The sequence below is a fragment of the Pseudochaenichthys georgianus genome, chromosome 18, assembly GCF_902827115.2.
Source record: "Pseudochaenichthys georgianus chromosome 18, fPseGeo1.2, whole genome shotgun sequence".
Classification (NCBI taxonomy): Eukaryota; Metazoa; Chordata; class Actinopteri; order Perciformes; family Channichthyidae; genus Pseudochaenichthys; species Pseudochaenichthys georgianus.
The window spans coordinates 8,807,352-8,947,949 of record NC_047520.1 but is presented as its reverse complement, the minus strand read 5'-3'; the positions used below and the strand labels follow the sequence as shown (position 1 = coordinate 8,947,949).

Here is a 140,598-nt window from a genome sequence, read left to right as displayed (position 1 = left end):
ACCCCGAGATACTTGAACTCCTTCACTTGCAGTGGCCTTTTTTTCCTGGAGGCCAAGGGAAGCCAGGCTTCCCCTGTTTTTTCGGATTGTAATTATAATTTTAATAAATAAATAAAAACACTTTGTTTAGTTTCAGAAATTCTTTGTTGTGTGTTGCTGCCGGCCCGTCTCTCCCCCATTCTCATTGAGTAGTTTACAAAGAGTGAAACAGCGCCCCTCTAGATGTTATGGTGAAACAGTAGATTGCACTCTCTGTTGCGAGAGGAGGCCAGCCGAAATTGGCTTCCCTTGGTGAAGAAAATGGAGGGATTGACCAATCAGACAAGTCTCACGTCATGCCCCTGCCAACCTGTGATTGGTCAGGGCCATGCCAAGGCCTTGCCTCACAATCCAATCAAATCGCATCAATTTAGTGTTAGTGACGCGTCCTAAAACCCGGAAGTAAGCTGCACTCGGTTTCCCTCGACAAAAAGGCAATGGGATTTCTCAATAGGATTTTGGAAAATAGCTCGAAATAAGGTCAGTGGAAAACGAACCCGTTAGATAAATGCACGTTGTGTTCAGTCGGATAATATCCACATGTCTACCCTACTTTTATAATTTTCGAATCATAAAACGAATCGATAGAAGATAGATAGTGTCACTGCACCACTCACCGTCGTTAGAAAGTAGCAAGCAACTGAAGCAAGTGCAATTATGGAGGGTGGCGATTTGAGTATTTAATCAACAATAATTGTACTAAACTTTACAATTTAAAGTTACAGCAGCAACAACAAATAAAATCTGATGACAGGCCAATGTCCAAATTGGAGCTGTGTACACAGCGAGGAAAAAAAAATCGGACGCAAAACGTTAAAGGTCTCCTGATTTAGTTTGTGAATGAATGCTTATTAGAGTTTCGGCTGGAGAGTGCGTGCGGACATGTCGGTTAGATAACAGGCCAACAGTCTTGAATCTGTACGATACAAATGTGTGTAAAATGATACCGGGTGCTGTAATCACTCATCTGGTTACGTTATTACATTGACCACCACACCCCTGACCCAAAAGACAGGACGTATTATTGGCTTCCCCTAATTTTTTTGTCCACGCCACGCTACTGTTCACTTGGGGTAAGGACTCATTCCCTACTTGGAGTGGACAGTCCAATGGTTTCCTGCTGAGAACCATGGCCTCAGATTTGGAGGTGCTGATCCTCATCCCAGCCGCTTCACACTCGGTTGCGAACCGGTCCAGTGAGTGCTGAAGGTCGCAGACCGATGAAGCCATCAGAACCACATCATCTGCAAAAAGCAGTGGTGCAATCCTTAGTCCACCGAACTGCAGACCCCCTCCCCCACGACTACGCCTCGAAATCCGATCCATGTATATTACAAACAGACAAAGCGCAGCCCTGGCGGAGGCCAACCCTCACCGGAAATGGGTCCGACTTACTGCCGAGGACCCGGACACAGCTCTCGCTTTGGGAGTACAGAGATTGGATTGCCCTGAGGAGAGACCCCCTCACCCCATACTCCCACAGCACCTCCCCAGTAACTCGGTCATACGCCTTCTCCAAGTCTACAAAACACAATGTAGACCGGATAAGAGTCATAAAAAGTCATTACAAATAAAAAAATGTTTTTAATGAACAAGGTAAATATTATATTTGGTATCAGTAAAATGTATAGTCGACAATAAAATCTCGTTTAAAATTGTGTTACGGTGTCTAAAGTCACATGTTTCCTGCCTGGCCACAGAAATCTTTGCCCGCATATTACCCTCTCTCGTCTGGGCGCTAAGAAAGGAGCCCAAGTAAGTGTAGCAGCAGCTGTTGCTATCTGTAAACTACGCCGCCGAAACATAATTTCAGCCAATCAGCATCGTCAGATATGATGGTATAGGGCACCAATTTCAGCACCCAATGCAGTCTGTGAGCTGTTTGGACTCGTATCCAAGGTGACGCTACAGTAGTTGATGACTGGCTGCGTCTGCAGGTGGAGACTCCGGGTGATAGTGGATCGCCGGAGTTTAACATTTACATGCCAATTGTAGTTGTAAGTGCAATGCCTGTAGCACCATGGAGCATATGTGTGAGCTAGACCTGTATTTTACAGGAAAGGAGTGAGCAGAGGGTCGAGTTGTCGATTCTTGTTCAGTTTTCTGTGACTATCTTCCTCACCCTCTCAGACTTTGAGTTACGTGCGCTACTAAAGAGACGCACTACCATGGAAACCAAACAATGGTGTAGCTGTATTAAAGTCCGAGTGGAAACAGTCGTGATTAAATCTGATTTTGTCAGAAATATGACTCCGGGAGAAAACCGGGAGAGGGCAATGAAATCGGGAGGGTTGGCAAGTATGACAGTTAGGGTGTGTTCACACCTAATAGTCCGCTCTCTGGTGCGCACCAGATGACAGTTTGTTACATCGTTTCATTTTTCAGAAGGTTCGGTTTGCGTTCACACTGGCAAAAACTCAAAGGGACTATACACTTTAAACACAAGTCATGTGCACGGAAATGCTGTTCAACCATTGGTCAGACATTAAGGGGGTACAAACGCAAACCCGGCAATTTCTAGCGAAGCCTCCGCCATGGAGCATCGGCACTTTCGGCAGGTTATTCTCATGCTGCCGTTAGTCTGGAGATCAACAGACATGATTATATAATCAAACAACGTCCGTTAAAAAACATTACATGGCTTTGTTGAATACTCGATTCTGATTGGTCAATTCAAAACACGTGACACGTTTTTAAATCCAGAACAGACAGACCGCTGTCAAGGATTTATTGACCGTTGTTAAGGACGCTCACATCTGCACAAAGAAGTCGTTCGATTTAACTGTATACAGTTTGGCTGAAACTAACTGACAAGAGCGACAAGAAAACAGCGGAGAAGTAACGGGCAGAAACCCTCCTTTTTACGCAGCGGTCCAGACATAGGTCAGACGGCGACACATATTCAGTTGCTAGTTACTTTGGCATTAGGGCAGGGATATCTATATACTTCCCAAGGTTTGATATAATGAATTGTGCTATTTTTAAAGCAAGCAACGATTTTTTTCAAATCTGTAATCAAAAGCTCCTCAAAAACGCTATCGAAGCAGTTCCTGCCGTTGCTACGTTAGTTCAAACAGTAACAGACTATTTTTCTTAGCGGATGCATGTACATTTAAATACATACAACTATTTTTTAAATCAATAAAATAATTTTCTAAATCCACAAAAGCATTTCAATTAATATTAGGAGTCATGTCGTTACTTTGTTGGGAATGTGGCCATGTAATAAGCGGCATAATGTGCAGCAGCGCGGTCATTATGGGGAAAAGAACACCTTCATGCCGATCTAGATCCCTCCGCTTCACGTCGGGCTCCTGATCAGCCTGTCGGTGTTCTTTTCCTGCTTATCCATGAGACGTTCTGCAGAGGAGGGTGTTTCACCGACGACAGGTGTTCTTACTTTTATGTAGCTGACGGAGAATTTTTACTTTACACGACACTGTTCAACACTTAATTCTGCTTTACTCTTTAACTAAACAACCGTGGATGTCTTGAAAGACTCTTTCGCTAAAGATTTTTGAAGATATCCGCGTTCTTGTGACACGTAAATACTGCGCTTCTTATGTTTTGGTGCGGACTGCGTTCACACCAGCAATGAACCGCTCCAGAGTTCGCAAGCAAGCGCTCCGAGACCACCTATTTTAGCGGACCAGAGTCCGGTGTTTAGTCACTTAAGGTCTCGGACTGGGTTCACACCGCCGCACCAAGCGGCTAAACGCACCAGGGTTCGATTCAACCGGACTATACAAGGCAGGTGTGAACGCACCCTTAGTCTCCTGATTTTAAACGGGGAATTAAATCATTTGAGTGTTCCCAAAGCACCAGTGTTCTGCAGTTTGTGTGGGCCTACTGTACTGTTGCAGTTTATACTGTAGAAAATGTCCAGGACAAGGTATTTGGAAGTTTCATAGCTTACCACACTGAAGATTATGGATGCTCTCATTTTTAATATCCAACATCACCAGAAGTCATAATTTAAGGGGTCATTTCTCAATTTTCTTCTGGGGGAGCATCCCCCCGGACCACCCAGTATGGTTTGATCACCATTTCCATAGCCCCACCAAAGATATTTTCCACCAGCCACCACTGGAGCCAGTGTAGAGCTGCTAAAATTGGAGTGACTTGGTATTCAATAAATACAATCCAGATATTAAACCCAGGTAATCCTACACACTTTTAACGCAAGGGTTGATTTAGAAATTAGTAAAACGCATCCTCTGCTAGGAAATTAAAAGGCATACATTTAATCTGAAGCAAAAATTAAATGTTCAGTTTTAGCTTACAGTTCACCTGATGAACAAAAACAAGAAATGACATGTCATTTTCTGCCTGTTTTCGACATATATACAATGTAAAAAATATGTAACAAAAAGTCATAGTATGTTGAAAATATTAGAAAGACAAATATCAGAACAATTTCGAAATAAGGCTTGTTATGGTATGTCAAAATAAGGCCGGAAATGACAATATACCTGTAAAAACGACATGTCGAAGATATGAGAATCTACCAAGTATAGCATGTCGAATTTTTGCAAAAAAAGTCCGTGTTTTATGTCGAAATAAGGCCTTATCATCTTTGAAAAATAATTTGTTTAGGAGGCGTTGACAGATATGCGACAAAGACAGCATTTTTAAGAAAACCTTTATTAAATTCTAAAATGACAATTAAAAATTATACTTCCTTCAAATGGGCAGCATTAAGTTTTGTCTGCAAGGATTGTCGAACTCCTGTGAACAGAAAACATTACAATTGTGAGATACTACACTTAAAATGGGAGATTTGTATATGTATGGGTTAAAGCTCTCACCTTTATTCAGCGTTGGCCAGATATATCGATAACTAGCGTTGGCCGGATACCGAAACCTAGTGTTGGTCGGATACCGAAACCTAGTCACTTTGACATAGCGAGAAGGAGGGTGGAGGGCAGGCTTGTATGATCCTGTAGCTCGTCTTGTGGCAGCAAGTGTGGTTGTAGCAAGTGTAGTTGTAAGAGCTGAAGTGGGCTGGATTGTGGGACTCTGCAGACCTGGCATTCAAAAAGAGAAATGCTTAAAATCGAATATGGGGAGTAATACCTGGTCACGTTGAGAAAGTGAACAAACTACTTTACCTGCTGCAGGATGTGTGGTATGGAGGAGGCTGCCGATTCCAACTGCATCGGATCAAATCTGTGCACTGAGAAGAGTCGATGGAGACCAGAGAGAGGATAGGTACACTGCATTGTCACCCTGCAAGAAAAGGCACATTCACCCACACATCAGATAGCAATTTCTGCCTTTAAAACAAACGACTAAAAAAGGGATACTTACCTTTCCTTAGCATTATCGGAAACAACCTGGCTAGGTCTGAGGAGCTTCTTGCTATAGAAAATCTCATTTTCATAGGTCACATTTTCACTGTTGAGCTGTAGGCAAAAGATGCAAACGGTGAAACATTTAGTTTACGACATTCAGACGTTCCTTCTGTTGCCAGTGTCAAAGATAAAGATATAGCAGCGGTACCTTGACTGTGGCTCCACAGCTGTTGAGAGAGAGAATAGAGCCCTGCTGCCGTCTGTCTCTTTGGGGCCACAGTATTTGTCTCTCAGGTTGGTTCTAGCAGGATTGCCTCCATTTGGGATGGCCAGAGCCAAGTCAGCCACCACAGTCATCCTCCCATCAGTCGAACACACTGGAGAGAACCATCGAGTTATCCTCAATTCAGCTAAATCTTACAGATCTTAAAATAAAAAGACGCATGTTCTTACTAATGAGTTCTGTGGTAGAGAACGGACAAGTCTTGATAGTCGATCCCTGGACCTCTGATGTTTCAAGATCCCGCATGATGATTTCAAAAGTGCCAAAGAATCCCTTCAAGGATACGTTCTATAAAAACATATGCAGTTTAGTCATTGATCAATACAGCGGTCAAATAAAGAGCATTTGCTGCCACTCAGTCTCATCTCACCTTGTACTCGTAGCCGCGAGAGAAGAGCGGCACCTCGAGCAGCAGACTGTCTATCGTTGCTTATGATGTAGCCGTGCTGGTCTGCCAGCTCTGATGTCAGCAGGTCTGAGTCGATAGTGATCTCCCACAGGTAGTCAAAAGGCCGGTGGTCCAGCTTGAAGCTGATGCCAGACTCCGTGCAGACAGCATCAAATTGCGGAGGAGCTGTTACAAGAAAATTGTTAATCTGCTAGCCGCCATTACAAAAGAGGATTAAAAAAGACTTTTAACGGTATGGACTTACAGACATCTGTGACCAATGCTACAACAGATTCCATGTGGTAATAAAGGTCCTTTTCAGGCAAAACTGTCAGTGTGTAGTTGATGTGGAGTATATAATGAAGAGCATCCGTTTTAGAGAACTAGGAGACATAATACAATTCATTATGACTGAGCTCATGTCAAGCTGCAAAACTTGAGTTTCCCTTAAAAAAACACCTTACCTGTTGCAGGACGACAGGGTCTTCAAAAGGCACCTTCAGTTTGTAGCCATGAGTGTTGTTGGGATGAACAACCTTTGTGATAATGAAACTGCTTACGCTTAAGGGCACTGTAAATTCTTGTCCATTCAAATGAACAGCAGCCAACTGTACGTCTTCAGGGACGTCTCCGAGGTACACCGTGAACATGTTTTCTTCAAGAACAGTTTGGTTTTCAGCGAAGATGGGGCTTGGCAGCAGGGGAGTGGCTAAAGTCCTGAGGGAGCGGATCCTGGTTTCTACACGATCCTCATCCACCAGGATTTGTTCCAAGTAGAGATGATAGACATAAAACTCGTACAGATCGTCCTCCACAGCACTCTGAAGAAAATACATATCGTTTGTTAAGAAAAGTAAAGTACAAATGTTGTTCGGATCCAGTTAGTAAGAGTTAAATGTTTTCTCTTTTGAGTATCTGGAATATCCAACATTAAAAGATGATCTTGAACCTTTGAGAACTATGAGTTTTATTGAGACCATGAATGCATCTGCTTACTTTAATTTAGCCTACAAACCCCAGTGTGTATCTATGCTCTTAGGTTTTTGATTTCTGACCTTCCTGTATCGTCCTTCAGCATTTTCGGGAATGCAGATCTGGATTGTGTTGTTCTGCTTCCCCACAATGTAGCCCCTCTCCTCTGCAACTGGCTGCGCAACAAGTTGACCCTTGAGACCAACGTTGATTTGTTGGCCATCTAGATTTGGGTACAGCATCTCAGGAGTCTCCCACAGCATGTAGCCGCTTTCATTATACAAGCCTTCATCTGTCAAGAGTACATCAGATTCATAGCTTTACTTTTCCAGCAAGTGGAAAATAATCCACAGCATAAAAAAATAGAAGAAGAATGTGTTTAAATACTGACCCATGGAGCAAGCAGCCACAAGGTCAACCATGAGGACAACCCAGCTTTGTCTGGAGAATATAGTTGCATGTACTGTTTCTACTGGAACACCATTGACCTGGAGAGAGCGCTACATTAGAAACTCTTATGCTCAGATTTACAAAATGGGCAATATTAACCAATGGTTTACCTCAGTGCTGAATGACTCGGGTTGTCCATACGGAGCACGAAATACCAGCCTTCCTTCAGTCAAGAGAAACGCATATCCCTGCTTACGAGCGTCTGAGATGTTTATTGGCGGCAACTGCTCGTCATCTGTCTGAAACATCACCTGCCTGAAACATCACCTGCCAGTCTGAAGTGGTGGACCTATGAGCCTGGATAGAGATTTTAAAGGTCCCCTATTATACCGTTTTACATCAATATATTATAGGTCTCAGTATACAGACAACATGTCTCTGAAGTGTTAGGCTCGAAATACCAAACAGATCATTGCAGCATCCCATAATCCCCTCGGTTTCAAAAGTGCTGAATCTGTTACTTTAAATGAACATAAGGAGCCCCTGCCCACGCCCCTCTGAGAGATATTTGTTAAAAAAACAAAATGGTGCTCTAGGAGGATATTCAGGTGATACGGGGGGGGGGGGGGGGGGGGGGGGGGTTAACTTGGTTGCCTATTACCTTGGTTACACAAGCACAAATTTTTATGACATTATAAAGTGGCCAAAATCTGATCAGCTCATTTTCAGACAGGTTTTATATAAATGGATCGGGACAAAAAGAGAGAATCTTTTACCTGAAACTTCAGAATCTTTTTACACAAGAGGGGTTTATGTATAGAAAACCCTGAAAAAGTGTATTTAGTATATTAGGTGACCCTTAAGCCTTACAAACGGAGAGAGAAAAAAAAGGAATTCTCCACAGAAAGAAATTAAACTTACAGGTTTGAGAGAATTCCAGTCATCCTTCTTTGTTCCAGAGGACAGGTGACTTCACTCCTCACAGACACCTGGAAAGAAAGTCATGATTAGTCACCAGCTGAATACGCCATAAAGATATACAACCTCAGATGTAAACCCGCTTACCTCCATGTAGTTGGTCTCACAGTAACCTCTCTGGGAGACCAGGGGACAGATGGAGAACAGGTCTTGTCTTGCAAGGGATAAGTCACCTCCTTTCCTTCTTGTGTCACATTTAGGTTAAAGTTGAATGTGAACATTTCATCATCCTAAAAATCAAGCAGAAAATTACAGGATGCCTAGCCTGCACAGTAAAATACATTTTCAATGCAATTGTACACACTTTGTTCTGAGTTTTGACAGCTGAAGTAGAGGCCCGGAGCTCCACATGGCCTGGTAGAGGGTGAACATTGATACTGTAGCCACACTGTGCCGCATACTGCCTGAGTGATAGCGTACGCACCGGTCTCAACCTGGAAGAAAAATAAAAATGATCGATGATCTCAATATTAACTCCCAACATCCTGAAAGTACAGGTATACTGGTAAACAAACAGTGAATAATAAACTATTAAGGTCATGTTTTTCCTAAAGGTAAAATGATGGTTCAATCAATTCAAGATGCTTGATGAACGGGCACTGCTCATGTGGAAGAAGTTCCTAAAATATTCTGTGTTGGCCTAGCACGATAACTTTTTCCAGAACTTACCAACTGCCTCAAAGTGAGGTTCGTCCCCAGTGAAAGAGAGATCGACAGCTATCATGAAGTAACGATCATGACACTCCATACGAAGCACTCCTATGGGCACAAACAAGTTTAGGTCAACATATGAACAATATTATATGCATGTCAATGGGTTGTTATTTTACTTACCATCTGGAATGCCAGCAGTCTCTGCTCTTGACCACAGAGACAGAAGTAAAGCGACACTGAAACAGAGCAGAATGTCTATGAATATACAAAAAAAAAAAAAAAAAACGACAAAATGAGTGGTCCAGGCCTATATTTGACCATAAAAACAACTTACCCAATGCAAAACCCCAAAGCCATAGCCACTGATGTGTCTGCAGTGGTCTAAAGCTAGCTTAGCTGCTAGCAAACTACACTTGCTAACCAAAACAAGCTTAAGTGTAACACCTGCTTAAGTGTTATATCCTGGCCAAACTAGTCCTTTCTTCTACTGCCTCCAACAACAGCTTTTATATTCTTTTTCACCCATGAGGTTGAAGGGCAACACTAACCTCATCAGCTGCAACCTGTTGAGACATGATTTGTTGCTAATGAGCTACACCTGTGGCTGTAACACTCGATTGGTCTTTTAAAAAAACTCACTTATAAAATCTTGTCTCGCTGTCAGCAGAAGGTATTGCCTGTTTGGCCAGGATATACACAAAGCAAGTGCTTCACTTTAGCTTGTGTTGGTTAGCAGGTGTGGTTTGCTAGCAGCTAAGCTAGCTTTAGACACTGCTCGATGGGCAAATGAAGCTTTGAATGAAACATCGAACCACTTTGACAATTGTTTCGAAAATAGGTTCTTCTTACAGTTACAGCGACCTCTCCTGGGGCCTCATTTATAAAGGGATATACACTCAAAAAATGATGTACGCCAGTTTCTACGCAATGTTTGCGATTTATAAAATACTAACTTGACGGGAAAATGTGCAGTCCTCCACGCAAACTCTAACCCATGCGTACGCACTAAGCACAAAAACGGGAGAGACGAGACACTGCGACACCGTTGGCAGAAGGAAGAATGGAGAGAAATATGTGGAAATAATACCATAAATAAAATGTTACCTCTCATTTATCATATATGAAGAATTCATTTTCAAACATTGTTTAAAGCCAATCTTAAAATGATTAAACAAACGCCTGTTTGAGACTCCTCAGTGCACACAAAAACATAACTTGGAGAAATAAATAAATATGATATATAAATATGTTATTTAAAAGCACCTCGAATATGTTGTGTTAATGTTGTGAAATGTTTTCTAATAAATGATGCGGTTTTGCATTTCTATAGGTTGTACGAGCATGGTTTTATATACTACCATGTTTAATCATGTTTTATGCCGTTTGCTAAGACTTGATAAGTCGCTCATAAAACACAGGAGGTATGGAAACTAAGAACACCATATGTGGTAAATTGTACACAACACATTAGTTGTATTTCCTTTAACTGGTGGATATAGAGTTGCTGCAGTGGATCGACAGCTGGGACACAAACCACCAAATACGAAACATAATTCAGATTCCAGTCGTCATGACTCCACTCCGGAGGGATTCCCCGATCATTTCTTACAGTCTCTCATCAGGGGGTGTCCCAGGCCCGGTTCTACAGGGGTGCATAAGAGTGCATTGCACCCTCAGTTGAGTTGTTATGCACCCTCATTTGAAAAAATGTAAAGTGAAAAAGTATTACATATATAATAATAATAATAGTAGTAATAATAATAATAATAATAATCTAATATAATAATAAGAATAATAATAAGAATATAGTTGAAATAAAATTAATTGTAATTGTGGTTTAAATAACATGTCTGCTGCATTTATTGGTCAATTTAAACTGTATAAGTAACGTTATTATGGTCAGGTGCGCGTGACCTGTGCCACTGCGCGTTTGTCATCTGCAAGGTGCTTACACAGCAGTCAATGATGGACATCAGAAAATGGTTAAAACAACCAGCCCTTATCGCCAGCAGTAACACTGCATCTACTGCAGGTAATAACAGTTCAGATCATGGGGACATTACGTTACCCGCGGCCACTGTCGTGGACAACTACCGCCCGTCTCGCCGGCTTTGCCCGCCTCGCCCACGGAGGCGGAGCAAGCCGCAGCTCTCTTCGTTGCCCCAAACACCGCCACCCCTCAGCGGCCCGCAAGTGCCAGAGGACCCGGCAAAACAGAGCCTGCCCAGGTATATTTAAAAAAGTACCCAACTCGCCTGTACAGTGGGGTGAGGCGCTCATTTTTGCAGCTCATGGTTTCAAAACAGAGATTGGCTGGAATATTCATGTGAAAAAGATGCCCTCTTCTGCTATGCATGTAGACATTTCGGTTCAAGTAAGTCAGATGCCTTCACCACAACTGGCTACAACAACTGGCGCCATGCTCTTATAGGCTATGTGATAAGGGACTGGGAAGGCATGAATCAAGCAAAGAGCACATAGATCCATAGATCTCTTAATGTTGCTCTCAAAGTGCACCAGATTGATGCTTTTAACTTCAATATTTAAAAAAAAAAAATCTTCCCGGAGGAGCATGCCCCCGGACCCCCCTAGAGGAGGTGAGGACCCCCCTAGAGGGTGTTAGGTCCACTCCAATAGCACTTTACAACTGCACCCTCTCTAATTTCAGATGCACCCTGAGTCATTTTGTTCTGGAACCGGGCCTGCTCCTGTCCCAGGTACAAACACACTGACACACTGGCTGAGGAAGGCTATGTGTATTTTTTTTTCATGAACCTTTTTCGGAACATTTATTTATTTATTTTGGTGACGATCCGACCTCCATGCTGCTACTCTGGTTCAAACGGCATCCACCAAACAATATGATTTATCCAAAATCTGACACGGTGTGAGATGTCTTTTTTAGCTGTTCTGTCGTCATTTCCTGCAATCTTCTTCATAAAGTCAGTCAGAATGAATGAATGGGCGTTCCTTTGACTATTTATAGGCAAATATGGGCGTTACGTGAAGCCCGCAAAAGCTGCACCGCATTTCGAGTCGATTGTGATTTATAAAGGGAAACCGGCGTAGGAAGTGCTGTACGCACTTTCCTCGCCGGTATGCAATGTTTGGTGAATGGGAACATTTCTGTACCTATTTTTTGGATTTCTACTACGTAAGCAAACTTCCCACGTGAATCCTACGCACGGCGTTATAAATGAGACCCCTGGCAAGGCTGCAGTGGGTTTATCGTATCTTTGCCTTGAAAAATATTCGACACACACACACACAAAATGTTCTATTTGCAATTAAAGATTGATAATTGTGTGTATTGGGTTATTGAGAAGAGAGTGCTGGAAAATGTGGCATTGGTTGGGTGTGCTTGTGTAATTATGGCAGGGGGTGATTATGTGGGATGGGGAACAATCAAAGATCTTCATTGTGGTATAGCCAGGGCCGTCCCTGGCCAAATTGGGGCCCAAAGCGACATTGTTAGATGAGGCAGAGTTGCTTTCTTCTTAGGAAGATTCTTCAGAAAGCTGGATACCTTGTTGTATTTAGCAGGAGGCTGGTACCCAGGTCTCATTGACACAGGTCTTCTGGAGCGTCTGGTAGTGTACACTGGAGTTTGAAACAGTGTAGTGGGCTCCATGGTGGGACTCAGTAGACCTAAAGACCAAACAGATCGTCAGTATATAATGTTGTTTATTCAGGTCAACCACTTACCTTCAGGAGAGTGTGCAGAATGAACAATGCGACCAAAACCGGCTTTGTCAGACTCAAACTTGCATACTGAGAAGAGGCAGAGCAGTCCAGACGGAGGATATGTACACTGCATCGTCACCCTGCAAGACAAAAAAGGGATACATTATTTTGCCTTTTGACTATGAAAAACAGAAAAAAAGTCAAGAGTATGGGTTCAATATATACCTGTCAATAATGTTGCTGGGATCTTCTGGATTCTTTAGAGCTCGCAGCTTCTTGCTGAAGAAAATCGAATTGTCATAAGTCACATAGTCTTGCCGAGCTAGAAAACAAAGCATAACATTTGAGCGAAGGCAGACCCACACTGCAGGGTCTAAATGTCATCTTGTGGAAATCATCTTGATCTTGACTGTGAATCCACAGCTGTTGAGAAGAAAAGAGAACAGAGCCCTGGTGCCGTCTGTCTCTTTGGGGCCACAGTATTTGTCTCTCAGGTTTGTTCTAGCAGCAACTCCTCCACTTGGGATGGCCAGAGACAAGTCGGCCACTACAGTCATCCTCCCATCAGTCAAACAAACTGTAGAGAAAAGTGATTTCGTTCACGTTTCACACTTATTGAGACCCCATCAGAGCTAACAGAAACAAAACGGTATTTTCTTACTAAGGAGTTCTGTAGAACAGAACGGACAAGTCTTGACAGATGAGCTCTGGACTTCAGATGTTTCAGGATCCCGAATGGTGATCTCAAAAGTGTCAAAGAATCCCTTCAACGTAGCATCCTGTAAAAACATAAAATGCAGTCAAGTCATTTATCTCAACATGCATATTAAAGAGCATTTGCTTTCAATCCATCTCATCGCACCTCATACTGGTAGCCTTGACTGAGAAGGGGCACTTCAAGCAGCAGACTGTTGCTATCGTTGCTTATGATGTAGCCGTGCTGGTCTGCCAGCTCTGATGTCAGCAGGTCTGAGTCGATAGTGATCTCCCACAGGTAGTCGAAAGGCCGGTGGTCCAGCTTGAAGCTGATGCCAGACTCCGTACAGACAGCATCAAGACTGGTGGCGCTGTTGAACACAGGACAAGTATAGAAGACAATGGTTGCTATATGCATGTTACAAACTCACTAGGGATGAGGAAGGTAACACACACCAGATGGTTTTGATAATAATTATAAAAGGGTTTAATGGTTACTCTGCTAGTTGAGTAAAGTTAGAACGATATTGGCAGATTCGGATTTCACGGATCAATAACTCGTGAACAAAACGTTATTTAGACACAAATTACGTCTCCTATGTACCGTGGTAATGTTGACAACGAACTACAATCACATGTCGATCAAAAAAAGCCAATATGCGCCGTCCTCCGAGCTGGACACATTAAATTGGTCTCTTTCAGCAGCCGGAGAAGAAACGTGTTCTCAGGGACCGTCTGCAAAGTGCAACTCCGAAAAAAGAAAATACAATAATATTCAATCACTTCACTATTATACAGTATATTTCTACCAAACTCACTACACACATCAATAGACTCATGTTGGTCATACTACAGCAGAGAGTTTGGAAGAATGTGCTTTTGAATAATTTTGGTGAATATTTATAGTGTAAAATCTTCAATAAATATGGTATAATCTTCAATATCTTCACTATTATACAGTACATTGCTACCAAACTCACTATACACATCGATAGTCTCCTGTTGGTCAGACTACAGCAGAGAGTTTGGAATAATATGGTTTGAAATCATTTTGGTTAAGATTTATAGTATTTCTGTGTTTTCAGTGTTTCTGTGTTTCTGTGGGGGTAAAATGCGCACGTTTCAATACACATTTATCATACATCTTCCCTGTCATCCTCCCCTTGTTATAATGAAGACAACAGTGCATGTGAAGGACTGTAATACACATGTATCAGACACGCTCCCCTTGCTATAATGAAGACAACCGTTTTTAAATGTAAAAAACACTTTTTTTTATTGAATTTGTTTTTTTTTTACATTTTTTTTTTCACACACAAAATCAATAGTTATCCTGATTGTAACATCCCCAGGACCGTCTTCAGCTTAGAATTCCCCAGATTACTGGAAATATCATGGAATTTTTTCACTTCAGTCAAAATATTCATGTGTATGCTGTTTTTGACACAAAGATGCATTACATCTACAAACAGAGCATACAATGAGAGCACGATACACTTTTTATCTTTGTTTCATTTATTCGGTAATGTTACAGAATGTTTCGGAAAATGAAGATTCCAGGACCACTTTAAATGTTTCGTTTACAATCGTTTCCCAATGACCAGGAATAGTACTGCCAGAACGAACGATATCCAAAATGTCTTCTAGTTTACAAACTTCAGCCATTCTGTTTACACGGGGGTCCCTACTCGTTCTGTTTTCAATCGTCCTCATCACCACACTTATTAAAAGGGTATTGACTACATTCTGATCAATATATACAGAGCGTTTTGCATAGTAGTTCCCCATTTTTATTTTACTTTAAAGAAAAAGTCAATGTATCGAAAAAGAAAAAATCCCTGGCTTCAATCAACCGCTGGTTATTAGTCTTCTTCTTCTCCATCCAACTCGGCATGGATCTTTTCAAGTCTCTCCTTGAGGCTCAAAATAAACTCAATCCATTACAAATTAATGAATATTTTACCCAGTTCTAAAGTTTTGAACCCATTAAAGAAAACCCCATTCCTTACAAAGTACTTCATATTATACCCTTTGTTAAGTGTTGCGTACATCAAAGTGTATCTAAAAGTATCTTGGTAGCAGAAAATAACTAAAAAATGTAAGGTTATCAGAAAAAACCCCATTGTTTATCTGAATAAGTGTTTAAAAAAACGGCCATTAAAAGAAAACGAATTCCTTACAAAGTACTTCATATTCTACCAGTTGTTAAGTGTTGCATACATCAAAGTGTGTCTAAGTAACACAAGAAAAGAGAAAAAAGCACTGATGTTAACAAAACTGCATTGATCCACTGAAATAGTGTTAAAATCAAAAGTGCCTTTAAAGAAAATGTATTCAGACAAAAGTATTTTATATTTTATTTTTGCATACATGAAAAAGTGTATCTTACTGTTCCTTTGTGAGAGAATTACACACAAATCTGCCGAGTGTCAGTAAAAAGTGTTAAAATCACATACTTGCCTTTTAGAGAAACAGTCTTTAATAAAAAATCTAATCAGACAATGTACTTCATTTTCTAGTTTTATGGTTTTGCATACCTCAAAGTGTGTCTAAAAGTATCTTGGCAAGAGAAAAAGCCAAAATCTGCCTTTAAAAAGAAACCGAATGCCTTACGAAGTACTTCATATTCCAGTTGTTAAGTGTTGCATACATCAAAGTGTGTCTAAAAGTATCTTAGTAACAGGAGAAAAGAGAAAAAAATACCAAATCTGCCTAGTGTCAATAAATAAGTGTTAAAATCACAAACTTGCCTTTTAGAGTCACAGTCTTTAAGAGAATAACAGTTTTACACAGTGACTGACATTCTGTATGGGGGTTTGAAAAGGGGATGAGTAGCATTAAGATCTTTAAACTATTAATACCCTCTTCAAATAGACTTCCTTGTAGTTAATAAAATAATTAAAACATTAGTTCACAAGCCATACAACTTAAGAGAACATCCAGTTCACAAGTCATACAATTTCAAAAAGAACATCCTTGGTTAACAACGACTTTATAGGGGCTTTTAAAGTTGTGTGAAGTAATTAAACATTACAAATACAAGATATGTTTTGAAAGGTGACTTGATGAGTGGAAATGACTTTGGCTTTTTATTTAGTCTGCACAGATTTATTTTTTCACCTAGGGTTAGGGTTAACCCTAACTCCACACCCACTTTCTTCTGGCCTCATATCGTGTGACAGGAAGGGGTGGTGAAAGGGGGAGAGGCCGGGGCTGTGAGGGGACGGGTGCGAGACAGTCTCACGCACAACTTCAAAGAGACTGCCTTAATCAACACCTAGATCAGTGGTTCTCAAACTTTTTCTGTCATTCCCCACTTTGAACAGGTGGGCCTTTTCAAGCCCCACCTGTTCCTCATTGCTCCAATAAAATGGTAGGCCAAGGGCTACTTTCAAAAAATAAAACAAGTCGTGAGCTACTTTTACTCTTTTTTGTTTTTTTGCAGTGTATATATTTAGCACATTTTAACATTATTATATGCTACCTTTAACCTTTGTGTGCTGTTTGGGTCTGTGGGACCTGTTTTCAGTGTTTACTAACATAAAATGTATTCAATTTAATTATTTTAACCTGCTTTATTTGGTGGTGGACATCACTTCCTCTAGGGGGGGTCCTCACCTCCTCTAGGGGGGTCCGGGGGCATGCACCCCCGGAAGATTTTTTTTAAATGTTGAAGTTAAATGCATCAATCTGGTGCACTTTGAGCTAGGGCTGCGCAATTAATCGTATTTTAATCGCAATTACGATTTTGGCTTGCAACGATTATGAAAACAACATAATCGAAATAAAACGATTTTATTTTTTTTAAAATAGGTTTTTCAGTTGAATTATACTTAAAGTTCAGGGTTAAAAATATACTTTTCAAATTATTTTCTTCAATAAATTGATGTTTTCAAAGTTAATCGTTTTTAAAAATCGTGATATCAATTATTGACTCAAATAATCGAGATTATGATTTTTGTCATAATCGAGCAGCCCTACTTTGAGCACAACATGAATTTATGGATACAGCTCTCAACACTCAGATGAAAGGGAGCTGTATACTTTTCAATAATCCAAACATCTTTAGAATATGATCAACGAAAGTAACAAACACAATGCAATATCCTTTTCAATTTCAAAGAACACAAATTGGGTTATTTACAGGTGTAAATGTGTGGTAGAGGGTCGCTTTCATTGATGCGTTTTGCACCCCGGGCCGAGGTTTTTCTATTCCACCAGTGTGAAAAAAAAAAAATGTATTTTGTATTTCTTGACCCACCTATCACATCTCTGCGCCCCACCAGTGGGGCGCGCCCCACACTTTGAGAAACGCTGACCTAGATTAACATCAGAGGCTTATAACCAAGCAGCAAACTCTGGGGAAGAGCCGGGACGCCAATACGGAAGTGCCACACACTGCAGTTCATATATTGGCCGATAGGGACTGGCTGCAGAAAGGAGCAATTTCCAAAGACGCCCATGTTAAAATGCCCAACTTTACAGCAGAAAAAAACATGTTTCTACCCATGGATGCAATACATATTATTATGAATATAGTTAGGTTCCACCTTCATGATTATGGATCTGTGAGTGAATTGTTTTCTAACACGACCCTTTTATTTATATTAGGTCTTAAAGTGTTTGCATAAATTAGGGCGTGGTCACATTGAGTGACGGCTCTGTCAAGTGACTGCTGCTGCTAGCTTCTCGTCTCTCTGCTAGCTGCTCCCTGAAGCTACTGGGACTCTGCCTGCTCAGCTCATCCAGGGAACACAACTTGAAGCCGGCCGTGGTTGTTTGTTCTTCATGCTTATATATCGGACTATTGGGACTCGCTCTGCGGTTAAAACAGACGGTGCGTGCATGCGGTTTTGCGGTAAGTGAAAATCAAGTACTTATTTATGTGTTAATGATTTTAATCGGCTACAGTAATGAATGTTAAGGCTTGGTTTAGTGTGTAAGCGAGTGGTAGCTACATCGGTGCTAACGATGCTAATCGTAGCCTACAAGTTAAAATCATAGACTGTATATATAAAGGTTAAAACGAAATAGACAAGTGTTAAGCGTTAAGTGGGATAATACTGTAGAACAAACGGCTTCTGTTTGAGGTTATAAAATAAGGTCATCCTTGCAACTTAGAGAGATATTTTATTATGTAGGTAGGAACTGTATGCATCGCTAGGGTTAATTTAAATTGGCTATGCTCAAGTATGTAGACAAGCTAACGTCGAAGTAGTGTATGTGAAATCAACCTCACAATAAGATGTGTGTATATTACAATTATTAATGTCATATTTCAAGATGATTACTTAGATATTTCAAGATGATTACTTAGATATTACAATATGGTTGGTTGAGCTGGAGTTCATTATTGTGCTTACACGTTAACGTCACAGTCATCTGAAGAACGAACCCAAACCTTGTTCTTTTTATTAATTGCATTACCAAATGGGTATCAAATAAACAGTAAGCATTGGTAACACAAAGTTACAGTAAAATAAAAAGGACCCTGACTCGGACAATACACAATCCAACATGTTCAACAGAAGATAATCAGTTATATTGTTTGTACACATGGTACTTTACATATATATCTGTGTGTTTAAGGTGTCCAGGTGATGCAGACAGGCTGGAGCAGAGAGTGAGAGACAGAACTGGACTCCTCACAGCAGTGAACTTCAGCACAGGTACAAAGACTCTATTTTTCATACTGTACAAAGAATCAAGAAAGATATTGTATTGACTTTAATACACTGATATGTATTCCATTACACAATACTAAATACTAGATCACCTACACATCAGTTAAGTTGAGGGTTTTTTCCATGCAAAAAGTTACATTTGAGATATTTAGCAATATGACTTTGTCAGCTTTCTAATTTAATGTATTGAAGGGAAAGATATTTAACACATAGTGAGAACTGCTACTATTTAACTCTCAATATTGTCTGAAAAAACGTGGTAAAAGTGATTCTTTCAGTGAGACAACAGAGCAAGCTTCTACAGTTGCACTACATTTTGTAACAGTTACATATTATTTTGATAATAACATATATTTCAATGTTGATGAGCTTCATACTGTTCATTCATAATTTGAGTGTTTTAGCTCTGTTGAAATAAAAAAAAAACATTACAATTACAAAATAATGATATCTACAGCCCCTAAACACACTAACACACTGCTTTCATAAATAACACACTTGTTCTGCAATAATATGTTTTATGTTTCCTGTCATTTTTGTTAGGAAAGGACATGCCTGAAAAACACAACATTTTCTCCTTCTCTGAGGGTCAAGAAGAACATCCAAGAGGAACATTAAAAGCTGATGTTATGAGATTTTAAGACCAGTACAGGACATTCACTAAGAAACTACTTTTATTGTGAAAACACAGTCAGCTGATCGAATGCACCTGTTTCCCCATCTACACTCCATCAGCTGATTATTTCTATTTGCCTCACTTTATGAGCTTTACATCACTTGTGCCTTGTACCGCAGAGTTTGCAACGTCACAAATAAATGGGGCCAATCTTCAGTCAGATGTGAATGTGTAATCTAACATTTTCAGTAAGAATAATGGACGAAAGGAGTGCAAATACAAATACAATTTATTGAAATGTGAACCAAAAGTTAATCAAATGTTTTAAATAAAAAGCACATATGGACAGAAGGTGTAAACCTATTAAACTCATTTAGTCAAATAAAGTGACAGACTAGGCCTGTGCAGTTGGTATCTGCTTTGCCCAGCATGGGCTCCTCCATCAGGCCTGGTTCTCCTCCATCAGGCCTGGTCCTCCTCGCTGAGAAAAGACCCTCAGTCCTCTCCAAACCAACAGACAGGACGTCCATCACACAGAGGTTTCTCCCTGAAGTCTCTGCAGCCCTCTGGACACCAGGCTGTCTCAATCCGTCCACACTGAATATGAGAGGGGGAAAATGAAAATAATAAATGCTTTAGACAATAAGAAATATAAAGTTGACTGTTGAGTTGCTCAGTTTTTTTAGATTGTCAATACTATAAGTATATAACTAATATCTCAGGTTAAGAGGCACATTCAAATAAAGATTGGTCTTTAAATATATGTTGTCTTTTGAATTGTTTGTCTAAAGTCGAGGATCTAGAACTGGTACTTAGTTTTAATGATACAGTCTGGTTATTATGCTGTTTGGAGGAGGCCTCACAGGTAAGAGCACTAACTAGCTACCATCATATGTACCTTAGCTTGATTTAAATGTATTAAACGTATAATTAAGTGATATCAAAATATAAATAACTAATGTCATGCAAACATATTAATATTTGCTTGATTCCAGTGTTGAATTTAGCACAATTGCATAAAAACGTTAAGGGATTTTAAGATTCTGAAGTATTATGCTAAAAATTCAATAACTTAGATTATTATAGTTTTGCTGAATAGTTTCATGTCCGCTTACCTTAGAAACGTAAAATGCCACGGCAGTGTGCAGATGGGGAGCATGTTAGCTTAGCTAAATCACACCTGCCTTTTATAACACCTCAACCCTCACATCAAAGGACAGACATCAAAGGCTAATTCGATTAGACAACAAAGGGCTGTGAGGGGACGGGGGCGAGACAGTCTCACGCACAACTTCAAAGAGACTGCCTTAATCAACACCTAGATTAACATCAGAGGCTTATAATACACCGGTGTGAAATCACACCTGCCTGTTATAACACCTCAACCCTCACATCAAAGGATTAGACAACAAAGACGCTACACAGGGGGGCATTTCACACCTACGTGTGATGACACCTCACCCCTCACATCAAAGGATCTCACACCTAGGTGTGACATCCACCTCGAACAAAGGGAGGCGGGACTTAGCTCATTAGCATAATTGGGAGCGGGCCCACCTGTCACTTTTTATGCATACTAATGTGATGAAAGGGGCATCCATATTACTACTATTGTTGCGTCAACTGGATGATGCGTTGTCACTGAAAACAGTGCGTGGCAGCAGGGGCGTAGTCAATGTCTTTCGAAATCTAAATCTGGTCCATATGATCTTCAGCCAATGACACTTGCTCCAAGTAAAGCTCAAAGAAGTAGACTTCGTAGAGGTCGCCAGACACAAAAAGTTATCAAGTTGAACTACAATCTTTAAAATTTGCCAGCTTTATGAAAAAACAAAGTATGCTAGGTGCCCAAATGCTTCAATTGCTGCATTATAATTCAGATATTTTTGTAAACATGTTCAGTCAGTGCATAATTACCTTCCTGTATCCTCCTTCAGTGGTGTAGGGGATGCTGATCTGGACTGTGCCATTGTCCTTCTCAACAATGTAGCCCCTCTCCTCTGCAACGGTTGGCTCCACAGGATCACTATTGATGCCAATGTTGAATTGAGTCTCATGTAGACCAGACATTATTGGGTGCAGCACCTCAGGAGTCCTCCACATCATGTAGCCGCTGTCATCATATGATCCCTTGTCTATGGACATCACACCAGAATTATAGTTTTGCTTGAAGTGGGGAAAAAACATAAAGCTAAATATTGTAACACTGACCCATGGAGCAAGCAGCCACCAGGTCCACTATGAGGACAACCCAGTGTTTTCTGGAGAATAGAGTGACATGGGCCGCCTCTACTGGAACACTATTCACCTGGAGAAAGAGTCAGCTTGAACCCACCTTAGACTAAATGACCGAACAGACAAACATATTAGTGCAATACCTCAGTGCAGAATGAGTCAGGTTGTCCATAGGGAGCACGAAATACCAGCCTTCCTTCAGTCAAGTCAAACTCATAGCCCAGCTCATGAGCTTCAGCAAGGTTCATAGGAGTCGGCTCCTCATCCACCCTCTGGAACATCACCTGCCAATCTGAGGCGGCTGAGGCATAAGCCTGGAAAGATATGGACGGAAAACTTTAATCCATGCTCATCTCATTGCATGTTTTCTCCTTTCAGCCCCTTGACCAATACCATCCATTCCCTGACATACCGTTTGGACAACAGCATCCCAGTCAGCCTTCATTGTCCCAATTGGACAGGCAACATCACTCCTCACAGATACATTTAGAGACATCAGGGTTAGGCATCCAAAACCAAAAGCCTTTAGTGAAATATTACAAATAAATTAAGAATACCTGCATGAAGTTTTCCTCACAGGTAACTTCTCTAGCAGACCATTGGAGAGACGGCGAACAAATCTTGTTTATAGGATAAGTGACCTCCTTTCAATCATTTGAAACAATCAGGTTGAAGTTAAACACTTCATTATCCTGAAAGAACAAGTAGAACATGAGAGGATGTCACACCTAGTCTGGAGAAAAATTGACATAATAAAATATATTTGTAAATTGTACACACTTGGTTTCCAGTGTGACAGCTGAAGTAAGAGGCTCAATGCACTACAAGGCCGAGAAGAGGGAACAGACTGGCACTGTAGCCACACTGTGCTCGAGTACTAGTGATGAGATGCACGCCTGTTTAATCTGAAAGACAATCAAATGTAGTTAATCTGAACATTTAAACATGAAGTGGAAACAGGTCAATCTTAACAGACTAGAGCAATAGGCTTAAAAGAGCCATCCTTAATTTAAACTAAATGCTGCACCTGACAGTTGTTCCTCCTTCCTTACAGACCATTATTCTATCAGACACTGGAGGAAAATTAACATAAAATATTATTGGTCCCATATGGCACATGGTTTCTCAAACAGTTGGTATGTGCAGAACTTAGCAACTGCCTCAAAACGATAGTCTTCCCCAACGAAGGAGAGATCAAGTGCTATCATGACAAAGCGATCACGACACTCGGTATGAAAAGCACTTGCTTGGTGTATATCCTGGCCAAAAGGAAATTTCTCCTTCTCCTTCTCCTTCTCCTTCTCCATGGCGAATCGCTTCCACTTGGAGCATATATCGCCACCTACTATTGATTTATTTAATGTTCATATTAAATCCTTGTCCTCAGACCAGTGTTTTTTAGGAACTTGAAGATCAGCTTGTTTACTTCATTTCTTGATTTACTTCCGTATATTGCCTTGAAATCCATGTCCTTAATGTTAAATTGTTCCAGTGCAGTTTTCAGCACGAGTCTTTGCCTTGTATATTCTGGGCAGCTAAAAAGTACATGATGTATTGTCTCTGGTTGTTGGCAACCATCACAATAGCCATTTGGATGTTTTCCAATCAGATGCATTGTTGAGTTTATTCCAGATCTTGACCCAATTGTATCCTGCTGTTAATGCTCTGTTCTCTTCTACTACTCCCCCAAGTGCTTTCCGTTCCTACTTCCCTTTGTATCTGGTATAAATGTATTCCTAGTGTTACTGTCCCATAACTTTTGCCATTGTTGCTTGATAACAACTTTTGTAACAGATTTGAACTGCTCTACTGATGGGTACAATAATATCAATCTGGTTTGCTTTCAAACCACATGTTGCCAGTTGATCCACTACTTCATTCCCTCCAATACCCACATGCGCTGGAACCCACACAAATTGAACAACAATTCCCAAATGAACTAACCTAAACATGATGTGTACAATTTCATGTAAAATATCCTGACGACATTCTGAAGAGATGTTGTTTATACTCTCCAGAGCAGTGCTAGAGTCAGAGCAAATGACCACCGCATTGGCTGTATGTCCGTCCTCTACCCACTGAAGTGCTAGAGAGATAGCCATCATCGCTACTGTGCATACTGCGATGTGATCACTAGTGATGTTACGTATTGCGCCGAGGCTTCGGAGCGTGTGTCGAGTAATCCCCGAAGCTTTTTGTGAAGCATGTATCGAGGCTTGTATCGTTTTGTCCAGTGACGTCACCGATGACAAACGAAGCCTTGCTGCCTGTCGATACCACGTGACTGCTTCACAAAGCGATTCAGATCGGTTGAACCGTTACCGCTTATAATACCCATGGATGTATAATAAGAACCATATTACCCCTCCTGTACCCGGGCCCGGTGACACGATGGAATCAAGAGAGCTCAGACCCTCACTCATATAGAGGTCGGAACATGTCATAAGTATAAATAGATACAAGCATAAATAAATGTAGGAATAAATAAATGAATAAATAAAGGAATAAATATGTTGCAGTGTTTTCAGGGAGCTTTAGTGTGTGTACTGTGGCTCAGCTGGAAAGCAGTTGACTCATGACCGCAGCGTCCCTGGTTCAACGACTGAACAACACATATTTTGTGTTGTTTATAAAAGCTACAGCTAAATGAGATAATGTAGTTAATAAATGTATTCTTTGATATGTATGTTTGATATAGCCTTTCTCCGGCTAAAACATGGTTAAGTTTACGAATATTATTAAGGAATACAAATCCCTCTTTGGAATGTTTAGCAGACTCATTAGGCTGTTCAATCACAATCATTAAACTGGAATAAATACAATATTTTAACATGAAAATATGATTTAATGTTCGTTGTTTAGAGTTATTCTAAGGCTTTACTCATTGGGAACTCGGTATGAGATAGAGCACACTGTTGAGATGTCCAATGTGCCTGTTTTACACACTTTGACCAACAGGGGGGTTTGTGTTCAGATGAAGCCCATGATGAAGCCTCATGAGATGAACTCTTTTGCGAACCAATTGGCTGGAAAGATTCAAAGCTTCATAAAGCTTCATCTCACCATCACTAGTCATCACTCATTCGCTTTCCCCACTTTTACCTTTAATTCAGGAACATAAAATGCACAACCAGTTTGACAATTTTCTGGATTTTTGGATAATACCTTCTCCTGACAGACAAGCTTTTAAAAGTGAGTTTTTTAAAAGATCAATCAGAGGCCCTCAAGTGTCACAGCCACAGGTGTAGCTCATTAGCAACAATCATGTCTCAATAGGTTGCAGCTGATGAGGTTAGTGTTGCCCTTCAACCTCATGGGTGAACAAATAATATAAAAGCTGTTGTTGGAGGCAGTAGAAGAAAGGACTAGTTTGGCCAGGATATAACAAGCAGGTGTTACACTTAAGCTTGTTTTGGTTAGCAAGTGTAGTTTGCTAGCAGCTAAGCTAGCTTTAGACACTGCAGACACATCAGTGGCTATGGCTTTGGGGTTTTGCATTGGGTAAGTTGTTTTTATGGTCAAATATAGGCCTGGACCACTCATTTTGTCGTTTTATATTCATAGACATTCTGCTCTTGTTTCAGTGTCGCTTTACTTCTGTCTCTGTGGTCAAGAGCAGAGACTGCTGGCATTCCAGATGGTAAGTAAAATAACAACCCATTGACATGTATTTAATGTTGTTCATATGTTGACCTAAACTTGTTTGTCCACATAGGAGTGCTTCGTATGGAGTGTCATGATCGTTACTTCATGATAGCTGTCGATCTCTCTTTCACTGGGGACGAACCTCACTTTGAGGCAGTTGGTAAGTTCTGGAGAACTTTATCGTGCTAGGCCAACACAGAATATTTTAGGAACTTCTTCCACATGAGTAGTGCACGTTCATCAAGCATCTTGAATTGATTGAACCATCATTTTACCTTTAGGAAAAACATGACCTTAATATTTTATTCACTGTTTGTTCACCAGTATACCTGTACTTTCAGGATGTTGGGAGTTAATATTGATATCATCGATCATTTTTATTTTTCTTCCAGATGAGACCGGTGCGTACGCTATCACTCAGCAGTATGCGGCACAGTGTGGCTACAGTATCAATGTTCACCCTCTACCAGGCCATGTGGAGCTCCGGGCCTCTTACTTCAGCTGTCAAACTCAGAACAAAGTGTGTACAAATTGCATTGAAAATGTATTTTACTGTGCAGGCTAGGCATCCTGTAATTTTCTGCTTGATTTTTAGGATGATGAAATGTTCACATTCAACTTTAACCTAAATGTGACACAAGAAGGAAAGGAGGTGACTTATCCCTTGCAAGACAAGACCTGTTCTCCATCTGTCCCCTGGTCTCCCAGAGAGGTTACCTGTGAGACCAACTACATGGAGGTAAGCGGGTTTACATCTGAGGTTGTATCTTATTATGGTGTATTTCAGATGGTGACTAATCATGACTTCTTTCCAGGTGTCTGTGAGGAGTGAAGTCACCTGTCCCTCTGGAACAAAGAAGGATGACTGGAATTCTCTCAAACCTGTAAGTTTAATTTCTTTCTGTGGAGAATTCCCTTTTTTTTTTCTCTCTCCGTTTTAAGGCTTATGGGTCACCTAATATGCTAAATACACTTTTCAGGGCTTTTTATACATAAACATGTGTCCCCTCTGTGTAAACAGATACTGAAAGTTTCAGGGAATAATATTCGCTCACTTTTTGTCCTGATCCATTTATATAAATACTATGAATAAACACTCATGTCAAAATGATTTATAAGCTTGTGTAACCATTAGCCAATCACCAACCAAGGTAACCCCCCCCCCCCACACCTTATCACCTGAATCTCCTCCTAGGGCACCATTATATTCTTTTTAACCAAATATCTCTGAGGGTCGTGGCTCCTTATTTTCATCTAAAGTAACAGACACAGATTCAGAGACCTATAAAAGGGACCTTTAAAATCTCTATCCAGGCTCATAGGTCCACCACTTCAGACTGGCAGGTGATGTTTCAGACAGATGACGAGCAGTTGCCGCCAATAAACATCTCAGACGCTCGTAAGCAGGGATATGTGTTTCTCTTGACTGAAGGAAGGCTGGTATTTCGTGCTCCGTATGGACAACCCGAGTCATTCAGCACGGAGGTAAACCATTGGTTAATAATGCCTATTTTGTAAATCTGAGCATAAGAGTTTCTAATGTAGCGCTCTCTCCAGGTCAATGGTGTTCCAGTAGAAACAGTACATGCAACTATATTCTCCAGACAAAGCTGGGTTGTCCTCATGGTTGACCTTGTGGCTGCTTGCTCCATGGGTCAGTATTTAAACACCTTCTTCTTTTTTTATGCTGTGGATTATTTTCCACTTGCTGGAAAAGTAAAGCTATGAATCTGATGTACTCTTGACAGATGAAGGCTTGTATAATGAAAGCGGCTACATGCTGTGGGAGACTCCTGAGATGCTGTACCCAAATCTAGATGGCCAACAAATCAACGTTGGTCTCCAGGGTCAACTTGTTGCGCAGCCAGTTGCAGAGGAGAGGGGCTACATTGTGGGGAAGCAGAACAACACAATCCAGATCTGCATTCCCGAAAATGCTGAAGGACGATACAGGAAGGTCAGAAATCAAAAACCTAAGAGCATAGATACACACTGGGGTTTGTAGGCTAAATTAAAGTAAGCAGATGCATTCATGGTCTCAATAAAACTCATAGTTCTCAAAGGTTCAAGATCATCTTTTAATGTTGGATATTCCAGATACTCAAAAGAGAAAACATTTAACTCTTACTAACTGGATCCGAACAACATTTGTACTTTACTTTTCTTAACAAACGATATGTATTTTCTTCAGAGTGCTGTGGAGGACGATCTCTACGAGTTTCATGTCTATCATCTCTACTTGGAACAAATCCTGGTGGATGAGGATCGTGTAGAAACCAGGATCCGCTCCCTCAGGACTTTGGCCACTCCCCTGCTGCCAAGCCCCATCTTCGCTGAAAACCAAACTGTTCTTGAAGAAAACATGTTCACGGTGTACCTCGGAGATGTCCCTGAAGACGTACAGTTGGCTGCTGTTCATTTGAATGGACAAGAATTTACAGTGCCCTTAAGCGTAAGCAGTTTCATTATCACAAAGGTTGTTCATCCCAACAACACTCATGGCTACAAACTGAAGGTGCCTTTTGAAGACCCTGTCGTCCTGCAACAGGTAAGGTGTTTTTTTAAATGTATTTTTTAAGGGATGACTCAAGTTTTGCAGCTTGACATGAGCTCAGTCATAATGAATTGTATTATGTCTCCTAGTTTTCTAAAACAGATGCTCTTCATTATATACTCAACATCAACTACACACTGACAGTTTTGCCTGAAAAGGACCTTTATTACCACATGGAATCTGTTGTAGCATTGGTCACAGATGTCTGTAAGTCCATACCGTTAAGTCTTTTTTAATCCTCTTTTTGTAATGGTGGCTAGCAGATTAACCAATTTTCTTGTAACAGCTCCTCCGCAATTTGATGCTATCTGCACGGAGTCTGGCATCAGCTTCAAGCTGGACCACCGGCCTTTTGACTACCTGTGGGAGATCACTATCGACTCAGACCTGCTGACATCAGAGCTGGCAGACCAGCACGGCTACACCATGATCAACGATAGCAACAGTCTGCTGCTCGAGGTGCCGCTCTTCTCTCGCGGCTACGAGTACAAGGTGAGATGAGACTGAGTGGCAGCAAATGCTCTTTATTTGACCGCTGTATTGATCAATGACTAAACTGCATATGTTTTTATAGAACGTATCCTTGAAGGGATTCTTTGGCACTTTTGAAATCATCATGCGGGATCTTGAAACATCAGAGGTCCAGGGATCGACTATCAAGACTTGTCCGTTCTCTCCCACAGAACTCATTAGTAAGAACATGCGTCTTTTTATTTTAAGATCTGTAAGATTTAGCTGAATTGAGGATAACTCGATGGTCTTCTCTCCAGTGTGTTCGACTGATGGGAGGATGACTGTGGTGGCTGACTTGGCTCTGGCCATCCCAAATGGAGGCAATCCTGCTAGAACCAACCTGAGAGACAAATACTGTGGCCCCAAAGAGACAGACGGCAGCAGGGCTCTGTTCTCTTTCTCCATCAACAGCTGTGGAGCCACAGTCAAGGTACCGCTGCTATATCTTTATCTTTGACACTGGCAACAGAAGGAACGTCTGAATGTCGTAAACTAAATGTGTCACCGTTTGCATCTTTTGCCTACAGCTCAACAGTGAAAATGTGACCTATGAAAATGAGATTTTCTATAGCAAGAAGTTCCCCAGACCTAGCCAGGTTGTTTCCGATAATGCTAAGGAAAGGTAAGTATCCCTTTTTTAGTCGGTTTTGTTTTAAAGGCAGAAATTGCTATCTGATGTGTGGGTGAATGTGCCTTTTCTTGCAGGGTGACAATGCAGTGTACCTATCCTCTCTCTGGTCTCCATCGACTCTTCTCAACGCACAGATTTGAGTCCGATGCAGCTGGAATCGGCAGCCTCCTCCATACCACACATCCTGCAGCAGGTAAAGTAGTTTGTTCACTTTCTCAAGGTGACCAGGTATTACTCTCCATATTCGATTTTAAGCATTTCTCTTTTTGAATGCCAGGTCTGCAGAGTCCCACAATCCAGCCCACTTCAGCTCTTACAACTACACTTGCTACAACCACACTTGCTGCCACAAGACGAGCTACAGGATCATACAAGCCTGCCCTCCACCCTCCTTCTCGCTATGTCAAAGTGGCTAGGTTTCGATATCCGGCCAACGCTAGGTTTCGATATCTGGCCAACGCTATGAATAAAGGTGAGAGCTTTAACCCATACATATACAAATCTCCCATTTTAAGTGTAGTATCTCACAATTGTAATGTTTTCTGTTCACAGGAGTTCGACAATCCTTGCAGACAAAACTTAATGCTGCCCATATTTGAAGGAAGTATAATTTTTAAATTTAATAAAGCTGTTTTCTTAAAAATGTTGTCTTTGTCGCATATCTGTCAACGCCTCCTAAACAAATTATTTTTGAAAGATGATAAGTACGTCTTATTTCGACAAAACACTGTAATTTTGTTTTTGCAAAATTTGACATGCTATACTTGGTAGTGTTTCTCATATTTTCGTCATGTCGTTTTTTTTACACGTATATTGTCGTTTCCGGCCTTATTTCGACATACTATAACAAGCCTTATTTCGATGTTCATTTTAATTTGTTCCATAGTATACTATGCCTTATTTCGAAATTGTTATGACGTACCTTGTCGTTTTTCTAATATTTTCAACATACTATGACTTTTTTGTTGCATATTGTATAGTATGTCAAACGGGTAGAAAATGACATTTCAGTATATGTCTTTTGTTCATCAGGTGAACTGTAAGTATTAAGCTAGAACTGAACATTTCATTTTTGCTTCAGATTGAATTCTTGGAATTTTATTTAAGTCCTTAGCAGAGGATACATTTTACTCATTTCTAAATCAACCCTTGTGTTAAGTGTGTAGGACTATCTGGATTGTATTTATTGAATACCAAGTCACTCCAATTTTAGCAGCTCTCCACTGGCTCCCAGTCAAGTCCAGAATCAAAGCTTTTCTTCTAACCTACAAAACACTAAATGGAAAGGCACCATCATACCTTAAATATCTTTAAATCCCCTCTTGTCCCTCTAGCCTAGGGCATTACGCTCCAAGATGGCAGGTCTTTAGTAAATCCCAGAGTCCGGAAAACCAGATCTGGAGTTAGAGCTTTCAGAGCCCAATGAGACAAATGTGTTTTGATATTGGGCTATAAAAATAATTTTGATTGCTGTGTTATTAAAATGTATTGTGCTTGAAGGAAGTCTAAGAGTAGCGGGGGTACAATAAATGAGTGATTGTGTTTATGAAAACTATAAATATACCTGAGCAGTTGAACAAGTGTAGCACAGGTTTGAACACAGATCCACTGTCAGTTATTGGCTGAAATGGAAGCTCTCCTCCGGTGCGTTTGTTTACTCACTAATCACATCTCTCCTGGATGTTAGGCTATTTTCAATACAACTGCTTTCATTGTGAGAACAGCTGCTGAGGTCACTGCAGAAAGCAGAACAGTGTATAATATATATCGCTCAATATATGTAACAGGCCAACATTTCACACATTATTTGTAGGCTTTAGGAGATATCTACAAATAAACAGTAGGGTTAGGGAGTGTATAGGTGTCTGTTGTAATGAATATGCCGCCAGTAAAGGGCGTTGTTTGACTAACAGGTGTGTGGGTGAGAGCGACTAGTTGATGTGACAGACGGGCAGGTCTCAGTAGCTTATCTGACGTATAATTGGTCAAAAATGGTACATTCTCCGTTAGCCTATTTAGCACATATTTGAAAATGTGTCGAGTTTTCGGGGGGCGGGCTAATGGAAGGCAATTTGAAATATGTCCAGATTCATAGGAGCAATGTGTATACCGCTTTTCCTGAATATTGGAAAACCTATATGCGAGTTGTTTGCAGTAATTTGTGGCATGTAAAAATTTAACATTCTCCGTTCGAGCGATCAACTATTCCTTCGCAATTTAGCATCACATTGAATATGGGCTGAACAGGAATTTTTTCGATCATTTCCCTAGGGATTATGTATTTTTACTGTAAATATCAATAAATGTGTATACAAAAAATTCTTATTTGCGACTACAATCAATGCTGCATATAGCAAAGAAACTCTTTCGTTCCGTGTAGCTTACCAAAACATTTGGAAAGCAATGTTTCCCTAGATTTTTAATTTTCAGATAATTGTATACTTTCTTTTTTTGGTTAAAGAACTGGTATCGTATGTCTTCTCAGGAACTGTTCCTGAAATGAAAATGTAAATCAGATTATTGTTGCATCAAATGGACGATGAGTTTGTCAATAGACTTACTGTTTTCACATCAAGAGGTGGAACCATTAATATAGCATCCTTTTATTTCTTCTGGTTTGAGCGTAAAGACAACAAAAAAACATTGAATGTTAGAACAAGTGTCAGGAACAAAGACTTGTGTTGAATGTTTAGATGCTACTATCGAAGGATAATGTCCATTGCATAACTGAATGCCCTTCACAGTAAACTTGTGCTTCTGACAGTATGTTTTTCAATTGTGCATGACTTGTTAGGTCATAGAATGAACTTTAAATAAGCTACTGTATAAACTACTTTGAAAGGCTAATATTTCAGACTAACTTAAATTCACTTTTAGACTACAAGGTAATAATGCCAAAATGTTTTGTGAATGTGTTTTCTCACTTGAAATGCACAGGTCACATGGAATCTTATCAATTCTGGTTAAGGCCACTTTCATAGTATCCCAATTATAATATTTGTATGCTACCGCTAAACAATTATCAACCATCAATTACAACAAGCAGTTCACACTTGTGTAGTCTAATAAAAAAAGAAACCGAACATTAGAAAAGGTTCATATTAAAGTGAAAGCTTTTGTAATGAAGTTGTTTGCCCATATATATTCCTGAATGAATGTGGCAAAAAACGACATTTAAAACAAACAGTCAAGTAATCCAAAGTAATGGTAGATAAAGTGTGACAATTAACTCCAGTGAGTTGGAACATGGGCAAGACCAAAACAAATGCATTTCCCCGTTCACTATAAATATTTCAACTTACAATGTTTGAGTTTCTTGCATATGAAAAAAAAAAATGGATCTAAGTGACTGCCCGTTTTTAATTTGCCATTAAAAACCTCAGTGTCAAATACACTGTCTGAGGTGTATCCTCCTGGGACCCGAGGAAAAAAATTGTTCTTGTGATTTCCTATCTAATTAGGGTTAAAAAAACATCTTGCAATTTAGACTTTTTTTATTTTATTTTATTTTAAAATGTTACAGTATGTCCACTGTTGAGGACGTCGGGACCATTAGTTTGAAAAGACAGCCAAAATTAACAGATGGACTATGTAACGTATTATGGTTATAGAGTGATATTAATACATTCACCTTTATTTAAAACATGAATAAGTAATTGATCTGAACATTGCTGTTTATTTGGTCAATACAAAACTAGCTTGTTTTTTGGTGAATCTTTCCAGATCTTCAAAGACTTTGTAGTCAATGTAGTGGGAAAGTACCTCATTGACTCCAGTCAGCACGGGCTGTAGGGTCATCTTGACTAGTTTTATGGATGTGGTCTCCATTTGACCTGCTCATAGAAACAAAGCTTGCATTCCTGAGGCAATTCTCATTTGTCATGGCTCCACTTAAAATAAAAACAACAATAAGACATACGTCCTACTCTTGGCCCACAGGGGGCCATGTCTTTCCAGCTCGTCCCTATCTGTATCTATGTATCTATCTGTGCGCTCATGGAGCATCCTGCATCTTTCCCCCCGTTCTTCTTGACCCTCTTCTATCCCAGGTGTGAAAGCCTCATCTCTGCTTCAGTTCCGTCTCCTGCAACAATATTGAGTCATAAAGTCCATGAAGACGGTCCTGACGTCCACTAGAATGGACATTTATAAAAGGCCTGTTATTTGAAAACTTGAATTATTTAATTGCTTTCAGAACTAATTCTATAGTTCCTCACATGTTAATAAACAAGAATATATATGATTTTCATGGTAAAAATGACAATTATTCAACAATATTTGACTTCTCCTCCTGCTTCTATACAATTTTGTTTTTCGTATGCCAGCCATTTTGGATGAAAAGAAAGAGGAACTTCCCAGCATGCAATTTTAACCAATGACATATCACTGGAAATACCAGGATGTCCTCTGTACAGCACATCAGGGACTGATAGAGTAGCTCAAAAGAGTAAAAGGAGATGCATGTTAACAAAATGTCCACTACAGTGGACATTTTCAATGGGCTGGGACCCAGGAGGGTATTCAATATAGTGTATTAACACATTCCAAGTTCAGCTTGAATAGGAATTCTTGTGACTTCCAAGTTAACATTTGTCACAAACATAATGGAGCCACGCTAACCAAGCATGTGTTGTTGCGTGCAGTGTGCTTTTATATCACATTTCAAGGTTCTTTATTTGTCGAACATAGCTACAGTGTAGTTATGTCGATGAAAATCTTGTGTCCCAGGCTTCTCCAACAGTGCAACACAAAACACAGAAAAATATAGTGCAAGTAAATACAAGAAGAAAAATTGTTTGAAATAGTGAAATAATAGTCTATGCAAGTCATTGAAATATGATATAGGTAAATAGATAAATAATTTTTAAGTAGCAGCGAGATGAATATCGTGGATGTTGTTTCAGCAGTTCAGGTGTTTAACAGTCTTATTGCCTGTGGGATGAAACTGTCCCTGAGTCTGTTGGCTTTAGTCCGGATGCTGCGGTACCGCCTGCCAGACGGCAGCAGACAGAACAGTTTGTGGCTGGGGTGATGGGGGTCTTTTACAATCCGGAGGGATTTCTTCCTGAGGCACTGGGAGTAAAGGTCCTCCATGGATGGCAGCTCCGTCCTGGTGATCTTCTGTGCAGTTTTCACCACCCTCTCTAAAGCCTTACGGTTGAGGGCGGTGCAGCTGCCGTACCAGGCCGTGATCCAGCCAGCCATGATACTCTCTATGGTGCACCTGTAGAAGTTGCAGAGTATTCATTGTCAATAGTCCCATTGATGGCGATGGGCAGGGCCGGTCCTGACCAATTTACTGCCCTAGGCAAGATTTTAGCTGGCGCGCGCCGCCCCCCCCCCAAAATGCAAACACTCACTATGACTCGCGCATGCATGCACGGTTGTGGCATGACCACCAAAACAGAAAGATATGGACACAAGATGTGTGCACTGCAAATGTATTTAGTATCCTATCCATTTGAACATGATTTAAGACATAACCTCCTCTTGGGGGGTCCGGGGGCATGCTCCCCCGGGAAGATTGATTTTTTTTTAATAATGAAGTTAAAAGCATCAATCTGGTGCACTTTGAGAGCAACATTAAGAGATCTATGGATACATCTCTCAACACCCATATGAAACAGAACTGTAAGCAGATTTTCTTTATGGATATTTTACAAATCACTCCCCTTTCAAACTGTATTCTTGTTTATTAATAACAACTTTTTTTACTGTCATATAGTATTTTATACTATAAGAGAGAATAGATGAAAATCTCTCAGTCTTTCAGAAGAGAGCTCTCCCCCCCGCGGCCGCTTACACAGTAAATTCCAATGTTAATAAAAGCTGTATACGTTTTTTGGGAGATTGACTTATTTTAAATGAACACAAATACAAAATTAAAACCTATAATTGCACACTAAAACCATTATTTCAAAAAAAGAACTCCTGAACCCCTGGGGCCTCATTTATAAAGGGATATACGCTCAAAAAAATGGCGTACGCCAGTTTCTACGCAATGTTTGCGATTTATAAAACACTAACTTGACGGGAAAATGTGCGGTCCTCCACGCAAACTCTAACCCATGCGTACGCACTAAGCACACAAACGGGAGAGACGAGAAACTGCGACACCGTTGGCAGAAGGAAGAATGGAGAGAAATATGTGGAAATAATATAACAACATATTAGTTGCATTTCCTCTAACCGGTGGATATAGAGTTGCTGCGGGGAGGGGGGGGGTTGAGATGCACAGGCTGCAGTGGAGACGCTGCGCACAGCTGATCGACAGCTGGGACACAAACCACCAAAGAAAACATAATTCAGATCCAGTCGTCATGACTCCACTCCGGAGGGATTCCCCGATCATTTCTTAAAGTTTCTCATCAAGGGGGGGTGTCCTGTCCCCGGTACAAACACACTGCCTGAGGAGGTGTCATTAACCTTTTTCGGACCACTCATTTATTTATTTTGGTGACGATCCGACCTCCATGCTGCTACTCTGGTTCAAACTGCATCCACCAAACAATATTATTTATCTCGACCTCCCCAAAATAACCAAAATCTGACACGGTGTGCGATGTCTTTTTTAGCTGTTCTGAAACCCGCAAAAGCTGCACTGCATTTCGAGTCGATTGTGATTTATAAAATGGAAACCGGCGAAGGAAGTGCCGTACGCACTTGTACGCAATGTTTGGTGAATTGGAAAATGTCTGTACCTATATTTTGGACTACGTAAGCAACCTTCCCACGTGAATCCTACGCATGGCGTTATAAATGAGGCCCCTGGTCTTTACTGGGGCGGTTCAACTTGATTTTGGGGCGGGGGTGCGCCATAGTTTATGGACGCAATATAGGCGTAGTTTTGTTAGTATAAGATGTACTTTGTTGATCCAAAATCGGGAAATTGTGTTATGAAATAAAAAAGAATTATTTTTTTTCCCGCGCAATTTTTTTGATTGATACGCCCTTAGCATTCACCAAAGGCCAGCCCTGGTGATGGGGGCGTGTCCCTCTCCCTGCTGCTTCCTGTAGTCCACAATCAGCTCCTTGGTTTTGCTGACGTTGAGATGGAGGTTGTTATCCTGGCACCAAGATGTCAGGTTTTCAACCTCTTCTCTGTACGCCATCTCGTCGGCGTCTGTGATCTGGCCGATGACGGTCGTGTCGTCAGTAAACTTCACGATGGTGTTGGAGCTGTGTGTGACCACGCAGTCGTGTGTGAACAGGGAGTAGAGGAAAGGGCTGAGCATGCAGCCTTGAGGGGCTCCTGTGTTGAGGATGTGATGTTTCCCACCCGCACTGCCTGGGGTCTGCCCGTCAGGAAGTTCAGGATCCAGTCACAGAGGGCGCTGTTGAGCCCGAGGTCTCTGAGCTTGATGACCAGCTTGGAGGGCACAATGCTGTTGAAGGTTGAACTGTAGTCAATGAACAGCATTCTCACATATGTGTTCCTCTGGTCCAGGTGTGAGAGGGCAGTGTGGAAAGTGAGGGCTATGGCGTCGTCTGTGGACCCGTTTGCTCTGTAGGCAAACTGCAGGGGGTCCAGAGAGTCAGGGAACGAGGAGGTGATGAAGGTTTTGACTAACCGCTCAAAGCACTTCATTATGATGGAGGTGAGTGCTACTGGGCGGTAGTCGTTGAGGCTGCTCATTTGTAGTCTGTCATTGTTCTTAGAACCGCCCACATGTTCCGGGTGTTACAGCCTTTGAAGTCAGATTCCACCTCGTCTTTTGCCGCGTTCACACTGCGGTACTTTTCCCACAAAGGTTCATGCGAACTTAGTTCATGATCGCGTTCACACCAAAAAGAGCCGGTACTAAAAGTAGTTCATGCGAACCTTTTTACCCCCTCGAAAGTCCCTGCTAGAGAGCAGGGACTTTCGAGCGGCTCTTTTTTGAGAAAAGAGCTATATTTCTGATTGGCTGGGCGGATTGCAAACCACGCCCCGTAAAACTCCCAAAAAGTTTTGTGAAGCCGCCATTTTATTATCCTCGCATTAGCATTAGCATTAGCCCAGCACAGAAAGACAGAGAGACTAACTTATGGCAACACAAAATAAAACATGGGAGCGGTGGAGATGAGGAGGTGTCGGCGTTCTGGAGATTTACTCTGAAGGCTTCAGTAGAAGCTGCTGGGACTCCCAGGGACTTTGGGCGGCAGTATACGCCGTGAAGTGGTTTGCGGCCTGCCAGTAAACCCCAAGCAGAAGAAGAAGTGACGTCAGCGGCTTCATTTGCCTAATCCACCCCCAGGGACTTTTTCTGGTGTGAACGCGATCTGTATTTAGTTCATGCGAACTAAAGAGTTCGCATGAACTAAGTTCGCATGAACCTTTGTGGGAAAAGTACCGCAGTGTGAACGCGGCTTTTGTATTGTCTCTTTGCACTGCAGATAGCTCTCCAGAGTTCATACCTAGATTTCCTGTACTCCAGCTCTGTGCGCACTTTCAGCTTGCCACGCGCCTCACCGTTTATCCAGGGCTTTTGATTCGGGAATGTTCGTAATGGATATGTAATATGGATTTTAGGTCAGAATTGTCTAAATACTGTAATTGTCACAGAAAAACAAAAGTCAGCTTTCCCTCGCACTCTTCCAATACATTTGAATCTCAAACCCTCTAGCTAGGTTCAACCTTGCAGCTCAGAAATCATGCTCTTAAACAGGGAGGGTGGAACACCTTTAGGTTGTTATGAAAGGCTCTTTAAGCTAAATAAAGAGCCCTTGTACAAATACATTGGTACTTTCATGTTGCATTTATTTGATAAGTCAAGAATTTTAAAGACAAATGTATTACGCTTTACATTTAAAAATGTAAAGCAAAGTAGTTACAAAGCAATAAATGGATTCAATTTCATTTGCGATTGTCCTTTGGCTCCTGCAAAAGAGAATTCATTAAGGATTACAAAAGTAATTTAATTTTCACAACCATTTCAAACAACTAACCTTTCTTGGGAAGATTCTTCAGAAAGCTGGATACTTTGATGTATTTAACAAGAGGCTGGTACCCAGGTCTCATTGACACAGGTCTTCTGGAGCGTCTGGTAGTGTACACTGGAGTTTGAAACACTGTAGTTGGCTCCATGGTGGGACTCAGTAGACCTAAAGACCAAACAGATTGTCAGAATTTCATTGTGAATATAATGATGTTTATTCAGGTCAACCACTTACCTTCAGTAGAGTGTGCAGAATGAACAATGCGACCAAAACCGGCGTTATCAGACTCAAACTTGTATACTGAGAAGAGACGGAACAGTCCAGACAGAGGATATGTACACTGCATCGTCACCCTGCAAGACAAACATTGGATTAATAAGTTCATTAAAAAAAAAAGGCTAAACGGCCAAGAGTTTGGGTTAAATATACACCTGTCAATATCATTGCTAGGATCTGCTGGATTTTTCAGAGCACGTAGCTTCTTGCTGTAGAAAATCTCATTTTCATACGTCACATACTCCTTGCTGAGCTGGAGAAACAAAGCATAAGAATTGAGTGAAGGCACAGCACTATAACAGGATCTAAATGTTATTTCTTTGGAATGAGTATAACAGGAGCATTAGGAAGCAGCAGTACCTTGACTGTGGATCCACAGCTGTTGAGAGAGAAAGAGAACAGAGCCCTGCTGCCGTCTGTCTCTTTGGGGCCACAGTCTTTGTCTCTCAGGTTGGTTCGAGCAGGATTGCCTCCATTTGGGATGGCCAGAGCCAAGTCAGCCACCACAGTCATCCTCCCATCAGTCGAACACACTGACGAAAGAATGGATTAGTGCAAATTTCAAATATATGAACATTCCACTGGAGCTAATGGTAAAGAGCAAACAAGTCTTCTTACTAACGAGTTCTGTAGTCGTGAACGAACAAGTCTTGATAGATGAGCTTTGGACTTCAGATGTTTCAGGATCCCGAATGAGAATCTTGAACGTACCAATGACTTCCTTCAAATTAAAGCTCTATGAAAAACAGATTAGTCATTAACTCGATTTACAAAACAGCACACTAAAGAGTGTTTGATGCCGATCCGTCTCATCGTACCTCATACTGGTAGCCTTGACTGAGAAGGGGCACTTCAAGCAGCAGACTGTTGCTATCGTTGCTTATGATGTAGCCGTGCTGGTCTGCCAGCTCTGATGTCAGCAGGTCTGAGTCGATAGTGATCTCCCACAGGTAGTCGAAAGGCCGGTGGTCCAGCTTGAAGCTGATGCCAGACTCTGTACAGAGAGCATCAAAGACTGGTGGCGCTGTTGAACACAGGACAAGTATAGAAGACAATGGTTGCTATATGCACAAGTAAGTTTAACCAAGGCAACACATATGGTAGGCAACTTACAGACGTCAGTAAAGGCCTTGACTGATGCCAGGTGGTAAAAAGGCTCATTTTCAGGCAGAACCGTCAAGGTGTAGTTGATTTCTAGAGTCTGCTGCATGGCTGCATCTGCTTTGGAGAACTAGGAAAAAGAACATACAAGTTTCACCAAAGCAGGGTGAAGTTTCCATGAATATGGACTAAGTATTTCAGGACCTTTACCTTCTGCCTGATAACAGGGTCAAACATCGACACCTTCAGAGTGTAGCCATGATTGTTGTTTGGCTGAATAACTTTTGTGATGGTGAGGCTCCTTTCATTCGAAAACGGAGCTTTACATTTGTGTCCATTCAAATTAACAGCCGCCAACTCTACGTCTTCAGGCACGTCGCCGAGGTACACCGTGAACACACGCTCCTCAGGAACTGTTCCTGAAATCAAAATGTAAATCAGATTATTGTTGCATCAAATGGACAATGAGTTTGTCAATAGACTTACTGTTTTCACTGAAGAGAGAGCGTGGCAGCAGGGGCGTAGCCAGTGTCCTGTGAGCACGAAGTCTGGTGTCCATCTGGTCTTCACCGAACAACATTTGCTCCAAGTACAGATCAAAGATATAGAATTCGAAGAGGTCACCAGACACCAAGCTCTGCAAATACAAAAGAGCATTCAGCCAAGTGTGCTTCTAGACCGCAAATCTTATTATATCAGTGCGTCCTGACCTTCCTGATTGCTCCTTCTGCATTATAGGGGATGCTGATCTGGATAATGGTATTTTGCTTCTTCACAATGTAGCCCCTCTCTTCTGCAACTGGCTCCTCCACAAGTTCACCGTTTACTCCAATTTTGACCTGCGCCTCATGTTGACTAGTCATCAGCGGATGCAGCACCTCAGGAGTGTCCCACATCATGTAGCCGCTGTCATTATATGATCCTTCATCTGTGGACATTACAAAATTAAAGCTTTGGTTGTTGTACCGTCAACAGGAACAAAATATAAGCCTCGCCCTTAAATATTGTAATACTGACGCATTGAGCAAGCAGCCACCAGGTCCACCATGAGGACAACCCAGCCCTGTCTGGAGAACAGAGTGGCATGGACCGCCTCTACTGGAACACCATTCACCTGGAGACAGAAACGCAAAGTCAAAACTGGTTTTGGACTCCGCTTTACAAGACAGGTATTGAACTATGCAACTAAACAAAGTCATTGACAATATCTTGTACATTTACCTCAGTGCTGAATGATTCAGGTTGTCCATACTGGGTACGTAAAACCAGCCTGCTGTCCGTCAAGTCAAACGAATAGCCCCGCTTATGAGCTTCAGAAAGGTTCATTGGCATCCCCTGCTCCTCACTGCCGTGCAACATAACCTGCCAGTCTGAACTTGCTGAGGTATAAGCCTAGAAGAGAAATACTTCATGGTTGTGCTCATTGAAGCTATAGCAATATAAAACTGTATGAAAGTTGAAACGTACTGATTTTAGAGCAGCATTCCAGTTTTCTTTCTTTGTCTCAGATGGACAGGTGACCGCACCATTCACTGACACCTACAGAGAAACAAAGATTAGTTCAGATTTAAAACAAATTCCAAAATACTAGACAATGTAACTATGCTTACTTCCATGTAGTTGACCTCACAGGTAACCTCTCTGGGAGACCAGGGGAGAGATGGAGAACAGGTCTTGCTCAAGGCATAGCTGACAATCTTTCCTTCATTTACAACAACCAGGTTGAAGTTGAACTTGAAGACTTCATCATCCTAAAATATAGAGCAGAATGAAGGGGTTGCCACACAACACGAACAAATACTGTTAAAATGCCAAGTGTACCAACGTTGTTTTCAGTGTGGCAGCTAAAGTAAGAGGCTCGGAGCTCCACATGTCCAAGCAGAGGGAGAACACCGATACTGTAGCCACACTGTGCTGCCCTGTGCCTAGTGATGGGGTACACACCGCTCTCATCTGGAACGACAATCACATTAGTTATTCAACCCTACAATTAGCTGCATTAGTGAAATTGTCTTTTTCAGGCCACACTAGTTGTCTTTTGATCGGATGGTACATTTTAAAAAAGGGGTAGCAATTTGTGACAAAGCTGTGCAGGACTTACCAACTGCCTCAAAGTGGGGTTTATTCCCAGTGAAGGCGAGATCAACAGCTATCACGAAGAAGCGATCATGACACTCCATATTTATAGCTTCTGCAGAAACAATTAAAAGTTGTCAAACTAGTCCACAGTTTAGTGTGACTATAGGGCTGCTCAATTATGGCAAAAATCATAATATCGATTATTTGGGTCAATAATTTATATCACGACTATTAAAAACGATTATCCATTTACTTTGAAAACATCCATATATTGAAAAAAAATGTGAACAGTATGTTTTGAACAGTTGATTACCCTAACTTTAAGTATAATTCAACTGAAAAACAAATACATTTTTTTTTTTTTTATTAAAATTAAAAAATCGTTTTATTTAGATTATGTTGTTTTCATAATCGTTGCAAGCCAAAATCATAATTGCGATTAAAATACGATTAATTGAGCAGCCCTAGTGACTATAAGCAAACATTTCATCTCTTACCATTGGGAACATCACATTTTGCAGTTGCCCACATAGAGAGGAGCAAGGTCACCCTGTAACACAAAGGCATAGAGTATCCACAAATAAAAAAAGGTGAACTATTGTCCACAAACAGTTTGAAAATGTTCAGACAACCAACTTACCCAAGGCAAAGGTGAATAGCCATAGCAACTGATGTGTTGGCAGTGTCTAAAGCTAGCAAACTACACCTGCTTCAACACAAGCTCAAAGGCAACACTTGCTTGGTGTATATCCTGACCAAACTAGCAACATGACATGCTGTCTGCTAGACCAGCTTTTATAGGCCTGTTTATTCACCAACCAATCAGAGGCAGTCAGGTGTTACAGCCACAGGTGCTGCTCATTAGCAATCAAGCTAGCGCTCAAGCACCACCTTTCAATGAGATGAAGTGAGTAAGCATGTGAATGAAGTAGTTTTATTACCACGGCTCTTAAAATGCAAGCCGAAATTGTCTGCAGAAATTAGTTGAATATTTCAACCTGCTATGACAGGAAAATGTCATGCCATTAAAGATAAACTCATCATGTTTGAGTCTACATTTGTTTCAACTAGTGATGGCGAGATGAAGCTTTATGAAGCTTTGAAGCTTTCCAGCCAATTGGTTCGCAAAAGGGTTCATCTCATGAGGCTTCATCATGGGCTTCATTTGAACACAAGCCCCCCCTGTTGGTCAAAGTGTGTAAAACAGGCAGGTTGGACATCTCAACAGTGTGCTCTATCTCATACCGAGTTCCCATTGAGTAAAGCCTTAGAATAACTCTAAACAACGAACATAAAATCATATTTTCATGTTAACAATATTGTATGTATTCCAGTTTAATGATTGTGATTGAAAAGCCTAAGGAGGCTGGTAAACATTGCAAAGAGGGATTTGTATTCCTTAACAATATTCATAAACTTAACCATGTTGTAGCCTGAGAAAGGCTAAACCATATCAAAGAATACATTTATTAAGTACATTATCTCATTTAGCTGTAGCTTTTATAAACAACAAAAAATAAGTATTGTTCAGCCGTTGAACCAGGGACCCTGCGGTCATGAGTCAACAGCTTTCCAGCTGAGCCACAGCACACACGCTGAATCTCCTTGAAAACACTGTAAGATATCTATTCCTGTATTATTGATGTTTTTATTCCTACATTTATTTATGCTTGTATCTATTTATTATGACATGTTCCGACCTCTATAAGTGAGGGTCTGAGCGCTCTTGATTCCATTGTGTCCCCGGGCCCGCCGGGTACAGGAGGACTAATATGGTTCTTCTTATTATACATCCATGGGTATTATGAGCGTTGTAGTTCAACGGTTCAACCGATCTGAATGGCTTTCTGAAGCAGTCACGTGGTATCGACAGGCAGCGAGGCTTCGTTTGTCATCGGTGACGTCACTGGCCCAAAACGATACAAGCCTCGATCATACAGTCTATGGCCTCGATACATGCTTCACAAAAAGCTTCGGGGATTACTCGACACACGCTCCGAAGCCTCGGCGCAATACGTAACATCACTAGTTTCAACCACATAGACACATGATGATTTGACCTGGTATTTAGGTAAACGTTTTTTTTTTTTAAACCACCAAATAGTTGATACTTAATTATTTTACAAAATAAAACAATAACCTTTCATTTATTTTTTAAAAATCTTGTCAGGATAAACAAGAAAGAAGTAATAAATAAAATGCAACATACATTTATTTATTTGATTTACAGGACAAAAATGCAGCAACCCATTTTCAGAGCATCAGTATCAGCAGAATGGAGACACGCGTCCATGTGATCCACACTGAAAGTCAGGAAAAGGGGAGAATTACACAATTTTAAATGAGTAAATTATATCATTCCACTTTATTAATCTCCCTATTTCAATTTTAATTCAAAGTATGTTGAGTTATGGGTGTGTAGAGTATTTAGCACAGTTTCAACAATAATAGACACAGTATGAATAAAGTTTCACCACCAAGACGGTCTTGCAGTCCCTCCAAACTCCATTTTCTTCAGCCTGATTGGAGTGAATATATAAATCACACATTTATATTATTAATATGAATTTTGAGTCATAGATCGACTTGTCATTTTATTCCAAAATACAATCTGAAGTCACACACACACCTATGTTTGCAGCTTCCCTGCGTGGGCGTCTGATGTGCACAGGTGAAAGGTCCAGAGAGTTATTTAAAGGCTGTTGGATAGCATGAGTTGTAGTATGGTTTGCTGGGTAGCGACACTGAATTGTCAACCTAAAACAGACAAAGTATAAACATTATTATCCGGTTTAAACACTGCTTGATTGAGTTTGTATGTTTCCCACCTGTATGGAGAATCTCTGTGTATGAGAGGATCATCCGGAGGCAGAAACTCTTGAGTGTAACTGATCTGATTTTCATAAACAAGGACATTTCCCTCAGTCTGAGGAAAATCGGATAAGATCAGAAACACGCCAGAAAACATATTTTGAGTGTGAATTTGTATCAATTAAATTCTCCCACAGTGACAGTCGTCCCACAGGAGTCCAGGCTGAAGCTGAACAAGGCTCTGGTGCTGTCCGTCTCCACGGGAATACAGCTGGGGTCCAATAGGGTGGTCCGGTTGGGGTGATTGGGCGGGATATTGTGGGTGGTGTCGACGACTGCTACCATCCTCCCTTCTGGCAAACATACTGCCAGATAAACAGTCTGAGTGAGGAGACTAATAGAAACTAAAGGAAAATGTGCTTCAGTTTGAGCTTGTGAGGTTTACCTAGTAGTTCCTGGACAGGAAATGTACATTTAAGGACAAGAGTGTCCTTTGCTTTCAGAGAGTCAGCGTCCACAACAGACACTTCCACTCCAGAGACAAGACCCTGCAATGTCAGCTCCTGCATGGGGGAAAAAGAAGCAAACCAAAGAAGGAATCTTTTAAAGTCAAATACACTGTAAATGCAAAAAAAAGTTTGGGGAGTTTTTTAGCAAAAGCATAGACAGATATATCGCCTTTAATTCCTCCCTGGAAAGAGCTGCTAGCTAAAAGTGTACAAAATACACTTATAATTGATATTTTCAATTGGGCCATTCTTTTTGGTGGCTTAAATACAAGCAGTACATTGTTTTGCCTCTTTGCTCCTGATGTTTCTCAAAACTGGAGGCATGCTAACCACCAACTGCATATCCAAAACCTAAAGTAATTGTTAAAAACACATCAGGTCAATATAAACTTTGATTGATCACCACGTAGTTCATCCATGGGCTGTAGCGGGGGATCTCAACAGTAAAGTAGTCCTCATCCGCCTCCATCACAAACCCACCCATCTCCACCAGGTCCCAGTCCAGTTTGTGAGCTCCGAGGAAGAGCTCCCACTGCAGGTCCTCCTGGGCCCCGTGGTGCAGCAGCACCAGCAGGCCTCTCTCTGTACACTTTCCCTCCAGCTTGGGGGAAGTTGGAGCTGATAGATAGGGTATCATCAACATATTGATTTAAAACTGGTCGGGAGCAATGGTGATGTATCAATAACTCACCTGTGTATTCAACATGATGCTCTATAGTGGCTCGATGGTAAAACTGCTCTCCATTGGGTAAGATGTTAAAGGTAAAGGTGAAAGAGAGGCTGTATGTCTTGAAGCCACCACCTATGTACTGGGATTACACAGCAGGGTCATATTTTTCAGCTTCTACACATAGTACAACTGGCTCAGTGTTGGTAAATCTCACCTCTGGGATTATTTTCTGGTGTGACAATGGGAAACGAAGCTGGTAGGATTGGCTCCCGTTTGAGTGGGAGAGCCTGGACACACTGAGGTCGTCTGTTTCAGTTTGGGTCCAGGTTAGAAGCTCGCCTCCACCGTCTAATGTCACCTTCTGGAGGGAAACATCAGGGGCAAAGAGGCCTAAAGTGACGGAGAGCAATCCTAAGGATGGGACAAAGTCTTTACAGAGAGAGTGGAATATTTTAAATACTTTTTTAAATCATAAATAGACCACCCCAAAAAACATAACAAACTTTAATTATTATTTCCGTTTAAAATAACAAAAACAACATTTGTCTGCCATTGATTTACATCACAATATGCCAACTGCATGCAAAAATAAAAACGTTTTAAATTACAATGGTGTCCAAGGCCAACAATGTGTTATTATTTCTCTTACTATCATTCCAAATCCAGAATAAAAAACTATTTTTGTGTAGTTTTTAATAACGCAATGTTCACATCGTTATGCTACAATAAGAGAAGGGTAAAGGGGAGCTTTGCAATGCAACCATAACTGCTTTTGTCAAATCAATATATCTTCTACTATTAAATAACATAACAAAACCAGTTCAAACCAGTTAGCATGGTTAAAGTAGGCCTTACTGCTGGTGAAGACTGGGATTTGAGGGATGAGAGGAGTCTTAAGGAGCCTGAAGGAGCGATGCTGTGTTAGAGGCCAGCGCTCGTCCTCCCACTGACTCATGAAGGACAAATCCACAGACATGGACTGGCTGTACTGACCTCTCACAACACCACTCTGGGAGATTCACAGCAAGAAAAACAATTGAGAAACATGTGCAATCAGTTGTCTTTAGCAAAGAATTGGAGAAATGTTACACAATTCTCTGTACAACACATTTGGTTGCATACCTTCATGTGTCCACCTGGGGCTGCTAGAGGAATCCTGACCTCCACTTTTCCCTCCTGCAGGCTGATTTTGTATCCCCTCTCTTTATATCCAGACTCACTCAGATCCTGGCCGTTCACTCCGATCTTCATGCCTCTGTACCTGAACTCACCATGGACTAACGGTGTCAGGATGTAAGGAACAGTCCACAGCAGATCAGAGCCATCTGCTGAAGCCTCGTCTGGGTGTGAGAAAGGAGACATTTTACTCTGGTATTTGCACAATAATGTAATATTGATAAAGCGTACTCACTCAGAGCACAGGCGACAGTGGTGTTAACAGCTAGGAAGCTTCTCTGGAGTCGGTACCGGATAGTTGCTCTGACAATCACTAAATCCACTCCTCTCTCCTGGGAAAAAACACCCACACAAAGCAACCAGATAAATAAAAACAAAGCATGCCTAATCTCGAGTAAACAATATCCATGAATGGGCACCTTGACTAAGTATGAGAGCGGGGAGGAGTAGGGACAGCGGAGGCTGAGGTGGGCGCCTCGCAGTGAGATGTGGTAGCCCAGAGCAGCAGCCTCTTTCCGGGAGAAGAACCTCGCTTCCTCTGGTGGCTGGGAATCATAGTGGAACATCACAGCCATGTCTGCCTCATCAACTCCCTGCTCAGAGACAAAGAGATGCTCAATGAAGTCATTTGTGAAGCAAAATTGGAATATATAATTTAAAACATATTCTTCCTGCAAATATGAAGAAACCTTTTGGTGCTATATATCGTAGGATTTCTAGTCAATGATTGTGACAACAAATACAGAATCATGAAAAAAAAAACACGTCTGCTATTTACTTATGAAGGACTTATATAGAATTAATTATTTTATTAATTTACATAGAATTTAACCTCATTTTATTCACCCAAACTTTTGCATGTTGTTTTCATCGTACAGTTCTATATGCAAAAGAGGGGGCTGCAATTCATGAAAAGTGTGTCATACTTTTCGCCTACTGGTTGATCAACTTGTGAGTGCAAGGATTTACCATATTTAATTACCTTCTCATTTGTTGATGTAATAGGCAGGAAAGGCTGCTGGATGGACACCTAGATAGGAAAAGAGCAGAGTTGAGATATGGTCTATACAGTAAGCCCTAGTACGTGTTTTTAAAAGGCTTACATTCAGAATTAAACCTAAACCTGTGGATGTGATTACATAAATCGGCCAGTTATTAATTCACCTCCATGTAGTTCTCCTCACAGACGATCTCTCTGGTGCTCCACTGCCCCCAAAGAGAGCAGTGGAGCTGGAAGGGATACGCTGCAACCTTCCCATCCTCCTGCAGTTTCACAAACCAAAGACGCAGGTGATAGTCTGTGCCTCCCTGCAGAAAGATACAGTGATGTGAGGAATGCAACCCTGCGATATATATCAAAGCTTAACAATGTCAAAAAACCTACCTCGCTGTGGACATGACAGGCCAGGAAGGAGGCACGAAACAACAAGTCTCCAACATCATTGGCCAGGACAGTGTAACCACACAGTGTGGCCTCATGGTCAGACAACGAGTGGAATCCATACCGGTCTGGTGGTTCAGAGTTAAAAGGTCATCAACATATACTTTGTTGTTATCTAAATTAATTAACCATCAATTTAGGAAAAACAATCTTGAAGAAAATAAAGATACTTACCTTCAAGGTCAAAGTGGACCCTCGAGCCAAGGAAGCTGGACTTGACAGAAAGCCAAAAGTGACGTTCAAGACATTTGGTCTTAAATGTTCCTGAACACATTAACACTGGCATGAGTTCCCAAGTAATTCCAAAACAATTTTTTTTTAAGGGTTTAATTTAATGTGAATATTCATTCAAGTGGTATTTGTATGATTCTGCATAGTCTAACTCTAAGACAAAAAATGCATGCAATAGGGGCAAACATTTCCCATTATTGTATAGACTTTTTGAGGGACTTTAAATACAAATATATTAAAATGAATTAATATTATTTAGTTTTACATAGCGTAAAAACACTTTTCTTATGAAATGCATACTCATGGTAGACAATGCATTGCTTTGAACATACCTTTGACTATTTATATGTGGCATTATTATAACTCCTAAATTATAAAGCCATGTTTGCTCTTATTAGACAATGTAATCTTAATGAAGGCAATAAAATAAAAGCACACTGTATTGTAAACCTCATTATCTAGTATCATTTCAGACAGGAGCTCTCCGAGAGTGATACAAACTATGTTATTTATATTTACTATGTCTTTGACATAGGTATTTTAGATGTATGTACACATTGTTACTAAAATGGTCTTACCTGTCGGCACCATGGTCGGCACTGGACTGGTGACACAGAAAGATGAGGTGAACAGCAACACCACACTGAAACAAATATATTCGTTTTAGCATAGGCTAGGGTTTACACTTAAACCATGCGTGTATCTTCAACTTGTTAACTTACCCACACAAAATATGGAAAGATACTTTCATTTTGAAAAAGCAAATGTAAACTGAGTTCACTCAAAGCTATAGGTCTCGATTTGAAAGCTGTCAGTAGCGATGGCAGTTTGACACTGAAGCTTTGAACGGAGCTTCAACCCTGGACTTCCTATTCCATAGAAGCAGTAGAAGCTTCTCAATTCTTAAATTTCCCCTCCTCGACTCCCCTCCTCGAGACTTAGTCACGCCCACAGGAGATGCGAGCGGAGGACCGAGGAGGGGAACCGAGGAAAGAGGAGGGGAAGCAGCAGACGTTTAAAGAAATGAGAACTCCTCTCCTCTGAGCGGTCATATTAAAGCGACGTCCGTTCATTATTACGTGGCAACAGCTGCATCAGCTGTCGAGTGTTTTGTCATATTTTATAATCTCTGTTAGATCAACTGAACATTGTTCCCCCACATATTTACTTTGAATTCATTGAGAGTGCGGTATAATGAGACAATACCAGGCTACAGATGCGGACACACACACACAAATATATGTATATAAATATATGCAATTTAAAGTATGAGAGCACTCTCATAATAACGTAACACAATCAGAGACTGGATATATCATTTCATCAAATCCCTCTCCTCGACTCCTCGACTCCTCTGTCCTCCGGTAGTGACCCGGAAATGAATTTTAGCGCGCCATGTTGAAGGACATCCCATTTCTCTAAATGCACGTCGAGGACCGAGCATCGAGCATCGAGGAGGCTCTCTGGAGGAGCTCTAACCGAGGATACACTGATGGGTCCTCCATGGTCCTCCACGGCTCCTTCGCGGATGCATTTCCGGGAACAGAGATGTTTCAAAGAGTCGTGACGCACGGCCGGACTTATCTCAGCCAATGACAGCTCTGCATGCATCCCCTGGATATTATTTTAGAAACTGCTTTCATCGCGATGTTTACAGAGAGAACAGCTGTGAGGTCCTGCAGAAAGCAGAGCAGTGTGTATAATATATATCGCTCAGTAGAACAGGCCTACTCTCTTTATTTGCTTTAGTTTAGTAGTAGATATCTACAAACAAAGAGTCGATATTTTTCTAAAACCATTCAGTGCTTCACAATAAAATACACAACGGCTGTAGCCTGTTTTAGGAGCTGTATGTGCGTGCGTGCGTGCGTGCGTGTGTGTGTGTGTGTGCGTGTGGTACAGTGTGTAGGTGTGTGTGGTACAGTGTGTGCGTAGATGCAGCGGACAGACAGGTCTGTTGGTTTGGTGTCCTCTGCTTACTTTTAATACTTGTAAATACAACTTTTGGCCCGTAATTTATTTTCCTCATTGTAGCGACCAAAGGGGAGAGGGGGGGGGGATATATCCAGTCTCTGATAGTGTTACGAGTTATGAGAGTGCTCTGTTTGATTCTGAAATTGTATTTATTTATATAAATATATACACATATATATGTGTGTGTGCGTGTCCGCATCTGTAGCCTGTTATTGTCTCATACCGCACTGTGAATGAATCAAAGTAAATATAGAAGTGGTCATGAACACATCTGTCCATCAGACAGAGGCTGCTGTGCCTTCTGTCATCATTAATGGACGTCTCTTTAAAATGACCGCTCAGAGGAGAGGAGTTCTCATTTCTCTAACCGCCTGCTGCTTCCCCTCCTCGGCTCCTCCGCTCGCATCTCCTGTGGGCGGGACTAAGTATCGAGGATAGGAGTCGAGGAGGGGAGTTCGAGAAATGAGAAAGGGCCCTACAGCTCCTAAAGCATATAATCAGGCTACAGCCGTTGTGTATTTTATTATGTGAAGCACTAAATGGTGTTAGAAAATATTGACTCTTTGTTTGTAGATATCTACTAAACTAAAGCAAATACAGAGAGTAGGCCTGTTATACTGAGTGATATATATTCTACACACTGCTCTGCTTTCTGCACCTCACAGTTGTTCTCTCTGGAAATATCACGACGCGATGAAAGCAGTTTCTAAAATAATATCCAGGGGATGCATGCAGAGCTGTCATTGGCTGAGATAAGTCCGGCCGTGCGTCACGACCTCCACCGTTCCCGGAAATGCATCCGCGGAGGACCCATCAGTGTATCCTCGGTTATAGCTCCTCCAGAGAGCCTCCTCGATGCTCGATCCTCGGTGTGCATTTAGAGAAATGAGATGTCCTTCAAAATGGCGGCTGAAATTCATTTCTGGGTCACTACCGGAGGACCGAGGAGTCGAGGAGTCGAGGAGGGGAAATTTGAGTATTGAGAAGCCTCTAGTGCTTCGAAGCTTGCTTCAAATCACGTGACATATGACGTCCGAAGCAGCAACTGCTTCATTTCCTGAATGAATCACTTGACTGGTTCGCGGTCCATTCACGCGATTTAATGCACTGCCTCGTCTCGATTCTGACAGGTGACAGGTTGAAACAGTTTCAAATTTGAGCGCTTCAACACTTTATGACCGCTCTAAACAATGCGCAATGTGTGGGTTGTTGTTGTAGTTTGCGTTGTTGCTGTTGAGTTGTTGTTGGTATTGCATTTGAATTGTAGTATCATTATAGAGCAAGCCAGGAAGAAAGATAGGTCGTTCTGGCTCGGGAAACACTTCGAAATGTGGAGAAGTTGTGAACAAAAAGACAATGAGTAATATAAAAACAGTTCAATATTTTAAGGAATAGATAGCCCAGTGGGTAGAGCCGGCGGCCCGAATGCGGCGATGTCTTCTGTGAAGCTGGTTCAAAGCCCGGAATGGATGTATTTTAATCATTGCTTTTAAACTTTAATAACTGATAAAAGGCCCTCTCCTCCCAAAAATGTCCAGCACTCTCTAGTCTCTTCTCAATAACCCAATACACACAATTATCAATCTTTAATTGCAAATAGAACATGATATTCAGTCTTAGTGTGTGTGTGCATCGAATATTTTTAGATATGTTAAACCCACTGCAGCCTTGCACTTCGCCAGGAGAGGTCGTTCTAACTGAAGCTTCGAGAAATGAACCTATTTCCGGCACAATTGTCCAAGTGGTTCGATGCTTCATTCAAAGCTTCATTTTGCCATCACTAGCTGTCAGCTGTGTTTATATCTCGAAGATGTCGCCATTTTGACTGACTCTAGCTAACGAGGAGGAGCTAACAAGCACACACACACCTCCGGGTTTCACGGCCTTCATCTTCATGAACACAGCTCTTAATTAACTGAAAATCTAACGAGCAAAAACTCCCAGGGATACTGTAGAATAGATCATTCGCATATGATTAAGTTTGTCCTTTGTAGGCCACTGTAGCTAGTGTGCCACCCGGTGACGTGTTAAGGTAATAGCAATAGGCATTCAGTTGTTAGTCGGCATGCAACCCATGCATGCAACGTACATGTTCACTGTACATGCTGTGGTCATAAATAAAGCCACCACTTGCCTATGCATTGTATATTCCTTGTACATACACACATGCATGTATTAAGAAGTATCAACAACTTCTACATCAGAGATGGTCAGAAGATGGCACGAGCCTCTCGTCTGGAGACATTTTATTCCACGGACCGTGCTAACACTAACTAGCTGGCTAACGCTAGCCCCAGCTACAATGGCGGATGGATTTCACCGTCCCGACCCTGTTATGTTTGAGGGAAACATCGCGGAGAGCTGGCGGATCTTCGAGAGGGAGTATGAAATCTTCATCGCCGCAGTGCACCCAGACAAGGCTGCCAGGATTTAAGGCTTACATCCTCCTCAATCTTGCTGGACCAGAAGCCATTGAACGTGAACGATCCTTTATGTATGCAGCTGAAGTGCGCGCGCCAGGCCCCAACGGTGCGGTGATCTCCCCAGCTGAATCAAGGGAGGACCCGGACTGTTTGATACGGAAATTCCGTGAAATATGCAACCCTCAACATAACAAAATAATGGAAAGGCACAAGTTTCATTCAAGAAATCAGAAGCAAGGTGAGAGCACCTATGGGGAAGGGGAAGCTGAAGGCCGGCAGCAGCGGCTTCGCGACCAGCTTGAACTTATCCAGGTCGGCCTCCTGCAGCCTCTTGGCCTTGGCCCTGTGGTTCTGAAACCAGATCTTGACCTGGGTCTCTGTGAGGCTGAGGAGGGAGCAGGAGAACTCCGCTCTGTCTGCGATGGACAGGTACTGTTTCTGACGGAACTTCCTCTCCAGAGACAGCAGCTGAGCGGTTGTGAAGGGAGTTCTGGGTTTCCTGTTGTTCTTGTGTTTACGTATTGCACGACGAGGGGTTGGGAAGTCTTGAAGGGGAAGCGTAAGGAGTCTGCAACCAGGGGCTCATTTCCTTGTCACTGCCCTCATTCACACCAACGCAACTCCGGTTCAAGCTCCGTGCTCGAGCTTTTCAGGTTCAGAACCGGTTCTTCGGTTTAGCTCTGGCTCTTTTCACACCGCACAGAGTCCGACTGGTGCTGCGTCATCGTTTGCGTCATGATGTAACCGTTTGCGTGCCTGCTTCATAAAGCCAAACTGCGGAAACCCCTCACAGCTGACACCGACAGCAACAACGGCCGATTGTGCTCCAGCTTCCTCTGTACCTCTTCGGAAGACCAGATTCCCAGTAGGTAGCTGGTCTCTTCAGTGGACCACTGCTGCTTGTTAAGTTTCTCCATCATTGTGTATTACAAACTGGATAAAACACGGGCTTTCTGTTGTTGTTCAGGAGTTGATCCCGCCCCTGCCCCCGCCTCGACGTAAGCGTGACGTATGCGGTGCTTTTGCTCTAGCCGGAAAAATGTTTGGTGCTTGAAACGAACCGGATTCCGGAGCTAAGAGGCTGCTCCGCTGCGGTGTGAACAGGAAAACCCGGTGCTTAACAAGCTCCAGCTCCGAACCGGCCCTGAAACACCGTTGGTGTGAATGAGGTAACTGAGGTCCACAGCCTCGGTTTTGGAGCGGTACAGTCCGCTGGGTGACACACACTCGGTCAAAATCAAAATAGTGCACAGAGGACACCCCGGCATTGAAGCAACCAAACGCAGAGCAAGAAGCATCATTTTTTGGCCAGAAATGTCTAGAGACATTACGGAGGAGTTGCTTTCATGTGCAGATCCCATCAGCAAAAGGAGCCCCTCCAGCTTCATCCTGTGCCAGATCTCCCATGGTCCACAGTGGCAACAGACATCTTCAAGTGGCATGGAAAACGGTATCAGGTGCTGGTTGACTCATACTCTGGCTGGTTTGAAATCTAGCCATCCCCATGAGCACCAAACTGTTACAGCCAAACCCCAAAAATGCACAACTAACCAGAACACAACTCCTCAACAAGCGGCTCATCTTAAAGTCTCCTCTCATCTCAAGTTCTCCTCTGAAACCCCTGGCAGAGGGACAAGTGATCAGGATGCAGACCCCAAAAGGATACGATCGGCTTGGCGTTGTCAAGGAAGTGAGCGAGAAACCACGCTCTTACATAATCCAAGCCGACGGGACTTCATACAGACGGAGTCGTTGTCACATCATTCCTGTTCCCGAGCCGTCGCCCCGGCAACAGCAGCTTCAAGACTTGGACACTCAAAACACCGACCCCTCTATGATGGACTGTGTACCAGAAACACCTGAGAGAAACAGCAGGCTGACACAGCACAGTTCCCCTTCACTACCAAGACACACATCACACTTCCCTTGCAACAACAGTGACACACCATACATAACACGATCAGGTCGCCTTAAATGTTATTTTCTTTCAGATAGAAACATCAGCTAAAGAGAAGGAATGTAGATCATTCTCATATGATTACGTTTTTCCTTTGCAGGCCACTGTAGCTAGTGCGCCATGTTAGGCATTCAGTTGTTAGTCGGCATGCAACGTACATGTCCAGTTCACTGTACATGCTGTGGTCATAAATAAAGCCACCACTTGCCTATGCATTGTGTATTCTTTGTACATACACACATGCATGTATTAAGAAGTATCGACAACTTCTAGATACTTCTTGAGACATGTATGTGTTGAAGGAAGGCTTTGAGTTAAAATGAGCAGCGATACCCAGTGGACAGAGAGCGTCAGTAATACATTGAACAAGCAGTCCACAGTTACACACAATAATGCTTATTTTAGATTATGCTGGGCTAATCTATGAAGTAAAGTGCCTAAATGTTACCGTTTTCTGAATAATTATAATGATTTTATTTTTAAAAGCTCATTTGTATGTTTTGGTTCGTTTGGAGTTTGGTTCAAATACATACATTCACACATTTAAGATAGGCTGCTTTAACTGTAAATGAGCATCTTCATTTTATTTCTCAACTACACGTGTTTCTACACTGCGTTGCAATGTTTACTCAATTAAAGGATATTTTTTCAACATTTCTTGAACTACATTAGTGCACATAAAAAATGCCAAACTCTCCAGCATCAGTGATGGTTGCTTCTTCACTGATAATCAACATATGTCTCCATTCCAAAATCATTCATGCAAAAAAATATTGTCTTCTAAATTGGTGTGCAATTCTAATAATCCTCATTTAATCCATCATCCCAAATAAATGTAGGCTATATCTTACATTTCACAAACATCTTGGCACAGCTTTCTTCACAAACATGTAACTCACTAGTCGCTCACTTTATCAGTTATGTTAAGCCAAACGGTTTGAATAAAATGCATCAATTGTCATTTTTATTTGTAATCATTTGGACTCCAAAACACAAGACAAACTGAGAATAGTAAAAGGCTAACAAAGGAGTCTCCTCTTGTCCTCGGATTCATCAGGCACTCAATTTGAACTTGTACAGGAAACTATAACGTGAATTGTAAATATTGAATTGCTCTCTTCCGATGGGAATAGTTCTTGTTAAAATGTGTGACTTGTTATAAAGATGAAATAATGAAGAATCTTATAGGGTTATGAGGAAACAACATGGGGAATTATACTGCGTGTTATCCATAGGTGAAGACAATTAACCCTGACAAATTGCGGGAAGAAAGACACTATTTTTGATCATGTAGCAGCAGGTGTAGAGGCGGAGGACGTGTGATCATCGCACTGTTGGACACATCTACTTTGTCCGGAGCAGCACAGCTGGACGCCTGCAGTCATCACATCCCCACTACCGGGAAAATGTTACTTAAAGTCAAGTAATGTCACGATTAAAGACTGAGTAATCAGACTTATCAGTGAGAGTCCTGCGGTGGAGAAAAGGTCAACGCCTATTTAAGGAACGAGGCGTGAACATGATACTTACTCATTATATGCTGTTCAAACAGTCGTGCTTTGGGTTGACTTGGTTAATGGCATGTTTGTGTTTATTTTATTACTTAATGGTCACGTTTTAAATAAAGTGCAGCTGATGCTGTATATCAGTCTTATAGACATAGCTCGTTAGCAGAAAATAAAAATATAAAACGATTCACAACAGCAAAAAGGACTTTAAATATCCATATATCTGGATAAGAAGAAGCAGAACACTTAGGGGAACTTTGGTTGTGTGACAATTTCTCCATTTTGGAATGAAAAAAAAAAAAAAAAATGTACAAACAGAAGAAGTTGAAGTAAGAACGTGTAGTGAAAAGATAAAATAACAAAATAGAAAATGCTTTTTTACAATTTAAACGGTGGTGTTTTTCCATGTATACATTAGAAATAGAAGTAACATACCGATTATGTGATCTTTTAAATGTGCAATAACCCACATAGTTACTTGTTCGTGTCTTGACCAAACACGAACATCAACCCTTTTGTTTTGCAGTCTGACATTTAGATGATTCCCATGTTTATTCGCCAAAGTGACGGCACACCGCTAATCCGCCTCATTAACATTTGAGTCACATTGTGTCATTAACAACAGTGCACAGCATGCAGCCCTCACGATGACACCAGGACACTTACTAATAATCATGACTGACAGAAGTAAAGTCATATGTTACCATTCAAATTGATATTTCACAAAGTTACTAAATTACTAATAAAAAAGTTTTTGGAGCTTTTGTTGGAGGTGTTACAGGAGCGTTCGTCGTGGCGAGTGATGACCTTCTCCCATCCGGTGACACACAACCTCCACCTCCTCCTTCTCCACCAATCACATCCTTTTGTTTCCTGGAGGATGAGGAAGATTTGAAGATGAAGAAGCCTATTTATCAGCCCAACACATCCTACTCAAACAGTGATAACATTCAGCTCTTCCGACATCCCACCCTGTTTTCCTGATTGCTTATATTTGGGACTTTTGCACATCACCAGTGTTGCAAAGAGAATCGGGGGTTATTGGAGTGTTGCTGTTTGAGATGGAGATGCTTCGCTCTCAGGTGCAGATACTTCTTGTGGCCTTGTTTTCCTCCGGGCTCCTGGTGCAGGTCGGAGCTGCTCCACGCAGAGACATGCTGGCACTAAGAGCACAGCTCGCAACGGACAAGGTGGGTGACTCAAAGGGCTGGGATTTGGGATCAGGGTTTGGATATTTCACTATATTGGAAGCATGGAAGAAATATAACTTATCGACGACCATTTTAATTAACTCTGTTGTTCTTTAATATATTTATGCATTTTTTGTTCGTATATCCTTTTTTCTTATTATTTTCAATTAATAGGTATTATCTCATTTTAGTATTTTTGGAACTAAATAATTTGTTGGTGTCATGTTAAAATCGTGAGTTGGATATTTAACAGTCATTAAAGGGATCAACTCTCATATTCAAGTGCCTTTATACTTTAAATTACCATAAGCAGAACAAAATAGCCAACAATAATAGTTAACAATGCTTAAAGTTATTACTCAATCTTTTTCTTTTTTAACTTACAATGCAAATAAACAATTGTAAATGTTCTTGTTCAATTGTTTCGTTTTTACTCACAAAAAAATAAAAACAATAAAAGGACTGTTATCGATAAGCCGTATCAGCAAGAATAGCAGTTTGTTCAAATATTAAGATAAGATACATTTTGTTGATCCCAATTTGGGAAATGTTTTCGTCAAGACATCGCACGTGAATTAGAAATACAATCAAATAGAGATTAACAATACCCTTTCGTTGTTATTTGACATAGTGAGTACAAATATGGAATTGGTGAATGGCCCTTTTATCGGACAGTGTTTGAATACAAAGGGACACCTTTAACTTGCTGACATTTTCATAAGGAATGACGTGACTACAAGTGCGTGTTTTGTGTCCTCCTGCAGGGTCTGACTCACTTGCTCTTGCTGAAGTTTGTGTCCGAGCTGCTGGCGGCGAGAGGAGACGAGATGCTCCCCGAGCTGCAGGAGGAGGGGGAGGAGGAGGAGGGGGGGGTCCGGGAGGAGGTGATGAGGAGACATCTCCCCCTCAGCCACAGAGAGCGCAAAGTAGGCTGCCGCAACTTCTTCTGGAAGACATTCACCTCGTGTTAGAGCAGTTCAAGTTGGAGTAACTTTGTTTTTTTAAATATGCTTTTTAATGATAAATGAAATCTGTTTGCTCACTCGTGTTTTAAATGGATCATCTGCTGCGAAATGCCAAACACAGGAGTTTTGGTTATTGTAATACCAGTAATAGATTGTATGTCGATTTCCAGAGATGTACAAAGTCTCAAATAAAATTTTCTGATTTAAAAAAGGGAACATTTGTTAACTGATATGCTGATTTGACCTTTGTTTGTGTCTTAAAAAGTGGTACCCGAGTAGCGTTGTATTGCACTTTCATTTTGGAGACCTACAGGAGAGACATTTTAACAAAAACAGTAGAATTGAAGCTGCAGGATCTGATATATCATGACTTTTATACTTAAGTATGGGTCTATGCTCCTAAAACACTTGATCATTCAAATTCCCATAATGCAACTTAATTGCAATTTTGGTCTGCTCTCCCCTCTGGTCTTTCCAACTCCTCAAGCCTTTTGTTTTAACTGAGGTGTTTTTCTAAATCGAACCAGGTAGAAATGTACCCAGGAGCTATAAAATACCATAGTATTACTGCATTCTCAGTATTGGACAAATTAAGAAAATGAATGTCCTATCTATTAAGGATACATAAATGTTATCGTGTACTTTAAACCTAAGCAACTTCGTTTTGTATATGCACTAAGATTAGGACATTCAACACCGTTATATGATGATTTTGAACACTTTGAGTTTAAATAAGACACACTTTTAACTTGCTGACATTTTAATAATCAATGATGTAACTACTACCTGTATTAGGAGAAAATCCATTAGTGTAACAAACTTCCATTTCTACATCAACAGGCTGTTGTGTTCAACATGGCCCCCTTCTTCTCAGAGTGAATTCAGCAGAGGTCCGCTGCAGTACCGCGGCTTTGATTTACACGCTGCAATTCACAGCTTTTCAAACGGAGTAAGAATGAAAACAAAACGAAAAGGTGTTCAAGAGTTGGCAGGGGTCAGATTTCTTGAAATGACACTTTTGGGTATAAATGAAATGACATTAATGATACAAATCAGACTAATACACTACAGTATATACATCATGAGATAAATTAACAAGAGGCTGAACCGTTTTAGCATGATAACAACAAAAAAGTAAAATGGTGGAATTCATAGACAAAGGGTTTCAAAAAAGGGATTATAATGAAACTAAATGACATCCTTGAGTTAAGGCTTTTACATTTCTAAGCCCTTTAAGTTACACAAGTACAAAATGAGGACGGAAACACAGAGGTTAAACACAATCGTAACAAATCTGTGGCTCTAAAGTCTCGACCCACATGAGTGCAAGGATGTTCAAAATCACAATCAATGTTTGGGGGGGAAATGCATCGTATCGTATGTTGTCGAAAGCTAAGAATAACCATTATGTATATTACAAACGTGTCATGTAAATCTACCCAATTGAGAACAATGAGGTTTTCTCTTCCAAACCCTCATGAGTAACCAACACCCTGTGTTCCTAAGACTTCATTGCACCACCATCTTCAATGTAAAGGTCAAGTATCAACCAACAAACAAAAAAAAGCATGATTGTGATTTGGAGACAAAGGTCCTGTAATAAGCGTGAGATTAATGAGGGATTTGTTCTAGTGGATATTTTTACTATAATGAGCTAAAGAATAAAAGGTTGACTACACATTCCTCTCGTCTACATTTCTCCTGCTGTGATGCTACGTCTCTGCAAACATCCACTGCACTAAAAGCTACACGCTTTTCAAAAACAGTCTGTAACCAAACCAGCCCTTTATGTACACTCACAGTTGTTGCAATGTGCTTTTAAAACGCTCATTTTGAGGCAGTTCTGCAAACGTACATGTCCTATTGTTGTAGTCTAATTAGCATGTATCCTTTGCTTCATTTTCCCGTCTAAATGTGTGATAGCCTTCCTTACTTTCGTTGTCTTTGACAGTTATTATAATGTGCAAGTTAATAGCTGAGCAGTACCGAACACATGGTAAGTGGAGCCCAAGCTGCCTGCAGGTCAGGCCACTGTCAAACTAAACGTGAAAAATGGAGCAGACGTGTACCGAAGGAAAGCTGTGTAGGACATCAGAATGAAAGGAAGGTGGTAACTCCATGTCAGGAAATGTTCTTCTGCAAATTAAATTACAGCTGGATACCAACAGAGGGAGCTGTATGTCAGCTCACGGTCAGAGAAAAAGGGTAAAAAAGAACCTCAAGAGTCTGAGCACAGCAGGGGTGTTTCCGGTCTGCGCCATCAATGTGTAACGTGTGCTGAAAAGGTGGGAGCGGGTCTGTTAGCAGTCGGTGGAGATTTTGGCCGAGAGGTCCTGGATGCGGCAGGCGCTGCAGCTCTTACACAGGATGTGGCCGTCCAGAGGGTAACAGCCCCGCCCCTCGCCCTCAGAGGACAGCAGGAGGCCGCACTCCTGATGGAAAGACACTTCAGTCAGCTCACATAAACACTCATGTTGAATCATGTATATCAAAGTATATCAAATCCACTCTCCAGAACATTGATTCCCCTGTAGAGGTACGGTGTTTCAATTTAAGTTTAGGCATGGATTAGAGCCCTAACTTTGAAAAATAATAATAGATAAATGCATGAATGAATGAGTAAATAAATAAGTAAGTAAATAAATAAATATTTACATTTTTTGCAAAAGATATCTACCAAACTGACTTAATTGTCACCTATTTGTATTTGTTCCCTTCATGTTACCACGGAACTTAAGCTAAATTAATGCTGTATATATTCTTCCACATTTTGAGTCGGTCATTTAAATTAAAATGAAGAAAATGTAAATATTTTACTTCAGAAAAATTATTATCATCATTTAAAAGGTTTCCCTTTTATTTAACCCGGGTACATCTATCGCAGTTATATAACGTTCAAAAGGTCAGTTGTGACAATGTCATTTTGCTTTTAATGATAAAATGTGATACCAGGAACTCCTTAAAAACCAAAAAGGAGCTTTTTAAGTACTTAAACCAAAACTTATTTTGACTTAAGTCCTGATGTTTCTGATATATGATGTTATATAATCCTGTCCTGGCTCACCTCACAGACGTAACAGTTAACGTGGAAGCTTCGGTCCAGAGCCACGATCCTCACCGTCTCCTCCTGACCCTGCTCGGGCATGATGGGCTCGCCACACACCGAGCAGCGAGGAGCGTACTTCCTGTCAGGGACACCAAGCATCGACATTTACAGTTAGTGCACACGTCTGCCTTCCTGCGCCTTAGCAAGTAAAGAAGACCAGGGGTAACATCATGGCGCTTGAATGCCTTCGTACCTATGAAAGTCGTCTATGCAGTGTATCTGAGAGGTGGCGTCCACAGTGAAGGGGACCCCGTCCAAACAGCAGTTACAGACCACACATGTGAAACAGCGAGGGTGGTAGGCCTTCCCCATGGCCCGCAGGATACGGTCCAGGATGGGCTTGGAGCACTTTGAACAGCGCTCTAATGTACTCTGACGAGATGAGCAGAACAAGTGTGGATTAGCGTAGGAAGGGCAGAGCAGCACTGCAGGAGAAACTACATTAACCCAAAAATATAAGAATCCGTAAAACAATTGAGCGAGGAAGGGGTTATAAACCAGCTTATAAGAGCATTTGTAGGTAAGAAGAAGACATTCTGAATTTCAGAGATTACAGTCGTCCATTTCTGAAAAAGAAAATGTGGATATCCTTTGAGATTAAATGGCCAAATTTGCCAGGAAAGAAACTGACAACTTTGAAAAGAGAAAACTGACAAAGAAAAAAACCAGCAATTTGCAAGGAATATTTTAGATCTTTGTGAGGAAAATGTAAGACGTTTGCGAGGAAGATTTGCGAGGAAAACGTAAAAAATGTAATTTAAATTTCTTTTATTTAGCGAGTAAAATTTGCGAAATGTTGCGAGTACATTTTTGCGAAATTGGCTTTTTTAGGGTAAAAGTCCCAAATTTGTCAAATCAAAAAAGTTGCGAATATGTTGAGGTTGATCAATCCTTGCAAGTTAAATAATGGGATTCCATGAGAAAACATTTTAATAATAACTTGGCAAATTTCTGACTTTTTAATCTCAGAGGATATCTTTGTTTTATTCTCAAACATATCAGACTTTTTTCTCGTATTATTTTTTCTCGGGATATCTCTTGACTTACAATGTAACAGCTCTCACAGTAGCTCTTCTTGTCGAGGGCGTAGAAGGGTTGCCCCCGGAGACGGGCGTGGCAAGTGATGCATGTGAAACACTCCACGTGGAACACCTGCTCCATGGCGATGCAGCCGCTGCCGTCACCGACCACGTTGTCTCCGCACCGCGCACAGCGACCTGGAAGAGTGTTACATGTCTGGGTTTGTTTTTATTTCAAATACCAGAATGAAGCGTCATTAGTTATTAATGTAGAGAGTAGCGACTGTACCAAAATAGTCCTCGACGGGGGGGTGGTTCATGTCATATACCAACTTCTTAGTGAGTCGCTCCAACTCGTCCTCAGGCCGGCTCGTTGATATGCCCTGCTGGAAGAAAGAATACAAAAATGCGCCTTTCATAACCAACTCAGTATTCAATTATTTAGGACTGGGTCTGTACATTTAATGTTTGTTCAGATAATTAAATTGTATTAACTATATTTATTTTGTTAAACTACTACTTCATTACTTTGTGATTTAATTTAAATGTGAGGTTCTCTTATGGCTGCTTGTGTTTGGTGTTTGAGTTTTGTATCCAAATGATCCTGATTTTTTCTATACTATATTAAGAATATTTACATTTCTTGTAAATTTCCTTTTTTATTTTTTTTAATAGTTTATTTTGTTATACTTGTTCTACATTTGCCCCCTTTTTACAACTAATAATCCTAACTAACCTTATTCGTTAAACTGTGTTATGTATGCATCATTACACCAAAGCATATTTATGTAACACCAAAATGGCATTCTGATCCTGTCCTTTGAGTGTGTGCGATAAGTTCAATCAGGCTTCAGATGTGTTCCCTTACCTTGCTGGACTGATAAGCCGGGTTCAGAGCGGCCCCTGACCCTGGGTGACTGTTCTCCATCCCTCTCTTGGACAGAGGCACCTGGTGACCCCTCCCTCCGGGGCCGCCCCCCTTGTACACGGCCTCCGAGTGCATCTCCTGAGCCTGAGAGGCGGCCTGTGACGGGTACCAGCCCTGCTGACTGGTCTGAGTCTGAGGGGGGGGGCGGGACACGTGCTGGCGGGGGGGCGGGGGGGTGTAGGCCTGCTCCGCCTGCCTCCCCGTCTGAGAGTAGGTGACAGGCTGGGCCGTCTTCACCTGGACGCTGAAGCGGGGCCCGGTGGGGGTGGAGGCGGTGCTGTAGGAGGCCGGGACGGGCTGGGGGTACGGCTTGGGGGTGGGAGAAGGGGAGTAGTACTCCTGCTGGTGGGAGGGGGGGTACTGCGGGGTCTGGTGCTCGCTGGGGTAGCGGGGGGCCGGGTGGTATTGGCTCTGGGGGTGAGGGGGGTAGCCCATAGAGGGCCGGCCCTGAGGGGGGGCTGCGCTCTGGTGAGCCGGCTTGTAGTGATCCGCAGGGAGGTACTTGTTGTAAGGCACGTTGTCGTACAGCTGTGGGGGGGCAGGAGATGAAGAAATGTAAGTATCCAGGCAGATTTGGCACAGAGATTATGTATTAAAAGGCAAATCTTTATGTTCATTCCAATGTTTTGAATGTTCTTACTTTTCAATTTAATTGTCGTTAAAGGTGGGGTAGGTAATTCACTTCAGAAACACTTTTTGTTATATTCCATGGAATGCTCTTAACGCCCCGATAGCAATGAATATTAAATGTTTTGACAATAAATATATACAAATATTTCATCTGTGGAAGCCGTGGCGCTGTAAAAAACTGCCTCGGCCCGTGGCAGATAACTGGATGGCCTACCTGCCTGTCAGCCTTCCATCTGTGCACAAACTTATGTCATGCCCTCATTGGTCATGTGCGCGTTCGTGTGTGTTGGAGGAGGGGCTCTGTGAGGAAGTCTGAAGGAAGGGGCAGATTTTTTTCAGCTGCGTACTTTCAAATTCTAGCGCACTCGAGCTGGGCTGCAGTCGAATAGTCCAAAGATCAGCTCCTAAGTTCTAACCCTATCGTCTATTCCTTGACCTCTGAGTGAAACGTCACGGGGTTAAGGGATAGTGGACAGGAGAATTCAAAAGGACTTAGGAGAAGAGACTGCGGTACTTTAGAGAATCCGACTGCACTTTCACTATCCGACGTGTTTATGATGTGCCAGCGGACGTCATGAATGTGCGTCTGCTGCTGTGGGGAAACCGTGGAAACTACAGTTTTCTATACAGCGGACTACAACATGGATGTTTAATAAGAACGAGGGACTGCTGTGAACTCATCTAGAGACTCTGCACCGTGCTCTGATGCTGCTGCTTTGCTTTATGAACGGGGACAACAGAGAAACATATTCTTCAGGACCAAAGTTGGAATTGAAATAAAAAAGGAAAGTGAAACTTATGCTCGTCCCCCTCTCCCTCCAGTCCACATTAATACAAATGATCCCAATACGTATGATTGTATGAACTAAAGATCTTAAAATCAATACAAATGTATTTATTATAAACGTTAGTCCTTAACATCTATCACTGTGTATATCACCATTCAAACATCTTTTAAAAGTTGAACAAACCCCACACAGCTCAGTAAAGACTGAAATGTTGACTTTATTTTGATAACTGTGAAAACTAACGTTCATATTTCTCTCTTTGATTATAATACTGATGACCGTTCAAAACAAAGCACTTTGGCAACTTACCACCTACGTTTTAAAATGCTTAATAAGCACCGTAACTTTCATGATATCATTTCTTGGTCATAATCGGTTGTTTCCGTGAACGGCCGACTGTTGAGTGACGGCAAATGCTGCGGCTGCAAGGCATTGTGGGGCAGCATTTTCGCTTCTCCTGTCGGTTAGGGAGGTCCAGTGGTTCCTAAGCTAAAGGAGGTTATAAAGGAAGTTTGAAACCTCCTTTCCTATCATTCTCATCATTCTAGAGAATTCGAACGGCACTTATCATGGCTGCCACTGAGGGACTTCCGGGTCATTTCACTCCTTTAGGAAGGTTCCTAAGCTAAATGGACTATTCGACTTCAGCCCTGGTTTCTCCATTCTTTCCTACCCTACCTTTAAGTTTTGGTTACTTTTTGCTAGTTTTAGTTTAGTTTCAGTTTTTTGGGATATATTCATTTTTTTATTCATTTATTCTTACAATACGTTACTTGTTTTTGTTGGGGCCAGGTATAAAGTCTCAGAGGAATGTAGCTCGATTACATACATTCAAAATACATGGACAGGGAACTTTGTAGGAGTATCCACAATGTTGAACAATTTGGAAATCCAACTTGAGTCCTATTTAAAGGTGGGGTAGGTAATTTCGGAGAAACCAGCTCGAGTGCGCTAGAATTTGAAAATACACAGCCGGAACAAATCTGCCACTTCCTTACAGAGCCCCTCCCCCAACACACACGAACGCGCACATGACCAATGAGGGCACGAGATAAGTTTGTGCACAGATGGAAGGCTGACAGGCAGGTCGGCCATCCAGTTACTTTAGCCGGGCCGGCTCAGATGATTGGTCGTGCTTTTTACAGCGCTACGGCTTCCACAGATGACTTTTTTTTATGGATTTTTTTGTCAAAACACTTAAGATATTCATTGCTATCGGGATGTTAAGAGCATTCCATGGAATATAACAAAAAGTGTATCTCGAGCCGGTTTCTGAAACTTACCTCCCCCACCTTTAACTCCCACATTGAATTGAATATGTATAGATCCTTTACCATGGTTAGGACAAATCAGTCTGTAGGTTTCAGTTGACTTCTTAAATGTATTTCTGTTTCAGTTCAAATATTAGGCCTGATGCATGTGTGATTTCTCAAAAACGTTTCCATTTTGTTTGAACAAAGTGTTATTGTCCTACTTGTGTGCTGGGGTCCTGTGGGTTGCTGTCCAGATCAGCGAGCATACTGGTGAGGGAGTCAATGTCAGCATCGATTTTGGAGTGATAGCTCACCGGCTTCTCAGGACCGCGGTGCTGAAAACCGAGCAGCACAAGAAACATGTCAGTACATAAATAAGCACTGCGCATTTGCTCTTTTTTCAGTTTTTTACAGTTTAGAGATTGAAGCTATAAGTCCAATTGTAAAACAACTCTAAAATGTTTCTTTATTATCAGTCAAGAATAATGAACCCACCATCAGCTCGTAGCTGTCCATGTGGGGGCTCCAGTTGCGCTCTTCTTTGGGAGCCTGGGGAGGAGCGTAATAGTGCTCGCTTGACGGATGCTGAATGGGCCCACCTTTAGGAGAGGGAGACAAAGAACAATGTGTTCATTCTTTCTAATTAAACACACAGCCAAAAGACAGGTATGTCCTCAGTACAATCAGGAGATTGGTGCATGTTATAAGAAGCTAAACCTGTGTGCTTAACTGATGTGAAGACCTTGCTATTGGTGTACACTAAAAGGCCAGGTAGGAGAGACTTAATGATTTTATTTTGGTTCAGGAATTTGAAGGTTAATCACATATTCAGTGCCAGTAAATAGAGGTCAACCAGTAACAAGGACCGTAAGTGTACACCTGGCTTAGATAAGATAAGCATTGTATTTTATTAGATACGATCGCCATGGTGCAGAAGCAATCATAGTTTTCCATTTTCAAAATTGCTTTGTGTAAGTGTTAGAACATACAAAAAGACTCTACTGTACTACTGTAAAAATTGTATTTTTCTTACCTGTGGGTCCAGTAGCCATGTACCTATTAGCCGCCGCCGCCACCCCTCCTCCCCCTCCTCCTCCTCCTCCTCCTCCTCCTCCCCCTCCTCCTCCTCCTCCTCCTCCACCTCCTCCGTTCTGGTCGTAGAGGCCATATTTCGGCCGGAGGTCGGACGTCCCTTTCTTGTTGGGGGCTCGGTAGATCGCTGACCCGGCAGAGTGAGACATTTGGGGGACGGGTCTCTCTGAGCTATCCAGAGTTCTCGGTGGAAGCCAGGTGGGACCGGACATGGCAGGCTTATGAGATCAAAAAGAGAGAAGAAGAAAATATTGCCATCACGTCGCTCTATTAAATGCTTATAATTAACATGCATTCAATTTGCAATTTCTGTCGTTGCTTTGCCTAATATCAGTTAAGTAAGAACACATAATCGTTGATGGTGTGTGGATTTATTTCATAGGTAACCAATGGAAACTAAGGGATGATTTGTTTCCAATAGCAACAGGGACACACACATAGAACAATAGGTCTCTAGTTGAGGAGCAGGAAGAGAGGAGTCGTTCTAAAAAGGCTTGGGGGTTTCCAGCAGACTCGCACATTGCTCTAAAACGTGGGCACAACATGCAAAAGTTCTCCAGCACACAAGACGCACAAACAGGTGCAAAATCTGTGGTGACCCTTCCCTGTTTTCCTCCACAATGGTTATTGTCTTTGGGTGTTGTTTACAAACTGGTGTCATTGCAAATGAAGCGGACACAAAAACAGGGCAGGAAATGTTGTATAATGTCTGTACACACGGCAACACCTGGCTCATAACAATTCAATTATGTATTCTCAGTGGGATAAATAACAACCCTGCGGCACACAGCTGAGCCCACAAAGTGCTGACTTGCACCTAAGGGCCTTGCAATAGGATACCGGTCTTTAAGGAAATACTGATTTATGTATAGAAAGTGGCATGAATTACAAGGGAAATATTTAAGATCCTGAAGAAAGGAAGCAATTATCTTCATCTTTTTTTAACTATGTGATTTACTGGAAACAAGCAAATAAATATTGCTCTTTACCACTCTACAAATACCTACACTCATTTTCTCTGTATCTTTCTAAATGTAATACTACTGTGGATTTAGATTAGATAAGACATTGCTGGTGAACATATGGCATCACCCAGGGGCGGACTGGCCATCGGGACGAATCCCGATGGGCCGGTACTGAAGTGGGCCGGTCGGACGATGTGGGCCGGCCGGTAACCGGCAGGGCTCGACATTAAATGGCCCGCTGGCCCGGAAGCACTATTTAGACACCCCGGGCCAGCATAACGTACTTTCCGCTCGGGCCACTAAAAATATAAAAATTGTCCTGTGGTATTGGTATTTTGACTAGCAATTTAGTTAAATTGTTTCGTTTATCAACGCTACAACATAGCGTTCCGTGAGTCGGTTGTCGTTGTTGTTGTTGGGTGAAAAGCAAACAGCTGTTTGCTGCGGAGCGCAGCGGGAGCAGGCTCCGGTGAGCGGGAGCGCGCTGCTTCACTACAGACTATCGCGCCACCTAACCATTCGCCAAATGTTTTTAATACCAGCGGTAACCGGCCAAGCGCCGGGCAAAAAACAATCTTCAAATAAAAGAAAGTCACCGGAGGAGTTCAAGGAGAGTGACAGGGAGTATGAGAAGAAGAGGGAGAGAAAGTTTCAGCCAGCTTGATCGATGGAGTTGGCTGCAGTGACGCGTCCTAAAACCCTTTTATAATCTATCGATTAGATTTATGATTCGAAAATTATAAAAGTAGGGTAGACATGTGGAGATTATCCGGCTGAACAAAACGTGCATTTATCAAACGGGTTTGTTTTCCACAGACCTTATTTCCAGCTATTTTCCAAAACCCTTGTCGAGGGAACCAGCAGCTTACTTCCTGGTTTCAGGACGCGTCACTGCACCTCTCAATATGATGCCAATATAAACAAGGTCTTCTGTCGGCTCTGTACATCAATGCCGACCTATGCTGACAAGTAAGTGAAGAGTAGACAATATAAAGGTATTGGCAAAATGTCCCAGCAGTTTAGGATAATGAAGGATCTAATCTATAGCCATTACATGTCTAACTCCTAATGACAGGAAGGCAGAAAGTGCATTATACAAATAATAATAATAATAGCAGACATTTTTTAACAATGACCACAATATCATTATTTTAATAAACCAAATATGAACAATTGAGGAAAATGAGGAAGAACTGATGATTAAAATGTTGTAGTACAAGTAGTAATGTAGTTAGTGCATACATTACTATTGCAACAAATGTGTTAATTTTCTTCATTATTAGTCGATTTCTTTTTGGACGAATGCTCCGGGCCAGTGGTTACAATGGTGGGGCCAGTGATAATACAAGTCCACCGGCTCGGAGGTAGACATTATTTACCCTTAATGTCTACCGCTAGTAAATTGTCTACCCCCCCCCCAGTCCCCCCGACAATTTACTAGCGGTATTTACTAGCGGTATTTAGCGGTATTTACTTGCGGTACCGCGGTGGGCCGGCGGTACCGAAGTGGGCCGGTCGAGAGCCCCGGGCTGATTTGTAGTCCCAGTCCGCCCCTGCCATCACCCTTAACATGTTATCCATTAAATGACTCATAAACCATACATTTTCCATACATGTTGGAAAGCTGTGTGATTGACACAATGCCTAAATGGATTGGGAGAATAAGGATGGACCGACACAGATCGGTATTGTCCGAGAGGATAAATTATCATCCCACTCAGACGGATTGTAAACGGGTCTTGTGGCCGTCATAAATCCCCGTTGATAAAAGGATTATGATGACAGATGAGGATGATGCAGACATACAGAAATGCAATACTTTAACGTGCAGTTTTAGCCTTTTGGTTTGGTTTAGACTTATTAATACATATGTATTTATTTATAGGGTCTTTATAGGTGACATTTAACACTGCTGTATCAGCATACTTGACAGTTATTGACCACGTGGAGGAAAGAGTGACCACCACCTCCCTATTTGACCTGATGTAAGCCTCTGAATCCGGATGAGCACACACTCAAATCCGAGGATGGCTGGGCCAAGAAATTAAGGAATCTAAGCGGTTTTATTACTGTCTGCTGTAAAGCCAATTGTATTTTTTTTAAATATCGTTTAAAAACACAAAGTTCGGCTGGAAATGTTTGTTAAATATCTGCAAAGGAAGCGTAGTAAACGCTCACGAAATGTCAAAGTTGATGACAGTCACAAGAGTCAAGCAAGAGCGAATAAGCATCAACAACATTCGGTGTTTTTACATTTCAAAATAAAATAGGGCTACAGTAAGGGTTTCAGCTACACGGAACACTTAAGAAAAATAAAGTCAGTATAGTACAAATAAGTGGTAGAAAATACAAACTGGCTTCATAAAATCCCTAATTACATATATTCACAGTTATACCCACTGTTTTTTTTATTCTGAAACCATATTCACGTTTTTATTTTGAAGGTTCTGGTTAGCTTGACACATTGTAGCTACATTTAGCGATAATAGCTATTTCAAATGGACAAAAATAACAGGGAATCAACAGGAACTTCGTCAATGTGGGTAGAAAAACCTCACCTAATAACTATTAGCAAACTGTTAGCATTTCCTACCTTTTACAGTACCTTTACAGTGACTCTCCTCTTCCCTTCAGTCTCATCTACAGAACAAGAACAACGAAACTGGTTAAAAAGGTCAAATAGAACAAAGATGTCGCATTAAAAACACATTAGCGATAGTTTATTGTATTTACATAGTAGCGTTAGTTCCGCACAGCAACATTATCGCCTCGTACAAATTAATAGAGACTCACTGCTCAGTTTTTCCACCAAATCTGTCCTTTGTGCGTCACATATGTCCAAAACATACCACTAAAGTAATATAGCAATAATATAGGATAATGTGCAATAATTAACTTTAATAACAGCCTTGTTTACTTGTTTGTTAGCCTGTTTTTAACTCGTGCCTTGCCTCCAGGCTAACTTCAACACAACCGCAGAGGAAACAATGAAATACCAGACACCTACCGCCAGAAAAGCGCGACACAAACTCAATCTGCGCCTCTTTTGAAAGGCTTAAAGCTCGGTGAAAGTTATCGCGACATAACTTTCTTTTAGATTTAGCGTCGTTCACCTACTTTGTGACGGATCCTGAGGCCTTTAGCAGCAGCAGCAGCAGCTCCTCACTGCATTCCCGAAGCGTGACGTAACGGCTCTCTGTCTGTGTGTGTGTGTGTGTGTGTGTGTGTTGTGTGTGTGTGTGTGTGTGTGTGTGCGTGCGTGCGTGGAAAGGTGGGGGGTCTGTCACAAAAAAATTAACCATGTGTTTGGTTTTTGTGTAATTCTATACAAAATAATAAAAAATAATGACATTTTAATTTTAAAAAAACGTTTTTCATGAATAATATTTTGGGGGAAATCTCAGCTTCACATTAAAGTAAAAAAAAAGCCAATCCAAGTATTACAAAAAAATGGGATAAAGGTGAATTGATTTCATGACAAGGGTATACACATTGAAAAATAAAATAAAAATGTACCAAGTTACGCAATAGGCAAACTTAAGAATTGGCTACCAAATGTACATAAATAGTAAGATGCAAATTTCTCTGGACTGTATCCATTTGTAATTTTGGTTAAAGAAATGCCACTTAAGCACATTTTGAAGTAACCTACCAGCTAATATTTGTATTCAGAATTAGATTATACTGCTGTCAAAGTTTGATCTAAGTTTAATGTTTTGATATTGGTGTCTGGCGGATAACGAGGTCAGAGAAATTGGTCTTAATGTGTATGTTTTTTTCTGTTGTTTAAGCAGCCGTAAGTATGGAGGTCAAATTGCTTGCTTTGTGGATCATGAGATTTGGGTCAACTGCCCCCCTCCTGTTACCCCCCAGACTTGTCTTCTTCCTCCCACTCCACCCAGCACCATATTGGAGGCCCTGCATTCCCTAAGGCGCTTCTTCAAAGCAACAGTTTCATAACTCTATTATTTATATTTGATGTCCCTGTGCCAATAAGTGGACAAACGACCCCGGCTGCTCCCTGGGATATCCCCGCTTCCTCCCCATGCTCCTCCCTCCAGTCTCTCTCGTTTGCCCTTATATGTCCACGGCGCTCTGCTATCACAGGAAGAGGCAGTTTAAGCAGATCTGTTATTGTTGAAGGAGCCATCCACATCTTTGGCACCAAGTGGGGGATTGGAAGTCAAAGCATGTCTTCAGCCCATACATTATCAGAGAAAAACAATATGGTTCTGTCCAGGCAACCAGGAAACCACAAAAGAAGGGGAATCCCTGCCTTTGTTCTGTTCCACGAGGTGTTAAATAGATGTTGAATTTGCTCTGGGAAATTGTTGTTTTTCCTCATTTGGAAATTGCAGAAGGTCTTTTAATTTGACGGTAGCAGCTCTGCATTTGATGAAAAACAGTGTGGGTTGTTGATGAACACTGACAGATGGGGTATCATGCAGGAAGTCACTGTGAGTGTTGCCAAGCCTTGCCAACGGGATGGACTCAATGGCTTCCGCCTATTGGTGAACCTGTTTAGTAATGTTCTCACTTTTCCTCAACCGCCCCCCCCCCCATCCGTTCCTCTCACAATGCCTGGAAGTAGCCGAGACCTACATCTCCCTCTCTGTTTTTCTTAATCGTTGTTTTCCTTCATCTTTTTTTTTCTCCTCCTTTTTTTTTCAAAGCACACAATTGATCGGACCTCCATACAAACAAATAAAAGCACAAGGACACGTGCACAAGATGAACAACACTTCACTCCCGGATTTATATCCAAACATGGTCATGTTGTCGGATTTTTATTTCACTTTTGACACATTTGCTTCTCATAAAACATATCTATAATATAGCATTTACATTTTAAGAATGTATTTAAGAACAATTAAACTTGTTTCATGCACACTACACTTTTCCCCTATGAACTACTCATTGATCGGCTTCATGTTGCACACATTATATAAAGAAACACCACAAGTTGAAACTCAATTAGACATTTCATTTTTCTTCGTTACAGCTAAATCAGCTTCAGGACTCCATTTTATCAATGAAAATAAAACATAACTTCCTCTCTGTCCATGTGTTGCCTCCCAGTCTTCACTTTTTGTGCAGGAAGCACTTATCTGGTTCAACCAAGAATATTCTCCTCCTTCTTCAACGTCTCCTTCTGTAGAATACTTTGATGTGAAGGAAATCCAGTTCATAGTTCACTTTATTTGCCGCGCCTCAATTAACTGCCTGTTTCTCTGTGAACCCAATGTGAGTACGAGGTGACTTCACTTGTTTTTCACGACCCCTGAGCTCTTGTACTTCATTACCCCCCCCCCCCCCCCCCCCCCCCCCCCTGTCTCCTGCTCACTTTATTATTTTGACGGATGTCCTGCGCAGGCATTTTCATCCATGTCTCTGAACAGCTTTGCAGGATGCAAACAGAAGTGTGGGGTAGTTCCTGCACATCTGTCGGCTGCATCTCTCTCCGTTGGGTGGGGTATAGGTTGTTTTTCACCACCATGAAGAGAAGGTGTCTCCCATCTAGAACGATCAATTTGGTCCTGCTTCCTTCCTTTCGTTTCTTTTAACTCAACGCCTCTGCTCTCAGGCAAGACGCCAGCAGCTTCTGTTGTGGAGCACATGCCCTTAACTTGTCAACTCAGCAATGAATCACACTGAAAAAACTGAAACGTGCTTTGATTAAATGTATCGTGTCTAGATTTCACTTAACAGTATTGGGTTAGTTGAAAGCAATAAGGGGCTTGTCAAATAAATAGTAGGTTCAACTTAATATTATTGCTTTCAACTAACCTAATACAGTTATGTGAAATCTGTTGACATAATACATTTAATTAAAGTCAACGTTTAGGTTTTTCAGTGCAGTTTCTCTTTCGTTCAAGAAATGCCCCAACATGTGAATCCTGGCTGAATCCTTTAAACTACTCCCTTGATATGATGGAATCTTAATGATGAGCTTGTTTACCCAACAATACGTTTGTTTTCCATCTTCCTGCTTCCTCTGTCCTGGAGAGGGGTGAAGGGGAGGAAAGCGTTGGTGGGGGAAGACTAATGGCCTACCTCTGGATCACCAAGGCACGTAGCGCTTCTCCCCAAGGGTCCTCATATATATTTTTTCAACGTGGCACAAAAACACACTATCCTTTCCTGCCATTACTTCGCTCCGAGCGATGGGGGTTTAGAAAAACTAATAGGCCACTAAAAATACTTAGAGCTTGGGCCAGGGCTTTTCCTGCGCTACTTCCAGTGTACGCGTGGGCCATTGAGGAAAGAGGAAACGAGCGGCCCTGGTTGTACGGGGGCTTCCTGCACAACGTTATAAAGAGTCCCCTCCCTTCAGCCTCCCCTCACAGTGCTGTTCAGAGCCAGTGGAGACGGCGGGTGAACCCCTGCTCCTCTTCTTTGGGTGTAAAGTGAACACTGAGGCCGGGGGTTTGACGACAGCGCGGTGCACAGAGGTTCTCGTCCCTGCTGGTCGGGGTGAGTTGGAAAAGGATTTTCTTAACATATTTATGTTTTTATTTGTGTTTGATTTGTTTGTTTTTAAGTACAGATGCTAATGATGTGGTCCTTTTATTGATTTATCCTTATAATTTAACATTTAAGTTTGTCAGATGACTACACCAATATGATTTAAATTGTTTTCACTAACTTCATGGTCAATGTAGGACTTAGAAATGTATTGAATTTAGATTTTGTTTACAATATTTTAAGTTCTTATTTAACTTTGCTGACTTTCACATACCCTTGACTTATGTGAATATTAAAGTATTCATATTAAAGAGTATATGTTTCTTATGTTGTCCCTATCCAGGTACGAGTAGGGAGCTGGTCTCACCTAGATGTGTCTGGGACACTCCAGCTTATTTATTCTATCAATTACACAAAGGTAGGTCATTATTGCGTTAATACATTGTGGATTCAAATCATGTGCATTGGATGGTTGCTTCATTCCTAATGTCTTCTCCACAGATACAGATGATGGAAGTGCTGGAAGGATACAGAGTGGACAGAGTGCAGGAGACGAGGCCTGCAGCCCCGGCGGAGGGATACGTTAAGGAGTTCACTCGCCACTCCAACGACGTGCTGCTGAACCTGAACGAACTCCGGCACCGCAACATCCTGACCGACACCACCCTGGTCGTGGGCGACGTGCACCTACGGGCGCACTGTGCTGTGCTCGTGGCCTGCAGGTTGGTGCAAAGGACAAGCATCTACACAAAATAGTCCCAACGGGGAGGTTTTCTCTGATTGGGGCTCTTTTAAAAAGGAAATGTTATTCTGTTATGACACTTATTTGTTCCTGCCATCCTCTGGTTGACTCATAGCTGTTATTTGTATTCTTCTTATCATCTTCCTTTCACTTTGTCCTGCTTTCCACATCGATTGTCCTCTTCTTCCCATCTCGTCACCACCATTTAAAACAATGGGATTCTTCAAATCAAACTCAGATAAATGCATATCTTACCCCTAATATAACACTGTCTTTGATTCTCTTTCCTCAGTGGGTTCTTCTACTCGCTGTACTCCCGCCGTGTGCTCCTTCAGGGGCGTGGCGGCAGCGGGGAGCAGCTCATGACCGTGTGCCTCCCCAGCGCCTTGGACCCATCCAGCGTCTCCCTGCTGCTGGACTTCATGTACACCTCCCGCCTCCCTCTGACTCCCAGCACTGTCCCTGGGGTGCTCACTGTCGCAGCCTACCTGCAGATGGACCACGTGGCTGATACCTGCCGGGATTTCATGCAGCTGCACTGGTGAGGGACTGAATTCAAAAGTATCAATGTGCAATCTTGCATGTTTTCTACTTGAGTGCTTTACAAGTTCTTTGTTTTCCAGCAGGGAGAATGTGAGTGCAAGACACCCTCAACTGGAGCTGGACTCCAGGGTGTCTGTAGCCTCTGTAGCCCCCAACGGAGGGGACCTGCCCAATCCTGGACCCCAGAGATTACTGCCAACAAGGTAGGAGGATGATGGGTGCTATAGAAAATGATTGAGTGAGCTGAATGTCTCGTGGGTGGGACTTTTTATTGGGTTGTTGTGTTTAGAGATTGTCCAAAGTGCTTCTGCTGCGTGCCTTTGTCTGTTGACATGTGTATCTCATTGCAGCACTTCCTTTGTTTCTCCTGCAGGGTCCCTGCGGATGTTGGGGGCTCTCTCAAGCCGGGGGCTTTCCCAACCTATCAGCCCGGGTCAAAGGAGATGAAAGGAGAGCCTGAGTCGCCCCTCATGGGCAGCCCGACTCCATCTCCAGATAGCCCTGCCCGCTCCAGCTGCCAACCAAACTCTCCCGCAGAATCCAACACCTGCAGCAAAAACCTTGTGGTGAGTTCAAAGAAGATACAAACATCCTCGTTTGATTTGATAAGAACTGAGGTTAATTGACAGCGTGTTCTTTATTTCTCCAGAGTGATGTCAAAGCCTCACCGGATCCAAAAGCATGCAATTGGAAAAAATACAAGTACATCGTCCTTAATCCTCTCTGTGCGACCACCACGGTGAAAGAAGAAGAGATGGAGGAGATGCAAAGTCGCACATCACCCGACAGGATGGGCTCGACCCCCAAAGCAACAGAGGAGTGGTCTGGAGAAGTGCCTGGTCAGATTGATAGGTAATGGAATGATGAGAATATGGAAGGAGAGAGGAGAAATATACGTGTTTTTAAATATTTTGGCTAATTATGACCTTTCTTCATCAGACAGGGGCAGGCCTCCTGCTACGAGGGTTCTGGCCGAGCCCCTCCCCTCGGGCCACCCCCCTCTGTGGACCACCCAACAATACCTCCCACTTACAAGGATCGATCAGGTAATCCAAAACACTTTCTGGCCTTTCGGCTAAATATTTCCCTTTTTTCAAACATGCTAATGTGTGTTTTTGTGTCTGTTTCCTCAGTCCCAGCCTGCACCATTTTCCCAAACCTGTTGCCCACTGATCCAGAAGCTGCTCAACATGCGATCAAGCGTGAGAACTACTATGTGCCCTACTGTTATTCTGGCAACATTCAAGGAAGCAAGACTGTCAGCTCAGGTGAGGCTTTCAAAAGAAAAATATCTTTCCTATTCTCTTTCTTTTCTTTAAAAACCAATAACGCTGACCTTTGACCCCTGCAGGTGAGAAGCCGTACCGCTGTAACGTGTGCAGCGCCCAGTTCAACCGACCTGCCAACCTGAAGACTCACGCTCGCATCCACTCGGGAGAAAAGCCGTACCGCTGCGACACCTGCGGCGCACGATTTGTTCAGGTAAGGGTTAAATCTGTGTGTGTGCATGAGCGCTTGAGGGGAGAGGAAGTGCACTCTAACATAAAACAGGTGTGAGAGAATGCTTCCTCTTTCTCTTGTAAAAAAATTCCTGGAGGTTCCTGTAAAGCGTAATGAATGTCAGATGGAGTTAGCTTCCAACCCAGTCTGACGTTTGTGGCACCTGCTCCTGAAAGTATGCTTTTTAGATTCGTCATTCATGATTTTGGTTGAAAGTAAGATTTTAAGGAAACTAAAAAGAACCAAAGTGAGATGCATGTAGTTGTAAAATCTGACCAAAAAGTAAAGACAATTCTTGAGTGCTTCAAACCTGAATCTAAATTGTGAACTATGTCGTAGGGGAAAACACGTCACCACCTATTAACATATTTGTATTTACTGTAGGTCTACTAGTATTTAGGGTTTCTTATACTGTGTGGTTCATCTGAATATACCTGTATTGCAGCCTCTCAAGAGTTCTAAATAAGTCAAATCTGAAGTCAAATGTCTCAAAGGTTTGTGGGACGATGATAGGCACTCCAGGTAACTAAACGTATGGGCACAAGCATGGGACTCTTTCATGATAACCATGGCGTCAATCTATGATGCAGACGGTTGGAGCTACTTTGTAAATATGAATGTCTAACCTGGTTATGTGGTTTGTCCTGGTTTTAGGTTGCCCATCTGAGGGCCCATGTGCTGATCCACACGGGGGAGAAACCGTACCCCTGCCACACCTGCGGGACCCGCTTCCGCCACCTGCAGACCCTGAAGAGCCACCTGCGCATCCACACCGGAGAGAAGCCCTACACTGTGAGTCGCACACACACACTAATGCTTCATAGGAATAATACTGTGCCATGCCACCGGTGGTAAATCTGGTGTCTCGTTGTTTTTCAGTGTGAGAAGTGTGACCTACACTTCCGCCACAAGAGTCAGCTGCGTCTTCACCTGCGGCAGAAACACGGGGCCGTCACCAACACCAAGATCCGCTACAAGGTCCTGACGGAGGCCTTCCAGCCCATCCTGCAGGCCTGCTGAACAACACCAACTTTACATTATACAGTGCAGGTCCAGCATGTGCAAAAGGGGAACATTGGTGAACGAATGAACTTTAAATTCTAAATGATCAACACCAGTTTTTTGAAGATGAGGTGGTTATTTATTCGTGTTGACAGAATGGTTCGATGACCAGCTTTGAATCATGGACAAAATATTCTATTTGGGAAAAGAGACATTTGCAGATAACTTTGAGCATCAGCATGTAGGTGGATGATTTTGGAACTTGGAGAAAATTACGAGTAAGATTCATTAGGGTTTGTTAGAAATCCTTTTCTGAGATGGATGGTGTCAAGAAAAGTGAATTTGAAGGTTTGTGAAGGGAAAGAAAGAGGGGTTAGAGACGTGGAAACAAGGTATTGTGGGATGTTTGTATACTGAATGTTCAGGAAGAATGAAATTGTGAACGGTTTGAACTAAAGATGGAAAGAAATGCAGGTTTTGAAGAAAGAGATGGTGAATTTTGGAATATTTGTAGTAAATTAAATTCTAGAAAATAGTTTTAAGCCTGGAAATGTTCTATTACATGTATTTATCTTAACCTTGAGGCCTGGGGCCTGCATGCAGTGATATCTGCGTTATGGTCCGAGCAGGCAAAGGACTTAGTCGTCTTATACTGGGTGTAAGCTGTAACAAATGAAATGATATTGTTTTTTACATAATGAGAGGACTGTAGGCAATTAGATAAGTAATAATATTATGACCTGTTTGTGTGTGAGTTCATCTGCTGGACAAAGATGGTGTTGTACAATCTAAATTAAATCATTTGATATGAATTGGAGCTTTGGTGTTAAGTGTTTTATTTAATATTGCACTCATAAGTGATATAATGTATGATTTATAAACCAATGGAAACACAGTTTATCCAAAATGTCAAATAAATATAAAAATATTTCTCATATGAAGTGTCCACCATATATATATATGTTTGTCTTCTCGCGGTGTACACCCTGCTCTCTCTGCCACACTTCCCTCCTTCACCCTTTCTCCTCCCTGGACTTCCTTCCTCTCATTAACACACTTTTTCTACCCATGACTCACGTCTTCTGTTTCACTCAAAGCCGTCCCGCCATTTTCCAGATTTTGTTTTCTTTCGTTTGCTTTTGTGGAAACAATGAAGCCGAGGGCACCTGTTTCCTCCCAATACTGGGTACTCACACTAACAACCGCCAACGCGCGCGTGCGTGCGTGCGTGCGTGCGTGTGTGTGTGTGTGTGTGAGATGCTGCTTCCTGAAGGTGAGGGTGGGTGAGTGTGGAGGGGCCTGCAGACTCCTGCTGAACTCTCCCACCCTCTGTCATCCCCGCTTCCTGCTGCCTGATGAGTTGTGGCTAGCTGGGCTTATTGTCCGAGCTCAGCAGACAAACGGTTGGAAGTCTGAAGGGACTTTCCAACCTCCTAAAGTGAGAAAAATAAACCTGTGACGGAGTCTTTCCCCCTCATCAATTTGTCCTCAATGACACCCTGTCAGGGGGGTCTCCCTTCAGTTCACTAAAGGAAGAATCAGAATGACTTCTCTGGAACATCTTTCAGCAAGTGGTGTGGAGTTTATTTCATAGATTGCTTACTAAGCATTAATTATGTTGTGCCAATATTATTTGAAATAGTTGATGCGTATTGATCAAATCTATCCCTTTCCTGTCATGCATCGATCAGTGTAGCAGACAACACAGGACAGCTACATTATACAGTGTTTGCTGGACTCATCAACGTATCAGTGCTACTGGAATAATACTCTGCCACAGATTTGTTGCAATTGTATTGAATTCATTGAGGAATAAGCTCCATCTAAGCATACTGTCAACTGAAAAAAATTGATTCTGTCTCCTTTCAAGTATGGTCCCTTATAATTGATGATCAATGGCATATTTCAATTCTTTCCCTTGACTTTATTTAAGGCCTACATGATAAGGGGAAGCACACTGTGACCTCAATGCTAAAGCACATCATTATTTGGCACTACTATGAAAGTGTGAACAATCAAAGCACATTATAGGCATCATACAAATAGACTTTATGGCAGAACAGTGGTGTTTTTACTGTACAGGTGTACCTAATCAAATGACTATTTCCACAAACACAAGTCGATATTTCACATTATAATTTATTTAACATGTAATTGTTTTACCGTCGTAGATTCAATAAAGCTAAGTGGAGTTGAAGTGTGCTACATGTAGATGAAGATAAAGTCCGTTTTAACTGCTTCTTCTGCTGACGGTTGTAAAACCTATAGCCTTCTCTTCAACTGTCAGATGAATGTAATTAAAAGTTACTGTATTTACCTCTGGGACAATGGAAAGAGATACAACCGTTTCTATAGATGACAGACATTAGTAAACCCAGTGGTTGCCTCCCTCTAGTGTCAGACATGTGGAAACCCATAGAGACATTAACAGTTGACTTTCACTGGTTGTTCTAATTTCCTTTAATGCTGCAACTATTCGTGGTTAATGTGCCATTGCCTCAAGCAGTGCACTCTGCTTTTTAAAATACAAGGAGGACCCTTTATTCAATCTAGTCATATGCTTATTTCAAATCAGCAAAAAATGGCCCCAAGGAAACACAGTATTAAGTGCTCATTTTTAGCTTTGCTTTGTTATGCCCGTGTACTGCAGAGTTCACGCAATCTGCGTGAAACATTTCAAAAGCTGAGTCAGAGGTTTTGTGGTGATGGAATAATAAAATAAACATTAGCAGGAGACACATACACAGCAATATTTGAGTTCATTTCTGTAGACTTCATAGTAAAGGGGGACAGCCTGTCTCCTCATCTCAGAGACACAAAGACTGTACTCAACATGCGAATTGTCCAACAAAAAGGACAGTTTTAAAGTTGTCTTTTGTATAAAACATGATTGAAACGAAGTTATCCAAAGCATGCTGGAGGAACTTGAATAGAGGGAAATGAATAAATATAGACATTTAGGAGCAGCTTGTAAGAAATCCCCAAGCATGTTAATACAGTGGACTATTTTTAGAATTTATAGCAGTTAAGTCTACATTTGTTGACTGGACAATATTAATTGTTAACAATAAATGTAATCTTCATTCCGTCTGTGCTTATTTTGTTTTACTTTAACATCATTCTTCCTCTAAAAATCAATTAACACTAACACTTGTTGACATATCGAAGTCCTTAATGGCCTCAACCCAAATATGACTAACAAGGTTGTTCTTAAGGGAAGAGATAATAAAAAGGCATTATTATCAACGCTATGCACTGCACACATTTTTGGGCGTTATCATCCTGTCTTAAAAACTAGAATTCTCGAGCGCGCCCCCGTGAAGACTATGCACGCACACCATGGTATTCTCGCTGTCAAGTGACTTCAACTTTTCCCCTGCAGCTCGTGGAGTCTCGCTGTCACTAGTGTGCCGTTTCTCACAGTGAACTTGGACACTGTGGACCATGTGTTGCTCCAGAGATAGCTGAGCTGACAGACCGACGGTGAGTAATGCAGCTTGTGTAAAGCCTGTAAACCTTTATAAATGAGTTCAATAGTAATGCATAGACGTTAACATGAACGATTTCAATCAGTCGCGGCTTATGAGACGGTTCATTTAACAGTAAACGTTATCAGGACGGACCTCACTTTAAATATCCAAAGCGACAGGTGCAAAACCATTTTAAGATAAGCTACTCTATACATTGACGCTATAACATCAGAAATACGGTAATATACTGGCGAACATTATGTTTGTAAGGTCTAATACAGCTGTGTGCGAGCACCACTGCGCAGGCGCTGAAGCCTACGTCATTGACGTGCCTTAATTATTGGAGAGGCCACATGCACTGTTTCTACTGCGCGTTCCCGCCTGTATACCTGTCTATGGCTGGGTTCTTGATCATGAATGAAGATGCTTGGAGGAAAGGCAGTACTATTTTGTGTCTGAATGTGTATATGTCTATGTACTTAAACCCTGATGTCCAAATTGTAGTATCATGCATGCACCAATACACGTGTATAACCGGTTATCAGTGTTTATAGTACTGGCACTAACTAATGAATCACACCATTAAAGAATAACAATAACAAGGTGTGACCAGGAAATCATAAAGACTGTTCCTCACGGGTTGCTTATCCTCATAAATTCCCAGAAACAATATAAAAAAAGGACTCGGTCGAGTGTTTTTGGGTCAAATATCTGTGCAATTACCTTTTTGTAAAGATCTGCATTACCCTGGTGTGTTTACCCCAACACCCTTTAATTCAGCAGGTAGGTTTGAAATTATACAGCCATTTTGAAAACACAATAGAGATACACAAACAGTCTTGAACAAATATTAAACCATATTTGAAGGCATTGTATTTGCAGAAATGAACAAGGGGTTTAGTGCATGTGTGTTTGAGAGAGTGCTGGGTGCACATTCCTGTAATCCCTGCAGCAGAGAGGTGAGTGGCATTTGGTTACGAATGGCCTGGGTCGGGCTTCTTGTTGCTTTGGCTTATATTCAACTAACAGAAACCAAATTCAGCAGCAGAGGTGAAAACTGCTACTGCTCACCTTACAGCAAAAATGATTCGAATTGGATATAGGCTATATGTTGGGTTTAGCATACTATATTTGTAACTACTAAGGAAAATATTTATATAATTTTTGACAGTGAAATTATTGAAATAGATGCATCTACATATACAGCATGCTCACAGATTAGAATGGAGAAACAAAAGTGTGTCTGACATTGATAAACACTTTAAGGGTGGATTTGTAGTGGACCATATGTGGCTAATAGATATCACTACCCTTGTGAATTAAGCTAATGTTGCTAATTAATGCAGGAATAAGCTATGTGAGTCACACTTGAAGAATTTAATTACACCCCGTTTCATTTTCTGTGTCACTTCTGCAGGCTCCAATAAGGGACTTTCTTGTCTTTCCCTGGCGACATAACCGTTTCCCCATAGCTGATCAATACACACTTAAGCATTCACACTTCCCTTCTCACCTACATCTCGTTCTCAAATGAAGGTCAGAGTGTCAGGGTAAGCAGCCCACTTGCACTGAGATGACACAACCAGCGACTCTGGCCTGTGGGAAGTTAATCATTATGTCTATTGACAACCACAGAGAGGATCTGAGGCGTGTGACACTTGCATTTCCTGAGGCTGATACCTCCAGAGCTTCCCTTTTCCTTCAACAGACATGACCAAGCTGAGGCCCAAAGCAGAGAGCCAGGACGAGGGTCTTGATGGGGGCTATGGTTGGGTGCTGGTGGGCGCACTGTTCGTCAGCACCAGCCTCGTGTTCGGCCTGATGAGAAGCTTGGGGATATTCTTTGTGGAGTTTGTTCAATACTTTGATGAGAGCGCTCAGGCCATTTCCTGGATCTCTTCCACCGGCCTGGCAGCTCAGCAGTTCTTCAGTGAGTTCAATTGGGCGTTTATGGTTTGTAATTAATTGATGATTACTCTGTTGACATGAAGCAAGTACTGGAATATAGTGAAGTACATATACTTAAGGATTAAGTAGAATTCGAGGGACTTTAATTGAGTGTTTTCAGGTCATGCTGCTTTATACCTCTAGTACCCTAGATGTATCTGACAGTTTAAGGTACTTTCTAGATGCAGACTATTAGCTGATACAAATTCTAAATAAACTAATTTAAAAATAAACATTTACATGTTATACATAGGCTAAGATATCCAGTATTGGTACATACAATTGTTCCACCTTTACCAGCTGTGATAATGCATCTATAATCACAATAATTATATATACACAATTCAGGAATGGGTCATTTTGCCTAAGGAGTACTTTTACTGTTGGTACTTAAATATATTTTGATGCCAATACTTTTTTCACTTTATATGAGTTATACACATGGTTGTGCATACTTTCTTTAAATCTATACTAACACAGGATGAGGTGTAACTTAAGAGAAGCAAACAATTTAAAGAATTTAAAAAAGCTTTATGTGAAAAGAGATGCAAATCATTAACCCAATGGGTCACTCATTACAAACTCTTGCTCACATTATTCAAACCTAGCGGACTATATTTAAAAGTGTCAGTGGGAGTCAGGGTTGGGATTGAATATTTCACTCAGTGTAAACAAGTGCTGGAGCAAGCTGAAGCAGAATAGAAATGAAAGTAGCTATGGGTTTACAATTAAAATGGCCTTCATATTTGAATGACATCTAGTGTTAGCAATAGCATGCACATTGTGGCTGGTTAGTTTGTGACGGGCTTTATGCTAAATGGCTTTGACTAATGGAGCTGATGTGTGTGTGCAGGTCCTCTGGGTGCAGCGCTGTGTAATGCATATGACACCCGGTGGGTGGTGATGACGGGGGGCTGCCTGGCTGCACTCGGACTCATTCTCGCCTCGCAGGCCACCTGTCTGGTTCACCTCTACCTCACTATGGGAGTCATTTCAGGTAACAGAGTCTTCCAACACCAGTTACTGGTTTAGTGTTGTTCTAATGCCATCTTCGCTGTTCGATGCTGAGGTTGTTTACCGAGTCAACTGTTAATGTCATCTCAGGTTGAACAACTGACCTCTCGCTGAGGGTCTCTCTCCCCTCTCCTGCAGGTCTGGGCTGGGGGCTGGTCTTCACTCCCATGGTGGCGACAGTCATGGCTAACTTCACCCGCCGGCGCACCCTGGCGTTGGGGCTGGCGTTCTCCAGCATCGGCCTCTCCTCCTTCGCCTTCAACCCGCTCTTCCAGCTGCTGGTGGAGCTGTATACCTGGCGGGGGGCCCTCCTGATCCTGGGGGGCCTCAGCCTCAACATTGTGCCCTGTGGGGCTCTCATCGGCCCACAGAGGCGCTCTAAAGACCCAGCAAAGGTGGGACAAGACTCTTGACAACAACTCAAATGTCCAACTTGAATTAATGAGGAATTGATACAAATCTGATGTACAAAGGTCAACAGTACAGTGAGCTCACAAAACACGATGTTGGACGTAACTCAAAAATTCAGCATGATGACAATTTCTTACGATTTTCTCATGTTACGGTCGTTAAAACCGTGTACTTTCCAGACTAAGTCAACTGTTCCCAGCAGAAATGGATTAGCATACTGATTGAAATAGTAAAGATGAAAGTGATTAAGTGAAAATACATCTCAGCATTTCCTCCTTTCCCTCCCCCAGGTGGTTTCAGAGAGCGGAGTATCCTGTGCTTCCTTGCTGCAGAGAGCCTCCTCCTACCTGGAGCTGCCGCTGCTGTTCGAGCGGCCGTACATCACCTACACGTTGGCCATCAGTCTGCTTAACGTGGGCTACTTCGTGCCGTATTTCCACCTGGTGGCCCACAGCCGCGGAGTGGGCTTCTCGGAGTACCAGGCTGCCTTCGTCATGTCTGCCGCCGGGGCTACGGACATTCTGGGTCGCATAGCGTCTGGCTGGTTCTCAGACCTGGGTCACTTCCGGCTGATCCACCTGCTGAGTGTGTGGACCACCCTGGCGGGGGTCTTCATCATGCTGCTGCCCGTGAGCTCCTTGTCCGGATCGTACGCCGCTCTGATGGTGATCAGCATGCTCTACGGGTTCTGCTCCGGGGCGCTGACCTCCCTGGTGTTCGCGGTGGTGCCTATGATTGTGGGTGTGGAGCGCATGATGGGGGCCCTCGGGCTGCTGCAGCTGATCGAGAGCGGCGCGGGACTGCTGGGGGCCCCACTGTCAGGTACAAGCAGACTGATGGCTCTGGTTGCCACCATTTTATCTCCAATGTTATCTAAAGTGACCTTAATCAGACACATTACCTTGGTTGCTGATTGGCTAATGGTTACACAAGCTAAAAAATCGTTATGACATCATAAAGTGGCCAAAATCTGATCAGCTTATTTTCAGACAGGTTTTTATAGAAATGCATCAGGACAGAAAGAGAGAGAATCTTTGGTCCTGAAACTTTCAGAATCTCTTTCCACAGAGGGGACACATGTTGATGTAGAAGAGACATGAACAAGTGGATTTTGCATAATAGGTGACCTTTAATTTAGTTATCAGTCACTTCTTTTCCTCTTCTGTTTTTCCACTCCAATTGTAATACATCCCTACGCTACCCACTTGCACTCATGTGGAGGGTCCGCCATTTGAAGTGCCAATCCAAACCTACTAGCTTGAAATGAAAGTGGGTATTTAAACCCTTCAACAGAGGTTATATCGTTTTTACGATCAAGTATTCACAGTCCAGAAAAAGGAACTTGTTCATTTGATACAGGGGCCGCGGCAGAAACCAAGCAGCTCATAAACATCAGAGCTCAAATTGAGAAGATGTCATGATGACAGAAAGAGGGAAATGCCAGTTTTTCATTTTCTATCAAAAAGCTGATATGAAACCATAATTACCAAAAGTTATAGGGAATTTCATCACAAGGTTATTATGCCCTACCCATTACAGATGTTTGGAGTGTGACTAAAAACACAGGTCACTGACATACAGTGGGAGGGTGTAGCAGATTGAAATGGATCAAGATGTCTTAAAGTGTCAGTGCACCCAGATTACAAAAAACTATTTCTTCTCACCTAACGGTACCTTGCTACTCAGATAGCTACTCAGATAGCTACTCAGATAGCTACTCAGATAGCTACTCAGGCTGCGGCCACACGAGGACGAAAACGGTCGTTTGCGTTACTGCTTAGTGTCATATAGACCGTTCGGCCACACGAGGACGACCGAATACGGCACTAAACGGCTGAGGAAACGATAACGGGTCCCAAGGTGGATAGAACGGCATACGCAACGCTCTGGGGGGTCCAACGGCTCCGTGTGTACGCCCCATACGATCATTTTCTGATAATGATGAGGCAATAGCCCCTCCTCTCCCCACCTCTGCTGCTCACCCCCGCGTCAAAGTAAACTGCACACTGAATTCAGATTATTTATCTTTCTCTCGATATAGACCTAAACGCGAGTGAAGTCTAATCTGACAGGACGGAGACACGCAGCTCTGCTCACCTGCAGCTCCTCCCGCTGCAGCAAAACACACACTTCAAGTCAGATCATCACCCTTAGCTATTTTAATTACCTCTCAAACTCCCTAAACTAGTTATAAATATGTTTATTTTTACTGTCGGCCGGGTCACTCATTACTGGATCAGCTGCTGCATGAGACAGACACTGACGCTGTCCGAAGAGAGGGAGGAAAAATAGAGGCTCCGTGTATTTTATAATATATAGAGTCGTTATTCATTTGTTTTAAAGCTCAATAAATAACAAAGAAGACCTTTGACCGGCACTTCTATAATTTTGTCCGGAAGATTTAAACTTTAATACACGTTGACTGGGAAAAACTCTGCCCGGTTCCCTCGGCCCCCACCGCGGAGAATAAACAGAAGGGCAACCATGACAACCATGCTTCTTCGCTGCTTTTGTGGAGGAAGTTACAGCGCCACGTACAGGCTCCTGCATATGTACTGCAGCTTCTCCAGCGGTTGGAGCTAAACGGAGCTGTCTCGTGTGGGCAGACACTATCCGGATAACTATTGCGTGTGGACGGAAGCTTGTTTGCGATTGCGTTTGCGTTAATCCTATGCGTTTAGCCGTTTTCGTCCTCGTGTGGCCGCAGCCTCAGATAGCTACTCAGATACCTACTCAGATACCTACACAGATAACTACTCTATCCCAATACAATCGGAATGAATGGTATTTCATGTTGGGAGCTAAAGCATTAATAAAGTAAGAACTTTTCCTCAGTAGAACATGTACAGTCCGTTTAAAGGGGGGGTAGGTACGTTTCAGAAACCGGCTCGAGATACACTTTTTGTTATATTCCATGGAATGCTCTTAACATCCCGATAGCAATGAATATCTTAAGTGCTTTGACAAAAAATCCATAAAAAAATGTCATCTGTAGAAGCCATAATACTGTAAAAAGTACAATGGCCTACCTGCCTGTCAGCCTCCCATCGGGGCACAAACTGATCTCGTGCGCGTTCGTGTGTGTTGGAGGAGGGGCTCTATAAGGAAGTGGCAGATTTTCTCCGGTTGTGTATTTTCAAATTCTAGCGATCTCGAGCCGGTTACTCAAACGTACCTACCCCACCTTTAAGAAACTAAAACACACTCACCACTGACTGACTCACTCAAAAGTCTCTCCATCCTGTCTCTTACATGTTGCTTTCGTTTCTTGATAAACTTTGTTACGCTGAACCTTGACAGTGTTAGCGACAAAAGAGCACTATTCCCAGATGTATTCACTGCACACATTTTTGACTTGTCATATAGACACCGCTCAGCTGACACTAACGACACTCACGAGGCTCTGCTCCAGCTGCAATTAGCTTCATCAGTCACACCTGCGCTTGATTTTGTTAGTTAGATTTAATTAGACCTAATTAAACTACATAAAAGCAATGACATTAGTTGTTTGTTAAACATTAAACAGGGCTTCTTCTATCTTGTATTCATTGGAATAATGTTTTTCTGAATTAGCATGAGGCTAGCATTTAGCGTCTTCCTAGTTTCTCCTCAGAATTGTAAACCTCTCAGGCAATATCTTGACGCTCTTTTGTTCTAATTCTGTGTTTTGTTTTTCTGTCTCCCAAGGGTTACTGAAGGACATCACCGGGGACTACACGGCGTCCTTCATGGTAGCGGGTGGTTTCGTTGTTCTCGGTACTCTGACCATGGTTACCCTGCCTTACTATTTCTCCCGTAAGGATCCCCTGCCCCCCAAAAGCCTCTCACCTGAGGACCCAGATAAGGGTTTACATACAGAGCTGGAACAGATGCATAGTTCATCTTCAGACATGAATGATCCGACAGGGGAAGTAACCAATAACCGCCTTCCTGAAGACACATATAGTTAATATGCTACCTAAAAAGCCGCCAAATGGCTATGTGTTATACCTCAAAGACTCAAACCCAAAGAAGAAAGGCTTACTGTGAAACTCCGACAGCACAACGGGGCCAGTGTGTTCCCGACTCTGTTACACATCCTAACTTCAGTTTAATATGTAGGCCAGCAACCTCTGCCTATAATAAACATTAGGCATTTCAGCATTTATTTTGCAATGTACCGATGTGTTGCTTTATATGCACAGTAGATGGCATGCAAGATAGGAAATGTGTAGGAAAATGTGAAATATATGATTTTATTGTTTCTCTATACTTCACAAAGGAACTTAGCATCAGTTGTTTGTGTGTATCTGAATGTAACATGCTGAATCACCGACCAGCATATTTCAATTTTGCACTTTCATGATTTATCTTCACTATTGTTATTTAAAATGTTATTTTAATGAGGCACGGATGACAGAGCACCAAATATATGGTTTATCATTCCTGCTGTCTGTATTGTGTGTGTACATCTCCAAAAAACATTTAAGTACACACTGCAAATACACATGGATGTTTATTAGTGCCTCGGGAGTCCTTTAGCCTTTCTGTTAATATTGTGCATATTTTTATACATTCCAAAATCTCAATGTGTTGGTTTTTACACTCCTGTGTAATTGATGGATATAGATGAATGATTATAAGAAAGTGATTTTCTTAGCCGAACTAATTTTTACTTTTAATCGAGGCATCATGTTGCTCATTACAAGACTCGTATTTCATAAGTTAATTTTGTTGACAGAATCATTGATGAATGAGCACTTTGTAGTTTTAGTAAAGCAAAAACAGACTATTAAAATCACAGATTGCCAGGTCGGCATGACAGAGAGTCACTGTGACCCTCTGGAACATTTGCAATTCATGTCATGTGACTTCTAAGTATGACTCTTGCTCACACAGGCAGCTACTGAATGGAAGGGTTGGAGGTGTGAAATATGTGTCTTAACCAGGTTATCCTGGCAGGTGAATGATCCAAAGCCGATTTTTTTTTGTAATGTTGATTAAAAGGCAATGTATTTGTGTTCAAACACATCTCCACGTTGTCCTTTTTTGTCTTAGTCATAAACTTTTTAAGCAGGAATTATGATTGTTTTTACACAAGGGCGCCCTCTGCTGGGGAAACGTACTCATGACAGCACACAATACTACTGTAACAGATAAACCTCCACACACTTAAATGTAATGTTTGTATTGCAGTTTATTTGATCATTGTACAAATACTCAAGTACCTCAAGCAAAGGTGCCAAAAAGTATCCCAAATGTAAAAAGCTGTATACATTACAAGTCCCTGGACGACAGTTGACATGAAAATTGTACAATTTGCAACACATTTTCACTTTCACTTTTTCACGTAACAACTGTATACAAATGGCAGAGGATCATAAAAAAAAGCCCTTTTAGTTAAAGAAAATAAAAGATTTAATTAAGAAACCTTGGCAGAGTGATGGCGTTTCCCTCTGCTTCACATAAAGACACCTCATGCTGCTCTCATTAAGCTGCTCCAGTGTTCCCACATTGTTCTGCTCTGACGTGTCACACAAAGAATTCCCTGTTCGGAGCGTTCATCCCCTCTGAAGTCAACACCAGCTGAGCTATGACTAAACATGTGGCGGGCGGCCAGGATAAATGTGTGTCTGCATGCCGGCGAGTTACTATGATACATGTTTTCTGTGTGATGGAAAGCACGATCGTGTGAAATGTGGTTCAGGCAGGGTACGATTTGGGATCGGCACTGCGGCGTTTGAGCTTCTCTGGGTTGTTCGAGGCCATGTGAGAAAAGTCCCTGAATATATCCTGGTAGGTTTCATCACCTGGAACAGAAAAAAGAAGAAGACATTAGCCTTAAAGCTTGACATTTAAAAGTATTGTAAGCAGTTAAATGAATGCCTCTCTCTTGTTTAAACCATATATTTTATTCTGGATAACTCTCCAGGAGAGAAATTCAGTCTTACAGGCCCGCCAACTATTCCCTGAACACATTAAGGGTTGTAGCCCCAAAGCAAAAGCATGCATCTGAACAAGTAAACACACATGCACTTTACCTCTTAGTTTGCAGTAGGTGGCACACTGCACAAGCAGTTGAGAGCAGCTGGGCATCTCAGCGGGCAGAAGAGTGCACACAACAAAGACACACATTGATAAAGCACGTAAAATACTGACCAGCAGTGTTTTCAAGCACACGAAAAAAAAAAAAAAGCATCACATTTCCATTCCTTCACGAGTGGATTGATTACAGCTTACACGAGAAACAAAAAGCCACTTAAAGGACATGAAAGAATGGACTTTGCAGCTTGAGAAGGAGCCACATGACAAAATGCAAACAAACCCGCTGTTAACCTTAAGCTTGCGGTCGGAGCTGCGACTCTTATTCATAACACACTGCGTCGCCATTCACAGAATAGCAGGATAAAACCGTCCTTCAGAAACCCAAAAATAAATGTAGCTTACACAACTGGACTGAAGAGCCCAATTTAAATATACACAATGAAAACAGAACACTGTGTATATTGTATTTAAAATATATCTAAAATATACAGTATCAGATCAAATAGGCCTGACAGAGGTCTATACAGGGTTTTCAAAGTGCAGGGTGTTGTGCGTTTGTAATTAAAAGTGCGATGTGGACTCCCATCACTCTCCCTTTCTGTTTCACCAGACATTCTCCTGTATTTAATATACAATATATATATATATTGGATATATTAAATCTGTTATTGCTTCCTTTACGCTGTCGTACCCTGTGCTCTGGTTCTCGTGGTTTACAAGAACCTGATGTTATGCTTTCTAAATGAAGGCAATTACATTTGTATCTGATGCAAGTGTCCTTCAATGATATGTCTTAAACCACATGACACTGCAAAACCAGTGATTGTGATGCTTAATAACGTTTAGCTTACAATCAGAAACAGCTGATCAGTCTCACTGCCTGTCTCTTGGTACCCCCTCTAATCATTATGCCCCCCCAGAGCCCAGCCACTTATATGGTTCTTTATCGCCTGTAGGCCCTTTCTGGTGTGAGCCCGCCCACCTCCTGTCCCTCCAATTGAACCCCCAGACCCATGCCCCCCCGAGTGACCTGATTGGCCAAACGCTCCGTCCATCTCCCGCATCTCCTTGTTCATTTTGGCGATCCGCAGCCTGCAAGGGAGCAGAGCAGTTAGAAAAGCTGATGTTGTTATACAGCTTGTATCGTCACTTGTCGTTTTGTTGTTGACTCAGACACTCACAGAGTGACGATGTCAGCGTTGGCGGTGTCCACGGCGATGGATATGGGGTCTTTCTGTGTCTTGTCTCTGGCGTTGTAGTCTGCTCCTCGCTTCAAGAAGAGACAAACCAACCTGGGAAAGAAAAGAGAGGCAGAAAGTGTGTGAGAGTGTGTGTGACTAGCATTGACGCCCAAGTCTAAGAACAATGATCTGACCGACGAAATCCTCCATTCTGTAGCCAGGACATTTCAAGAATCAGTTTGAAGGTTCTTTTCCTGAGTTGAAGTTCCTCTGGCTTTGTAGTTTGTGGAGCCGAAAAGGTACTTAGGACCCTAAACTTTCACAACGCTGATTTTCAACGTACATTAAAAATGGAATTGTTAAATTAAAGTCTGCAAAAAATGTTGGCAGACTTCCTGATAATCAGTAGGCTCCAGAAAAAATGGGCTTCATGTTATCTGCCTTGGAATGAAATATTTGACATCACTATGAATACATCAACTGCACAAAATTATGTAATGCTTTAAGTATTTATTTCGTTCTTTGTGCTTGGATTTAACACTTTACAACACAGGCATGTTATATGGGCAAACAGGGTGAATCTACTTAGCTTTGTTTCCAGACCTGGGCGTTCCTGGACTGCTAAACACGTTTTCTTTGAGTGTGTGTAGAAGTATGTATACGTAACCAGTTTTTCTACACTTGCACTTCTGCATAAGGCTCTGACCTGTGTTCGTGTCTATTTATCTGAGGATAAGGTTTAGGGTTTTCTCTCTGTTTGTAGGCCGAATTACATGAAAAGCACTAGCAAGTTTTTCCTTAAACTTGGTGGAATGTACAAGTATGTATTAAGTGGCCAAGGGAGGAACCCATTACATTTTGTACTGGACCAGAATCAAGGGGCGAAAACATAAATTATTTGCAAGAATAGGTATTTTTCTAATCTTTGAGGTTTTGTCTGCATACTTATCTTTATTTTTGCGTACGAGATCAGTCAGTGTTGTCACCCTGATGGCGTTTTTAAAATATCTTTAAAGTGGACCTATTATATATATTGGAATAATATATTGTAGGGCCATACCTATATAAAACATGTCTGTGAAGGTCATGCATTTTAGCCATGCCTCATTTCGCTCTTTTCCAGCCCTGTTTTTGCAAGAGCTGATTCTGTGGCAAATGAGCTGCAGCTGACCACGAGCGTCATGTTACCATGCCATGCTGTTACCATGCATGCCACGCAACCTCTCATTCCCCTGATAGGTGGAGAGTTGCCCATATAGGCGGAGCACCCCGTTTCTGACGTCAGAACCATTTCAAATCTGGATCAGTCTGTATCAGATCCGTTTTTAGAGATGTGGGTATGGAGGAAAAGAGAGAGGGTTGTGTTTTCTGACACTTGGTGAGTTCCCTGACACACCGGGGACACATATTCATGTATAAAAGACGTACAAAAGTTTATTTTGCATGATAGGTCCCCTTTAAGTTGTACTTATGATGGATCCTTGACTAACGAATTCAGCTTTTTTCACTGTGTCACCTTTTCTTTGTCCCTGTGTTGGTGATCTTTTATAAAAGTGAGTGTGATACAGCATGTGTGTGTGTGTGTGTGTGTGTGTGTGTGTGTGTTGTGTGTGTGTGTGTGTGTGTGTGTGTGTGTGTGTGTGTGTGTGTGTGTGTGTGTGTGTGTGTGTGTGTGTGTGTGTGTGTGTGTGTGTGTGTGTGTGTGTGTGTGTGTGTGTGTGTGTGTGTGTGTGTGTGTGTGTGTGTGTGTGTCCTACCCAGTGTGACCCAGGATGGTGGCGTGGTGCAGCGGTCCTCTCCCGTTGCTGTCTGCCTGGTTGACGTTCGCTCCGTTCTGCAGCAGGAACTCGCCGGCTGCCAGGGCATTCTGGTAAGAACACCGAAATTGTATTTTTAACCAACACACAACTTACATCATGGTCTCTGAACTATCACCTCGTTCTACGGATTAGCGGTGAATGTGCCCTAAAGGCTGCAAAATGATGCATGGGAAGCCGGGTAGCCGAGTGCAGCTAAAGAAACGTAACATGATATGCTAAAGCTGAATGTCATGCCCTCCTCACCGCAGAGACGGCCTGGATCAGAGGCGTGCTGGACTCCTCGGTCACGTTGACCCAGTTGACGTTGGCTCCGTGGGCCAGAGCGTCGGCCATGACAGGGAAGTTCTGCAGGGCTGCTGATCGATACAGCAGCGCCCCGGGGTGCAGCCCGCTCAGGTCCTCCTCTTCCTCCTCCACTTCTGAAATGAGCAAAGGTTCAACTTTTAGTTTTATCAGAGCGAAAGTTAGGCTTTGACACCGTTACTTCCTCTTCCTGTGTGCGTTCGTGTTTTATCTCACCTTTGTGTGTATTATTCTTCTGGACAAGGTCAGTGGGGCTGGGGCTCAGTCCTGAGGAAAGGCAGAGATAGAGGCAGGATTATTGGTTTAACCCACTGACTGCAACAAAACACACACACACACACACACAAAATACAGCAGCCTTTAGGATTAACAACTTCTGCTGGTTCACCACCGTTGGGGATTGTGTGTTTGTGTTTGGTTGACATCAGCAGGAGTTTAAAGAGAGATGCGCTGGACAACAAGCAGCCAGCTGGGTTGTTGGACCCCCTAAAGCCCGCTGGTTTCCACCCGTCAGTCCTGACTGTGTTTACCTGGGAGACGAGGCAGCGTGGCTCGGTTCGGCTTGGGTTTGAGCGGCGGCCGCTGTGTGTTCCTCTCCTGAGTGAGCGCTCGGTTCCTCCTCTGCAGGGCCGGCCTGCCGGTCTCGGGCAGCTTTTGGATGAACTTCTTATCAACGTACTTTGACCGGATCCATGACTCCTTGTCTCCTCTAAGCGACAAATTGGAAGATTAGAAATAAAAGGATGATGAGAATGAATATTTCTCTCACACAAAACAAACAAAAGAAGCCGTCATGCTGGGTAGTGTTTGTCAGTGTGTTTCTGGTTCGACTTGTTCTCAGCGGGACTCCGCAGCTTGCTTGCGCAGCTGTGAGACAAGAATGCTTCACACAAGTCCCTGAGGCGTTAAGTGTCTTTTAATTAAGCCATACATTCAGTTATAAAGAGCTCTATATAGGACTCATTTAATTACGGCACAAGCTGTCTACAGTATAAGAGCTATTAAATCAATCTACAGAATAAAAAATAGTCCAGAGGAAATTCAAATAAAGAACATAAGCCCAGACAAAACAAGACTGCAGAAAGCTTGCAGCCTCACAGCAAGTGTGCGCAGGACATTTTAGTCACAACGTTAATGAAGTGTGTCATGTACCTGTGGCACTTCCTGTCTGCTGCGACAAAACAGAGAGGGGAAGAGGAAGTAAATAAATAAGGCTGAAAGAGTTGCAGGCTGCTGATATAATCACCCGTCTCCCACAGGGACCTTTGCAGTCGGTACATTTTTAGAGCTCAGCCACGAGAAACTGATTCTCTCTACACACATCAGTCTTTCAGAGCTAATTCACACACGCGCGCACACACACACACACACACACACACACACACACACACACACACACACACACACACACACACACACACACACACACACACACACACACACACACAGGAGGTGAAACAAGGGATTCTTTAATCAATGTTCAAATAGGCAGAATTCAACCTTAGTGTAATGCCATGAAAGTGACAGCAGGAGGAGATGAAGAGTGTGTTTCTCTGATGAGTGATTTTGCAACTATACCAACAGTCCTTTGATCCAAAGCTCAGGCAAATAAAACAAATTGCCCAAATCAGTTGCTAAATAAACACATGTATACATGATTACATTAATATGTTAAATACAAACAAAATGTGTAAACTTCTATAAATATGTACGTAACTAGTATGGCTTTATTGTAGGGCTGCTCAATTTAATCGCGATTACGATTATGCCTTGCATCGATTACGAAAACAACGTATTCGAAATAAAACGATTATTTTTTTATTATTATTATTACTTTTTTTTTTTAAATACTTTTTTTTTTTTTGGTTTTTCAGTTGAATTAAACTTAAAGTTCAGGGTAATCAACTGTTAAAAACATACTGTTCAAATGTTTTTTCTCCAATAAATGGATGTTTTCAAAGTCAATGAATAATCGCATTTACAATTATTGACCCAAATAGTCGAGATTATGATTTTTGCCATAATTGAGCAGCCCTACTTTATTGTGGTGTGGCCTCATTTCTTACCCCTTAACATGTTTTGCAATGTGATCACTATGTGTACTGACATCCTATTTCATTACTAGTTTCTAAAGTAGACTTTCTGCTGAAAACATGGCATTTAAAGTCCAATCCCAAGAGACCCCCGATGACATCACGGGGGTCATTGTCCTCCGGAGCCAAATAAACATTACACAACAGTTTTCACAGACTGGGTAGTACTTTCTATAAGGATTAAGCTGCATTACATAATGTGAAATCATTCAAACGTCACCGTAATGTCTGTTAGTTTGTACCTGGGACTGGTGGGGTGGGGCTTCTTGATGGTGATCTCATCGATGCGGGCCTCGTAGATCCTGTTGATTACCAAGTTTCCTAATTCACACATCAGCTAAAAGAAAGGAAAGAAATTAGGAGAGTTTAGTTACAGTAAGCAATTACACAAGTCGTTGCATAATCATATACACAGTGGCACTTCTTGTTAACGCAGGAAATGCGATAATGACCTTAATAAGCTCCGGCTCCCAGGAGTCCAGTGTGAGGGAGCGCACTTTGGAAAAATGGACTCCCAGGCTCCTGTTGGAGGAGCAAAGCATTTCAGATGATGTTTCAAGCCAAGTGTGTGTATAGGTGTGTGTGTGAGTGTGTGTGTGTGTGTGTGTGTGTGTGTGTGTGTGTGTGTGTGTGTGTGTGTGTGTGTGTGTGTGTGTGTGTGTGTGTGTGTGTGTGTGTGTGTGTGTGTGTGTGTGTGTGTGTGTGTGTGTGTGTGTGTGTGTGTGTGTGTGTGTGTGTGTGTGTGTGGTGTGTGTGTGTGTGTGTGTGTGTGTGTGTGTGTGTGTGTGTGTGTGTGTGTACCTGTGTATTCCTGAGCAGACGATACAGAGCGTGATGCCCAGGTTGATGGAGGCCCAATCAGGACCGGGCTCTCCGCAGTCGCAGCACTGCTTGTTCCCCACGATCGCTTGGACCTCCTCCAGCGCCGTGCAGACCTTACTCTCCTGTTCCCCCCCGCCGCCCCCCCCCTCCTATCAAGCTGCTGGCTGACACTGAGTTGCAGCGCTGTCTCTGGTAAACACACACACACAAAGAAAGACACACACAAAGAGGACTGAGGAGACGGACAAATGCACGCAGCTTCCTCCGTATTTGCAGAATAAACTCCCACTGAAAATGTAGATGTAGAAGATGATGTGTGTGTATTATTGGTGTGTGTGTGTGTGTGTGTGTGTGTGTGTGTGTGTGTGTGTGTGTGTGTGTGTTCTCACTGGGCTATGTGTGTCCTCTCTGTGCTCCTGAAAGGCCGATGCGATGCTGTTTTGAACGGCACTGATCCACGCCTGCTGCTGCCTTTCTGAGTCTGCCTGCAACATACAACTCCTACACACACACACACACACACACACACACACACACACACACACACACACACACACACACACACACACACACACACACAAAATGAGAAATACAAGTGTACAAATTCTTCTGCTTGACGCTGTAATCCAAGCACTTAACACTGATGAACATTCATCGCCCTCCCTTAAATACACGTATGCATGGTTGCACAAGCACGCTCGCCCACACACACACACACCCACTCACTTTGATGGGGAGACCACTTCAAACAGAAACCGCCTCTCGTTGTCTGCACTAGGCTTGACCGTGCAGAGACGCAAGTCCTCCACCACAACCGTAGGTTGTTCCTGAGAGACAGCGGGTAATAATACGCAGCATGTTATTACGAGCATTTTGTTCTATGTTTGACAACTTTAAAAATAGAGACACTGAGATATACCTTGAATTTCTTCTGATACACCAGCTGATTTTTCTGAATAGAAAACCAACGCCTGGAGTGGAGAGAGAAAACAGAAAGGTCAAGGATTAAGCCCTCAGAAAGAACACTTAAGAAACACAGTTGACATTTGAGTACTCTTTGTGAGACTCAAGGAAGGAGAAAAGCAAAGCAGATGTTCAGTGAAGGAGATGTTGAGGGAGAACTCGTACCTGCTCCAGGTCTTGAAGGCGTTGCTGGCTCTTTTATAGAGGTATCCCTCCATGGCGATCCCATTTGGTGCGTCAGGTTTAAAATCCATGATGGAGTCATCATAGGACACATCCTGGAAATATTCAAACAAAACAAGTCAATACATTTGTAGTGGTTTGAACATTAGGATTACAAAGACAAGTATACCTGTACAAGTGTTGTGTTACCTTCTTCTTGATTGCTGCGTGTCTTTGCTCCATGTCCCTCTTCTCCCGGGCTGAGTTGAGGACAAACTGAGTGTGCTGACAAACAGAAACCGACACAGAGGTCAGACACAGATATTGATCTATATAATGAATCCACTTCTAATAATGCAGCATCAAGAGTTTTGAAAAGCTTGAATATGTATAATTTATTTGTAGTGTGTTCAAAGTGAAACAGGCAGCGAGTAGGTACTTTGATCAGCAAGCGAATAATCAACATTAGGGCTTAAAACCAAGTCCAACATTTAGCTATTCTACAAATCAACAACACATCTTTAACTGAATATGATGTATATAGGAACCATTTGCATTTAAATACATTCGGTAAGGAAAAAAACAACCCATAAAATATGAAAATTACAACAAAAAAAGACATGTATTACAAAATATTAGCCAACAAGTGTTCTGAAAACATGCGCAGGCATAATTGCATGGACTCTGATGTACGGACACATGTTTCTCCTTTATTGTATTCATCCCATTTATTCACTGTACTAAAGGACAACTTTCCCCTCTTTCCTCTCCTCTCTGACATGACATGAAGTCAGAAATGCAAGTTCAGAATAGGTTATCACTCCTGAAGTCTTTGCTCACAGAAACAGGAAGTAGGAAGTGTTGTACCTCTTCCTACATCCTGCGTCAAACTGAAGGATAACACTTGTGGAATCTGTTCAGGGTGTTATCCCTAATGTCCCTCTCTCATCTGATAATTCTCGCTACTATCGTTTCCTGATGAAACAGGAAGAGCATTTGTGCGGTTTGATCTGCCAGTAACGCTGACAAATCATTTCCTGTTTTAAAACACGCTAAAACACAATAATCCTGCTGATGTTCAAGGCTGCAAAACGGTTTCAAACAGCAGGAATTTAAACACACACACACACACACACACCACACACACACACACAGCGATGTGAAATATTTCCTGTTGTTGCTCACTTTTTCCGGTCACAGTAGAAATGTGATGTCAGCTTGTAACTAGGCCCCGCCCCTTAGAGAGACACCAAGAACTCTTCTGATGCAACTTTCATCCAAACTTAAGATTCTAGATACCATGTTGGTCATTATGCACACATATGTTCAGGTTTATTTTGACCAATAACATGTTTGAATGTTTGAAGGATGCTGAACTCTCTCCCCTCCCTCCCTCCTCTCCCTCTCCCCCCTCTGACATCTCTCCCCTGACCTCTCCACCTTTCCCCCTGCCCCAAATGGACCTGGACTTTAACCACACACACACACACACACACACACACACACACACACACACACACACACACACACACACACACACACACACACACACACACACACACACACACACACACACACACACACACACACACACACACACACACACACACACACACACACACACACACACACACACACACACACACACACACACACACACACACACACACACACACACACACACACACACACACACACACACACACACACACACACACACACACACACACACACACACACACACACACACACACACACCTCATCCAGCACCAGTCACTTTTCTACCCATCTCCGCTGCTACTGCACTGAAACTTTACTTTGAACATCATTTTCTCTTTTGCACTAAAGAACTTGTGGATTGTGTTTTTTTTTTAATATTATTAACTAGTACTTATTACTACTATTACTTAGTTTTATACCCCGTTTATCTAGGCCATTTTTGTATCTTGTCTTATGTATATATATGTCCCACTGTGAGACTGCGAGAAACGGTATTTCAAGATTCCTGTATGTATAACACATTTTTACAATAAAGCTGACTTTGACTTTTGACTTGAAAGCTGTCTTGTTGTCTTGTCTTGTCAGCATGTGGTGATCTTCTCCTTAAAAGGCAAACTCTGTTTCATTTGTTTATATTTTTTTCAATATAAAAAAGGCAATGTTTAAAACCCAAGAAAAATGTTGTGGGAAATTCAAATATTTCATTATTTTCCTTCCACTTAAAAATCGCATTTATTTTTAAATAAGAAGAATTGTTGGAAAAAGGCTAAAATACATTTACATTTTAAAATCTAAAATGTCATGTGCAACAGAATCAAGACTAGGTTAAATGATGAGTTAGTCATGCCCTCCATCACACATGTGTAGGTGCATTGAGTATATCATTAGAGCTAGGATTCACTTAGCCTAGCTTAGCATAACGACTTGAAGCAGGGTCCAACAGCTACGTCCACAGTTGAACAATAAGCTTGAAAATTGAATTATTACTAATAGGTATATCTTAAACTTTAAAAAGGTAGGCCAAGGTAGGCAGTTCCCTCCACTGCTACGCTAAGCTAATCATCTATAGGCGAAAGCCCTGCTGCACACACCCGCAGGCGATACACTGACCCCTCCATAACCGCATGCTCAATATTTTCCTTTTCTTAGACTCTTAGGAAGCACTTTGTTTCCATTTCCTGCCCAGCTGTTATTTATTTAGAAAATGCGATATTGGCAGATAACACGATTGCCTAAAGATACAACGGAAACAGAGGAAATGAAAACAATCTGGTTTTAAGAAGCAATTACCTCTTCATTGAGTTTTAGTCTATACTCGTCCATTTCTGAGAGAGACTGGTGGCCGTGTTGGAAGAGCTGAGCCTGGGCCTCCATCAGTGACAACATCTGACAGAAAGCATGACAGTATTCACAAAAAATTCACATACATTTAAAACATTTACAGACCATGTATTTATGCAAGCAACAAAATGAACTGCATTTAGATCAACGTGAACTCACTGCCATCAGGATGTCTGTCTTCTTCTTGGCCTCAATGACGTTAATCTGAAACAAAAGAAGCAGTGGTTTGAGACCGTGTTCATCCGTCCAAAAACAGAAAAACTCAACAGCCAGTTAAACTTCTGGGAGCCGTAGCCACAAGTCTGGAGAGAAGCCCCGAGGCAAACCTGTTATCATTCAAAACAGCAAAGCACAGCTATAATTAGCCCGCTGTTGTGTGTCTTATCCAGGCTGGTTTTGGTACCTGAATGCCTGGTTATGAGGCTGGGTTTCTCCTTCAACCAGTTTTGGTTGACCGTTTAATTAATTGTTTTCTTATCATGTTAAAATTCCCGCTATATATCATATTGTTTTTATGCCAGCAAATGTACACGGATATTTGTAGTACTGATTTCATCTGTGTAACTATTATTTCAGTAGGACATTTGATTTGCATGCAGGCTGTACTTAGTACAAAGGACACCTGCGTACACTGATGTCAACAACAGAGAAAGCAGTAGCTAAGGACAGAAAAGTAAAAAAAATATACAGAATTCATAAAAAGAAAATATTGAAAAATATATATACAAGCCAAAAATAAAAGATATGCAAAGGATAATATCAGGTGTAATGCCAAATATATATAATAGAGCTTAATAAAGTGCCAGTCCTGGTAACATGAAGAGTCTGGTTGAGTATTCTACCACTTTTCTTTGGATAACCTAGGCTACTTTCAAGATTCATATTAATAATAGAAAAGTCTGTGGTAGTATTACTTTTGCTTTTTGTACTTAGTCCACAAATCGTCTAAAGTGAATCTCTTTTTTTCCAGTAGCCCAACAAAGTAAAGAAGTATTTTTCTATTTTTACTTCATCCAGTAATCTTTCTCACCTCCAGGACGTAATCCAGGGCCTCCGACCTGAAGGTCCTGCGTGCGTTCAGCAGAGCGTTGCTGGCCTCCTCCACTTCATGAGGTTTCCCTCGAAGGGCCTGAGCGTTCCTCACCAGCGCCCCCTCCAGACATTCACTGCCGCGCTCAAACTCCTTGCGTACATCCTTAAACCGACGGACATCCCTGGGAGGAAGGATGGAAGGAAAGAGAAAAATGCAATCCTTATTATAATAGCCAAGGAGGTTATGTATTCGGTTTCTTTATTTCTTTGTTGTGTAAAAACCAGTGGTCGATTTTATTTAAACTTGGTAAAAGGATGTTAATGGCCCAACAAAGAACCCATTGAATGTTCAGAGTGGATCCAAATAATGGAGTGGATAGGGTCGATGATCTCCAAATGCCCAATTCACTTTTTTGGGGGATGTTAAATGGTTATATGAAAGATGTGAGCCCAAAGGATCAAAGCACATCACTGGCTATGAGACATCGATTCTCTCATCTATTCTACCATATCATTACCAGTAATAAGCGCAAGACAAAGCACAAGAAGAAGTCTGATGAAAGCATCATAATCCCCAAATTGTATTCAATGTGTGTGCTAATGGTTAGCAGACATCTAGATGAAGAACAAAAAGGTCTCACTCTTTCACAAAGTTCTGCAGCTTCGTCTTGACCGTCTTCTGTGTGGTTTCAATCACTTCCTAATAAGGGGAAAGGAGACAGAGACACATGTATCGCAGTGAGCACAGATAACTGGTAAATGTGTTCAACGGTGAGCTGAAGCCTTGTTTGACCACAAACTGCTGCGGATAAGAAATGGAGATGGTGGTGTCAAAGGCTGAGAGACTCCGACAGAAAGACACAGACAGACTCACCTCCTGGGCGACCAAGATGATAGACAGCTTTTTGGAAAATTTGTCCAAACACTCCTGTGGGACAGACATCGTAGATTAAACTCTCTTCAATGTTTTACAGCATCGTCATTTCATTATATCTCTGTTAAGTAGGATGGTGCAGATTGTGATTACGGTTCCAATTTAGTCTATCCAGCCTCATTCAAACCCATGTTGTGCCAACAACGTTACCTACTGTATAGAGAAAATCTGTTAAAGAAATTAAACAAAGTAGTATATCCCAGATTGTATTAAAACGTATAATAGTATAATCAGTACTGCAATAGTCAATAGTTACTAATGTGTGATTTTCTTCTCTTTAGTATTGCTTGCATTTTTTTCCTTCTATGCCACTGTTGCTGTAACACTGTAAATGTCTGTGGGACTAATAAAGGAATTCTGATTATAATTAAACTAACGCTTTTTCAAGTAAATGTGACGTGACATGTGTGGGTTTTTTCACCTCCATGGTCTTTTCCCCGGAGCATTGGTGTCCCAGCTCCCGCAGGCCGTTGACGAAGCTCTTGCTGGTCTGGCAGTAGACTCTGCCGGCCTCCAGCATGGCATGGCATTGTTTCACAAGCTGGATGACACAAACATGCAACACCACAGTCAATTTCATCCTGAATAAGCAAACTAGAACCAATCGGGGTGACTAATGGTTGGTCATAATCAGTAGGAATAATGAAACATTATGGGTTATTCCAGGGGTCCACACATTAAAGCAAAGAAACAACAGCCAGAGTTAGAGTGTTATTGTTGCAGAGTGTAATTACAGTGCATGAATATTACCCCTAGCTTAAATGCTGTCTGGAGTTCATTGAACTGCATTACAGCTTGAATGTAAAGGATTTTTGGTTTGAATGCTGCTTTCTCATTTATATGTGAGAGAAATATTTGAATTGATGTTACATCCAGGTTAAAAGACAACATTAGAATAGAGAATAGAGAATAGAGCTGTACTTAGTTGAAGTCAAACAAGCTGTTAACATGATACTGACTGACACATCATTTCATTGTAGGGTTGTTTTGGCTAACGTTGAAGCTAAGACCCCATTTACACGGGAGCGCAAACGGACCAAATTCGTTATCAAAAAAGTCTTCCGTTCACACGCATTCGGCTCATTTAACGTGTCCGTTCACACGAGACCATTGGAAACGCTGTAGTACATATGCCGGGCCTGTAAGTGGCGCTGTACTTCTGCTACAAAATACACCAAAAGCAGCGAAGAAGACCCCCGAGCATGGTTGCCATGGTTGCCCTTCTGTGTATGCCCCGCGGTAGATTTAGCAACATGTAGTTCATGTAATTCTCCATGTTTACTTGTTGCTGATGGTTGTGGTAGAGGAGCTGTAGATTTTGCACTAACATCTGTAGCATGGTCAGTAGCAGTAGCACTAGCAGTAGCACTAGCTACTGACAGTAGCTACTGTCAGTAGCTAGTGCTAGTGCTCCAGCAGTGAGCAGCAGAGGTGGGGCTATGGCTTCATCGTTATCAGGAAATGAACGTATAGGGCGTACACACTGAGCCGGTTGGCCCCCCGGAGCGTTCAGTTTGCAGATCTATCCACCTTGGGACCCGTTATCGTTTGCGGGGTCCGTTTCCGCGGTTCTTTTACGGCCTTGTGTAACGAACGGGCTATACGCGAGAGAAAAGTATCAGATACAACCCGTTTCGTTCTCGTGTAAGCACCGCCTAAGAGTGGCCTGTTTACATAGCCAACACACAAAAAGAAACATTAGCATTAATTGAATTCATGTGTCTGGCCACCTAATAAGACTGATAAAACCGGAAAGTCCAATATTCACTTATCTTTGAACTCTGTTACGGTATTTACCAATTTCTAAGTGAATTTGCCGGCTCTTTAGCTAGCTTGTTGTAGCTGAGTTTGAATAGTGTACAAAAACAGTAACACTGTGGAATATAAAGTCAAAAACAAACTGAAGGTAAACCTTGCCTTGCCTTGCCTATATATAAAAACCAAGCCAAATATGTGAAACTGAATTTAAAGCAGAAGAAAAGGTTTAAAAGGTTAAATAGACACCAAAATGTTAAGCCCATATATAATAGATAATTTATGTGAACCTGACCCTGGTATGTTATGAAATGTACCCTACATGCAGTCATCCTCGCGCATAGCCATAGGCCTACAGTGCATGCATGCCAACTTTTGCAATATATAATATAGCGCCTAGCGTGAGCTATGCTTAGGGACCTACCAGTCAAGATTATTTGTGCGTAGGGGTGCATCATCTGGCGCCTGGTCCTGGTCATCCTCGCCATTGCCCATGCCGTGAACTAACTCCATCACCTCGGGCTCGAACAAATAAGGACGTAATGGTCCATCGTCTGGCTCAATATTCTCACCATCGTCGCTTACTGAACCGGATTCAGATTCAGTTCCTAAAACTACATTTTCGCAGGAAAGCCGAGAGGATGTTTCTGACTCGCTATCATCACTGGATACCTCGTACAATCCTTCTTCTTTGTCTGGTATATTTGCCCTTCCACGTTCATTCTGCATGTTATTGTTTCGTCTTCCTGAGTTTTCCTCACTTCCGGTTTGGCTGACTCATCATTTCGTTTCTAAAAAAGTTCGGGGAAGCTGCAATAAAGTGCTTCTAACATGCGTAAGGCAATTATTATATTTTTTTAATCAGGTGTGATTGTTTTGGTACGTAATTATGCTTGTATATAAGTTAAAACGAAACTATTTGTGGTTCAATTTCCACTATCCCTTTAAGAGCCATGTCACCCAAACAGGTGTTTCCACTTATTGTGTTGATTAGACCTCTTCTCAGAACTGTGGTAACGTGACACAGACTGCACTTTAGGAACGATTATGTAAATGTTATCAGAGGAAACAACTAATTATTTATGTTGTAAATTAAAATGTGTAATAAAAGGAAGTAAAAAAAAAAATACCATACTCAATTCAGAACATGATGGTTTTTGAAGCTTCCGGCTCTAGCGTGACAGAAAGCTAGAATATGCTAATGTTAGCAAGTTTCAGACAGATGCTGCTGTTAACCTGACATTTCCAAATGACACTGCGGATTCATTTCTTCTTGTGCTGCGTTACGCTACATTTTAGCATTAACTGTTATCTTGTAAATGCCATTTGTGGCAACAGAGTACAATCTTCAGCAAAAGTTACATTACAGTTGAATGCTCCTTTTATTTGACACCTCTCTCCTCTTCAGTTAGCTTAGCTGTGCCTATTAGCAACGTAATCTCCCTTCTACTTTGTATTTCTACATTGAGTTTGATGACCTTGTTAATCCCAGCACAGGGTGTGAATATGAATGAGCTTTTAATATACTAATGTTTATTTAAGCTTATCCAACATTTACCCACTGCTTATATCCGATAAGCCACAGTGTGTCAACCTGTTTCCACTGAAGACATTTTGACATGTAGCCTACTTCACATGAATATTTCCATTTGATGCTACTTTATTCTTCTACAGTTACTTTGCACATTAAAATGTAGCATACAGAACATGTGTTCAGTTTGTTGAATATGGGATAGATTAAACAACCCTATAGAAGTTTTTAATCCATCTCTACTTTGACTACAACATCAACATGGTACTTTTGAAGGAGATTTACTTCTCGGTAATATCTTTACTGACCTCTTACTCCACCATGGTCTAAATAAGATTTTGGTAACTTCTCTCTGAAGTGTCATTCACACCTCGAACTCATTTCTGGCATTTATCTTACGGTCTGTTTCTCTTCCATGTCTGCAATCGGCATAACGGCATGATAACATGTAGCATGGTAGAAGCATAGAAAAAAATAAAAATAACAACTTATACTTTCTTTTCAATTTGAATTGAATGAATTAAAGATATCTCTTTCTTTCTTTGTCAGTAAGGTCAGAGTTCAGCAACAGAGCAACCACACTGGATATGGGAAGGACTCTGTTATTTCTGCTCAAGGACACTTGTACAGATAAAGGCTGCCTGAAGGATTTGAACCCAGTTTGTCCAGTTTTTTAACCACTGCATCTCCGTGCTAACATAAATCATTCCCTTGCATAACACTTTGCACTAGGGATAGTTTATCGAACAAAAAGGGACATTTAAGGCTTTACATCCCATGCTTTCTTTTTCTTTTGAGAAAGGAACAGAAACGCAACATGTGACCCATTCTTCAGAAGAATAGATCTGAAACGGTATCATGTTTTCACACAAACACATAATGAGGAATATGTTATCACATAGAAGCAGAACAAACAGTAGCGCTCACTGTTTTGGGACAATGATGGGGAAGCGTCTCCTGCAGCTACTTCCTGCTCACTGTCAGGTGAAAAATACCTCAACAACCGCCGCCCACCTCTCACTTCACTACCTCGACACACGAGCAGCATGTAACTGATAACTGCATGTAACTGATAACCGTCTGTGAAGTACTGGAAACCTTTTCAGACAGTGACTCAGTACGATATTATAATGGGGTGTGTAGGTCTATGTATCTCACCTTTTCTAACCGTGTCTCGAGTTCACTCACATCGGTTTGGACCATTTCAATTTCAGCTCTGAAACAGACAAATACAAAAAGTTACACGTCAAGTCTTGAGGTCAAAGGTCGCGAAACATTAGAGAGAGATCAATGCCAAACATTTTGCAATTTTACAAGAACTAAAGTCGAGTGCAAGGTGAAACTAATACTAAAATGATCAGCCAATTAATTGATCAGACATTGACAGATATGAATTTAAAACAATTATAATGATCTATTAATTGATTAGTGTACGTTCATTTTAACCAGTAACTTTATTTAATTGTACGCTAAATTATTAGACATATCATGATACTTCACAAACAGTGTGTTCAAAAATCTATTACTTTAAAAAATGTTTATCACACATTCTCTAAGGATAACCTCGTTACAACTCCAACAAATATATATACTCAACAGATGAACCAATGATGAAGATAATAATGATTGTAGTCTAAAAGTATAAAAGAATGGGGCTTTATGAAAATGATAAACGTGAAAATAATTCAAATGTCATGAATTCAATAAATTATCGCATCATTGTTTTTTATGGTTTATAATGCCTGTACCTCAATTTTAAATTGTACATTTCCATCTTCTCATATATAATGTATTTCTTCAAAATGATAAATTATTTGACTCTCATATCCCTCAAAGCTTCAAGTAATAAACCCATTGAACCCTGAATAATGAGTTGTGTTATGCCCTCAAGGAAGCTAGAGCTTCCCAAACTGCAATGTCTCATGAGATGGAAAATGCCTGTGCATCTTTTTATACTCACGTCATCGGAACATTATTGGTATTTATGGAAACCTGAGGTCTCGGGCAGCACTTCAAAAATAAAAATGTCTGTGGATTTGAACAAGGCTTAAGTGGAGACTCAGGCCTCTTGCAAGTATTTAGACTTTAGAGACAAATATCCAGCATGTTTTTTGCTCAATAATGGATTTATACAGTTCGCACAAAAGCTTCCCAGAAGTCATGTGCAGGGCTAGTTTGAAGTTTCTTGGTGCAACAGTCATCTGCCTCTCGTCTCTCCTCTTGCTAACAGCTCAAACATGTGGTTTCCGCCGCCTTCCACCAACAGTACAGAGAAACAGACAGAGGAAGAAAAAAAGTGGAGTGGAGAGAGGAGGGCCTGAAGACACAGTAACTGTTTGTGTTTTCTGTGTTTGTTAGTGCGGGGATGTTTGATTCAACGTCTGAGGTCATGTCCTCTTGAAATACGACCAAATGACAAGTCAGCTAAGGAGAGAGGGAAGGAGGAAGGTGTAAGATCTCTCCATTGAAGAGGCACATTCTGTTCACATTGCTCTGAGCAAGTGTCACAGCAAGAAAGCAAATGAAGAAAGCGCTAAAGCGAAGTTTCCGTCGTGGTTCTACCCACACTTCCTGTCTCCCCTGTTGATCACCTCGGCACATCTTGCCTCACTTCCTGTTGCCCTCCCACCTCGCTGTTTCCTAGCAACAGGAGGTAGCCCATTTGAGTCCTGAGCTGTCAGTGCAAATCTTTTCTGTCACATTCTCTGCTTACCTGTAGGAGTGACTGTGTTTGCATGCAAGATCACTTTTTCCTTCCCTTTCCCCCTCGCTGCTTCTTCTGCTCTCGCCCTGACTCGAGACCTCACTGATGCAGCTGGCAATAGTCAAACTTTCCACCACTGTGCAAGACACATTCGCAGAATAAGGCCAACAGAGAAAGAGAGGCCGAGGCTTTGGGACGGGAACATGCCAAATCAGCTGGAGGAGAAGACAGCAGCTACTGTGACTCAGGCAGGATGCCAACAGCCATCAGGGCACACCCAAAATCTGACAAACTCTCTCTAGAGCCGCTTGCAAAACCAATTTAGACACTTCCCTTTTGATTTCACCAGATGTTGGCTGTGTGTTGAAAGAAGATTGATTGAAGAATCTAGCTGGCATGCAGCAGATCAATATTGACAGCATTTAGGAACACTAGAGGCTTTTAATTACATTGTGAAGGCTTGAAGTAAGTCAAGTCAAGTGATATTAAAACTAGGGCTGCTCGATTATGGCAAAAATCATTATATCGATTATTTGGGTCAATAATTGATATCACGATTATTAAAAACGATGATCCATTTACTTTGAAAACATCCATTTATTGGAAAAAAACATTTGACCAGTATGTTTTTAACAGTTGATTACCCTGAACTTTAAGTATAATTCAATTGAAAAACCAATAATAAAAAAAAAATAATAATAATAATCGTTTTATTTCGATTGTGTTGTTTTCATAATCGTTGCAAGCCAAAATCGTAATTGCGATTAAAATACGATTCATTGAGCAGACCTAATTAAAACGCATCTGTATGAGTGAGATGTTGAGTGACAACAGGTTTAGGCTTCCGGTGTGTCAATGACACGTCAAAATTGAACACAGAGCAGACCTCAGATCAGGGTTTTTTTTAGCCCTGAAGGCCTGCATTTAGCTTCTCATTCCCCCTTATTGACCCCTAACACTTGCTATGATAGAACATGGCTTGAGCTTAGACCCAAAGATGCTGCTGACCAACACAATTGACTTGTAAGGTAACATTTAATGCCTTAAAAGTAATTTTTGGATACTTACGCACCATTTAAACAAGGCTATTGCATGAAAAACCTTCCGAAAAAGGAATATAATTGGAAGTATGTTGATTTTGAATCAGGATAATGAGGGGTTGGGGCTGCTGACTGTCAAAGTTGACTTCTTAGGTAACCATTTAATGCATTCAAAGTCATTTTGAGGCTTCTGCATAAAGACCATCCAAAAAATGAATACAATGTTGAGTTTGTATCAGAAGAGTGAGGTGTACGCTTCTTTTTTGCATCATTTTAAACTCCAGAAGGTGATTTGACACACTATCTGATGTGTTGTTGCTTCATTTTGATTGGCTACTTCACTTTTAGCACTAAAGCACATGTGAATCTCTTACCTGAAGCGGGGGGAGTCTTTCAAACACTCCTCAAAGTCCAGTTTGACTGTCATCCCTGCGTTTATAGTCGCAGATCACACTTTTCTGTATGTCTTTGAAGCCTCAGGAAGTTGACAGCAGCCTGGCACAGAACACACTGAATCCTCTTCGCTTTTTTAAGGCTCCTCACCGGCACTTTTTACTCATTCTTCTCCCTCTCGGAGCGTTTTCTTTCAAAAGTATAATTTGTATTCCTCCCGCAGCTCGTCCTGTTTTTGCTTTTTCTCTTCTGAAGGGACACCGTGTGCCTCGCGCATCCGAGGAGCCACAAAACCACTTGTGAATGAACGCAGATGATCATATAATTAATTATATCCTTGGAAATAAAAAGTAAGTTAGTCCTCGTTTCCGCTAGAAAGGATGCTGCACAAAGTTCCCTCTGCAAGGAAGTATCCTTATTGATCGATGTGTATTCCCAAATAAATAAGATTAAATCAGATGGAAACCGGTTGATGTTTCTCCTTCCAGAGACTGGAGTACTCTCTCTATCTTTCTCTCTCTCTCTCTCCTGACACACACACATACACGAGGTCCAACCCCCTCTCACACACACTATTTCCGGGTTTCTTACTCATGGCAAATTGTGGTAGGAAATTCTCTAAATTAAAGGTTACACTAAAAAGTCTCTAATATAACTTTGAGTCTAAATCTACTTGGTGAATCATATTGAAAAATGGAGTGTAATTATGTACTTTTCTCTGATAATGATATCATTCTACAGTAGGCACATGTGGATTATATTTGGTTTCTGCTTTTGCTGTGTATTCTGTTTTTCAGCTTCAGTGAAGTGTAAAACACATGCAGAGACTGGGTGTGTATTCTTGTCTGGCAACCTTCTTGGTTTCTTTTTTTGAGAGGTGAAAAAGGAAGTAAAGCCTTCTGAAAATGTATCTATCTAAAGTGGAAGCTTATCCTGCGACGATAAGGGAAATAAATAATGCAACATATGAAAGAACCACACTATGGTGAAAACAAGCATAAGTGAAAACTATAACTTACTTAATAAAAATGATGAAATAATGAATCAAAAATATGATACACTAACATAATCATGTCAATACTAAGCAGATAAATATAACTGTATACATAAAAGTCAAAGGTAAGGCTTAAATTAGTCAAAATGTGGTATAATACATTAAAAACAATGAGAATCTAAGTAAACCAAATACTAATTAAAAATATGAAATTATTTATACAATTAATTAAATTAATACATATGGGACAGTAATTACAAATGTGTATTATTACGTACTAATTCAGAAATAAACAATGACATTTTCAGGAAAATGAAACAAAGTCAACTCAAAATGATGAGATATTGAAAAAGTGTTTTATTCATTTTATGGCAGATAGAGGCTTCCATCATCTCACAAAAAAGCCAAACAACCATTTACAACGTGTTGGGCAACATTACACAAGCAATCTGCATGTTGCCATCATTACCACAGCCTGTAGTCAGACACCATGCAGCCTGTGGTTCAATGCTGAGCAGGGAAGTGTACTTACAGAGGATGAACAGCATTGTTTGTATGTTCTGCTTAGTTTTGTGTTGAAATGCAAACACATAATTTAAATTATCTGTTTCCATCCACCTCATGTTGTATGTGGCTCCCCCTGCTGATCATCCACAGCCACTGCAGTTCACGTAAAAACACTGTGACTGATTTCTTCCTTTACTTTGCTTCACGTTGAAAAGGATCTTATCTTGTTTTCTCTGTGAGGCTATCTTCAAAAAAAATCTAATTGCCTTGATGCATTCACTCACCACTGAACTGATGGGACGTCACATAAGGGGCATAGTTTGATATGTTGCTTAGTTGCTTCATCAAAATAAATAGTCCGGAGATGTTCTCTCACGACAAAGATATTTGTAAAAACCTGTATTTAAAATGATGGCATTACCCCATGGGAATACAGCCAAGAAGAACAGGTTTAAAAAGAAACTGACACCAGAAACAAACTGTTCAAACATGTATGCCTATAAAACATATGTTTACTTTGTACAAACTTTAGATATGATCGATTATTCATCAATACTTATTTACTTTGTTTCCGCTTTCCCAAACTGTTCTTGTCTCGCATAAAATAATCTGTCGCCTTGCCAGAGCGCGCTGGAGTGTCAGGAGCGCGGCGCCAAAAATACGGGGGCGTGTTGTGCGTAAATGGCGCACATGAAAGCGCAGCAGAGTGAGGCACTCAGGACAAATAGTCGGATCTTAAAGAGTAATACAACGATTCTTAGACGATGTAAAACTTGGCTGATCGACAGGTTCTTGTTTTTCTCTGACAGGAGATTCCCTACGCGCCTGTCCAAGTGTCAACCCACACAGAATTGCAGGTATTACAGATTTTTCAAAATAAAAGTCTGGCTGGCACATACGGTACAAAGCATCGATATATCTGTTATTTTTAAGATGAATGCATTTTTGTTTATTTACCCTGGTTTATATAAACGTCATAAACTCAATTTAACTTATTCTAGGTTGTCAACACACAATATAAATAGGCTAAATATGGAGAAAATAAAATACATGACCTATGGCACATGTATTCCCAATATTGACTTGGGAAACTCAGTCAGGGCTTTCTTACCATCCACATTTATGACTGGGCAGTTAACGCACAGTGGCACAGATTTAAAACAATATATCAGGATTAACCCACTCATAGGGCAAAGATTATTGTTGGGTATGAACAATGTAAACACACCGTATATCAAATGAATTATTAAAATATTAGAGGTACATTTTGGGAATGCTTTGGTGACTCAGGGGTTAAAAACCATAAACCGCTGACCACTGTCCTCAGTTCGCGTCCGGTCAAAGGTATGTGTTGCATGTTATTCCCTATCTCTCCCCCCCCCCCCCCCCCCATCGTTTCCTGTCATCTCCTAACTGTCAGATACTGGGCATGTATAATTTTACTGACCAAAAATAGCTTTTTTATTAAATTACCTCAAAGTGTATGCTACACAGAACATATGAGGCCTTCAGGTCTTGGTACAATATTGCATCAAACGGCATGATAGTCATAAACAGACCACTTGTTTTTGAATGAAAATCTGTAATGCTGCGATAGATAAGAGTTTAGTCTACATGTGTAAGCCAAAATGAATGCTATACAAACATGACAACTGCAAATGGCTGTTGACATTTGCTGTTTAAGTGATACAATCAAAGCAGTGTGTCAGTGAACAATGAGACAACCAATCAGTCAATCAAACTTTATTTGTCAGGCATCCTTTATACAGGATAGTGCAGTTCAATGTGCTTCAGATACAAGATGTAATAACATCATTAGTAGTTAAACAGTGTGATCTCAATTTGATTAAATTATAAGGAACAAGAATACAAAAGGAAGCCTATGCAAATAATGTGAATTAACACTTTTGAATCAACACATTGATGAATAGGCAGGTTTTATAGCTTAAAAATGCTGATGTACTTTGACCTTGTGGTAAGTTGTTTTTACCGTAAACTGTGACATTTTTCATGTGTATTCATGTAAAAGTAATCAGAAAAAAAGCTGAATAAACACAGATATACTGGAAAATACTCTGACCTACTAACATTGTGATGAGATAAACAGTGTTAAATTGGAACACACTTTTTAAAGAAACAGGCAACCTGAAAGTAAAATTGAGAGTTGCCTAACAGCAAAGCGTCACCTGTGTTTCTACTTTTATTTTGAAGGAAATCCGCGGTACTTCCGGTGTATGTGCAGCTAATTGAATCTATCTTGACGTGCCTCTCCTCTGTGTAGCCTTGCGTTTGGTTGTAGCCGCATAAAGCCTCTATGCGGGCTGTGAAGTGCTCCATGTAGTAACAAAAACAAAAAACATAGGGGGCTTCAGGTGGAGGACAGCGGAGGGTTACCGGCTCTACACCGAACCTGTCAGTCGGGCACCGGAGGGATACCATGTCGAACCGAAAACACCGGGACAACCAGGAGATATGCGCCCGCAAGGTCCGAGAGCTGGCCCAGTCTGGAGTAAACAAACACTGCTTCGAGTGCAACCAGCCCGGGGTGACTTACACGGACATCACGGTGGGCAGCTTCGTCTGCACGTCGTGCTCCGGAATGCTGTGAGTAAAAAAAAAAAAAAAAAATCCTCCGCCGCGCCTCCTTCATTTACTGCTGCTGATTTAAAAAGTGACAGGCCGGAGAATGCACCACCACAACCACCACCACCCAGATTAACATGTTTTTTATTTATTAGGGGGGAGTGTGGTGCAACAGCCGGGAGTGTGTGCAGATATTAATTTACGCAGTGTCTCCCTCCTCTCCCATTCTATCTCTCTCTCTCTCTCTCTCTCTCATGCGTGTCTTCCAACATCTTCATAAACGACAGACCGCTAGTTGGTCATTTTCCAGCTCTGAGTTACGTTTAATTTCGTCATGGTGCAGGTTTGACACTAACCCCCCCCCCCTCCTTCTACTCTTCTCTCCAGTGTGGGTGTGTGTTATACGTGTGTTATATATGTATGTATGTGTGTGTGTGTGTGTGTGTGTGTGTGTGTGTGTGTGTGTGTGTGTGTGTGTGTGTGTGTGTGTGTGTGTGTGTGTGTGTGTGTGTGTGTGTGTGTGTGTGTGTGTGTGTGTGTGTGTGTGTTGTCACATTCTGTTCCGCATGTTACTCCCTCACACACTGGAAGACCATGGTTTCAGCACTTTCATTGCGCAATATCCCACATGCACACAGCAGTTGTCCCACTTTGTGTCCCCAGCATGGAGATAATAAGAGGTTCTGGTTAGTAAACACATGGGTTTCTGTCACAAGGCACCTTATTTCACACCGATTCTGCCCTCTAAAGTTCACGGTATGAAAAATGCTTCCTCTCCCACCTGCTCTGCCTTAATTTTGCCTCCTTTTTTTTGTTTACTCCAAATTCCTCTCTCCATCTCTCCCAGGAGAGGCCTCAACCCTCCCCATCGAGTCAAGTCTATCTCCATGACAACCTTCTCCCAACAGGAAGTGGAATTCCTTCAAAATCATGGCAACGAGGTGAGTGACATTCACAAATATGCATTTATGTATTTTGTATTGTCTTCTGGACACTTGTAAGGTCACCTGAGGTCAATAAACGAGTACCAAAGCTTGTTGGTCTGTGTTTTCATCTTCAGGTGTTACTGTAAAGTCCCTTTCTGGTTCTGATCTGGAATATGAAACCTCCCTCATGGCTACCAGATGAACCAGTCTTTGTTGTCAGGCTCTTTTTCTTCAGAAGAATACTTCTGCCAGGACACAAAAGGACCAGCCCTCTCTGGTCCCACCCAAACCAAGATCTATTTCCAGATGTTAATATGACTTTGTTGAGGGTTTTTTTCTATTGTTTTCTGTTCGCTACCTCCCTTTTTTATATATCAATCTTTATTAAAAGCCTCTCCACACAGCACCCATTTTAAGGAATCACTGGTGTGGGCAGCACAACAGCTGAGCTTGTATCACACAAATAAACGGTGGAGTGTTTCAGGCCTTCAAAATAAGTGCTGGCCACTTTTATGAGCTTGCTTTTGGCCAGGATTCGTGTATGGGTGAGTCAAGCATAATGGGGAGGAGAGGCAGAGGTGTGTACCGTCACCACATCGTCCTCTGAAGAGAGATCCGGCCAATCATGAGTCACAGGCTGTTATATATTGTGTGGCACTCTTGAACCAAAAACGAATTACTGATGAGATGTTCTGTTTGTGAGAGATTACCCTGACCCTTTTTTGGGTGCTGCATGACCTGCAAAATTGTCGCAAATTGTAATTGTTCTCTGGCGATATGTGTGTTTAGGTTGGGAGGAGGACATGGCTCTGCGTGTTTGACCCAAAGACGGACAGCTGCCCAGACATGAAGGACTCTCAGAAGTTCAAAGAGTTCCTTCAGGACAAATTTGAGAAGAAAAAGTGGTGAGAACTTTGGATTGGTATTCATAACTGATAGCATAAGCTAATGTGATTACAAGCCTAGAGGTGAATTGGACTGCCATTATCTGATGATTCTTTTTTATTTATTCAAATATGTGATGTTTTAAATGTCAGAAAATAGGGGGGAAATCAATAGCCTACTCAATGGTATCTTCAGAAATACTATTTTTCCTGAAACGTTTTCAAACCCTTCTCTTGGATGAATTGTCATGACATTTTCAAAAGACATTGATGGTCCCTAGAGAATTATTCTTTATGGCTTTGGTGATATTCCTAGTTTCCTCCTGTGCTAGCACTAGGTTGACATTTTTAGTTTTTATTGAAATATCTCAACAACGATAATAAGTCAGCGATGGTTGACATCATACCTGCTAAATATTACTATGTTATGAGCATGCGTACATTAGCATTTAGCTCAATTAGCTCTGTAGCACGTAGCTCCATCATTGAGTAAACACATTTTCGTCCAAAACTTCCGATAACGACCAAATACCTGCATAACAAAAGACATTTCCATCAGCCTCAGCTCAGCTGTATTTGACTGTTTAGTGCTATTTCAGAAATGCTAGCATGCTATCTTGCTAAAACAAAATGGTAAACATACCCGGGCCGCTTAACATTAGCATGTTAGCATTTTCATGATAACAATTTGATGTAAAGCGTTTTTTAGCTGCATTGTATGTAGGAACATTACTTTTTAAGGTTATAAGTGCTATAGTTACCTTAATAGCATTTTGACATTAGCATGTAGCTCATAGCACACTGAGTTTCAGTACAGTGTCACAAAGCAAGGCTGTAGACTCTTGAGTCTTGATACGGCATTTTGCTTGTTTAGGTTCAATTAATCATTGTCAGAGTTCTTAATTCAGATACATTATCTGTTAATGGATTTCAATTGTTTCAGTTTCTAAAATAAAAAGGGCACAACAGAGAAAATGAATTCCAAACAACTAATCTAACGTTTGTTCCAAATTTAGACATTTACTGTTTCAAATGGAGAAACAGTAAATGTTTTGGAAAAGTTAGCTCAAGAACAATAGCTGCTTTCATTTACTTTCCCTGAATAAATGTTCTTTGTCATGTTGTTCGATAGGCGTGTAACTCACTTAATGTCAAGCCTTGATTGTGCTTTTTACGAGGCCAAGCACTGGCACAGACTCATTTCAACGGTACTAAATAACCTGTCTCTTTCAGGCATTTTTCCAAAAGTAAGAACCGGAGAGATGTCGAGGGTCCATGGAGCCCGGGGGTCCAAGCAGTGCCCCCTTCCCACGGTCCCTTAGCGAGCCAGGCCCCCTCACATAACCTGCCTCCAAACGCCAGGTCCACAAGGCCACTGGTGAGAGAGCCTAATGTTTCATGATTGTAATGGATTGAACAAAACAAGAAAGGGAGAGGAAGAGGATTTAAGATTGAAACTGGGTGGGTATGGTTGAAATAGAGGAAGTGAAGAGGGTTAAAAAAAGATTAGAATAGAAGGTGAGGAAACCACCTGAATTCAACTACAGCAAACACACAGATGGGTTGGACAGCGAGAGGGCCAGGTAGCCTCGACATCAAAGCGGCTGCTTATGAATTATTGAGAAATCATGAAAGAGACTCACTACTTCTGCCTTTGTGTTTTTCTCCCTACCTCCCATCTGCCTCCTCTTTCTTTGTCCTGCTGTCTCTCGTCCTCCAGTCTCAGTCCCAGCTGCCGTTATGGGATCGAGCTCCTGCGATCTCGCCTGCCGACATGCGGACGGACGCGTTCACCGCTCGGCCGTCGCGCTCCCAGAGCTTCAGAGACCCCTCTCTCAAAGGTTGGAGGACGATCTCAGTCAGAGGAGTTGATATTTCGGGACTGGATGCGATCACACCCTTTACTTATTTGCCCTTTTCTTTGTCTAATATCTCTCCCATAATATAGATCCCACCCTGTGCGGGATAGAAAGACAGCGGCCGGGGTCCCTCTCGTCAGCGCTTGGAGCTCAGAGCCACGTTCCCTCTTTCCCCGCCCTGCCGCGGCCCTCAGGTGTGTCCCGCCATGTTTTCTATTCCTCCTTGGTTTCAATCAAGTTGGAAAACATTTATCACACACAATGAGTTTACCAAATTCCACATAAATCAAAAGATATTGTGCAATATATACAAAGAAAAAGGACAAAATAATACAGAGGGGGTTATTTGGTTGTAGTTCACAAAGAGTATATTCATTCGCTGGTTGTGTAACATTTTCTGAGAACTAAAGTGCTCAAACTTTTCGAGAATTTAGTTTGCCTTTTAAACAAAAATCAAAGCATATATTTGAATTATGCCTTAAGGAAGAACCAATGGGGTTGGGACTGAGAGCCATAGGCAAGCTAAAGAAGTCAGAAAGTATTTAGAGATAGACAAACACATAAAAGTTTGAAAAATATAAGCAGCTTTCATAAATTCCTGGAAAGAAATTTGACAATATGTTGCACCTAAATGTGATCAAATGAAAGTGATTCTGCAGATGAATTGATACTAAATATAAATAATATACTTTATTCTATTCTAAAGGCCTCTCGCTGTCAAATCAGCAAGTGCACAGTGTCATCGGTTGTCAGGGACATGCAGATATTCTCGCTGATTCTCACTGACAACATGTCCACTCATCACTGTGCTGTAAGTGTCGCTTTGGGAAGGGCAGAGAAAGAGAGCCTTAGCTTGCGGGCATCATTTTCATCCTGACTGTGTTCAACCATCTCATGGGTCTGTGGGTTTATGTCATCATCTAGCCCACTCGGTTGCTCTTCATAAATAGCTCAACGGGCCACTCAGCTGGCCTTAGATAACAGCAGGGAAACCGTTTCACACATCGCAGTGACAATCTCCCTCCTCCGTTAACTCTGTTTTTCTGTCTTCTGTCTGTCTCATCACACTGTCCTCTCCTCCCGACCTCTTAGCCAGTAGCTCTTTCAAAAACCACTTCACTTTAGGTAAGACGCAGCACAAACCGACGTATTTGAGTGTGTGCTGAATGGCTGAGATCGATAAGCTCTTCCTTGCTGTATCATTCATAATGAATAAATGGGCAGTATATGGGTCGTGCTGGAAGGCCATGCCTCCCATGCATTTGAATTAGCTTCATGCTAGTAGCAATTTAATAGAAAACGCAGCACTTTAACCATTAGTGGTTGATATTTTTCTTCATCAATCAGCTTTCCCTCCTCAAAGCCAGATTTGAAGCCTGGGAGGGTCACACACACACACACACACACACACACACACACACACACACACACACACACACACACACACACACACACACACACACACACACACACACACACACACACACACTGTTCCCTTAGGGGGAAAAGTTTAAAGTAATTCTATTTTTAGCCGCTACCACCCCCATAAGAAGAGGGCAGCAGATGTTGCACTCCATGTTGGTGTTGAAACACTTACAGACTATGTAGGACACAGCTGTAATCCCACGATACACATCCCAGACAAGTATTCCAGGAAGCTCAGGTATGCTAGCAGAGATAGGCGCTATCTGGAGCCTTATAGTAGTCCATGACCGCATCCCAAAAACACGCAGCTTGACTTTAGTATGCTTCATATCTTCAGATAATCTGAATCAAGTCTGGTCTGGTTTCTGTCACCAACTCCTCCACTATCAGAGGGTGCTGGATTTACACAAACATTTTTGATATCTCTCAACCCCCATGCTAACATTTTTTGCTCATACTACTAGCATGCTTTGTGGCTAATGTTTGTGGAAAGCTTGCTACCTACAAAGACTTACATTTCCTGCCTTTGTAACTGTCTAGTAACTGTATATGTGTGGTTGGCGCTTTGAAAACAGTCCAAGAACATGCTGACTAGCTGCTGTGCTTTTTAGAATCGTTTTGATAATGCTTAACCTTACATGCTAATCCTGTCTTTGACTATAGCATGGCAATGTTGAACTAGCATGAAAACGACTGCTCTGTTTCTTTTTGTCATATTGATAACTTGATATATAGCAATATCCTTTCATACAATCATTTTAATATCGATGAGGATGTAGCGCAATGAAAAAACTTTAATTTAAGTATTTTGACAAAATGATCTACCCTCAAGTAACACTTTGTTTTGTAGCTTTCAATCATATAAAATGCTCTTCCTTATCAGTTGCCTAGTTGTCATAAAATTGTATGTTCAAATGTACGTATTTTTTTCTGGGTGCTTTAAGGTATTTTGCTCATGTTGCCTTGTAGACTGAAAACATTTGACACGTATTTATATACTTTTTCCCTCAGCCCTATGCTTGCTTATACCTATACCTGCTTATTCTGTATAATTATCTGTCTATAACCTCTCATCCTGTGTCTTTGCACTGAAGCCCAGTCTTGTTTCTCGCTCTCAGGTCGTACGGTATCGGCCTCAGGGACCACTGGGCCATTCAGGGCCTTCCCCAAATCTCTCAGCGTGGACTTTGGAGGTCTGAACCATCCTCAGCAGCACTCTCTGCCCCACTCTATGTCCCAGCAGCAGCCTGGAAACGCGGGCCAGGCGACAACGCAAGCCGGCAACTCCAACCCCTCGGACAGATACGCTGCGGTGTCGCATCTGGACAGCGTCTCATGTGAGCCACCAGCAGTTGCAGGTAGGAAATATTTTAGGTAGTAAGTAGATACTTTAAATTTTCTTCTCATCTTATAGCTGTGGGTTGATTTCTCTGATTTTCTTCTAATAACAGGCATTACCCTGTATATTTATACTCCAGTACACTGTCAGCTAAAGTGTATTTCACACCTATATTTGCTAAAAGGATGTAAGATTTAGGACATCAAGTACAATTTTCCTACTGTTGGACAAATAAAAGGATTTCTGCTTTTGATGAAAACACAAATTTAGCTCATAAAGTATTACACATTTTAAAGGTTTAACCATTGGCTCCGAACCTTGTGAATAAAAGCTGTAGCAAGTTGGGCCCTATGTCATATAGAAAGCCAAAATTAGAGAACATTTCCACAAAAAAAAGAATACAAATGTGTGTGGCAGAAGTTGTTTTTTTCTTCTTTCCTTAGGAAGTTTTCTTTGTTGTGTAAGAAGTTTTTTCATTTGTAATACTTCAGTCATACATGCTTTAATTTTCATGGATGTATTGTACTTGGAATTAAGTGTTTTTTAAATTGTTGTACTAGACGAGTTTTTCTTCTACCACGAGGTTATAGATAGATAGAGAGGCTGAGCTAGAGTTGCGTGTGTGTGTGTGTGTGTGTGTGTGTGTGTGTGTGTGTGTGTGTGTGTGTGTGTGTGTGTGTGTGTGTGTGTGTGTGTGTGTGTGTGTGTGTGTGTGTGTGTGTGTTTGTGTGTGAGAGTGTGTGTGTGATGCAGATTGCCACGGCCAGCTCAACTCTGTTGCATAACATCCTTACTCCAAATACCAAGGCTTCTAGCAGCTGAATCCTGTTTATTGTGTTTACTCAGGATTGAGCACAGTCACATGTAAAGGACCTTGTTGATACGATTAAGAATCAGCCCTATTTTTCTAATAACCTAGTTGGCGATTTTATTTGTTTTAGAAGTGCTCAGGATTTATGTGAGAAGCCCTTGAGCTTCATACAAGAATCTTTGTTCCTTTCCACCTTCATCACAGCCTCCCCCTGCCTGGCAGAGAAAAGCAAGTTATTGCTTTCTGCCCCAGCTCACTTTGATTCACATCGAGACACACAGAGAGGACATTTTAATCAGGGGGATTTGTTGCGCTTTTGTTCATCTGGTGACTTACACGCTTAAGTTCAACTCTTTTACATACATTTAGATCAAAGTAGCTCTTGATCTCTTGAATTAGCGCTCACTACAGCCCTGAGGTCATATTGTGTTCCGTTTGAAACGCTTGTGCGCAGCTCCACCTGCTGGCCCTCCGCAGTACAACGCCCTCTTCGGAAACAGGCTGTCATCCAGCTCCACTCCTGCCAGGTACGGAGAACAAAACGTGTCAAATCAGCTTCTGCTCAACATAAATTCCCTGCGTGTGAAGCCCTTCTTTAATGTGTTTTTCTACTTTTCCCCAGTTCCCCCGGTGTCGAAACAGTCTCCGGCTCCCAAACGTTTGCAAGTAGGTACCCAGCATGCACTGCCTCCTGCTATACGTTGACGATCTGCTCATTCATCTCTAACTCTGTCCAACACCCCTAATTAAGATGCATCTGAGCAGTGTTGGTTTGAATAGACAGGAATGCACCCTGTACCCCACCACAGTGTGAACTATCTCCCCCGTCTCTTCTCCCCCTCTCTGTCTCAGATTTCCCCAACCCATTCAGCTCTAGCTCGGCCACCCAGCAGCCCGTTGCTCTCTCCCCCAGTAACCCCTTCAGCAGCTCATCAGGAGGTGAGGCTCGTGTTCAGGGTCTGCACACGTCGCTCTGTTAAGCTCTGCTTCAGAGGAGGGGAGCTCGCTGCAAGTGTTTTTTTGATTGGAATGAATGTATACGTTAATTCAAAAAATGTGTATGCGGATTTATTGCCAACGTTTTTTTTTATAAGGAAAGGGTTTTGTTTTTCTGAGATTAGCCTTTGCAATACTCAAGCCCATTTTTTTTTTAAGATAAAAATGATTCTATCTAGAATCGTTTTTTAAGACCTTACAGTAACATTTTCATTTTATTTACTGTTAGGTAGATCATGAGTTTAAATGATCCAAATATTTGCTCAGCTGATGAGTCAATATTTGGATACTAGATTTTTGAATACACTTGCTAAGTATAGCAAATATTTGCTCAGGTGCCAGCTTTCAAATGTGGTTCATATCTTTTTTAATGAAATATCTGGGGCAAACCAAACGTTGATACGCTGGCAAAAACAGTTTTTATTAGCAGTTGTTCATTTTAGCACATAGTTATAACTGATATCACAAACTTTATTCCTCATTTCTGAATAAACAACTGGAGGTTTGACAATTTGATATGTACCAATAAATAATTCATTCAATAATTTTTTTATTTAAGTATTCAATTTGTATTTGACCACTCATAGCTTATTACTGTTTCCTCTAGGGTTCCATGTTAAATACAGAAATGATTATACAAATACTTCCCTGATCTCACTCTCTGTGTGTGTGTGTGTGTGTGTGTGTGTGTGTGTGTGTGTGTGTGTGTGTGTGTGTGTGTGTGTGTGTGTGTGTGTGTGTGTGTGTGTGTGTGTGTGTGTGTGTGTGTGTGTGTGTGTGTGTGTGTGTGTGTGTGTGTGTGTGTGTGTGTGTGTGTGTGTGTGTGTGTGTGTGTGTGTGTGTGTGTGTGTGTGTGTCTTCTCTGCAGGTGACTCCGGTGAGTTTGTCACCTCGCCCACCCCCGTCGTCTTTCCTCCGTCCGCCTCCTACCCGGCACTCAACACCCAGAATGCATTTCACCATGAGTCAGCCAGCAACCAGGAATCCAATGGTAACAAATCTTCTAGATTTTATTTGTCATAGTCCAAGGTGGCGTCTTTACATAGAAAATAGATTTAAAGGTCCCATGTCATGGCCATTTCTACTGATCACACTTCCATTGTTGAGGTCTGCTAGAATAGATTTACATTGTGCAATGTTCCAAACTCACATTGGTTTCTCATACAGCATCTCTGTGTAGTATGTGTATTCTCTCTGTCCTAAACGGCTTGTTGGAGCGCCTGTCCCCCCCGCCCTCCCTATGAGCCCACTGTGCTCTGATGTGTGTTACAATGGCGTTTGTTAGCAACCAGAAAATGACACCAGCAATGACAAACAGATGAGAATGCTGCATGGGGTCTGGGTGCCGTGTTGGTGGGACGTTGCGGGGCTCGCTGCTCCGCCCTTTGAGACTCGAGGAGCGAACAGTGTGAGCTGGATTACTGGTGTCCTGGTTGCTGCGTGGGGTCTGCGAGACACGGCGAAACTCAGCCTGAGCACACACACGCGAGTTTGTGGCGAACTGTGAGTGGAGATCCACGCAGCTGCGGCTGAGAAAAGATAAGGCTGAGTGAGTGTGTGTGTGTGTGTGAGGAGCTCCACGGATTGGTCCATTTGGTCGTCGTTACGTCACTTGATAACAGGAAGAAAAAGAGAAAGCTCCAACGAGGCGTTCTGGGGCAGCACAGACAGGTCTTTTCTGTGTTACAGTTTTACTCGCTACAGGGTGCACTTTGAGGGTTTGTGACTCTGCAGAACGTTTACATGCAGAAAAACATCATAACACACAAGGGGACGGGTAATAACCGGAAAAGCATGACATGGGACCTTTAAGAGCGGGATCCTGGTAAAATAAAAATATAATGTATAATGTTTGTGTCTTTGACATTAGCACTGCTATGCAGCCACCTGTGCCCTGTACAACGAAGCCAGTTCAAACCCTGGATATGTTTGAGTTATCTAAACTAACCCTAACAAACGAGATCTCGACGCTGGTTAATATCAACTCGGTAAATCAAGCCTGGGCTTCTCTCACCAGCTGAGAGCGCTTTCGCGTGAAAGGGGTGGGGTTAGCAACATTTGACCAATCACAAACAGGGACAAGTGTACAGACATACTTCATTAATGAAATGTAAACTAATATTAGACAAATATGAACTTTAAAGTTCATATTTGTCTAATATTAGTCATCCATGACTTAAACATAATAATCCAGGATACAAGCCACCTGCAAGGTGAATACAGAACAACTGGTTACAAAATAAATTACCGAGTGTTTGAAAGCGTAACAGTTTTATGATATCACTGCCCCATCTAAGACACGAGTGGATCTGACTTTAATTACATTTGTCTCGAGTGTTTCGTCAACCTAATGTGTTGCTTAAAATAATACTTCTGCATACAGTATGTGACACTGTGAGTGTTGCACGGCCAGATACGGCTCAGCTGACTCAGATAAGGAGATAATATAGGCTATGATATTATATGATCAATGATCTGATTGAATGTGATATGAATGATAAGTGCGACACGTCGGCGTCTTCTCTGCATACAGCAGTTTAAACTGTATTTCCTTTATCCTGTAATATGACTTGAGAGATTTAAACTCCGCACACTGAGCTCTGATTGGTCAGCAGGCGGTGCTTTCACTGAGTTGATCTCTTATCTATAGACGCCGGAGGCGGGCAGCGTCAGGTAAAAAAAGTGATTTAGCCTTCCCAAACCTGAGCCTCACGCGCCACCTATGCACCAGACCATCCTTCGATGAAATCCTCAGACACTCGCCCAGCCCCCTTACTGTGTATCGCTCACTGATTGGACGATGCAGCGCATGCACTGATCTGATGCTTCTTGACCTGAGAGCAGTTTCCCAGCGGAGTGAAGAAAACAGATGAACCTCACGGGAGTCACTTCTCAGTTTATACCGTGTTTTGTTTCAATTAATGCATCATTTAGTTACAAATATGTGATATATCTGAACAACAAAGTGGTCAAAAATCATTTTCTTCATTTATTGGAAACATTTTCATGATCGCTTTTTTCGTTTTACATTTTTATTTATTGTCATTTCCATTCAGTCAGTCATTAAGTGCTATTAAAATGTTAATGTGCTACATATCCACACAAAGAAACAAAGTGTGCAATCCAATGAATGTTAATCTGACTGGGTTTTGATAGATAATATATCTCTTTTTCTTCTCAATTATTTTATTTCTATTGTGCACTCTAATCAATATTAATCCAACTATTGTTCGTTTATACATTTTAAGAATGGCGTTTATCTTTTTTGAAAATGAGTTCTTATTTTATTTAATGTATTTGGGTCCACAACAGATGATACACATGTTTGTGTCAGTAAATGTGTACTAACAGAGGCGGGGGTGTGTGTGGAAATAACGGGGACAGAGCTGCTGTCAGACGATCAGCTGTGCGGCGTCATCACAAACGGTCGTCGCTTCACGTGATGCTCCGGAGGAAAGGACGTCCCATTGCTCTTAAAACTCATTTCCCTGCTTCTCGTGGTTTCCTTGCATCTCTCTCCGTGCTTCCCTGGTGGGAGGGACTAGTCGCAGGGAAACGACACAAGTGAGGGACGCAAGGAATCGATTTAACCGAAGTGAGAAGCGCCCAGGGAGAACAGAACAGTAAAACAAAACCCGTTATCAGACAGACAAAACTAAAACCGTGACATAACACCAAGATCGTGACACTATCACACTTGAATACATGAAAAATGTGATTCTTTCGTTGTTTTGTTGTACATTTTTTGCGGCAAATTGGAGAGCAAGTCATTTTTTGGAACTCAGTGAATACCCGTAGAGATGGAAGCAGAATATTTTTGCTAGAATGAAACGTGTAAAATGGGAAAATCATGTATTATTTTTGCAATACATTTTGAATTTTGGACTCTACAATGTTCTGGATTTATTTGAAATGACGAGTCAAATAATCCTACATCACCAACACTGGAATTTAATTTAATGTAATCGTTTATTTGGCAGGGACAATGCACGGTAAACATTCAAATGTGTCAAGCGTTACAGTGCCAGATTTAGCTTTGAGCTAATTTCCATCCGCAGTCCCTCACATAAAACATTTAAGAAGTTTACATTTGACAAACATAGCAAAAACAAAATACATGATATGCAAGAGCATACACAAGTATTTATGACATCATGGTAATACAATATAGCAGCAAATACATGTAAAGTGCAAGAGAGGATACAAGAGCTACATAAAGTGCAAGAGATACCCCTGTATTAAAGTGCATTTAACGGAGATTCAATTTCATTTCAAATCTTTATTTATACAGATAAATCCCATTGAGATCATTGATCTCTTTTTCAAGGGAGACCTGCTCATGCGTGTCAATTTTACAAATAGTATCATTTGAGTGATTTAAGTGTAATTTAATCTTTATCTGCAACATATCAAATTGAAGCAGATTGAATCAACATGCCAAACGAAAGAAAAAGCATTCATATGTGGTTTGTAATGTAAGCGTTATGGATACAGCTTCAAACTATTAGATTACAGCCTTATCTCATCGATATATTCAGCATTCAAAATGAACACCCTGCTCCCACACTGCAGCTGTGGCAGTTTGACGTGTACAGTGTGTGCGTTGGCTGCAGATCGAACACTGAGGCTCCAAATCATTCATTATTGCCCCAGTGTTCACCAGGAAGCGCTCAGGAATACCAATACTCTGCTGCTGTCTTCACACCACTAAGCATGTTTCCTTTTCTGTCTCGTCCTGTGTGTGTGTTTCAGGTTTCGCCTCCTTCCCCGCGCCCGACTCTCAGCCCAAAGTCCCTCGTCCGATGTCGGTGAACCCGTTTACGGTGAGTTCACTGCCTGGCAAACAAAAGTAGGGGAGATTAAAGAGGGGCTAATTGGTATTTGTGTGCAAGCTCTCCCTTTCTCCAAACAGGAAGTGTATTGAAGTCCCCTCTGCCCGTTCTCACCCCCTTCCTCTCTTGTCTTTCAGGGCAATGTTTACGCCAGTAGAGGGACGTCGCGAAACCCTTTCATCTGACCCCCCCCTTCTCTTCTTACTTCATCTCTGGGAAAAAAGGGAGAACTTGAGGAGTAGCTGCCATCTCAATGCCTCTGGAGTATTCTCCCCCTCTATGGGAGCCTCTCTCCCCCCCCCTCTGTCTGTGTTTACGTGTTATAGTGAGGAACAAAAAAATGTGTGAATGTAATTATGGTATTCATGTGTGTCTGAGATCGGTCGCCTGCTGTGTTTGTACCATATGTCAAAAAAGGTGTTTGTGTGCCAGTAGACGCCACCTCAGGGCTCTGTGGGAGTCGAGAGTAGAACAACGCCTCTATGATTTTTGCAGAAACAAAACACACACACATGTCGCTGCTGCTACTTTGCTTTCATCTCCTGCTTTAAAGTGCAAAAGAACCAGCCTGTCTGTGCATCAGCGTCTTCTAAACAAACGAGTCAGTCGTCCAAAAGGATGAGCCGGATCGTGAGTTTCTAGGACAGCCTTAACAGCCTCCTGGTGCACGGGAGTTAGCCTCTAAAGATGAGACAGGATTTTCTCCGTGTTGAGTGTGTGGAACATATTTGCATTAGTCATCGTTTTTTTTCTTCTTCCCAGGTCATCCTTTTGAAGGAAAATGTATGTTTTCCACTTCCTAGGCTGCATGCGCTTAGAGGGCTAAAAGGAGATGCTACTGAATGTAAAAGAAATTTCAGAATAACTTAAATGTGTATAAACAGTTCGTCATTGCTTCACGTTCCGGACCATAATGTTTTCTTGTTTTGTTTTTTGTTGACATGGAGGCGAAGTTCATTTCCTCGTATATGCCAAAAAGAAAAGAGATTAATGTGTCTTTGTGAAGACGAGTATTCATGTTCATAAAATCAGTTTGTTGCTTCTTAAGACAGTTTGGCTCTGGGTGTTTCTTTACTTTATTTATAGTCTCTTTCAAAACTGTGAAATGACATGGAGAACCAGAGGTGGGAAGTAACTAAGGCCCCAGCCACACGAGGACGAAAACGGCTAAACGCATAAGATTAACGCAAACGCAATCGCAAAAAAGTTTCCGTCCACACGCAATAGTTATCCGGATAGTGTCTGTCCACACGAGACAGCTCCGTTTAGCTCCAACCGCTGGAGAAGCTGCAGTACATATGCAGGAGCCTGTACGTGGCGCTGTAACTTCCTCCACAAAAGCAGCGAAGAAGCATGGTTGTCATGGTTGCCCTTCTGTTTATTCTCTGCGGTGGGGGCCGAGGGAACCGGGCAGAGTTTTTCACCAGTCAGCGTGTATTAAAGTTTAAATCTTCCGACAAAATTATAAAAGTGCCGGTCAAAGGTCTTCTTTGTTATTTATTGAGCTTTAAAATAAATGAATAACGACTCTATATAATATAATGATAAAATACACGGAGCCTCTCTTTTTCCTCCCTCTCTTCGGACAGCGTCAGTGTCTGTCTCATGCAGCAGCTGATCCAGTAATGAGTGACCCGGCCGACAGTAAAAATAAACATATGTATAACTAGTTTAGGGAGTTTGACAGGTAATTAAAATAGCTAAGGGTGATGATCTGACTTGAAGTGTGTGTTTTGCTCCGTTCACTGCTGCATCAGAGCGGGAGGAGCTGCAGGTGAGCAGAGCGCGTTTAGGTCCATATCGAGAGAAAGATAAATAATCTGAATTCAGTGTGCAGTTTACTTTGACGCGGGGATGAGCAGCAGAGGTGGGGAGAGGCGGGGCTATTGCCTCATCATTATCAGAAAATGATCGTATAGGGTGTACACACGGAGCCGTTGGACCCCCCAGAGCGTTGCGTCAGTAGCGTAGGCAGAAATGTACTTTAGGGTGAGCCTGTAAAAAATAGGGTAGGCCAGATTTTTCTTCTGGCATCAGAAGCTAACAACAATCCCCGCCGGTACCGGTGGCAGATTACTTTTGGAATACTTTCTTTTTCCATAACAGATGGGTATGTTTTGGTGAACAGGAGACACTTATGTTACTGTTAATGGCTTATCAAGAGCACAAACACAACATCTTGGTGTAATTCTGGACAGCTCTCTCATCTGCACCCCACATAAAAAACATCACCCGGACTGCAATCTTTGTACTGTCTTAAAACCTTCCTTGGAATATGTTATGAATTGTAAGGTGTCCTTGGGTACTTTGAAACTAAGGCGCCCCTAAATAGAATGAATTATCATTATTATTATCTGAAACGATGTAATAACTTTTAAAACTTGTTCCAGTCACTTGCCCCGGATGCATTCAGCAGCAGCAGGCCATTCACTTTGATTTCATCCCGTTATAAATGTCATCATTTCGACAATAAAGAAATGCTACATAAACGTTATCTTCCACATTTTATCTAACCATCTCCGTTTCTAACTTTCAATATATTTAAAAAGATATCTCTCTCTCTCATCTGCGTGTGGGGGCGGGCCTCACAGACACGCTGCATCTCTCTCTCTCTCTCTCTCTCTCTCTCTCTCTCTCTCTCTCTCTCTCTCTCTCTCTCTCTCTCTCTCTCTCTCTCTCTCACAGACATGCTGCAGCGCTGTGCAGTGTGCACACAGTTCTGCCGGTAATGAATATTACATTTTCCACCAATAAGTACAACATGTATTCACTTCAGGTTTACGAAAGTAATTGTAATCAGATTACTCGTTTTTCAAATGTAACGCCAGCTGAATACACTTGATTTTTGTATTCTGATTACGTAACGCCGTTACATGTATTCCGTTACAACCCAACCCTGTGTATATCTCTCCGGACTGTCCACCAGCAGATGAAAAACACCCACCTCTCGGCCTCTTCCAAGGGACGAGGGAACCGTGCGGCAGAGTTTCAGTTAACATTTGTTTTCTGCCCAGAAGCAGGAGATGGAGACGTGGGGAGAGGGAGACGTGGGGAGAGGGAGACGGGGCTATTTCATCGTTATCAGAAAATGATCGTATAGATCGCTGCTAGATGAGGGCAGTGGGGGCTCTTCTTGGAGTCTGGCTTTTAAAAAAAAAAAAAAGTTCATTAGTGAACTTTGAGCCATCATTTATTTTGCAGGAAGCTCTCTGCCTCTCTCACGTTATTATGGCGTGTGCAGGAACCAACAATCAGTTTTTACCGTAAATGAGTTTGGTTCAGACTGGATAAAACACATACAACATTAATTAAACTTGATATTTGTTCACTTGAATTTCACTTTGAATGCTTGGATATTCTCAATGGGTGAATACATTTTTTTTATAATAATAATAAAAAAAATTAAATAAAAAAATTTAATTTAAAAAAATGTAAATGACACCGAAGCTTTCTCAGGGTGGGCCAATGAGTAAACTGGGTGGGCCTGGGCCCTATGGTGGCTACGCCACTGCGTTGCGTATGCCGTTCTATCCACCTTGGGACCAAGCCCCCAGGAAGTGCGCCGGAGTCTGATGAGAATATTCGTTGTGGCCAAACGGCGGTACTACACTTCCGTTTGGTTGCTGGGCCCGGAAACACTTTTTCCCATTGACTTACATTGGGAAAGAGTGGTCTGTGAAGAGTTTATCGCCGGCCACAAGAGGGCAGCGTCACTGCTGTCGCTGCCCGGATATGCCGTGCTTTGACCCGGTAGTGCTTAGCGGCCATTTTAGTTCACATGTTGTTCATTCACTCCGCCTCGGGTTGAGACGTTCATCCACTCACTCATGTAAGACTGTTTCCACTACTGTTTAGTGTGTCTTTAATATATGTAATTTAATATATGTGTATTGGTCATGATATGCATGTATATAATACATGCATATAATACTGTCAGCTTATATAATACTGTCAGCTTATCCTGCGGCATTGCTCTGTTTCAGGGTGTCGTCATCTTTGTCAATAAAGTACCAAGACTGACATTGAGGAGTGTGTTTCTTCATGACGACACCATGGTCATTGTTGGATGCCCTGTCCCCGGCTGCGAGTTCGAATCCCAAGACTTGTCTGAAGCACTCGTCATTGCTATATTGACGATTCATGGATTTAGCCACCAGCACGCAGCGCCTGTCATGGCCGCGCCAGCCCAGGCCCCAGCCCCTCACGGCCCGAGACTCGATCGGCCCAAAGTTGATGTGGGCGTGTCGATAGAGGAATGGAACGTGTTCATCCGCCGATGGGACGTATTTCGCGCCGGCTCAGGCATAGGGGATGCCCAGGCCCCCTTCCAGCTATTTCAGTGCGCTGGACCTGTACTTGGAGACAGCCTGTTGAAAGCCGCTCCCGACGCCGCTTCCGGACCCTTGCCGGACCTAATCACCGTCATGCGTTCCCTAGCTGTCATCCCAGTCGCTACATGCGTCCTGCGCACCGAGCTACTTCAGCTCCGCCAGGAACGCGATGAGACATTCCGTGCATTCGCTGCCAGAGTGCGGGGTAAAGCAGAGACATGTGCATATAATGCGGTATGCGAGTGTGGTAAGGACGTGGACTATACCGACCACATCATCCGTGATGTTCTGCTCAATGGCATTTATGACTCGGACATACGCCGCGAGACGCTGGGGACACCTGACGTCCTGGTTAAGCCAGTTAATAACGTAATTGCACTCGTCGAGAACAGAGAGATGGCCCGTAACGCTCTCCCGTCGTCCTCCCTATCAGCCATGTCGTCATTCCGGCGCCTAAAGACGACTCCACAGACGAGCCCCACCCCGAGCCCTGCGGACGGGGCTAAACGTGCCTCGTGCCCGGAATTTAAGAGCGTCTTTAACGTCTTCACGGAGGGGCCTCGCGGGTGGAATCCTAAGCCTCACCAGGTGTGCATCGGCTGCTATAGGGCCCGCCGACGACAGAGGCGTCAACAGCCGTCGTCCGACAGTCAACAGGCCGCCATGGGGTGGGAGCCGGTCTCCCAGGTCTCATCGGTGCAAGCTGGGGCCTGCCCTGGCCGACGTCACAGGAGCCATCGCCGACGCCGCGCCCCGACGTCGCACGGATGTGTCAACAGACAAGCACCTATCAGACTCGAGCACCACATCTTCTCCAAGGGCGAATGGAGACGGGCCAGGCTGAGAGACCACCCCCGAGCATTAATCACCATCTCGATGGACATGGCAGTCGGGCTGAGGGATGGCACCGGCAACCGGGGCTCGGCCGACGGAGCTCGGATATCCGCCGTCGCGGACACTGGCGCGCAATCGGACCTTTGGTCGCTGGAGGAGTTCCTGGCCTGCGGCTTCTCGCGGGACGACCTGCGACCCGTCAGCCTCAGCCTGTCAGCCGCCAACCGCTCCCCTATATCCATCGAGGGGGCGTTCTTCGCTAGGCTCTCGACAACCTGCAGTGGGGGGCGTGTCACATCCTGCCGTTCCATGGTATATGTGAGCAGCTCGGTCCGGGCTATGTACCTCTCCTACGAGTCGTTGCTCAACCTCGGCCTATTGCCCGCGAACTTCCCATCGGACGACGTTGCAGGGGGGCACAAGGAAAGGCGTAGCCATGACACGGCTGACACGCCAGACCAGCCCTTGTCCGTCAATGCGACGAGGTCAGCCAACGGCGGCTGTGTGGGGCCAGGTGACCCCCGGGACGCCCAGCAGTGATGTACCTGAACGCGTTCAATGAACGATCGTTCATGAATGCGTTCATATTTTGGGCGAACGTGAACTGAACGTACTGTATTTCCGCTAGATGAACGTAATTGAGAACGCGTTCATTCTCAGCACTGTATAACGGCGTTCAAAAGTGCGTTCATTCTCAGCACTGTATTATAACGGCGTTCAAAAGTGTGCCAGATTTCATATGCCTTCCAGCCGAAAACCCAGTTAAAACACACCGTAAACAGGCTTCAAAATAATGCGGAAAACCACCCAATCTGGCAACAGCAAACTGCCTGTGACGCGTACGCGCGTGTCACCCCTGGCTGTCGCACTAAAATATACGTCATCAGACTCCTCACAACAAACAATGTGGAACCGCGGAACCGGCGAGCATTGCATGAATTAGTATGGACGAAGCCGAGAGCAGCAGTAGCAGCACTCGCTCAGAGTCAGACTATACGGCGTCGGCGTATGAACATTTAAAAGACTTTTATGTTAACGTCAGTACTGACTCAGACGGCAGAAATCTAACGTTTGTCTGTAAACTGTGTCCGCCCGGTTTGAAAAAGCAAGTCCGTACATCGACGACGTCGACAGCAAACCTTAAACGGCACATTGAGAACAAGCACACGACTAGCCTTTCAAGGTATGTGCGAGTGGCGAATAAAAAAGAGAGCCAAAACAGATCCTCTACCACCCAAATCCCATTAACATTGTACAGGAGCGGCCCTGTTGTCACTGTCTCCCAGCCGCAGCTAGACAACCTGGTTTTGCAGTACATCACTGGAGACCTGCAGCCTTTGAGTAAAGTGGAAAGGCCAGCTTTCATAAACCTAATTAAAGGGTTGCAGCCATCCAAAAAAGTGCCATCAAGAAAAAGAATACAGACACTGCTAAACAAGCAATTTCAAGAAAACATATGTGAACTTAAATCTGTACTCTCTGACGTCGATGCTGTGTGCACAACAGCAGATTGCTGGACAGCTGTGAATAAGTCCTTTATAGGCATCACTATACACTGGCTAAACAAAAGTGATGTTTCTGAGAGACACTCTGCAGTACTGGCATGCCGGCGGATTAAAGGAGCACATACACACGATGTATTGGCAAAAGTATTGTCAGATGTGAACAAAGAATTCAAGATCCACAACAAGGTTGTGTGTACAGTAACAGACAACGCTTCAAATTTTGTCAAGGCATTCAACTGTTTTGGGATGGACATGGCTATTGATGCCGAAGAGCCAGAGACAGTGGTCAACTTGGATGAAACTGAAAGTAAAGATGCCAATGAACCAGATTCAGCCTTTGCTGCCGCCAGTGAGAGCTCAGATGAAGATGACCAGATGGAGCCTGAGCCTCTGTCAGATTTGGATCATCCCTCTCTCCCCCCTCACAGAAGGTGCATGGCTCACACCTTGAATCTAGTGGCCAAAGATACAGAAAAGGTAACTGAAAAATGCTACAAAGCAATGTCGAGGGCTGTTTTTGCAAAAGCATCTGCTCTGTGGAACAAGGTTAAGCGGAGTTCAAAGGCTTCTGATACTGTGGAGGAAAAGCTTGGGATTAGCTTTGTTGCGCCAAATGACACAAGATGGAACTCTGTATTTCTTTCCATGGAGCGACTGTCTCGCATTGCAACACTAACGACCAAGGCAGAAATGAATGTGGATGAGGTCACCTCTGCAAATGATGCCACTCCCCTACATGACAAGCTGCTCCTGCACGATGTGAGTGATGAGTTTGGCTTTCGTCGATTCTCACCAGATGAAGTCAACTTCATACACAAGTTTGTGGATGTGATGAGGCCTTTGGCACTTGCACTAAACATCCTCCAAGCAGAGAAGAACATCTTTCTTGGGTACCTGGCTCCAACCATTGTGCAACTGCAATGTCATATGAATGACCTGTTGGATGAGAGCACAAAACCCACTGCTGCACAGGGTCTCATTACATGCCGTCCCCTCATAAAGAGCATCTTGCAGTCACTGAGCACAAGGCTGGCAGGTCTTTTGGAGAAGAGGGAGCACATACTGTCCGCTATACTGGTGCCAAGATTCAAGCTTGACTGGGTCCAAGATGAGGAGAAACATGTGCAGTACAGATTGATGCTGAAAAGAGAATTGCAAACTAACTCTGATGACTCGGATGCAAGAGACTCAGGTCAAACCCAGTCCAGTGGCGAAAGTAACAAGAAAGATCCTGCAGCTTCATTCTTCAGATTTAACAGAAACCCTCAGGTTCCTCAAAAATCTGAAGTGGACACTTATTTGGATGCCCCAACCACAGATGGGTTTGATGAGTACATGCAGTTTCCAAAACTCAAAAGGCTGTTCATAAAACACAACACAGCACTGCCCTCAAGCGCTCCGGTAGAGAGGCTCTTCAGCATCGGTGGTCAAATATTCAGGTAGGGATGAGCTGTGATTATATTCCTAATCTAATTATTTCAGTAATTGCCATTTGCCTCAGTACACAATTCCTTTAATACAGATTACTGTTACAATGTTTGCCACAATAATCATGATGTTAAAATGCCTTCTCTTCTTCTTCTTTTTTCATCTCATTCAGGCCCAGGAGAAACCGGTTGGGAGATGACAACTTTGAGAAGCAGCTGATCTTGAATGCCAACAAAAATAGGTATATATATATATAAGGTATATATATTATTGTTGTGACCTGTTTGTTGGGTTATAGAAGTACAATGTATTGCTAATGGAGATGAGTATATTGGTGTGCAGAGGTGAGCTGCATAAAAATAACAGTCAGAGCATATCTTGTTTTTGTTTTTACAGGAAGCAAGAAACAGCAGATCCACCAGGGAGTGACCAGACCACTTTGACCAGTCACAGAGGATCTTCATTCAGATAAGGCATTTTCAGGATGGACAGAAAGTAACAATGTCCTTGCCCCTGCACACTTTTGGACTCTTTTTTTATTTTCACAAATTATTATTTGTGATTTAGTTATTTATTTGAACTGTAACCAGTGGTGACAGATCTTCACTCATTATTTTCACTCACACTGGACAGAAAGTAATAGCAGTACTGTCCATGGGCCTTGGACTCTGACTGACTCTTTAAGTTATTGGGTTTTTTTACCTATTTTTTTTACCTTTTTTACCTCATTCATTTGGGCTGAATATTACACCTAAGTTATGACCCAAGTTATAGAACTTTTTGTTCTTTGGGCAAACAAGTCAGGAAAAAAAAGAATGCGACTGACTTATTGAAAAGAGAATTAATGTTTAAATGTTTTGCACTTTGAGGTACAACCTTAGTTTCATACCTCAGCCTCGTTCCTACCTCGTGTTGTGTTAGTACAGAGTTATGTCGGCACATGTTTATATGTTATATGTTTGCACAATGACTACTTTCACTTTTGGTACTTTAAGTATGTTTAGATTATTATACTTAATAAAGACCATTCAAGCAGCACGTCTTTCCTCATGTTTTTGAAAATATACTGTAGAGATTAAAGCTGCAGCTGCTACTAGTGTGGACTGAATGGGCGGCAGCAAAGCGTTATGGAAATGCCAGTATTCTGATTGATGTCTGTGGTTCTATATGGGTTGTGGCAATCATTTTGACAAATAATAGCTCGCAGCAACGTATTGAAAAAAGAACTATAAACTATAAATTAGTTCATTTTTGAAACCATGAACTTTAGTTCAACATTTTGAATTATGAACTATGAACTGAACTAGTTCATTTTAAAATTTGTGAACTGTGAACTGAACTAGTTCATGTAGAAAGTGAACTTTCCCAACACTGACGCCCAGTGCACATGTCCTCAGCGCACGGTCCCCCCGGCGCGCCCCGTAGCACTGCTGTTCCTTTGTAAGCCAGAGAACAATAACAGGATGAAAGATTGGCTACTCGGGAGATATGCCTCGTCAACGTTCAATACTTGCCCCCATCGAGCACTACCATGCATGGAGGGGCCACCTATCGAGATGCACGTGGACCCCGCAGCTACGCCTAGGGCATGTCACACCGCGGCTACAGTGCCTCTACACTGGCAGCGGAGGGTCCACGATGACCTACTGCGGGACGAAGCCCTTGGGGTCATTGAACGTGTGCCATACGGCGAGCCTGTGACGTGGTGCCATCGTATGGTAGTCACTCGGAAGCACGACGGCTCCCCACGCAGGACCGTGGACCTCTCCCCCCTTAACAAGTTCTGCCAACGTGAGACCTTCGCCACTGAGTCCCCGTTCCACCTTGCACGCCGCGTCCCTAAGGGCACCTGGAAGACCGTCACGGACGCCTGGAACGGCTACCACAGTGTCCCCCTGCGTGAGTCGGATCGCCACCTCACTACCTTCATCACACCCTTTGGCCGTTGGCGCTACACCAGGGCACCACAGGGTTTCCTGTCATCAGGGGATGGCTACAACCCTCGGTTTGATGCCGTCCTCTCGGACTATGAACGCAAGGAACGTTGCGTGGATGATACCATCCACTATGACACCGACCTGGAGCAACACTGGTGGAGGACCATCGACTTCCTGACGCGTGTCGGCCGGTCAGGAATCGTGTTGAACTCAGACAAGTTTCAGTTCGCGGAGAGCTGCGTCGATTTTGCTGGCTTCAGGGTGTCGGAATCTACCATCGAACCGCTCCCGAAATACTTGGACGCCATCCGGGACTTCCCCACCCCTAGCTCCACGACGGACATCAGGAGTTGGTTCGGCCTTGTCAACCAGGTGGCCAACTACGCCCAGTTGCGTGACACGATGGCTCCATTTAAGCCGTTCCTCAGCCCACGCTGTGTGTTCCTATGATCCCCCGTTCTGGAGGAGGCCTTCCAGGCGTCCAAGCAAGCCATAATGGAGGCCATCCGTGAGGGCGTGGAGATCTACGACATGCAGAAGCGTACCTGCCTCCGCCCTGACTGGTCCATGCGTGGCATTGGCTACTTCCTGCTCCAGCAACATTGTCACTGTGCCTCGGGCATACCGGACTGCTGTCCAGGTGGATGGAGGATCACCCTCGCGGGCTCGCGTTTCCTGTCCCCTGAGGAGCAGCGCTATGCGGCCGTCGAGGGAGAGGCCCTAGCTGTGGCCTGGGGTCTGGAACAGACGCGGTACTTCACGCAGGGGTCCGACAACCTCGTCGTGGTCACCGACCATAAGCCGTTGGTGAAGATCTTTGGCGACCGTACGCTGGATGAGATCACAAACTCGCGTCTGTTTAGACTCAAGCAGCGCACCCTCCCATGGCGCTTTGACATTGTGCATTTGCCTGGCAAGAGCAACTATGCCGCTGATGCCACGTCGAGGCATCCTTCCCCCTCGGGCTCAGCGAACGGCCTCTCATTGGGGCTGCCGAGCGGGCCTGACGCCGTGGAGTCAGCACTCATGGCCTCCATCCGCGACGACGCACGGGAGCTCGGAGCCGTCTCTTGGCCCCTCCTCGCATGGGAGACAGCAGCTGACGGATGCCTCGGCCACCTCCTCCAACTCATCGAGCAGGAGGGTGGGATCGACGTAAATGACCCTGCCCTGGCGAGTCTGTCATCGGTCTGTGAGTCCATCTACGCACAGGACGGCGTCCTGCTCTATCGGGACCGCGTCGTGGTCCCCCCATCCCTCCGTGGGAGAGTCCTTCAGCATCTCCATGCCGCCCACCAGGGAACCTCAGCGATGGGGCAGCATGCCCGAGCCATAGTTTACTGGCCCGGGATGTCCGGGGACATTCAGGCCACCAGGGACGGATGTGCAGACTGCAACCGCAATGCTCCGTCACAGGCGGCTACATCCCCCTGCCGTCCTCACCCCCGTCCACGCCATTCGAGGCGGTGTTTGCTGACTTCTTCGACTATGGGGGCCGCCACTACCTAGTTGTCGGGGACCGTCTCTCGGGCTGGGTAGAGGTCCTGAGCTCTACGACGGGTACTGCCCTGGCGGGCTCAGCTGGCCTGGTCCAACACCTCCGTTCATTCTTTGCCACCTTCGGCGTACCGGAGGAGCTCTCGAGCGACGGTGGTCCGGAATTCAAGGCGAGCCACACTGAGGATTTCCTCCGCTTATGGCACGTCAAACACCGTGTGTCGTCCGTTAGCTTCCCGCAGTCGAATGGGAGGGCAGAAGTTGCGGATAAGACCGCTAAGCGCCTCCTTATGTCCAACACCGGCCCGTCGGGCGGCCTTGATCAGGACCGCTTCCTGCGTGCTATGCTGCAGCTGCGAAACACGCCTGACCCCGACTGCAACCTCTCGCCAGCGCAGATCATCTTCGGCCGCCCCCTTCGTGGCTCGCTCTCCTTCGTGAACCGCCTCGAGAAGTTCTCGAACCTGCACATCCGCCTGCTATGGCGCGAGGCATGGGCGGCGAAGGAGGACGCCCTTCGGACCCGTATGTCCCGTACCACCGAGTCTCTGGGGACTCACTCAAGACCGCTCCGCCCATTGGCACTCGGCGAAAGGGTATTCCTCCAGAACCAGCAAGGCCCGAGCCCCCATAAATGGGACAGGTCAGGGATCGTGGTGGAGTCGCCGGGCCACGACCAGTATCGGATCAGGGTTGACGGTTCGGGACGTTTGACACTGCGCAACCGGGGCTTCCTCCGTGCCTATATGCCGGCCACACCCTGCGCCCGTGAGCAGCCGGCTGCGCCCTTGCTGCCGCCCGCTGCTCTGGACCATCAGCCCCCACCTATCCACCCGGGCTGGGCGACGCCCCAGGGGATCGCTCAGCGGCCGGCTGTTGGACCCCGCGATTCGGCTATGGGCGCTTCCCCACCGGCACCTGCCGGTGAGGCGTCCTCTGACCTCACCGTTC

At 42.4% G+C, this 140,598-nt stretch overlaps 10 protein-coding genes, 1 long non-coding RNA gene and 2 pseudogenes across 24 annotated transcripts; 6 read left to right on the top strand and 7 right to left on the bottom strand.

Moving 5' to 3' along the window:
* Positions 1 to 4,701: 4,701 nt before the first annotated feature.
* On the bottom strand, positions 4,702 to 8,656 carry LOC117463472 (uncharacterized; annotated as a pseudogene).
* Positions 8,657 to 9,014: 358 nt separating this feature from the next.
* Positions 9,015 to 9,476, bottom strand: LOC117463471 (uncharacterized). The gene is made up of 3 exons (XR_004553925.2): positions 9,333 to 9,476; positions 9,179 to 9,234; positions 9,015 to 9,103 (listed from the first exon to the last, which is right to left on the bottom strand). It is a non-coding gene; the product is annotated as an uncharacterized lncRNA (long non-coding RNA).
* Positions 9,477 to 12,413: 2,937 nt separating this feature from the next.
* On the bottom strand, positions 12,414 to 23,220 carry LOC117464057 (uncharacterized; annotated as a pseudogene).
* A 2,042-nt stretch (positions 23,221 to 25,262) lies between these two features.
* LOC117463467 (uncharacterized) lies at positions 25,263 to 29,899 on the top strand. The gene is made up of 18 exons (XM_034105706.2): positions 25,263 to 25,414; positions 25,498 to 25,553; positions 25,629 to 25,718; positions 25,951 to 26,078; positions 26,154 to 26,297; positions 26,374 to 26,442; positions 26,873 to 27,043; positions 27,116 to 27,212; positions 27,307 to 27,515; positions 27,750 to 28,106; positions 28,202 to 28,319; positions 28,399 to 28,604; positions 28,687 to 28,804; positions 28,883 to 29,055; positions 29,153 to 29,247; positions 29,331 to 29,449; positions 29,534 to 29,728; positions 29,809 to 29,899. Exons 1-18 carry the CDS (start codon positions 25,392 to 25,394, stop codon positions 29,853 to 29,855), a joined length of 2,415 nt encoding a protein of 804 aa, XP_033961597.1. The 5' UTR covers positions 25,263 to 25,391; the 3' UTR covers positions 29,856 to 29,899.
* An 8,076-nt stretch (positions 29,900 to 37,975) lies between these two features.
* On the bottom strand, positions 37,976 to 42,381 carry LOC117463468 (uncharacterized). The gene is made up of 19 exons (XM_034105707.1): positions 42,272 to 42,381; positions 42,129 to 42,181; positions 41,654 to 41,743; positions 41,378 to 41,505; positions 41,163 to 41,303; positions 41,020 to 41,091; positions 40,774 to 40,944; positions 40,570 to 40,666; positions 40,263 to 40,480; positions 40,039 to 40,189; positions 39,763 to 39,971; positions 39,565 to 39,682; positions 39,270 to 39,475; positions 39,070 to 39,187; positions 38,812 to 38,984; positions 38,607 to 38,704; positions 38,410 to 38,528; positions 38,185 to 38,340; positions 37,976 to 38,116 (listed from the first exon to the last, which is right to left on the bottom strand). The coding sequence occupies exons 1-19, from the start codon at positions 42,292 to 42,294 to the stop codon at positions 38,067 to 38,069; spliced, it is 2,391 nt and encodes a 796-aa protein (XP_033961598.1). The 5' UTR covers positions 42,295 to 42,381; the 3' UTR covers positions 37,976 to 38,066.
* Positions 42,382 to 43,845: 1,464 nt separating this feature from the next.
* LOC117463829 (uncharacterized) lies at positions 43,846 to 50,092 on the bottom strand. The gene is made up of 19 exons (XM_034106299.2): positions 49,192 to 50,092; positions 49,048 to 49,112; positions 48,413 to 48,502; positions 48,182 to 48,306; positions 47,962 to 48,105; positions 47,780 to 47,827; positions 47,217 to 47,390; positions 47,033 to 47,129; positions 46,744 to 46,961; positions 46,477 to 46,630; positions 45,836 to 46,032; positions 45,643 to 45,760; positions 45,355 to 45,569; positions 44,888 to 45,005; positions 44,638 to 44,807; positions 44,460 to 44,557; positions 44,261 to 44,388; positions 44,106 to 44,150; positions 43,846 to 43,934 (listed from the first exon to the last, which is right to left on the bottom strand). The coding sequence occupies exons 1-18, from the start codon at positions 49,218 to 49,220 to the stop codon at positions 44,146 to 44,148; spliced, it is 2,193 nt and encodes a 730-aa protein (XP_033962190.1). The 5' UTR covers positions 49,221 to 50,092; the 3' UTR covers positions 43,846 to 43,934; positions 44,106 to 44,145.
* Positions 50,093 to 57,285: 7,193 nt separating this feature from the next.
* Positions 57,286 to 58,666, top strand: sst5 (somatostatin 5). Its single transcript, XM_034106460.2, has 2 exons — positions 57,286 to 57,521; positions 58,286 to 58,666. Exons 1-2 carry the CDS (start codon positions 57,393 to 57,395, stop codon positions 58,490 to 58,492), a joined length of 336 nt encoding a protein of 111 aa, XP_033962351.1. The 5' UTR covers positions 57,286 to 57,392; the 3' UTR covers positions 58,493 to 58,666.
* A 562-nt stretch (positions 58,667 to 59,228) lies between these two features.
* Positions 59,229 to 71,476, bottom strand: trip6 (thyroid hormone receptor interactor 6). 9 transcript variants are annotated; one of them, XM_034106249.2, is made up of 11 exons: positions 71,385 to 71,476; positions 70,861 to 70,907; positions 67,244 to 67,520; positions 66,706 to 66,809; positions 66,432 to 66,545; positions 63,480 to 64,067; positions 62,901 to 62,997; positions 62,640 to 62,809; positions 61,786 to 61,964; positions 61,551 to 61,671; positions 59,229 to 60,918 (listed from the first exon to the last, which is right to left on the bottom strand). In XM_034106249.2, the coding sequence occupies exons 3-11, from the start codon at positions 67,512 to 67,514 to the stop codon at positions 60,787 to 60,789; spliced, it is 1,776 nt and encodes a 591-aa protein (XP_033962140.1). In that variant the 5' UTR covers positions 67,515 to 67,520; positions 70,861 to 70,907; positions 71,385 to 71,476; the 3' UTR covers positions 59,229 to 60,786. The 9 variants fall into 9 exon arrangements, with proteins under 9 accessions (XP_033962140.1, XP_033962141.1, XP_033962143.1 ...); XM_034106250.2 differs by having other exon boundaries at positions 70,873 to 70,907; XM_034106252.2 differs by lacking the exon at positions 71,385 to 71,476 and adding an exon at positions 71,275 to 71,375.
* Positions 71,477 to 73,656: 2,180 nt separating this feature from the next.
* bcl6b (BCL6B transcription repressor) lies at positions 73,657 to 79,336 on the top strand. Its single transcript, XM_034105521.2, has 12 exons — positions 73,657 to 74,741; positions 75,076 to 75,150; positions 75,234 to 75,454; positions 75,767 to 76,015; positions 76,098 to 76,220; positions 76,391 to 76,583; positions 76,667 to 76,869; positions 76,957 to 77,063; positions 77,151 to 77,285; positions 77,369 to 77,499; positions 78,172 to 78,309; positions 78,397 to 79,336. The coding sequence occupies exons 3-12, from the start codon at positions 75,240 to 75,242 to the stop codon at positions 78,535 to 78,537; spliced, it is 1,635 nt and encodes a 544-aa protein (XP_033961412.1). The 5' UTR covers positions 73,657 to 74,741; positions 75,076 to 75,150; positions 75,234 to 75,239; the 3' UTR covers positions 78,538 to 79,336.
* A 2,524-nt stretch (positions 79,337 to 81,860) lies between these two features.
* slc16a13 (solute carrier family 16 member 13) lies at positions 81,861 to 90,371 on the top strand. Of its 2 annotated transcripts, none has more exons than XM_034106595.2 (6): positions 81,861 to 82,002; positions 83,698 to 83,919; positions 84,790 to 84,933; positions 85,089 to 85,345; positions 85,652 to 86,183; positions 89,049 to 90,371. In XM_034106595.2, exons 2-6 carry the CDS (start codon positions 83,700 to 83,702, stop codon positions 89,309 to 89,311), a joined length of 1,416 nt encoding a protein of 471 aa, XP_033962486.1. In that variant the 5' UTR covers positions 81,861 to 82,002; positions 83,698 to 83,699; the 3' UTR covers positions 89,312 to 90,371. The 2 variants fall into 2 exon arrangements, with proteins under 2 accessions (XP_033962486.1, XP_033962487.1); XM_034106596.2 differs by having other exon boundaries at positions 83,407 to 83,919.
* A 148-nt stretch (positions 90,372 to 90,519) lies between these two features.
* On the bottom strand, positions 90,520 to 111,475 carry acap1 (ArfGAP with coiled-coil, ankyrin repeat and PH domains 1). The gene is given in 24 exon segments (XM_034106594.2): positions 90,520 to 91,150; positions 92,416 to 92,477; positions 92,567 to 92,677; positions 94,324 to 94,433; positions 94,630 to 94,805; positions 94,906 to 94,956; positions 95,220 to 95,398; positions 97,025 to 97,119; positions 97,235 to 97,304; positions 97,584 to 97,751; positions 97,753 to 97,793; positions 97,994 to 98,105; positions 98,331 to 98,431; positions 98,524 to 98,575; positions 98,733 to 98,845; positions 98,940 to 99,014; positions 101,520 to 101,615; positions 101,730 to 101,774; positions 102,601 to 102,784; positions 103,244 to 103,302; positions 103,477 to 103,530; positions 103,958 to 104,077; positions 107,981 to 108,038; positions 110,941 to 111,475. Coding segments are annotated over 24 exon segments (2,292 nt in total). The 5' UTR covers positions 110,994 to 111,475; the 3' UTR covers positions 90,520 to 91,043.
* Positions 111,476 to 114,717: 3,242 nt separating this feature from the next.
* Positions 114,718 to 129,162, top strand: agfg2 (ArfGAP with FG repeats 2). 5 transcript variants are annotated; one of them, XM_034106208.2, is made up of 15 exons: positions 114,718 to 115,064; positions 115,331 to 115,359; positions 115,891 to 115,984; positions 116,759 to 116,874; positions 118,087 to 118,231; positions 118,574 to 118,694; positions 118,802 to 118,906; positions 119,805 to 119,837; positions 121,256 to 121,495; positions 122,742 to 122,814; positions 122,910 to 122,953; positions 123,140 to 123,226; positions 124,152 to 124,274; positions 128,036 to 128,106; positions 128,253 to 129,162. In XM_034106208.2, exons 1-15 carry the CDS (start codon positions 114,933 to 114,935, stop codon positions 128,298 to 128,300), a joined length of 1,461 nt encoding a protein of 486 aa, XP_033962099.1. In that variant the 5' UTR covers positions 114,718 to 114,932; the 3' UTR covers positions 128,301 to 129,162. The 5 variants fall into 5 exon arrangements, with proteins under 5 accessions (XP_033962099.1, XP_033962097.1, XP_033962100.1 ...); XM_034106206.2 differs by having other exon boundaries at positions 115,331 to 115,386; XM_034106209.2 differs by lacking the exon at positions 119,805 to 119,837 and having other exon boundaries at positions 115,331 to 115,386.
* A 6,218-nt stretch (positions 129,163 to 135,380) lies between these two features.
* Positions 135,381 to 137,169, top strand: LOC117464009 (zinc finger BED domain-containing protein 4-like). Its single transcript, XM_034106540.2, has 3 exons — positions 135,381 to 136,224; positions 136,386 to 136,454; positions 136,610 to 137,169. The coding sequence occupies exons 1-3, from the start codon at positions 135,431 to 135,433 to the stop codon at positions 136,683 to 136,685; spliced, it is 939 nt and encodes a 312-aa protein (XP_033962431.1). The 5' UTR covers positions 135,381 to 135,430; the 3' UTR covers positions 136,686 to 137,169.
* The last annotated feature ends 3,429 nt before the right edge of the window (positions 137,170 to 140,598 follow it).

What these genes read in the sequence shown, in the direction of transcription:
- LOC117463829 (XM_034106299.2), bottom strand. Translation starts at nt 49,220, where the DNA reads ATGAAAGTATCTTTCCATATTTTGTGTGG. An exon ending in GTGAGGAGAACTACATGGAG is followed by an intron (nt 47,828 to 47,961) that starts GTGAATTAATAA and finishes TTTCCTATCTAG; the next exon opens with GTGTCCATCCAGCAGCCTTT. An exon ending in CCCCAGGTGGACACATGAAG is followed by an intron (nt 46,631 to 46,743) that starts GTATGCAACCAA and finishes TGAATCTCCCAG; the next exon opens with AGTGGTGTTGTGAGAGGTCA.
- agfg2 (XM_034106206.2), top strand. Translation starts at nt 114,933, where the DNA reads ATGCGCCCGCAAGGTCCGAGAGCTGGCCCAGTCTGGAGTAAACAAACA. An exon ending in TTAATTTCGTCATGGTGCAG is followed by an intron (nt 115,387 to 115,890) that starts GTTTGACACTAA and finishes CATCTCTCCCAG; the next exon opens with GAGAGGCCTCAACCCTCCCC. An exon ending in AAATTTGAGAAGAAAAAGTG is followed by an intron (nt 116,875 to 118,086) that starts GTGAGAACTTTG and finishes TGTCTCTTTCAG; the next exon opens with GCATTTTTCCAAAAGTAAGA.
- LOC117463467 (XM_034105706.2), top strand. Translation starts at nt 25,392, where the DNA reads ATGGCTTTGGGGTTTTGCATTGG. An exon ending in ACCCTGTCGTCCTGCAACAG is followed by an intron (nt 28,107 to 28,201) that starts GTAAGGTGTTTT and finishes TATGTCTCCTAG; the next exon opens with TTTTCTAAAACAGATGCTCT. An exon ending in CTCTCCCACAGAACTCATTA is followed by an intron (nt 28,805 to 28,882) that starts GTAAGAACATGC and finishes TCTTCTCTCCAG; the next exon opens with TGTGTTCGACTGATGGGAGG.
- LOC117463468 (XM_034105707.1), bottom strand. Translation starts at nt 42,294, where the DNA reads ATGGCTATTCACCTTTGCCTTGG. An exon ending in GCTATTCACCTTTGCCTTGG is followed by an intron (nt 42,182 to 42,271) that starts GTAAGTTGGTTG and finishes TTTGTGTTACAG; the next exon opens with GGTGACCTTGCTCCTCTCTA. An exon ending in ACCCTGTTATCAGGCAGAAG is followed by an intron (nt 39,683 to 39,762) that starts GTAAAGGTCCTG and finishes TCTTTTTCCTAG; the next exon opens with TTCTCCAAAGCAGATGCAGC.
- bcl6b (XM_034105521.2), top strand. Translation starts at nt 75,240, where the DNA reads ATGATGGAAGTGCTGGAAGGATACAGAGTGGACAGAGTGCAGGAGACG. An exon ending in CAGAGATTACTGCCAACAAG is followed by an intron (nt 76,221 to 76,390) that starts GTAGGAGGATGA and finishes TTTCTCCTGCAG; the next exon opens with GGTCCCTGCGGATGTTGGGG. An exon ending in CCGGAGAGAAGCCCTACACT is followed by an intron (nt 78,310 to 78,396) that starts GTGAGTCGCACA and finishes GTTGTTTTTCAG; the next exon opens with TGTGAGAAGTGTGACCTACA.
- trip6 (XM_034106249.2), bottom strand. Translation starts at nt 67,514, where the DNA reads ATGTCCGGTCCCACCTGGCTTCCACCGAGAACTCTGGATAGCTCAGAG. An exon ending in TGGACAGCTACGAGCTGATG is followed by an intron (nt 66,546 to 66,705) that starts GTGGGTTCATTA and finishes CTCGGTTTTCAG; the next exon opens with CACCGCGGTCCTGAGAAGCC. An exon ending in CGGCTTATCAGTCCAGCAAG is followed by an intron (nt 62,998 to 63,479) that starts GTAAGGGAACAC and finishes TCTTTCTTCCAG; the next exon opens with CAGGGCATATCAACGAGCCG.
- LOC117464009 (XM_034106540.2), top strand. Translation starts at nt 135,431, where the DNA reads ATGGAGCGACTGTCTCGCATTGCAACACTAACGACCAAGGCAGAAATG. An exon ending in ATCGGTGGTCAAATATTCAG is followed by an intron (nt 136,225 to 136,385) that starts GTAGGGATGAGC and finishes CATCTCATTCAG; the next exon opens with GCCCAGGAGAAACCGGTTGG. An exon ending in TTGAATGCCAACAAAAATAG is followed by an intron (nt 136,455 to 136,609) that starts GTATATATATAT and finishes TTGTTTTTACAG; the next exon opens with GAAGCAAGAAACAGCAGATC.
- sst5 (XM_034106460.2), top strand. Translation starts at nt 57,393, where the DNA reads ATGGAGATGCTTCGCTCTCAGGTGCAGATACTTCTTGTGGCCTTGTTT. An exon ending in CACAGCTCGCAACGGACAAG is followed by an intron (nt 57,522 to 58,285) that starts GTGGGTGACTCA and finishes GTCCTCCTGCAG; the next exon opens with GGTCTGACTCACTTGCTCTT.
- slc16a13 (XM_034106595.2), top strand. Translation starts at nt 83,700, where the DNA reads ATGACCAAGCTGAGGCCCAAAGCAGAGAGCCAGGACGAGGGTCTTGAT. An exon ending in GCTCTAAAGACCCAGCAAAG is followed by an intron (nt 85,346 to 85,651) that starts GTGGGACAAGAC and finishes TCCCTCCCCCAG; the next exon opens with GTGGTTTCAGAGAGCGGAGT. An exon ending in GCTGGGGGCCCCACTGTCAG is followed by an intron (nt 86,184 to 89,048) that starts GTACAAGCAGAC and finishes CTGTCTCCCAAG; the next exon opens with GGTTACTGAAGGACATCACC.